General features: G+C 40.0%; 3 protein-coding genes across 7 annotated transcripts; all 3 read left to right on the top strand.

Moving 5' to 3' along the window:
• The first annotated feature begins 20,028 nt into the window (after positions 1-20,028).
• Positions 20,029-23,745, top strand: cyp1a (cytochrome P450, family 1, subfamily A). Its single transcript, NM_001279489.1, is given in 7 exon segments — positions 20,029-20,139; positions 20,538-21,400; positions 21,492-21,618; positions 21,719-21,808; positions 22,014-22,137; positions 22,308-22,394; positions 22,649-23,745. Coding segments are annotated over 6 exon segments (1,566 nt in total). The 5' UTR covers positions 20,029-20,139; positions 20,538-20,560; the 3' UTR covers positions 22,947-23,745.
• Positions 23,746-23,914: 169 nt separating this feature from the next.
• On the top strand, positions 23,915-46,397 carry LOC100694828 (enhancer of mRNA-decapping protein 3). 2 transcript variants are annotated; one of them, XM_025907758.1, is made up of 7 exons: positions 23,915-24,039; positions 24,733-24,912; positions 25,939-26,123; positions 36,002-36,352; positions 41,908-42,061; positions 42,830-43,047; positions 44,566-46,397. In XM_025907758.1, the coding sequence occupies exons 2-7, from the start codon at positions 24,749-24,751 to the stop codon at positions 44,898-44,900; spliced, it is 1,407 nt and encodes a 468-aa protein (XP_025763543.1). In that variant the 5' UTR covers positions 23,915-24,039; positions 24,733-24,748; the 3' UTR covers positions 44,901-46,397. The 2 variants fall into 2 exon arrangements, with proteins under 2 accessions (XP_025763543.1, XP_019216216.1); XM_019360671.2 differs by lacking the exon at positions 23,915-24,039 and adding an exon at positions 24,475-24,589.
• Positions 46,398-48,719: 2,322 nt separating this feature from the next.
• Positions 48,720-100,369, top strand: cskl (c-src tyrosine kinase-like). 4 transcript variants are annotated; one of them, XM_025907747.1, is made up of 14 exons: positions 48,720-49,032; positions 59,557-59,595; positions 76,491-76,574; positions 85,710-85,823; positions 86,590-86,702; positions 90,078-90,297; positions 95,025-95,118; positions 95,625-95,690; positions 95,804-95,903; positions 96,112-96,202; positions 96,739-96,812; positions 97,333-97,528; positions 98,482-98,568; positions 98,889-100,369. In XM_025907747.1, exons 3-14 carry the CDS (start codon positions 76,560-76,562, stop codon positions 99,069-99,071), a joined length of 1,353 nt encoding a protein of 450 aa, XP_025763532.1. In that variant the 5' UTR covers positions 48,720-49,032; positions 59,557-59,595; positions 76,491-76,559; the 3' UTR covers positions 99,072-100,369. The 4 variants fall into 4 exon arrangements, with proteins under 4 accessions (XP_025763532.1, XP_005447734.1, XP_005447733.1 ...); XM_005447677.4 differs by having other exon boundaries at positions 59,557-59,661; XM_005447676.4 differs by lacking the exon at positions 59,557-59,595.
• Positions 100,370-121,926: the final 21,557 nt, after the last annotated feature.

The following is a 121,926-nucleotide window of genomic DNA, read 5'->3' as shown; positions in this document are numbered from 1 at the left end:
ATTACTCAACAAGAATATCTGTGTTTGGTGAAGGCAGAAATACATGGCATTGAAACCAGAATTTCTTCGTTAGACTTCCAGGATTATCCTAATTAGGTGAACAAGAAGATCCAAGTTGGCAGAACTTGTAAATCTTAGTTGAGTCAACAACAGTTGGCAAAAGTTGAGAAAACTCAAAAATCTCTTGCATCATGTTGCCTTGAAATTTTACGTTTTCTCAACATTTTCTTTTTTACAGTGCAGTCAAACAACCCCATCTGAGCAAAGACTTGGTTACAGTGGAAAAAAAACTTCCTTTTAACAGGAAAAAACCTCAGAGATCCAGGCTCATGGAGGGGCAGCCATCTGCCACGATTGGTTGGGGTGATTGGAGGAAAACAGGACAAAAAAACACACACACTGTGAAAGCGAGCCAGGGATATGGTACTATGAGGTCCTTGAGATAAGATGTGGCCGGAATAAAGGGGAAGGATTTCATTTGACTGACATGGAGTCAGCCTAGAAGTAGCAAAATGACAAACGAGTTTTTCAGTATCACTCAGGATGTTTCTAGAGAGATACTTTAGAGATATGTGTATATTAAACAAAGGAGTCCTACATATTTTTTTAATGACATATCTCAGTCAAAGAAAACTCCAAGATTCCTCACATTGTTCCTGCAGGCCAAGGAAATGCTATACAGAGTAAGTATCTGGTTACATGCAATTTTTTGGGCTAATTACAATAAGCTCATTTTTACCTGTAGTTAGAAGAGAAAATTAGAGGTCATCCACGTCTTTGTATCTTTAAGACACTCCTGTAGTTTAACTAATTGCATCATTTAGCTTCATGGATAGATTGAGTGGGTATAATCTGCATAGCTTATGCTATGCTTTGAGAGATACTGCCAAAGGGAAACGTGTAATGTAAACAGAACTGGACCTAGAACTTCTCTGTGTGGGGAATAAGGAATGAAGGAAACGTTCCTCTGAGAAACAAGTTTGATAGACAGTTAAAAAGGAGTTTTGATTTATAGTACATCACAAAAAATCAGGAAATATCAACTGGCTGTGCAGGTGTTTCATCATGTCTCTTTCTTTAGTTTATCCTTAAGGCACAGTGGCATTTCCTCCTTGACTCATAATACTATACTCAGCAAAGGAAAGGAAACCCATGCTGTCAGAATATTCTCTCTTTGGCTCTCTTTCTTTCTTTCTTTCTTCTCTATATCAAGCTTTTACTAACAGGAGTGGCCTCCAGTGTGATCTTCTGTTGCCGTAGCCCATCTGCTTCAAGGTTAGATGTGTTGTGTTTTCAGAGATGCTCTCCTGCATACCTTCTTTTTACCAAGTGATTGATTGATTTACTTCCTTTGTATCAGCTTGAAGTATTATGGCAATTCTCCTCTGACCTCGGACATCAACAAAGTAATTTCACCCAGAAAGCTGCTGCTCACTGTTTCTTGGACCATTCTCTGTAAATCGTAGAGGTGGTTGTGTGGGAAAATCCCAGTATGTCAGCAAACACGTAGACCAACAATCATTCTACTTTCAGTCACCTGATTTCCTGATGTTCGGTTTGATCTTCAGCACGCTGTCTTGACCATGTATGCATGCCTACATGCTTTGAATTGCTGACTCGTGATTAGCTGATTAGATATTTGAATTAATGAGCAGTCTAACAAGCTTATAAAGCAGCTGCTGAACATATCTAGTACAGTAGTTTATGCTATGTCTCAGATTTGTCTCTTTCCTGATGTGTGTAGTTCATAAGTATCATATTGCTTTTCTCCATTTCAGCACTTTTGAACATTTTGAATCATTCACACTTCATTTTTGTGTCTGAATACTTGTTACTCTACATTATGCCTGCTTTTTTTTGCAGCACTCAAAGTCAATGAGATTTGGATAAAAAGTAAAAAATCATCTTGATGTCTTAAAACAGCAGTGATTGGTTTTAATTCATTTATCACAAAGTTGAAGTGATTGATTGACTTTTCATGTTTTGACATATATGAAAAATGTTCTCATCGTTGCAGTGTCTTGTGCACAGGTGAGTCTGTGTTAGTAAAATGCTTTCACTGTTAAGAGTGTTGAGAACGACTTCCTTGATGTGAGAACTGCACTAAAGCGATTGAGCAAAACTATAATGTTTTGTATTCAACTCTTGGTTACTGTAATACAACTTCATTCATTGTTATGTTCACATTCCTTTGTTGCATAACTTTAAATCACTGTTGACTCACTGTTGACTCAGCTCTATGACCTAAGGCCGATTGCTATGTTTTGTTGATACTGATGTGTTTTGTTAAAGAAGCTTAAGCTCATACATTCTGCTCAAATATTTACAAGTTGCTGCTGTGAAATTTAAATGAAGATCAGATTTACATTTGTATCATCACAGTGAGTGGTTCTTTGTGGTTCTCTGTAGTTATATTAGGAGACCATTGCCATCAGAAATCCAGGCAGGCACATTTTCTACCTAGAACATAAAGCAACAGATGAAGACAAATGTAAGTTTCCAGGTTTGTATTTGGCAATTAAACAATCTCTAGGTTTTAAAAAGTCAACACAGGAGTACCAAAAACTTCATCTCCCATATTTAAATACACAACTTTTCAGAAGAAATTTTGTGTTAGATTATAACTGTTAAAATAATTCATAGATAAACCTGCATTTCTAGTTTTTTTCCTTTAATGACAGCTGCACAGGGTTAGAGTTTTTTGTTAAATTACCCAGTAAATTTTAGCTGAAGGCCTTCCTTTAGCTAACTGGAGTCTCTGAACCAGTTGATCATGTTTTTGGTGCTGACAAATAACATGGCATAACATAACAACATTCAATTCATGTGTCTAGCAGAGTCTGAATTTCTTATGTGGAGCCAGGAGCTTAATAACACTGAATAAACCAAGAAGATCTGAAGCATATACTTTATTAACTGGAAATTCGATCTCACACAGAGATATCAAACTTTGCATTACTCTAGGTCGAACTCTGTTATCTTTATTTACCAAATTTTTAGCCTCAGTATAGATCATTATTAAAAATACCTACTGCTGCAGCTGCTTCCACCTATGTTTATACAAAATATTTCCCCAACATGAAAAAACTGTGTGCTGGTCCTCACCACTAATTGTTTGAAAGCAAATACATGAGTCACGCTACGGGAACTGGAATGCAAAGTAGCATGCCTGCACACTCACTTACCTTTGTGAGCAAGAAACTAAAGCAACTACATAGTTGGCACCACACCCACACAAGAACATCTTTCCCTTTATTGACCTAATGGCTCAACATATGCCAGCTGTTAACGTATCAAGGTCTTGGGTTTAGTATCCAAAAACTGTTCAGGTAGGCCCACAAAAAATCCTTATACAGGAAGTTCAGTTCCTGTATAAATCCTAATCCCTGATCCTATGATTCTTACCCAGGAGATAATGGAGGAGTCTGGAGCCCATGTAATTTCATCCAGGTGTCTTCCCTGCTAACCCTGATATGAAGAAACCTGACTATCCTTGCAGGTCAAAGCCTATCAGTTGATAGGCTGGGATGATATGTTATTTCTGGGATGATTTTAGTAGCATCAGCAGCAGGCTCCAAGGAAAGATGTTTTATTATGCTAGGGTAACCTGTAAGAGCTATTTGCACTAATAAAGAATAATATTCAGACTTCTGCCTTTACTGTTTCACAAAAGGCTAAAAATTGAATGTCCACAATTTAGACTTAAATTGCAGGAAGTTTTATTAAAGAAATGTAACAAGAGCAAAGCCAAATCTAAATCAAATAGTAAAAATCAAAAATGAATAATCAAATCACTTAAACAATACTTATTTAAATTACCTACTCTGAGCTAATGCTGTTTGTTCTTATCTCTAGTGGAGGGACGTCGGAGAAAGGATGGGCACAACTGTCCCTATCTTCCAAGTTGATGATAATCACCCAATAGGAAAACAGCTTGGCATTCAGTGGAAGTATAATGTAAATTCAAATCCTTTGAATTAACCATTTAACATGGCTAAAATGAGAAGATGAAAAGCCAAAAATTCCCTAATCAATTCACAGGTTCACAGGTTGGACTTTGGTTCCCCCTCAGCGCCTCTGCTGGACCTTTCAGCTCGGAACTTCTTAGATCCAATTTTCTGAACAGCTCATCTCGCAGAAGACAAAAGAGAAGAACCCCAAATCTCTTTTTCACCCCACTTTTACAACTACTCTCCCTTTCTCCCTCTTCCTTCACTGGATGTCACATCTTCACATTTTCATCATCCAATTAATTTAATTGCATTTAATCATCTGACGTCCACCCACACCTTATCTATGTCTCTCTATCTATCTGACTTACACAAGAAGTTTAAACTTTAAAATCTTTTGTTATTTTCCTTATTTGTCTTTGGTATTCTTAACATAGAAAATTCACATCACATTTAAACACTCAGTCACATATGGATACAATTCACTTCATGTTTCATTCAGTTTATGAAATTCTACTGCAGTTAGATTTATCTTTAGCACATTTTCACGTTTATGTAACATAATAACATTTCAATTCAAATACAGAAGAATACTTTTACTTTTTAAAACACTCTGTCAGACATCATTTATTTACTTGTATTTATTTTATCATACATTTTATAAGTCAGACATTCTCTGAGGTTAGTGGCTCCAGTGTGTCGCCTTCACCCTGATCCTGCACCACATACACATACACAGGCACCCACACACACCAAGATCAGACTCTCTTGGTGAGACCTGTTATTAGATTCCCTGTTATTCTATATTCTGATTTATTATACTGGTTAAGTTAACCATATTTATTTTTATTTATTTTATTTATTCAATATGCCAGTATTGAGCAGTTGAGCTTAAGTTACTCTCATTAAAACCACATATAAGTTATGATAACTTTTAGGTTATTGTACAACTGTGTTAACCATCAGTAAAGCCACAAATAAATGATGGTTATGTGTTTAACAATTGCAACACCTAATGCTATTTTGTAATTCAGGATCATGTGTATTGACGACACACTTCTTATCTTTCTACATTCCTCCAGACACACACAAAACTGCAAAGTTTGAAGCTTGCTCATGTGCACACAACACACACACACATGCATGCCACCACAAAAATCAGACATGAGAACAATCCTTTTCACTACTCAAACTACATTTCTCATTAATATATTGATCAAATTATATTTTGATTTATCGTTGATTAAGAATACAAATGCTTAAATATTAGGAAACAGAGAAAAGCTGTTTTAGGACTCTGATCATTTTTACTCACATGAGGCTAAATATTAAGACCTTTTAACCTCCCATAGCTATGATGCAGAGGTGGCCCAGGAGCACTTCAGTCTCTTTCGACGTCACATGACAGAAGTCACAGATTTCCTGTATCCTGTTTATATGTTCCTGGATAGCTCTTTTACTAATTTTTGAATAATTAGTAATCCTTTATAATATTGTTTTATGTAATCAATATACAAACTTGAAAAATTGAATGTTTTCTGCTTTGCTACCTGAAAGACTGGTGCACAAAGGAGGTGGCACTATGAGAAAGAAAAGCTACAGACTTAAAGACATCAGTCAGGAGATAAATTCATAAAAACAGATGGACAATGACCCCAGTATGCAGTATTGTGCAAAAGTCTTGAGCCACTCTTCATTCCTTTTTATTTATTTTTTTGAAAATGGGAAATTACAGTAATTTATTGAAACATGTACAAACAATAAAGGATATTATTGTTTACAGTTCTAATGAGCTCAAAAGTCAATAGTTGTTACAACCAGCTTTATTCTTCAACACAGTCTGAACTGCTGAATGCAAGCTTTCTTTTAATTCTTTTCATCAGTCTTCATGAATAGTTCTCCAGGCTTTTTGAAGGATATTCCAAAGCTCTTCCTTAGGTGTTGACACACTTTTATTCTGTTCTCTGTCATGATGATACCCAGAGCTTCCAAAATATTGTCTCTGATTTGGCCAGTCCATGACTGGTAATGTTCCATTATCTGTTTTTCTTATGGTCATGACTTTCAATAGTATTTATCTGGTGTGGGTAGTTTTTAAGCCTGCTTCTTAAGAGATATTCCAACTTTTTGCTGATAAGTCTCTGGAAATCATTTTGTTGGTGCAAAAATATTGTTTTATGCTTGTTAAACTGTGCTATCAGTAGTATTTTAGTCAACTAGCTGGTAGTAACAAAGTGTCTAAACAGTACTGGCTTATCCCTTGAGTTACAGTGGTGTGAAAAAGTGTTTGCCTCCTCCCTGATTTCCTACATGACCCTGTGTGAAAAGTGATTGCCCCTCCCATTATAACACAAATTAACATCTTTGGAAAGCTGAGTTCAATTTCCCCAGTCACACCCAGGCCTGATTACTGCCACCCCTGTTCTCAATCAAGAAATCAGTTAAAGCAAATAGGATCTGGATAACAAAGTGGAGTGGACTTAAAGTTCATCTAAAGCCAGACATTATGCTGTGATCCAAAGAATTGCAGAAAAAATACAGGCCTCACTTGCCTCAATTAAGGTCAAGGTTCATGTCTCCACCATAAGAAAGAGACTGTGCAAGACGAAAACCACTTCTAAGAAAAATGAATATAAAGATTCATCTCAGTGTTGCCAGAAAACATCCTGATGATCCCCAATACTTTTAGGAAAATATTCTGTGGACTGACGAGACAAAAGGAAGGTGTGTGTCCCATTACATCTGAAAGTATCACAACATTTCAGAAAAGGAACATCACACCAGCAGTACCAATATGGTGGTGGTAGTGTGATGGTCTGGGGCTGTCTCAGGACCTGGAAGACTCGCTGTGGGACAAAATTCCTCCACATCGCTGTAAAATACGCATTGCCAGTTGTCGCAAATCCTTGATTGCAGTTGTTGCTGCTAAGGTGGCTGAGCCAGTTATTACGTTTAGTGGGCAGTCACTTTTTCACACAGGGTCATGTAGGTTTTTTCCTCTTTAATAACAAACATAGAAACAAAAATAGCAATTCAGGAAGAAGGCAAACACTTTTCCACACCACTGTGAAAAAGACTGGACAAAGGCACAAAACTGGACTTAAAAATCAGTGAAAAAGCAGGCAACATATAAAGAAACACTTTTAAGGCCTTAAGATAGCCTATCCAAGATCTATTGTCCAAGACCACTTTAATTTGCTTCCAAGGAGTCAGACTTTCTCTCCTGAAGGTGCCTCAAGACTTTTGCACAGTACTTCACTTACAAGATTTTGCCAGTTTGTAGGATGGAAGTGATAAATCTCTGGTAATGTAACAAATATAAGCAGGAATATGTGGAAATATATGGAAATAATAATTTTGAATTTCATGGTTCTTGATTTAAGATTAAACCTCTAAGTCAATACAACAAACTGTGTTTGTTAAATGCTTCAAGGAAGGTTGTAACTAAACTATTGGGAACAATCTTGTGCAACATCAAAGGTGTTCAGTCCGACATTACAATTGTGTAATAGAAAAGGTTTTTATTTGCTCATAAATTACATTTGGAAAACTGGCTTGACATCAAAACAGAATAATTTCTTATCTGACAGGCAGGGTAATGGGCTGTTGGCAGATGTATTTGTAACCTCATTTGGACTCAGATTCATCACGTCATATTATATCAGTAGCATTTCCTTCGTCTCTTATTTATAACTTTTTTTAAAGAGATCTTCAGAAGAAAGTCAAGCTTTGTTATGGTGTTTATAAGATGCTCGAATCTCAGGGATGGGTGGATGACAATCCTTGTTGCCCTGCAGAAATCAAAATTTATTTAAGACAGGTTACACCCATTGGCAACAAGTATCTAGATTCTTCTCTCTGTCATTTTCACACCACTGACATCTACCATACCTTCACACATACCTGCAGCAGCAAATAACACGCTCACAAGCATTGTGATATATACATAAGCTAGGTGTGGCAGTTTCTTCTGTACTTTCTGTTTTGTCTCTTTAGCATTCCAGTATCATGAACACCATCTTTGGTCTCTTGCTGTATGAAGCTTGTGCTAACAATCTGAAGGATTACTGCCTTTACTTATCACACACGCCAGCACGACACACACAAGCTGGCACTGTCAGCACTGTCAGTATCTATCTCTTCCTGGATTGCTCATTTTCATGTTTTATAACTGTACCAACACACCTCACATGTCATCCCTGCATGTAAGATAAAAATAACTGTTCACAGTCTGGCCCTGTCAGACACACAACTGCAGCTATAGCTGCATGTGCATGCATAAATGCCAACGTACAAACACACTCACAAAGCCACTGGCCAGATGTGTCAGTCCTTATTCTCATCTTTCTTCTTGTCACTTACTGCAGTGCATAAAAGAGCATGTTGAGACAGAGGAAGATCATATATTGGAGTGCTTTACAATGCACACAATTAAACCTATTCCCTCTGTTACAAAAAAAGGGCTGGCGGCTGTGTAATTCATACCACTGTCCACCGGCTAAGTCAGCACTATCAGCCACAGTGTTGTCATCCAGCCTCCTTTTTCCCACCACGTGTAATGAAACCAGTATGTCTGAGCCTTGGCATGCACAAATGATTAACTGGTGGCAAAGAGAACTGATTAAGGAGATAAAGCTTGGCACACAATAGTCTCAGTGCTACACGTGTACCTGCAAAACCAGAGCTTCCTCAAATGAAGAAATTATTCATCTCTACTGATCAGTCTCTTTGGATTTCCACAAACTTGAATTCTGAGAGAAATCACTAAATAAATAACAAATATCAAGGAATTTTAATGTGACAGTTTCTTACCACAGAATTAAAGCGTAGTGCAGAAGAACAACAATGTTCTGTAAGTTATTTTAGGTTATGCTGATAGTAAAAACAATTCTGGAAAAGACTTTGTGGTGCAGAAAGCAGTGAAAACAAACAAAATAACTAAAATGAAGAAAAAAGTCGAGTGTTCAAAGTACAATGTACAAAGGACGTGGCAGCACCCTTTTCTGGCAGTACATGCATGGTTAACTCGTGAGCCACATGAAAACAAGGTGGGCTTTATAAGATAATTGTTTACTTGGGGCTGGTAGAGGTGGTTGACATAAACATGGACTTCACTCATCTCTATGCCTGGAGAACATAGATCTTGTGTCTAAGAGAAGACCCAAGCAATCAGGTTCTACTGATATAAAAAAATAATAAACTTTTTGTTATAATTATTTAAGACCATATAATTTGATAAGATAGCACAGATGAGTCCAGCTGCAGTTCAGGTCTCCCTGTCTCAACTTTCCTTGTATGTGCACTTTTTAGCTCCCCACTTTGCCTTTTTGTAGTTCCTTCCCTCTCAGTGTATGTTTTATTTTGCATCTCTGTGAATTCAGAGATTTGCAAGAACATAGCAGCCCAGATCTGAAGGTGGTTATAATTACTTGGCAGTGGCAGGTCCACAGAGTTTGTCACCAGTTTTGTAATGCAGTCCTGCTGAACTGTCCTTCTACATGTGAATCCCCCCAGGTCAGCTCATAGCACCGAGACACAAAACCAGACAATTTCTTTGATTAAAACGATCACTATGTGTGAGTAATTTGCCACATAACCTGCACAAACCTGCAACTGAAAATTCTTGCTAACATATTACTGTTTCAGGTGGTAACATCAGTGCAGTTATAAGGACCTGGCCTGTTCGGCTTATCACCCACAAATAAAGTTTGCCAGTCTCTTTAGTCCCACTGGTAAATCAGAAATGTAATCATCATCTAGTGAGTTCTTTCTTTTTCCCTAAAGCTACTAAGTTTATGAAAAGGGCAACATATAAAGAATGTGATGGCCCTTTTCCCAAACAGATTTTGGGACAGTTATAGCAAATTGGCAGGTTTAGTAAAAGCTGTCATATTCTTATGGACTTAATCGTCATCACAAAATGGTTCATTACTTTTCAGTTTTGCTCTGCATGTGAATTTACATTGCTCAGTGTACCTATGTTACCCAAGAGCACAGCCGTCACTTAATTTAACCATAATCTACATTAATACTGTGAATGACGGGGAAAAAAAATGATGATATGGGACATTTTGTATTATAAGGATCTGATCTGTGACTAATTAGATGCAGTCTTAGCATAGTTCTTTATTAATTTTGCTTCCAGATTTTGTTTGAACTTGTGTAGGGCTGCACTGCTTCTGAAAAGGACATTGTGCATTGCAAAGCATATCTAGCTAGCTACAAATGCATAATCGCTCCATAATTGCACAAATGCAAACTTTTCTTTCCCCTTTTTTGCACAACTTTGCGTGCTGTCTAAAAAAACGGCCGATGATTGTTATGATAGAGAAGGGTGAAGGATACCTCCCTCAGCTCTTTCTGTACACAACCTCCCGACCCTTGGCTCTGTCCGAGCAAACACAGTCTGCACGCAATGCACAATGATTAACCCGCAGATCGTCTATTGGGGGAGGACTCACTCAGGAAGAAAAATAGTTTCCTGGCCGCAACAGTTAGACCTGAACTTCTGCTAGTTTATTTTTTTCTCACTGGTTTTTCTCATGTCAAGTCCAACGTGCTAAGAAGTACTAGTGGAAGTTAACTCGGCGTTTTCTGACTTTATTAAAAACAATAATAAAAAAGTATTTTGAAGTTGAATTTTTGTTTTTTTTTATACTTTTTATTTAAATTTAACCAAAATGAACTATTTAGCAGCTATCATTCTTTTCGCCAAGTCTTTATACTTTTGTTAAAAATAAAAGCCCCAGTTCGGTGCATATGGTTATCCACAAAAGTTTCCGTGAATATATTTGTCATCGACACATCGAATAGCTACAACAGATGAAATTGCAATACAAGCCATTACTCGGGTCAGTTCTTTAAAATGAAGCAGAGTGAAACCTCTTGAAATCGCGATCTTTGGTTTAACCTGTAGACGATAGGCTCGTTGACAGGCCGTTGGTTTGTACTGCAGAGAGAATGAAGGTTATGGTGGGGGCATTGTGTATGTGTGCTTGCGTTCGCGTTTGTGTGTGAACGGGGCAGAAGAGGTTAAATTGTGTCATGCGTGACTTGTTTTGCGTGCCAAGCTTAACCATATCTTATTTCTTCATAGACAAAAAAAACAACAAAAAAAACAAAGATCAGCTAACAATTGCAAAAGCAAACCTGTACACTGTTTATCCTACAGAAAACCCCCCCAAAAATAAACAAACAAACAAACAGAAAACGGGGAGGACCTTCAGCAGTGGTGTCAGATGTACAAAAGTGTTATTTATATTTGTTTAGTGGTAAAGGAATAGTACACGGTCCATTTATCAGAGCAGTAATTAGAGCCTGTCTTTCTGAAAACAGGCTTGCAGTCTAATTGGGCTATCATAGTTTGGGTTTGACACCATGTAAAGTTCCTTTACATTTTGCATAGACAATGTTAATGGTTTTGACTGAAGGAGCCTTGAATATTTTCTTGCACGAAGCTGGAGATTTTTTTTAACCTAGGCGCCAGGATCAGGTCAGGGCTAGACACTTAAACAGTGTCATGACCCCAAAGTGCTCATTTACTCTTTTTTCAGCTACAGCAATCAGTCAGTCAGCAGATATTCCATAATCAACAAAACTAACACTATACAAAGATCACATCATTCAGCAACTCTTTTTTTGTCAATACAAATGAATGTTTCAGAATATAAGTTATCCTTATATATGTATGCATATTGATCCTGCCAAGAAGGAGGTTATGCTTTTGATTTTCCTTGTTTGTTTGCAGGATTACTCAAAAAGTTATGTATGGATTTGCATGAATATATTACTAGTTGGGTCTTAGGTCTTCTTAGAACCAACTTGTAGTCAATCTGGACTTGATCTGGATTCAGGAATTTCTGCAAAGATTATTTACCATTGTAAGAAAAGGCAGAATTTTATATTTCCCATCATATCTAATTACATATCAAATTGAAATAGGGAAAAAAAATGGAAGACATTATCTAGATTACCTCAGCAGAATACAATTAACTGATTCACATCCAAATATGTTTCTGGATCCAGGGACTAAAGTGTGGAAGTATGCAGTGATCATTTGCTGTCATTTGTGTCATGTGTGTGGTGGTAGTGCAAAAGAGTCTAATAGACTACTCTCTGTCTTTATCTGATTGAATTCAGATAATTCAGGGCCAGGTGGGGGCAAGTTTATATATATATATTTGTGCGTGTGTATGTATTTATTTGTTTAGTTTTAGGTTTCTCTTTTTTTATGTTGTGTTTTTGTTTACTTTTTGCAGCGCGGGTCATGACTCTACCCAGACACGCGATCTCAAGCGTTTTTTTTGCTTTATGATCGCTCTCTCTCTTTGCCTGTTCCTTCAGTTATGACACCTTCGTGCTCCGCTCAGGAAGAGGTGACAGAAAGATGAATGACCGAGATATTTCCGCACGCAACTATTGTTCCTGCCACAACTCGCCAGTATACTGTCTTGCATAAGGACAGAGGAGAGTTATGGGGATAGGAGGGAGGGGACATCATCAACCATTAGCTCAGTTACTAATGTGGTATTTACGCCCGGTGAGGAAGGGAAGGTGATTCCCCCCCCCCCACACACACACACACCACCTCTACATACACACCCTTACTCACATAAAATCTTTGCCTCCTCGGCATGCAAACGCAGACACACACAATTCATGTGAGAAGGGATTTTTTTTCCCCCAGGGACAATGCAAAGTGTTTATGGTTGCGTGTGAAAGACAGCACATTTCGATGACCTCCCTGACTTGTTATCTTTTGGTTCTGCCTTCTTTTTTTGACCTAAAAGATTAACTTGAGTTTGTGTCCTCTAAAATGGTGTAATCACTTGCTCTAGTCATTGGCCTTTAGATAAACTGCAGTTTTATCACTTCTGAATTGTCCTAAGATCACTTTAAAGGGAGAGAACATTTAGTACTATAGATTTTTAATAAGTGAGATATATGTTTTCAGTTCTTAGAGCTTTGAATGTTAAACTTTAGCATTAGTTTAACACTGATTATAAATACAATGAACAGCGTGTACGTTAGATAGTTTTATTGTAATATCAACCTGAAAATCTGGTGAATTTGGTGTATTTCACAAAAACAGTCGAAATTACAACACAACTGCACTGTGTGCTCTACAGTGTGTAATTCAAATCAACCAAAAACAACAATGCTTCACCACCACCACCACCATCTCCTAGCTGTTCTGTTTATTCAGGTCACATTTGTGCTGGTAGCAAAAGTCATATTGTTGTGTCATTCAGGTGAATTATTTTATATTGCAAGAACATGACATAAAACCTCCTCCCACTATTTTCACATTCAATGCTAAAAAACTACACTTTTCACTTTTAAAATTGTGCAGACAAAAAATTCACATCTAAATATTACTGTTTGATGGAGTGCAGCAGGTGCACGACCCTGCAGATATCCCAGCTTTTCATTATGTTTAGGGTTTCCCCTTACAGCATTGAATATGTTTTTTTTTTCTTTGTTTTTTGTTTTTGGTGAGCATATTAGTGCCAGCCTTCCAAAATGTTGGCTAGTTTGTTTTTCTGTAGCATATAGGGGTGATGGTGAAAATGGGAAGGAGGCCATATATTGCAAAATTACTGCAGTGACAAATCCATATGCATTTTCCTAATGTGTCGTGTCCATGTTTAGTGAATGCTCCTAAAACCTGAGTAATACTGGTATATATAATATGTGCTAATCAACAAGATTTATCACCTCTAAGCAAAACCTCATTCCTTGGCTGTAATCGTTGTTACACTAACAGTTCTTCTGACTGCAGCAACTTATTCAAAAACTTATCCAAAATGGGCATTTGTTCAGGACCTCATGTGAGCACATTTTAATGAACTAAGAAGCCTTAAGTATCATTTTAACATGCAGAGTTATGATTTGTGGGCATGTTGTTAACTCAAACCAGGATTCTAAACATAATCAAGTATTTTGTAGTGCTTAAACTTAAAGTTAAAACAAAGTGAAACAAAAGCACTAGGCTTCAAAATAAGTCCACCACCACTTTTCCTGCTATTTTTGCATTTACATAAATCTTACCATCCTTTCAAGCAGAACAGTGGTGTGTTCTTCAAGGCATCAGCACCAAAGGACATATTATGCATGTTTAGTTGCTTGACTTGGGTTTTGACGAAACAGCAATTTCACTGGGTGACAGCAGGGTCACTCTTTAACTGACCTGTATCAAAATCAGAACATTCTCACATTCAGAATAGTGATGGAATATTAATCTTCACTTTTCACTTGACAGGTGTATATAATTTCATTTTAAAATTGTTTCTTTCCAGTCTCCAAATTACAAGTGTCATGGTACACACATCCCTAAAATACAGTGGAAAAAAATCAAATGGGATCTGTAACTAAAACAAAGACTCTAAAAGGGATGAATAAAACACTGTGTAATAAATAAGCTACTTGCATAATCAAATATGATGCATTGCTCAATAGATAGTCATAAACATTTAACATGCGCAGGGGAGCTGTAGAAATCTAATGTGACAAAAATAACTTTTACACCTTGCGTGCAGCAAAGGATGGTACATTGTATGCTCATTAAACACACAGGTAAGCATGCTTTGTGTGTTATTATGTTGTTAAGAGAAGTTGAGCAGGAATTCTTCTCTACATTATTAAGCTGTCATATTAGCTGAAGACCTTTGATCATATCAAATGCAACAGATGATATGATAAAGCATAAATGCAGTTTTGTGAGGCATGAGCTAATGCTAAATATGGCTCATGATAGCCTGTGGAGTGTTTGATGCAAACTTGCGGGTTTAGCTTCATATTAATACCTATGCGGCAAATTTGTATTAGGTCATAGGCAACATTCCTGTGCGGTGTCATGACCTGCAGCCCAAAATAATCCTATTAAGCTTTGCTCGATGGGGCACACGCAAGGCCAGGAGGCTGTTTGCTGATGTCCTACTGGTCGAGCTTTGATCTCATTTATAGTAAACGTGCTGTACATTTGTGTTACTTTGAGGTTTGCCTTTTGAATTCACAATTAAAGGAGAAGCTGAATAAGCATTAGAAGGGCACACAGTGATTTCACACATGAAACTCAGGTTACTAATCATGAGAAGTACTGCTGTGAAAATGAAAATGATTGCATCCTCTGATGTGGCTCGGAAAGAATCTTTCCAAAGATGAAAAAAAAAGAAATGGTGATGAAAGACATGGGAAATGTAAAGCCCCGGGGCTCAAATCGCAATAGTCGAATACACTAAGATTTAGAATATTATTGTATGTGTTGCTCAATTTTGGGCAAAATTTTCAAAATCAGCTATTGAGCCACAATTTAATGTAAGAGCAACACTAAACAGGTGCCATAACTAATCAATAGACCCATGAAAAAGAGACCTGTTGTTGACAAGAGTTACAAGGGAAACTCCACAGACAAAGGTGATAAGAATTAAACAAGATTCTTCCTTCAAGATCATTGAAGGGAAATTCCTATTTTCTGTTTTATTTCCCTTGAGGTACTGTACAGCTGTCAGTACAGCTATCCTAGACCAGGTATACCTCCACTGTTTTATGCAGCAAAACTTGGGTTGACTGATTATCAGATGGTTTAAGCAAGTATTGTATGAGATTTTAGTCGTTCGTGTGGATTATTATCATCTAATAAATATCATTCATCATTATTATTTTATAGAGGGTTTTTTTTAATTATAGCATTATAAGAACCAGAGTGGTGTGTTTTATTTCTCAGCTGATTCTAAATCACGAAACTACCACACAGAAAAAAAACAACCTCCTCACAACACTGGTATGCAAAGAACCACGCTCACACACTTAGGCAGTACACACCTGCTCTCAAGGTGTGTGCGTGACAACCTTTGCGTGAGTAGAAACTTACCAACCTTCACAGTCATTACACCAGCTTTTATGTCCAAGAATTCGTTGAGAGGTATATGGCAGAGGGCAAAACATTTTTTTCTTGTTTTTTCTACTCGCAGTCCTACTACTCTGAAATGGACACACTTGCAAACTAACACCAAACACCTTCAGGCCAATGTCGAGCCTATCACTGTGATCTCTTTGGTCATTTGTACACACAGCTTAGGATCTATACAGTAGCACAGCTGATTGCTTCCTGTAGTAGCAAATAATCTCTTTAATCCTTTTAAGAATGTGCACCTCACCACAGAAACTCTCCTGTGACTCACATCAATGCTCCCACATCTTTCCTCACCTGCTCCCCGAGTTTGTGGCATTTACAGTTGTTGAATACCACTCACCTGTTGTGATGTGACAGATGCTCCTGCAGCCACTGTAAACACAGTATTCTCTGTAAAGGCTCCCATGTCAGGCACATGTCCGCACACAATCTCAGTCGCATTCATCTCAAATCGGGTTCAGTTTTATCCCTGGGGCTTATTGACACCCATCACACAACTTACAAATGCAACAATTGAAATGTGATCCGTTTGATTCGGAAACACTTCAAGTGGTGTATATAATGCCAAAGGGATAGTCCAATGCTGTTCCAGATTTTGGATTTACTTAGGTTCACTGGACTGCATCAAAGTTCATTTTTATTCCTTTCATATCGTTGAATTCTGACACTGCTGAAAGATGTGTTTCTGTTTCTTCCTTACCCACTCACTCAGCTTGGCAAAATCTTGCAACTGTATGGCATTTGTAAGGTTTTAATGGAAGGTAAAAATAATCTTTTTTCTCCATAACTGCATTATAAACCTGTTTTATAATTTATTTATGGTGTTATGATAATGATACAAAATATATTGTTACAACCAGTATGTAGGGCAAGTAAAAAACTTGACATATTTTAAAACATTGTGAATAAAAATAGAGCTTCTTCGTTGTAATAAGAAAATTAACTTTAACAGATCATTGTGCAGTTACGTTTCTTTACATATTAAAGAAAATATTTAAAGATTACCACACAGGATCACAGATCTAAAAGCCCTTTTTACTGCAGTGACCTCTTTGGTTAAAATTACTTAAAAGTTTTGCCTAGGGACTCCATTCACCGTGTTCTTATCCTTGCAAAACCTCTGGGACCTGCTGCGTGACAGAAAGGGTGACTGGTTCACCTTGTTCCTAAGTTTCAGTTTTCGTAACTTTCTTTGCCTGGTTTAGGTGGATTCTCGCCTGTGTGGCAGCTCGGAATGGCCCCACGGTGTTGCATGACTGCAGTGAATGAAGCCTGAGTGGCAGATTGCATGACTCCAAAGCCCCAAGATCCTCGCATTTACAGAAGCTATAGCGCGCAAATATGTGCACCTTCGTGCCCAAGCAGGGTGGAGAAAAAAGTGTCTGCGCCCTTTGTTCTGCAAGTTTAAAACCCTTGTGTCTTTTCCAGAGGCTGTTGCCTTCGCGTGACTTGACCAAGCAGATTTAGGATTGTCCAGAAGACCGAGACCCTCCCCTTTGGACGGCAGCTCCGCTTCTCACGCAACCTGCAGCACCAGAGGCGCAGCGCCGTGGCGCACTGCATAGAGTCTCTGGAGAATCTGCACTCGCGTCCCGGAGGAGCATGACAAAGCTCAGCTTCGCCGATTTTTCGCCCCAGATGAACAAAGAAAAGTTTTGCCTTTATTTATGTATTTATTGATTTATTGATTTATGTGATAGTTTAAAGTTATTGGTGAGTTTTTTCAGCTTAATAAGAAAAAAAAATAGAAAAGAGAACAGGCAAATAAATCAATTAATAAATACACTGTGGTTATGTGCTACACCCTATTAGAGCGAACGGGATACTTCCACAACCAAAGAATAGATTTCATTTTTAAAAATTAATTTTCCACCCACAGTCAGTTGATGGAGTTAATGTCTTTAGGCTTAAAAATGTCTATATCACGGGCAAAACACATTAAAATACATTTGCCCATGATACCTTTCTCTCTTTTCTGCTATTTACGTTGTATGGTGGTCAGAGCACTCTAAATTAAGGCTGAGTAGAAATTTCGAGGATGTAACGCAGCGATTTTTCATGTCACTCTGCATAATAATGAATAAAATGAAGTGAAATGAAATGTGTAACCAGGCTTGGTTAAAGTTTAAAGCCCGGATTATAACTGACACTTCTGATCAGGATTTTTCCAGAGCAACACTATTTGAAAGGCTGCGTTGGTGAACGCCGTGCTTTGATTGGTCATTTTTAATGTTTTACCAGTGCTGCTTAAAAAATGATGCGATCATGGACATTTTTGATCTACTGTTTTGATCAATTTTCTGAGAAATGGCGATTGTCTGAGTTTTTGTTCCCTCACAATAATAATAATGATAACAGCCAACACGGCCCAACTCTTTAGTTCATCATCTTTGCATTGCTGTGGCTGTAATAAGAATTCGGAACCCACGATGGACTGAAAACAATTTTTCAATATCATTTTCAGAATCTTTCCAAAGCTCCGGGTAAATACAAATCACACGGACTTTCAGAGAAAATTAACTTTTTGAAGAACTTATTGCTGCATTAAAATCAACATTTGCCTCCAATCACGTCGTAGTTGATCAAATATTCAGAATATTACATGTTTCGTATAATTAACTAATCAGCACTAATACACAGGCCTAAAAAATAAAATGCATTTGTATATCTATCTGTTGAATAAACGTTAAACTGCTTTGATGACATCGTGATTGTACGTTAAAAACACAACTAGTAAGTTGATTATCAAAGCAAACGTATACAATTATTAAAGGTCATGTTGAAAAAGGTCATCTATATTCTGATCATATGTCCCTGAGAACTTTATAGTAACACATGTTGACATCCGTGATCATACAAACTGAAGATCAGTGAAATGTAAAGTGCAGTTTGGTGTTGCGGGGTTCTTGCTCAGAAACAAGGAGGATAGTTTAAGAGTTCAGACTTTTAAATCGTATTAACACTTAATTCTACAAGTTTTTCTTTATAACAAATCTCATGCAGACGTATAATAGTAAAGACTAAGGGAAATAATTAATCAGTATACTTCTACACTTGCAGGGTGGGAGCAACTTTAAAAAGCTTCACTTCTCAAATGAAGTTATTATTAAAATGCGGTTGTTAAGCCCTAATTATATACTGAAAGAATAAAAGTGGTGACAATAAGATATGAATACTGAACGTATCTATCCCAGCGCTCGAGCAGTGCAGCCTAACTGCTCTCCCTCCCTCCCTCCCTCCCTCCTTCCCTCTCTCCCTCCCCTCCAGCATCCCCTTCAAAGGAGAGGTGAGGGTTTGATCACTGTGCTCTCACGCAACTGGTCAATCTTTAACTCCAACGGAGAACTAACAGGTACAAGCACGCAATGGCATCTGACTGTTTTATCAGGACTTAAAGCCGTCTGGGAGGTTACAACTGGGGGGTTGTCACAAACTTCCGTTCTAACTCCAAATGTTTTAAACATGACGAGGTCCTTCTGCAGTTCAATAAGTTATCATCTTTAGGGGATACATTTTTCATGCAAAACTGCGCTGTAATGATGTAGGTGATTTTCGACTCATTGCGCTGTCCATTCTTGGCCAGTAAAATCAATTTCACATCACGCTAGTAACAAGCTGCCCTAAATTATCGATACAAGTTGCACTAACGTCACAGCGGGTTATAAGTTGGTCGAAGGAATTGCTGACACATCACTGAGTGCTTGGGCAAGAATCACGGAGATGCAACAGCCTGCAATCATTGGCAATGAGAATAAGAACAGTATTTTTACCGCTCAGACTGTGACACTCGAAAAACAAGCTAAATCAGTCCGAAAAAAGTTGGCACAAGGCACAATGTAATCACAGATTAAAAACCGTCCTACAGTTGTGGAAGTTATAAAATAATTATTATGCCCTATGTGGCCCTAAACAAAAAATATAAAACTCATATAAATGATAAAGACATGATGACTCCTCTTTGCATTTCTTAGGTGTTTTTTTCCAGAACACACACACACACACACACACACACTCACGCACGCACGCACGCAGGCACGCACCATTTTTTCTGTACTAAGTTCATTCATGACAAAAAAGGGAGGGAGAGGGGGCAGGGTACGTCACAAACAGTAACCAATCAAGCTGTGGAGCACAGTATAAAGCAGGAGTCCATTGCCGATTTTAGGGACATCAAGAGTGTGAACTCAAAACAACTCTTCCAAACACTTTACATGCACTTCGGAAAAACTACTCCAAGGATCACAGTGCCGTTCCTCCTGCATCAGTTCAACAAAGGTAAGCTTAAAACATGCATATACAAAATGGCAAGAATGCAGCAGACTGATTTATAGACTTACTGACTTATTAGCTGGAAGAAAAGAGAAGTGCAAAATGGAGATTATTTCTGCTAGAATAACTTTGATGCATTACTTAGTATTTTCACCTGAATCATAGAATGTAGTAATTAACTTATACCTATACACATAGGCCACTACTTTGCATAGACTGCCTGTAATAAGTGCTGGTGTGCTTTTAAAAATAAAAAGCCAAATAGATACACGCAAATACATGTCACAGTTCTCAGTTACTTCAAACTTTATGGTGAATGTTTTCTACATGTTGCGTAACACTTATTTCTCTCTCTCTCTCTCATTGTCTACACTGCTCTAATGCACCTGCTATTTAATTTACAGGTTGAAGCCAGAAAAACGTCATCATGGCACTAATGATACTGCCATTCATTGGAGCACTGTCAGTATCACATGTTTTGGTGGCTGTGACAACAGCGTGTCTGGTCTACCTGATTATTAAGAATGCACAAAACAAGATTCCCGAAGGGCTTCAGCAACTCCCTGGCCCAAAGTCCCTCCCTATCATTGGGAATTTGTTAGAGCTGGGAAAAAGACCCTACCTGAGTCTCACTTCTATGAGCAAACGCTACGGTGACGTCTTCCAGATCCAGATTGGCATGCGTCCTGTGGTTGTTTTAAGTGGTAATGAAACAGTTCGACAGGCTCTCATCAAACAAGGGGATGAGTTTGCAGGCAGACCTGACCTCTACAGCTTTCGCTACATCAATGATGGCAAGAGTCTGTCTTTCAGTACAGACCAAGCTGGCATTTGGCGTGCCCGCAGAAAGCTGGCCTACAGTGCTCTGCGCTCTTTTTCCAACTTAGAGGGCACAACCCCAGAGTACTCATGTGCCCTGGAGGAACATATCAGCAAAGAGGCTGAGTATCTGATCAAAGAGCTCAACACTGTCATGAAGACCAAAGGCAGCTTTGACCCCTTCCGCTACGTCGTCGTCTCTGTTGCCAATGTCATCTGTGGCATGTGCTTTGGCCGGCGCTATGACCACCACGACGATGAGCTGGTTAGCTTAGTGAACCTCAGTGATGATTTTGTCAAGGTTGTGGGCAGTGGCAACCCAGCAGACTTCATCCCCCTTCTTCAGTACCTGCCCAGCACAAAAATGAAAAAATTTGTGAGCCTCAATGCTCGCTTCAGCAAGTTTGTTCAAAAGCTTGTCACCGAGCACTATGCCACCTTTGACAAGGTACGCCTCACACTATACAATATTATTTAGCTCATTGTACTTTGCAGAAATTACAGACATTAATTTAGATGGTCCTTTAATCTACTTTTAGGACAACATCCGTGACATCACAGACTCCCTCATAGATCACTGCGAGGACAGAAAGCTGGATGAGAATGCAAATATCCAGATGTCAGATGAGAAGATTGTTGGAATCGTCAATGATCTCTTTGGAGCTGGTAGGAGAATTTTTTTTCTTTGTGTTAAGGGATATAATCATAAAGCAACATAACTTGGGGGGAAAAAAGTATTCTGACAGAACTTTTGTGTCTCTCCTAGGTTTTGACACCATCTCCACTGCTCTGTCATGGTCACTGATGTACTTTGTGGCTTACCCAGAGATCCAGAACAGGCTTTTTGAAGAAATGAGTGCGTATAGTTTCTTTTGGATGTATTGTATTTCTCTTGCATTATAGATTTTTAATAAAAGAACAACTAAATGATAAGAAAGTGCAACACATCTTGTTGCTCTCAAAGATGAATGGTTAACTGTAATTCGGTAATCACTGACAGAGTCAGTGTCCATCTTCATCTTCTCATGTGTTAATATTTTGTGATCTCTTTTCATTTTCAGAGGAAAAAGTAGGTCTCGATCGTATGCCTGTTTTCTCTGATCGGAACAACTTGCCCCTTCTTGAAGCCTACATCCTGGAACTCTTTCGCCATTCTTCATACTTGCCCTTCACAATCCCGCACTGGTGAGATTCATTCATTTTGTAGTAAGAAAGTACAAGGATATAGGTGTTAATGACCTGCTAAGTGTCACAGAACAACAAAAAGATGGACACAAAACAAGGCTTTTACAGTCATAAAAATAAATGTAAAAACCTGTCATTATGCAATGAATTGACACTTTGTTGTTTTTTAGCACCACAAAAGACACATCACTGAATGGCTACTTCATCCCCAAAGACACCTGTGTCTTCATCAATCAGTGGCAGATCAATCATGACCCGTAGGTTTCCTTTGCTACATTTTTACTTTGCCAAAACGAATGTAAACTGATGTAAACTGTCTCATATTCAAAGCTACCCTATACTACAGAAATACGGTAACATGTCTTTCACCAGGCCATTTTATGGATAGTTGTAAAGAAAGACAATAGTAGCCTTCATTTCCTTCCCCAAATGCATCCCTGCCTAGAGATTTGTAAGCTTTCAAGCCTGTTAGTACAATATTTTTTATTCCTTTATTTTCTGAACCTTTCAGGGAGCTGTGGGAAGATCCATTTTCCTTCAAGCCAGAACGTTTCCTGAATGCTGATGGCACTGAGGTCAACAAGGTAGAGGGAGAGAAGGTGATGACTTTTGGCTTGGGAAAGCGACGCTGCATTGGCGAGGTCATTGCACGAAATGAAGTCTTCCTCTTCTTGGCTATTCTCATTCAAAACCTAAACTTTCAAGCTTTGCCTGGAGACCAGCTAGACCTGACCCCAGAGTATGGTCTAACAATGAAGCACAAACGCTACCATCTGAGAGCCACAATGCGAGTTAAGAATGAGCAGTGAAGTTCCTTATAACGTACAATTTGTAACTTAGTAGGTGATATAAGCTGAAGCTGTAAGGATCAAAGTTAGAACGTAAGACACTGGATGTCAAATTTAGCTTATAGAGCTAATGGCATTAAAGCAAATAAGCAGAGTTTGCTTATTGGAGATTCTAAGTGATGTCTAGGTCTGTGTCTCTTGTTCTGTTTTTGGTTAGCTAAGAGATACTTCTGCAAATGGCTGCTGCTTGTCAGTGAAGTTTAAGGAGTTAGTTTGTTGCTCCTGCTGTATTGTTAGCAGGAATCTAAACTTCTCCCATTCAGAAATGAAAACAAAACAACTGAACTTTGGGACAAACAGTATGTCTTACTGGTTGGATAGTTTAGGATGCTGCAACCAAACATTTTCTTTGATATGGGACTCTGAAGTGAATAGATTTTACCTTGTGATAACATTTACACATGTAAGCTAATTATTATATTATATTGCATTCCATTATGCTGTGGATGTAAGACACACTTAAGCTATATCTGTATCCCAAAATGTGATTTTGAGTGTACACCAAGACTTTTGTATTTCATAATGACATGTTGTCTTTGTTTGTTTGTTTGTTTGTTTTTGTTTGTTTTTTTTAAGATCATAGCATTTATATTTGTATTAGGGGTTAAAATTGTTTTGCTGTGCAATGATATGACTTATCAAGACAGCATTGCGATCGATTGATTTTGGAATATATGTAACACACTTTTATATTTCAGTTGGTTATGTACAAAATGTAAGGGCATGAACCCTTGATACACAAATAAAAATGTATTTTAATAATCATCCTGTTGTTCTTGTTCATCTTGACTTGGGAAAAAAAGACCGCCAATAAATAAATAAAGAAACAAATAACACATATATAATCATAATATAATTAGTTTTGTAGAAAAATGGTGCACATACTGAGATTATGTGTGAGTATTGATCGTCAAATGCGTGGAGACAGACACAAACAAAGCAACGTGGGACATAAAGGAAGTGACGTAGTGTATGTTATCCCGGAACACAGCGCTCACAAAAAACAGCCTGGGCTCTGTCTTGCTTTGACATTTCACCACAGCTTTTCGCTAAGGTAAATCTACCAACTGTAGATTCAGTAGATTTAGGCTCTTAGCTTATCGGCGACAGAAACCAATTTAAAAATAGCTGCAATCTGCTTTTATTTAAAAAAAAAAAAAGAAAGAAAAAAGAGGGGGCAGAAAACAAGCTAATGTTAGCTACCGAGCTAGCTATCATAGATTCTTTGTTATACGGCGAAATGTTGAGATTTGCCCTCATTTTCTTTAAATCTTGTCCTCACAAGAATGTCAGCAACAGTTTTGGTCATTTTAAATATGTTTGTATTGTAACATGACAAACGAAAGCTTTCCTGCTAAAACGGTAGGTTGCTAATATTTATACCTACCTGTGAAACGTCTGATTTGTAATACGCCAACCACAACCACACAGGTGCTGGTTAGTTAAGCTAATTAAAATCTAGTTTTATCTTGTCAATTTAGCTTCCACTGCCGCTTTTACTAACGCAAAGTTCGGACTCCGCGTTCAGGACTTTTAGTGTAAAGTCTCTTTCTTATAAGGTCTCTGGTCGAAAAACAAGTTCTAAGCCAGATGGCTAATTGCTGGTCAGTATAATGCCTACAATGGCCCAACTTTTAAGAAATTAGTCTGCAAACCTTATGTACTCGTTACATTCAATTAGCCTGTTAAACATGGATCTAACACATATCTCACTAAAGCCCTTTTTCCTTTTTTGTTTTTAAAACAGGATCATTGTAAAGAGAATGGCCACAGACTGGGTGGGTAGTGTTGTGTCCATAGACTGTGGAGCAACGTTGGGAGTTTATCAGGGTGAGGTGTCATCTGTTGATCACGTCAGCCAAACCATCTCCCTGAAACATCCCTATCACAATGGAGTCAAGTGTCCTGTTCCTGAGGTCACATTCAGGTAATGAATAGAATACTTCAGAGAGCTCAGAACTTTGACCAGGTTTTGTAATTCTCCTTGGTGTGTGTGTGTGTGTGTGTGTGTGTGTGTGTGTGTGTTTTAAAGCCCCTAGAAATAGATTACTGCAGTTTCTCCCACCCCTTGAGCTTCCCCTTTAGTGCATGAGTACAACTGTCAAAAAAGTGTGTATAAAATCCTCAGGGCTTGCTACTGACATGTCATTTTTTTTATTTTGCTGAAATAAAAAGCATTTGGAAATGAACACAAAACTAAATAAGTGTGCTGCCTTGCTAGTTCAACAGATCCCTGTGTTATGTTGAACTTTGACCATGTATTAGCAATTAAAAGTAAAGAATGAATATTTAACTCTTTGTAGTGAACTGAAGTTTGAGTTGACTGAAAATTTTTCAAATTCAAGGAATCCATGCTCACAACAGAAAACATCAGCACAAGCTACTTCTTGCTAGTGAACCCAGAGATGAAGGCCTGTTATGACTTCTGGTTGGACAAATCAGAAATGTGTTCTTTTTTTTCCCCCCCCACAATAACAGTGGACATAAATTGTTTGACAGCATCAGTTTCAACAAGCAGTATTGTGATAATGAGTTTTATAGTGCCTTCTGAGGTCAAACAGATGTAATAATAGGCCCAGTATGGGAGAAAATCCAGTCTTTGTTTATCCAAATGTCATTAAGTCAACAATGGTATATACTTATTTTTTGAATAACTGTACCAGTATTACTTATCACTATGTGTATATTTATTAAGTTTGGCATCTAGATCCATGTATTCATTGAAAATTTTAAACATAGTCATCCTAAACTCCATATTTTTCTATGAATCACAAACGAATTGACTGTAAGTGCTTGTTGAATGAATAGCTTTAAAATTAGGCAAAATATATTAGTTGTTTAAAATTTTAGAATCAGTCAAGAACTCCGTTAATATCACTTTAGTGGTTTTGGATTGAAAAATATTTCCCAGCAATGTAAGGAATGTTAGTTTTGTGTTTTTTGTCCCTTTTAGTGCTATGGATATCAAGGACTTGAAGTTCCTGGATATCCAGAACAAAGTCAACAAGACCAGCGCTGGGAAAGACACTGCAACAGAACCCAGCTCCATATCAACAGGACGCCATGGCCAGACTAACAAAACAAATCACTCTCATGCAATAACCAACAGCTCTGGTTCGATCAGCAACCCCCGTAGAGGTAGGTCATGACCTGAAAAAATTGACATTTCATCATTTATTGTTTATTTAATTGGATAAAGCACTTCAACACTTAAAGTCAGTAAATTATAGTCACTTGTGTAATTAACCTCAGTGTTCATGTTAACAAAAATAAGATAGTTTTTTGTTTTTTGTTTTTTTTCCCTTCCATACCCTTCTTGGCTCCCCCTTCTAATAATATATTATAAGACTCAAGCAAGCACACACAAACTTAGACTTTGGCAGTAGAAAAATGCAGTACTTTAATAATTTGTTCCATGTTCTACTTATCTAATTATATTCCTATTATTTGATTCAAAGTCTAATGTTTAGGAAGTACTAACAAAATTTAAATGTATGGTGAAAATTACTAAATTCATTTATTCATTTTTAAGTATTGGGTTTTTTTGGGCTCGTAGGGAAGGAAAAAAATCTCTGTTTTGTACTAATGAAAACACCAAATTTATGTTTTTAAACATGTCAGAAACCTTTTTGCTATGACATGAGACAAATGCTGTACTTGTAAGCATCCGTTCATATAACATCTTGACTTCTATCCATTGATATGACAGATAACCAAGTGACCTTTAGACTCAACAAAGGATGTGCTAATCAAACTACAGCAACTGAGCACAGCTCGGAAAGCACATGATTATGCATTATCATGGGAGAATGGTGACAGATTATTTTACAGTTGTTCCAGAACAATGAGACAGTTTGACGTCTTTATAAAATGGGGAAATCCCTGTGTTTTTAAGACTTCAGCTTATTGCTTACTTTGAAGCTTTGTTTCCTAGTTGTCAAATCACAGAGGGCTATTGTTGCAGAGTGCAGCAATAATGTTGAGAGTGATGAAATAAGTAACAGGAATTTACCACACCAATGGCCATATAGTTCTCTTCTGTTAAGTAGAAAATGAAATTGATATTGTTCACTGACAATATAGGATTGGGCAATATGTGAAATTGTTGATTGTCAACAATTTCACATATTTCCCAATCACACTTTTAATTGTCTGAAAGTTGCCTCACTGAAGATGGGCAAAAGTGCAGTGTCACTCAACATCAGTGTTTGTGTTTGTACAATTGAAGTGTTCTTCACCAAATACCAAAAAGGAAGTTCAAATCATTTTAGGTTACATAAAATCTAAACTATAAAATGATTAATAGTGTCATACACTGCATCTGTACCAAATCACAATGTCCCAATGTTATGCTGTGTTCAGTGGTACTTAATGACTCCTGAAAGTCCCCATTGCCTATCTTGGATGCTTCACTGACCAGAAAAATTTGTCTTTGGTACTGGAAGGGAGCCGAAAGATTTTGGTTATCACGACTAGTTTTGTATGCCACCCTGACCTAACACTAGTTTGATATACACACTTTGATTGTTTGGTGAAAGCACAGATTTCCAGTGATTTGGCAATGTTTATCTAATAGAAACAAGAAACGCTAGTTTGCTGGATGTAATGTAAAGCTGGGCATACACTGTGCGATTTTTGGCAAATTTTAAGACGATATTTCACTCATGCGACCCTTTTGGGGATCGGCCCGAGTTTCGCCTTAGCATACATGAGATAACGAGAAGCGATTAGCACCTCACGACCAGCTCCCTATCAGCAATCGTGTGGTCACAAGAAAATCAAACCTGTTTGAAATCCTCGTTGCCCCTCGTGAGGGAATCGCACTGTTGAAGCAGTGCCAGCAGTACATTCTCAGATTACCGTCTCCCCACTTCCTTTTTCTTCTTACAGTTCTGGAAACAAGGACACCACGTGTTGTATATGAACGCACACTGTGAACACTCCGGTCGCAACAGAGCATCGGGCCGTATAGTGTGAGAACATGTATCATGAGCTACGAACTTCTAACCCCTGCAATTCAGTCGTACAGTTTGAGCAGGAATTTGCATGTTCTCCCCGTGTTTGCGTAGGTTCTCTCTGGATACTCCAGCTTCCTCCCACAGTCCAAAGACATGCAGTTGGTGGGGATAGGTTAATTGGATACTGTAAAATTGCACATAGGTGTGAATGTGAGCGCATATGGTTGTCTGTGTCTATGTGTTAGCTCTGCGACAGACTGGTGACCTCTCGCCCTAAGACAGCTGGAATAAGCTCCAGCCCACTGCGACCCTGTAAAAGGCTAAGCGGAAGAGAATGGATGATAATTGAATTTAAAAAATAAAAATAAAAATGAAAAAAGCATACAGCTATTATGAGATGCAATTGCAAGGTGCCTTGACTGATTTGAAAAAAGACTTGAAATTAGTTGGTTTGTTTGAAGTAGTGCAGCGTTACACCACTCCCAGCCAAACTGTCACGCTTGGAATGCACCCTCTATACACATCAAAGACATCTCCTGGATCTCACATTGTCAAAATGGTGATGCGTGAACTTGAACTTTGTTTCGGGTAAGCTGAGAGTAAGCTCGAGAGTTGGACAGGTAGGGAGTGACTGTTGTGCTGAGCAAAGAAACTCGCATGTTTTCAGTGTGCTGTGGGTTGATATGTGCCCTTAGACTACATGTAAAAGATTAGCATAACCACTGCGATATTACTCGCCCATCCACTTAATTTAATAGCTATTCTCGATATTTTTTTGTTTTTGAGCGAGGAGTAACCGTATTAGTTTCCAGCTAACACTGGGAAGCCCTATCAACTCTACAGGTGCAATATACAGATGCTGATACCTGCTTATTAGTGTTAAATAACAAACTAATAAAAACTAATTTCACTCACCATAACTAAAGCAACATCTTACAAGTCCCTATACCTCACAGCAGGCTGCATTACTTGTCGGATCAAGATGTTTGCATACGGTTATTGCTTTTGCTGCTTCTGTCTGTATAGCTGTCAGTCAGAGCAGCCTTGCCTCGAAGACTGATCATTTTTAGCCTTAATCAAATCCAAATAAGTGAGTTATTAAAATGAACACACACACACACACACACCAAATCTCCATTAAGTAGGTTAGAAATTGGCTAAATAAATGAGAACTGTTTTGTAGCCAGCTGTAAATGTGTTTTGTCACTGCAGTTGGGCATTGTAACATGGGGGTGTATGATATTGACTTTGAAAGCCAGTCTCGAGCGGAAACTGAAGGAACCACAGGGCGCACTGGCACTCGGGCACCCCAGGACAGCATGGTGAGAAATTCACTGTGAATACCCCAGTGAATTGTAAAGAAAATAAACATGGTTGTGCATGAATATGTATAACACAAGCAGATACAGATTTTTACAGGTATTTCATTTTTAAAAGAAGCTCAGTATTATCCCAGTTGTTAGTTTAAATTTTTAGGTCAGGGGTCTCAAACTCGTGGCGCAGGGGCCGCTGCAGCCCATGTCACCCCTACTGTATAGTGTAGCCTGTATAGTGACGTGAATAATGCAATTTGGCCTGTGAAGAACTTTTTTTTTTTTTTTAACTTAGTGAGGATTTGTTTGTTGTTAAGTGCGATATTAAAATAAGTTCTTTAAAAAGCAAAAAATTACTTTAATATGAAGGCAGTATGAGCAGAGAGTACAAACAAGTTGTGGGATTGGCTGTGTTAGTTCAGTGGGAAAGTTTATTGAAAAGAAACTTTGACTAGCAGTCAAAAACTAATGTGTGCACTTACCTCTGCATTTTTATTTTGTAAGATGCAAACAAAATTATAGCAGAAGTGCTGCCATGTGTCTGGCCCGAAAGAGGGTGCCAATTTGTTTATTTGGTAGTTCAGTGAAAGGCTTCAGTTAAGAGTGAGGGAGGAAAATGCATTCGCGTGTACAGTTTTGTCTTGTTATACAATATTTGAATTTTTTTTTTTTTTTTTTTAAAAACCTAGCAAAACGCTATATCTTTGGAAATATTTGTGGGTGTTTTCTTGCTTGTTTGTTTGGGGGCGGGGAGTTGTACTACTTGAACATTTACCGTATTTTCCGCACTATAAGGTGCACTTAAAATCCTTTGATTTTCTCAAAAATCGACAGTGTGCCTTATAATCCGGTGCGCCTTATGTATGAATTCTGGTTGTGTTTACTGACCGATTTTATGTGGTACACGGCGCTCAAAACATCTGTCAAGAAATGTTTTAGTACACCTTTGGTAAGCTACGAAGCCGCACCGCTTGACTGATTATCGGAGCATTACGGCTACCGTAGTCAGGAGCCTCGTGGAGTAATCTGGGTCCAAAACTCGGTCCGCTTCAAATCCCAAAGATGAACGAACGAACACTGCGCCATCACTGAGAGTTAAAAACTCATTTATCTTTAAAAATACTTTCATCTTTAATAAAACAATCAGCATTGCCGCTTTACCGGGTGTAACAATTAAGTTTAACATCCTAGGCATCCATTAAAACAGAATTTGTTAAATTTAACAGTTAGACGTTAGCAGGAAGTTAGCTTGCTAGTTTCTACCTAAACATGATATAACATGTTCTGACTGAGAGATTTCAGAAAAAATTAAAATGTGCAGCTCTGCTATCACTTCCAACATAAACGAAGACAGAAAACTAAACATCAGTTACTTTTGTATGGTTACTGAAGTTGGACCAGCTGGTATTTAATGCTGTGCTATGTGATCGCTAGCGACACAGCTATGTTAGCATAACATAAACACAGTGAAGATGGAGGATGAACGCTAACTTTTTTCCACTCGATAAAAGTTAACATGAGGGTTCCCGATGGTTAGGGACAAATGCAGTCGCATGGCAGGATGCTGTAAACAGACCAAACTTCAGTCTGGAGAACAACTGAGATAATACATCCACAATACGAGGTTAGTCATTAATATACTGCAACAACATGAGAATACAGCAGCTACGAGAGATTTCAACATTAATGAATCAATGGTATGGAAGTGGAGGAAGCAAGAAGAGTGATTTGAGTAAAGTTTGAATTATCTGACTGTTTTTTTGTTTGTTTGTTTGTTTTGTTTTTTTCCCTTAATGCGCCTTATAATCTGGTGCGCCTTATGGTCCGAAAAATACGGTAAGTGGCGCTCCAATGAGATCCCCACTATCAGAATAGTGAATGCACTAGCCTTGTCCTTGACAGGATTAAATAAGGGTTTATTATGATTTCAGGCTACCAAGGGCATCTCTTGTCAAAAAGAAGCTGGCGATGAAGTAGACTAACCCTATTAAAGATGGATTCTACCATCTTTATATTGCATATTGTTAAATTGTTTGTTTATCTTGCACAGTAGATTTTGCTATAGAGGAATATACTTAACTGTGTTTATACATTTAGGACACAGGTATCTCATTTGGTATGATGGTCAGTTTGTGATCAATGCATCTCTTTGGCAGATGTTAGTTTCAGAACTAACTGATTAATTTGTTGCTGTTATTGTAACTTTTTTTAATGATAAAGTTCTGTTTTGTATTTTGGAGGGGTTTTTTTAAACTCATATTGATATTTTAAATATAAAACCATTATACTTGGGGTATTATTACTTTCAGTCGTAACCTTTTTTTACATGCAAACTCTGATGCATGTTGACACTGAAGCACATATTTAGATTTTCCTGTCCCAAGTTGTGCACATTGCTTTAAAAATCAGAATGTGTTACTCAACCTTCCTGATTAGATAAAAGTTAAAACAGTATTTCCTCTAGTCAGCAGCAAATAAGGAGGAAATCTGCTTGGACAGCTCTGTGGCCTCTGCTGGAGTCATTTAAAGTCTGTTCAGTTTTACACTCAGGATCACCAAACAATGGAAGAGTCAGGGGTCAAAAAAAATTGCCAGTGTTCTCCAGTGTGATTAAACACTACGTCCTGAACGTGGAAATAGAAACGTGGACAATAGAAAACCAGTCTTTTCCATGTTTCATTAAATGAATAAGTCATTAAGATTCAAGTCATAAGTCATAAATTGCTAATCCATTGTCAATTCCTGTGTGCGTGTTGCTACCTTCTCTTCAGAAACCTGAGCCTGGGACCAAACAGTGCCTCGCTATAACTCCCCACTATGATTCCCATAGCGTGCTAAACGCTTGTACCAAAGTTCCTCTTTACAATACGTGTGTGACTAAAATCAATAAACATTACCCCTCCCTCTTGGTGTCTGCTCCTAAAGAGAAGGTTATGCAAAGCCAGGCTTTTGTGCTTAGTGCCCTGCTTCTCTCTCTCTCTCTCTCTCTCTCTCTCTCTCTCTCTCTCTCTCTCTCTCTCTCTCTCTCTCTCTCTCTTTCCCCCCCCCCCCATCTCATTTCCCTGACTTGCTTCTGGCCAGCACAGGAAACCGACACCCCCTCCCCGACAGGAAGCCATGTTGTCCCAGTGTGCTTGGAAAGCCAAAGCGATATCAATTGTGGAAGCAATGTTTACCTTTGAGTTTTTATTTTAATCTCTTGCTTTCAGGCTGGAGGCCAGGGAGCTAATGCCCAAATTGCACAGGGCCAACGTGCTGAGTGGCTTGGGCTGGGCTGGTCCTTTCACACGCAATGCCATGCTCCCAAAAAGCCCCCAGTCACAAAGACGGGAAGGCAGGGTGGGCTGTTGCACACATAAGATCAGATTCTAGGATTTTTTTTATTTTTTTAATATCTGTTAATGATCTTTCTTGGAGAGCACAAAGGGAATATAGAGGAGGATACATAGGGGTATAGAAGAACAGTTGATTTCATTAACCCCAAACAGATCTCTTTCAGCTTGTCTTTTGGAGGAGCTGCTTGACTCTGTATTCCTATGAGCAGCTTGCTGCCTCATATGGAGTGAAATCATATCCACTTTTAAGTTAGTTACTTTAGCTTTTAAAGTTGAAAAGTTTGCATATGTTGTTTGTTATAAAGGTAGTTTGATGAAAAACTCTTATCAGCTTTTTACCTGCAATGTTTTTTGTTTTTTTAAAAAAAATCTCAATTACCATAACAATCATTGCTGTTGTCAGCTGTAATGTTTAAAAAAAAAAAAAAAAAAAAAAAAAAAAAAAAAATCCCAAACCATCCAAAATCCAAATCTGAAATGTTTTTACTGCCTCTTTGCTGCCCACTGTGTGACACTCGCATGCCTACGTGCTCCTAAATGCATATTAAAATCTGCAACCATTTATTTTTAGTTGCAAATCTAATCAAACACTTGTACTGCCCTGCATACCACCATTGTTGCCTTCCTACTGTGTTTTCCATGCCATCACGAACATCCTTGTTCTTTAAGTAACCTCACACACTTCCTTTAATCGGAAAATGTTGCACTTACAATAGACTCTCGAAGTCTATTATAAGTAAGTAAGTAGGTCATTTTATTTGACTTTGCCTTTTGATTATCAGTGTGCGTGTGCTTCACCACAATCATCATTATTTTTTTTTATTTTTTTAGTCACATTTACGTCGTAGGGATTGTTTGGGGGTTTTTTTTATTTTGCTTCTAATCACTGATGATGACTGATGAAACCAGATATTGAGTAGGATATGGACCAATTTAATGAAAACCACCAAGATCACTAAAAATAATAAAATATATTGTTTTATGAAACGCTTTCACAGTTTGAACACTGTGTTCTTACCTAAACTCACATTTCAGTTAAGAACATTCCAGGCCTCTGTAGTTGTAGCTGTTGTGGGAAGTTTGTCTAAACTCAAATCAGTAAGGTTCACTGTCTGTCTACTTGTTATTCATTAGCCTGTTTAACTTGGAGCTTTGCCAAGTTCATTCAGATTTTTGATTCATAGCATGACAAAACACTTCCTTGTAAATAATGACAATGTTGGCTTGCGCTAATAAGATGCTAGCTTATATCCCCCATTCACACACACTTACACTTAACCTTCTTCTCACTCCCATTGTTTAGCATTTTGCATATACCTGTAAATTATGCCAATAATTATTAAAACTATGCTTTAGAGTAGTATCTGTATATAAGGTCTATTATATATAGGGTTTCTTTAAAAATTAAATTAAGAATTGTGATGTAAAAACTAATTGCATGTTTAACCCCCAATTCACTGCTGAATAGAGCTACACCGGTGTCAGCTCAAAGTAGCTCAAACTAGCTCTAAGTTTTGCTGGCAAATTTGTATCAAGCGAAGTGTACGATGACAATATGCTTCCCAGCATATTGCGTGAGAGAGGCCAGAGTACCTTAGCTGTCACACTGACAGTAGCGTGTGAGTGTGTTTCTGTGTCTCCTTGTTAGCGTGAGAGCTCTAGATGGTTGGGGTTGAAGGCCAGGTTTTTCCAGTTTTGCTTTTTTTTTTTTTTTTTTTTTTTTTTTTTTTTTTCCCCCTTGGTTCATTTTGTTTTTTGTTTTCTGTGCTTACATGTACATAAACTTTATCAAGCACCGCTCATTCGGCCATTGGGCCTTTTAAGTGTTTTGTTCTCATTCAGCTATCGTAACTATCCGTGAGACGATAAGAGTCTGCAGTAACAGCTATCCAAGATAAAAGAGCTGCAACCTCCCAATCAGAATTTGAAACTGCTGAGTGCAGGAACTTGTGTATGGATTACATGGTTTATAACACAATGGCTTTCAATATAGTATAATATAGCTTCTTTTAGAGATGATTAGGATATAAGTGGGGTCTGACAGATTAAATATTTATATTTAAAATAATCTGTTTCAAGGGAAAAAAGGCCTGTGCCAGCTTAGAGCAGATCCTTTGGCTCCCCGGTCTGAACCTGCGGCTGATGGGGTTTAATCCAGGGGATTCAGACTGGAAGTTCCATATGATTAATTTGTTCTTTAGATTTTAAATGACACTGTAGCAGAGATTAATTACACCATAATTCCCAGTTTATTGGAATATTTTGTTCGATTTAAAATACGCTAGGACTTTTTTTGAGTTTGTTTTTGTTTATAAATTAGGATATTTTTAAATCCATTTTTATTTGCCCCAAAAACTTTTTTGGAACTTAATTTTGTTGAAAAACTTTTTTTTTTTTTAAATTTAAAAAAAACACACTGATGTATCTTTTTATGTGTGTAAAAGCCTGGGATCATTTAACAACTGCTCAGGTTTAGCTTACAAAAAGGAAACCTAAATGAACACACTCCTTATGTCAGCTTGTATTGAAAATTCACAACTGGATCTAACATGTGACACATGCCAAGATCACATTACAGCCAAATATAGTAGAGCAAATCAGATATGCATTAAGAACATAATTAGCACAAGGACAGTCAACATTTTCAGTTTAGTTCATTTTAGTTAATTTTTTTTTTTTTTTTTTTTATTGTTATCAGTTGAAAACATAAGGAATCTCAGAGCACTTTGTAAGGTAAGGGCCTTCCAGTACAAGTGCCCCAGTTTCACATCAGTGTGAGACCCTGCTCTACTCCAACTAAGTAACTAAGTTTTTGGCTCTTTACAATAAGACAGACCTTAAGCAGTCGGCACACTTTGCTTTGTATCAACTGATCCTCCTGTTTTTGCCTTAACCATTATTCAGCTATGAACAGAGTAATGAGGGCGTGTGGCTGTAGTGGAATATTACTATGCCAGCAGGCCTAGCATCAGCAAACTATGATCCTCTTAATGGATTGTATATAAATGTATGAAAAAGACGAGCATTGCTACTTTATTTCATTTATTTAAATGTAGCGGCTTAAATCTATTGTTTGTCCTCCTTGAGTAAGAGTAAAGGATCTGCTCAAAATGCTAACATGATATACTATACATTCATGCAGACCACCACTGATAATTGAATGTAATCCATAGACATATGGCCCTAGTGTCAGAATTTCTTCAAATGTTTGTATGCTTGGGTAATTAAATCCATAACAAGTTTTGAATCGTTTGCAATGGCACATATACTCTTTTCCTCAGGGATTGTGAGGTCCCATCTGTGCACCTACCCCTGATAATATTCTGATTAAATCTTTGCCAGCATTGTCCAACACCAAATCCTGTTTTATGTGAGCAATCCTCAGAGTTTGTGTTTTCCATTGTCTCCAGGTTCATCAAACAGCAGAGGGACGACACAGTCCACACCCAGGAGAAGCAATGTGAGGAACGGAGGGGCTGGAGGGCAGAGATCAAAGAATGATGAATGCTTTGGTGATGGGACTGATGAGAATTTGGACACTGACTTTGATTTTGAGGGAAACCTGGCTCTGTTCGACAAGGCTGCCGTTTTTTCCCAGATTGATGGGGCCAGTAGCAACAGCCACAAGTTACAACATCACAATACACAGGCTGAGCAGAAGACCCAGTCCTATCGCCATGATGAGAATATTCTGGAGGGGAAACCGGTCACATACAGACAGATAACTGTGCCCCAATATGTGGGCAAGGAATATTGTACGGGTAAGAAGAAGATGCACACACAAATTTTTGGTGGCAAGGACACATTTGTGTATGACAATTTGTGGTCCAGTGTTTCAAAATATTTAACTTCATTTCAATTAAAAGTAGACAAAGTTGCAGAGAAGCCAAAGCTGCAAGTGGTGAGTGAATTGTACTCTGCCCTGCAAGACGTCATAGTTTAGATTATTTGGCCAGACACTTCAGGACATTAAAGCAGTAGTCAAACTCTGCTAGACTACGCTGTGAATGTTAAAAAAGAAAAAACGATCCTTACTTTACAGAATTATGTAATTGTGGACTACACCTGAAAACTGTAGAAATCTGTTCCATTTAAGCTGGAAAGCCAGCTATAATAACTAGCAATACTCCATGCAAAATTCAGGTCAGTTGTAAAGAGTTGTGATTTTGCTCTCTAAGTGGTCGTAAAAGGACTTCCAGGTAACATCTGAAAAATATCAGCTTCACTCGGCTGCATCTAGTCATGTTGAATAAAGGCCAAATTTTAAGTTGGGGAGGGTTTTATTTTTTTTATTTTTTTTTTAATTTATTTTTTCTGTAATCACACCTTACAGAAATAAATAGTGGGTATGAATGAAGTATGTAAATGAAAGGCCTTTTCTGACTTGGTTTCTATATTTGATATAAGAACAAAATTAATCTTGGAAGCTCACAGTTTGACTCTCCTCCGTTAAAACTTTGTGCATCGTGGGAAGTATCCTTATTTGAGTTTATGTAACTGCGAACATTAAATATACAGGACATTTTTAAGTGTGTCTTTAGTAAAATGAAAAGTTAAAGTTAAATGAGCTTTTAATAGTGTCTCTTTTATTCAACACAATGAAGGAGACAACATGCACCATTAAGTGGTGCTCACAGGTGACCCAATTTCTTGATCAGAGTTCACCCTGTTGCAGAATAGTTGGCAGAGTGTATATATACCTGGTTACTGTTTGTCATTGGATGCAAGTTCTGCAAGCTCTTGTGGCATAAGCCCATAGACATTACTGCCCTCTGCTTTCTCAAACTGGCTCAATCTAGGAATATTATGTAACTGGTTAATTCAGACACAAGATAAGTAATGGCTAACAGGCCCTGGAGTCAAAGGTGTGATTGTTGTCAGGTGAGCAGTAATAAAGCAAATGGCTGTGGCACAAGGAATGGCCTGTTTTAAACTTTACTGATGTGGTCTGTTACGGAATAAACTGTAGAGTAAGTTAATGCCCAATATATCTGCAAATTTTTGGCCTGTGGTAGGAGGCCCTAAAATGAGGTGCAATTTAAAAAAACATACTCTTTTCATCGTCAAGGTATGCTTCTTAGTTGTCTCTGTGGTTAAATGTAAAGTGGGGCGTTGTACTCTGCATCTTCACATGTTGTTGACACCAAATGATTCAAATCTAAATTGTTTGCTCAGGATGCATGGTTCTATGTGAATTTCTGAAGATGGGTAAGACTAGATATTAGTACAAGGGTGACAGGTGCGAATGACATTGGTGTTTTTATCCCAGATTGACAGTTTTATGTGGTGACTCAGGAGAGCTCAGTATAAGCAGCTGCCAACCATTCTGCATATAGCTTCCAAGCAGAGCGTCCTTTCTTACCGTGCAGACAGATTTGCTTCCCAGGGCTGTCATCATAATCCCCGTCCTCTGCACTCTGTAATTAGTATGCCGCCATGCAACCTTACATAAACAGCACCTCTGAAGCAGGAAAAAAACCGCAGTGCTCTTGACCTGGAAACTTTGCCAGTAAACAGATAAAACAACAGTGCAAGAACACAGAAAGTAAAACAAAGTGCCCAGCTGTTGATTGGGTTGACATAACAAGCGGACATGGGGATTTAAGATTCTGTTTCTATAAGTCATTGTTGTAAAGGTTGTAGCCTCTGTAGTTTAGTTGTGCTGTTTTCTTCTGTATAGCATGAGCTTGAGCTCATAGGAGTTACTTGCACGTATGTTTACCTTGTTATTATGTGCCACTGTAATAGTGCCTAGAAATGCATAAGTCTGTTTTAAAACTGCATGCTCACAGGTAAAGACAATACCAACAAAGGAAGACTGAGACTCAAAAACCTCTGTGGTGCTGTTTGAACAACTAAATTTCTGAAAACTAATATTTCAAATTTTAATGTTAGTTTTATTTTCTTTCTTGCTACCTCTGCAACTCTTAAAGTGGAGCAGAAGTGAATGAAATGGGCTGCTTTCCCTCCCTACCCCAGTGCAAGCCTTAGTCACACATGGCTCGTATCCAACCAGCGCGTATTGCTTTCAGTCTTGCCGGTTTCCTTGTCATGCTTGAAGGATAACTTCCAGCTCAGTTTATTTTAGCGCTGCTGTATACTCACAGCTACCCAGTTTAGCTAGTCTGTTTTTAATACTGCACTGAGAGCGTGTAGGGATTGCATGTATGTGTGAGAGAGAAAGGTGGGGCAGATAGTTTTGGTTGCAGAAATTTAAGCAGCAGAGTTAAGAAGCGCACCTGATGGGTTGGTTTAAAAGCAATTAGTGCATACTAGTGCAACACCCACTTCCTCTGAGCTTGGCACTCAAGGCAGCACTTGCATGACAAGAACCAGTTGACTTTCCTGTGCTTATCGCTCACAGGAGGATTGGCATGCTCTAGATTTCTGTTGCCCACTGAAACATATTAGCAGTCTTTGTGTGGTATCAATAAAGAATAGTGGGAGGGGAACAGCGCTGACCTAAAGATAAGCAAGAATTTCGGTCAGGCACGGCATGAGTCTCTGTGTTTATATGCAATTATCTTGTGTATGAGGGTGTGCGTGTGTAGAATGTGTGTGTCATTGAGAGTGTTGCATGTCTGGGTGCAAAGTCGTGGGTGTATATGAGTGTGATGTGGGATCTGTGTGTGTGCATGCGCGCACTTGCTTGCATCTCTGTGTCAGTGTAGGTTCTGTGCACACCAATGAGGCCACCAATTTCTCAGCTGCCAGGCCGGAGATATGTAGGAGGCCATTAAGGACTTAACTGCCTCCCAGTAGCTTTATTTATCAAAGGGACCCTGAGCCGCACAGTTCCCCCAGCTTGACTCTTATTACCCTTATAATGTGCCAAAGGCAATGGATAGCTAGGGATTAGCACACCCTCTATAAAGCTTTCCACACAATTTAGTTTGTACAGTGATTTAAAAAAAGAAAAACAAACTGCAGAAATGCATTACAGTAATTCATGGAAACGCACAAGAACAATTGTGATTGGTTACATGGTATGAAGGATGCAATTTACAAAAAAAAGGGATTTAAGAATTTTCCTTGAAATAGGACAGCTTAGGAAAAGGTGACTTGTATAACAAAAGCTACCTTTATAGAAATTTATTAAATGTGTATTAAGAATTTGTAACAATGATTTTTTTTTTCTTAACGATGCTCCTAAAATGATTGTTTTTAGCTCCTAATTAAAAACAGAAAATTCTTAAGAAGTCCAAAATATGAGTCATTAGGTTAGACAGACCAGTCCAGTGGCTGAAGCCTCCAAAACGATTTTGAGAGTACTTCACACAGTTCTTAAAGGTTCCTGAAGTAGAAGGTGGCAAATCTTACCTAAAAGTGTATAGTGCATGAATTATGTTTTTGAGTTAAAAACTTTGTCTGATGGTTCATCTGGTAATGGCTAACAGTGTGTTTTAAGAAGATGAATGGACTCACTTTTTAGCCCAATCACCACCATCCATCTTACTTTTTAGCCCTCCCCAGTTTCTCACCACAAGATGTTGGGATACAGGTACAGGTGTTCATATTTGTGTGATGTTTGCCCCCTTTTTTGTCACGCGAACTCGCTGCATGTTTTGACTGAGAAGCAGCCAGTGTGGGGGGTCCAGCGCAGTGCAGTCCTGTCCCGCAGCTAAGAACTGGGAATTGGTCAGAAACCATGTGATGGTGCGTGTGAGTTCAGGGCCCGTGGGGAATAGGCGTTATCACTCTGACTGCCTCATGTTTGTCATCTTTTCTAAAGGCTGCCAATCTTTCCTTTGTTTCCTCAGACAGCAGTGACAAACAGGAAGGGAAATGGAGAATCTTGTGATGGGAGCAAGATCAGGTCAGATAGAGGAAGAAAAGCTTTTCCCCAATAGTTTACTCACACTTAGCTGCAGCCCTAGTTGGTATCAATTAATTTAGTAATCCAGTATGTCATTGGTTAATCAACTGATTAATCTAGCAATTAGATACAAAATACTTTTGTCTTATTAATGAGCAATAATAAATATTAAAAACAAAAAAACACAGGACTTTCAAAATAAATGTCCCATTAATTTCTATTTTTAAAATTCATGTTTTAATGGCTTAACTGCATGCATTTCTCAAAAAATAAATGACTTAATAAATTTCTTTATTGTATTTGCATGGCATATTAAAATGAAATCCAAAAATAAAATGATCTCACATACAGTATTGTCAATTAAAAGCATTTGTCTTTCTCATGCTGCCCTACAAGAAAGCTTCCTTGTGTATATTTTAAAATATTAATACAGTTTTATTTATATAATATTTTTAAAATTAACTTTAAATCTGAAAAATGATTTTACCTAAACCTTCAAAATAAATATGGTTTACTATACCCCATGCTCGGCTTTAGACTCACCGACTCTCCTTGTTGCAGGTATCACTGCGATAGAACGTGGGATGGCTGTTGTCAGCCTTCAGCAATCTGCCTAATTTAAAAATGGTATCAGACAAAGTTCATAACAGTTCATCTTCATATTTTAACGTCTGTAACTTTTGCTGTGTAAAATTAACAGCTATAGAGAAGCAGCTACAAACTCCGTTTTGGTCACATCAGAGCTTGCTAAGCACGTGATTTGATGAACCACACTTCTTCCTAGTAAAAGTTTTAATGGTGATTACAGTAACAAGCACTGCTGTTTTGGATGCTAGAAAAATGTTTTGTTTCCACCTGAGCTCACCACCTCGGTAACTGCTCCCCCGTTGCTCTTCTCTGTGTGTGCGTGTGTGTGTGTGTGTGTGTGTGTGTGTGGATGGACTCCACATTAAACTATAGCAGCATCATCTTCACTGCTGCTGTTGTGTTATCCGTCTTTTTGTTTAGAAGCTGAGGCTTGCATGAGCTTCATGTTGCCGTACTTTTTATTCCCACACATGCTCCAAGATACATTCCTATTGCAGGTCTATTTTATGTCGCAAATGTGTATGAAATGCTTGAGTTTACATGATGTCAAGCAAAAATTATTATTACTATTATTTATTTATTTATGTATTTATTTATGTATTTATTTATTTAGCAATCAAGTTATTTGAATTACTTAATGAATCATTGCAACCCTACTGCCATCCCCTGAGAACCTGGGAATGTGTTTATCTGTAGACTAATATGTCCTTATCTCCAAAGTCCTATTATTAGATTTAACTTTGCTCCTACTTTTGTTTCTAAAGCCATTTTGATGAAGATGACTGGCTAAATGGCTTCAGTTTTATTAAATGTTTTGCTGCTAGAATGTAACTAAAACTGGTGCTGAAATGAAATGAAATGAAATGAAAACACATTAACATATTCTCTATCTCACATGTTTTCTTTTTGCAGACACAGGTCTGGTGGTTCCCAGTGTGCCCTATGAGCTTCATAAACAACTCTTAGCAGCTGCAGAGCGCTGGGGTCTTTCTCTTGAGCGCAGGCTAGAAGCAGTCGGTGTTTGTTCCAGTCAGATGGCTCTCACATTGCTAGGTGGACCAAACAGGTAAGGAGTACCAGTTCTAGCTTCAGTGGCGCCTTAGACTTCCCAGGCTCATGGCTAGCTACTGTTAGTTGTTTGTATTATATGAAGAAGAATGTACAACAGTGTGTTGAACATCCTCATCTGAAAAACAAGGCTTATTGTTTTAGGAAGACACTACATTCTACATTAAGGTTGAATATAATGTCAGGAACATCCTAAAAGACCAAAGCAAACCCTGTTCGGTATTATTTACATGTACTTTTAAGAGTGGCAGAGACTTATTTAACATCAAAACTGGTTTATTGCCTCAGTCCTTTCATCTACTTTGCATTGCAATACTTGCGTGACTCAGATTTAAGTTGGAAGTACAGTGCACTCAGATCAGGTTTAATTTGTGTTGTAGTGCAAAATCACAACAATTTCCATTCATCTGTTCAGTTTAATATTAAAACATGTAAATATAGAAGACTTTATTTAAGATTTATCAAGGTTGGGATATTTTAAAAATGTAATTGTAAATAAAATACTTAGTATAGCTCACATGCTTTAGTCAAGTACCATTGTCATAATTCCCATAATCATAATTAAGAAACCTTTGGTGGGGTGCAGTTTTTCTTTTCTACAGAAATTTAATGTGTCCAACTTCTGCAAAATACTTGATGGGGTTTAGACTTGGCATCGCCAGTTTGATCGCAAAGTAATTCATGTGCTTGTCGTTGCCTTTAATCTTTTTTGGTTTTTTGGGGGTTTTTTTAATGGAGAAGTCTTTCTTTTCTCAAATATTCGTAGGCTCACACCAAAAAATGTCCACCAGAGACCCACCGTGGTCCTTCTGTGTGGGCCCCATGTTCAGGGAGCCCAAGGCATCAGCTGTGGTAGACACTTGGCCAACCATGAAGTGGAGGTGATCTTGTTCCTGCCTAATTTTGTCAAGATGCAAGAGTCTGTCACCAGTGAGGTCAACCTCTTCAGCAAGACGAGCGGCAAGCAGGTCTCCAGCGTCAAAGGTACAACTCCATCAGTATTAGTATTAAATTATTTAGTATTCACACTGTAGCCTATACAGGTCTCAAAAATGTTGCTAGAAAGGGCTAAGAGAGAGTCTGAGTGGGGACACGGTGTATTAACCTTGTCCGGTTGGAAATGACTATCATAGGCAAATGTTGCCCTCTAGTGGAGTTGCACCGTTTAAGACACTCCTGACTCCTCTTGTGCTTGGAGCTTATACTGATATCTTGGACGCAAACTTATAAATCAAAACGCTGGTTTTACCTCTGCAACGTTTTAGTTGGTCTAAATTAACACAAGGTTATCCACTCTTGGTTTGTAATTATTTACTGTTAGTTTGGTGAGTGTAGTCTCAAAGGGGGGGTACTGCAGAGGAAGAATGTTAGTGAACTATGTTCAGCATAAAGTCGCTGTTTTCAGTGGTAACATATGTTGAACACAACCTGGTTAGAAACAGGTTCTATTTAGTTCTGGTTAGACTAAAGTTTTAATCAGTCATGTTATAGTTATAATTTCCATGGGGAAAAAAAAAATACCTAGGCTATTTTTATGCTTACAGTTATTTATCACTGGATATAATGCTTTCACTAATATTGCAGTATATTGCTGCTGCTTTATTTCAGCAGATTCACACTTCAAATTTTAATGAGCTACTGTGATCAGTGACAGTAGATGACTGAAAAAGATTTATTTGCTTTTCTTTCCTTAAACTTATAAATGTTGCTGCCTGTAAGCTCCAAGCAGCGATAAAACATTCAGTGTTTTCTATATTGTCATGAATTGCAATTTTAAAAAATCATTGTAAATATCATGATATAATTTTGAGGCTGTATAGAATGATGCCGATTTTTGGTAGTTAACACACTTTTATATATATATCAGTGCGCCCCAGGGCAGCTGTGGCTACAATGTAGCTTGCCATTGCCAGTGTGTGAATGTGTGTGTGAATGGGTGAATGACTGAATGTAGTGTAAAGCGCTTTGGGGTCCTTAGGGACTGAGTAAAGCGCTATACAAATGCAGGCCATTTACCATTTATATATATCATTTATGCTCTGCCCAATTCTGCTCGGATCAGCTGGTTGTTGTGTTTATAGCAATCCAAACATGTTGCCAACAGGCAAGCTGCAGAATGTCCTCTGGTGGACAAACTATTTGACTCATAATGTGGTAGAAGGGTGTTTCTCCTGTCTCTTAACCTTTTACATTTTCATTTATCAGGGTTTTATAAGTACCAACATAATACATCAATAAATACTAAATATATGGGTTGAGCTCTATAGTATACCTCTCTGGATTAAAAGCTAAATGGTGAGATGCACCAGCATCTTTTTGAAAGGGGTGATAATTTCACTCCTTGCTACAGGAATTGAAAGTGCCAACACATGTGGCACTTTCAATTCCTGTAGTGTCTCAATGTACTGTTTGTAATGGGATCAAATGCACTAATATTTTTTTTCTGTCTTATGATTTTGCAATACAACTAAAAAACATTCTCCCTCTTTGGCTGTGTCCCAGACTTGCCCATGAGCCCAGTCGATCTCGTCATCAACTGCTTGGACTGCCATGAGAATCCACTGCTGAAAGAGCAGTCCTGGTACCAATCTGTTGCTGACTGGGCCAACAAGAACCGAGCTCCAGTCCTAAGTATTGATCCCCCAGTCAGTGAGCAGCCTCAGAGTGTGGATGCAAAGTGGACCCTCTCTTTAGGACTTCCACTGCCTTTAGCAGACAAAGACAGCAGAGTCTACCTCTGTGATATTGGCCTCCCTAAGATGGTTTACCAAGAAGTTGGAATCAGCTACCACTCACCTTTTGGATGCAAATTCGTCATCCCTCTGCACTCAGTATAACAGAGTCTATACTTATTGGTGCTTGGAGTGAATGGGTAATTTGAGTGTGCAGACAAGCAACAACATGCCCCAAGCAAAACTGTGTTGCAATGTGTATGAAACTTATTGATACTTTTGGAAGCATCATTGGAAAGAATAAACTGTGCGTTACATTGTGTGTGACACCTTGTTTTGGAAGGGGAGAGGTTTCCTGTTCCTTGTGCGTTCTGATAAGGGCTCTGTGGTGATGTGAATACGTTTACAAAATGCTGACCACTGTGAGTCTATCTTTGACCTCTGACCTTTTGCTCTGACCTTGTGACCAGTCAAAGTAGTGTGCAAACACAGTTCATATTTCCTTCTTTAAATTACATGTAGAGTCTGGTCCTGACTCCCGGACCTGGAGTGGCGCTCAACCTAAAGCTGACTGCCAGTCAAAACTGCCATTCATCTTTCACAGTTTAGGTCTGTGCCCATTGTCTTTCCATATGTTGTATTGTTTTTTACTGAAAAGGGTGCTCTTTGTCAAATAAATTGTGTAGCATGTTCAATTGAAAATGTGATATTATACAGAATCTATATTTTTATTTATTTTTTTGAACACATCTCAGGAATAACTTGTTTAAAAAGGTGGAAAAACAGAAGTTTATATTTTCATTGACATTGTGGTAGCACTCTTTCTACACTAGTTGGTGTCTTTAGTTCGTAGTCGTTTTCTACCACTTTGATTTTCCAAGTATTACTGCTATTTATTGTGGCGTTGTTGTTGTTGTTGTTATTATTATTTGCATAACATTTTTCTTTTTTGGCACTTGCAGTTAAATTACCTCTCTAACTGACTTGCTCTTGGTCATCATGAAAATTTTTATGTTAAAGCTTGAGGTCAGTAAAATGTTAACTGTACCTGAACAAAAAAGTCTGTATTTTATTTTCAAAACTGAAGCTGTGCACTTTTGAAATGGATCAATAACAGTTTTTCAAAAGCTCATAAGTCTGGTTTTATGAACGTTTTCTTTTGCATAAAACAAATGCAGTTGAAATGTAAGGGTATAAATAAGAAGGATTTGCAGTTTTACACTTTATGTACTCAGTTAACTTGTTACATTTGTAATAACTATTCCTTGTTTTTTGTACTTCATCTTAGGTGTCCATACACATTTCTTTTTGTGCTTTTGCTGATTTGTCATTTTGTTAGAACATAGCAATAGGTATTTTGCCAAAAACAATAAGAATGAATCAAGGAATTTGTTTAGATTGAGTGAATTGCATAAAAATAAATATTCACAATATCTAAGTGACCACTCAGGATTACAAAGGTCACAGTGACTACAGCCTCTTGTGTATTCTCACTGTTCTTTGTTTTCATTGTAGCAGAGACTAAAATGTGATCATGGCTGTCATCAGTTCACGTTTTAAAATATGCCTTGGATTTTTGATTGTGGAGAAGTCTCATTTGGAGATTCATTGGTGTAAATGGGGAAAAGGAGAAAATTTGCAAAATAAAAATGTTGAATTCAATGCCTGTCTGCCTTTTAATTCTTACTACAAAACCCACTGATGTTTGAACAAATGACTATTGTTGTTATTTTTTTTTTTTTTTTTTTTTGGTATATTATGCTTGTTGGACCACCAGCAAAGCATGTAAAGGGACGTTTTGAAATTCCAAACTGCAAGCGCAAACTATCACCACCAGGGGGCAGTATTATGATTTGTTCATCTTTTCAGAAGTGTTCTGTTCTTTGAACTTAGGGTATTTCTAACCCCCATTTCCTAAAGGTCACTGCTGTAAGAATAGTTACAGAATATGAATAGTTATGAATGAATTGCATTAGGTACTTTAAAGACTTACATCGACTCAGTGTATACAGTGTGGCATTACACCGTTAGGCGTGAAACAAGTTCAACATCACTTGATGTGCTGGTGTTTTACACATAGTAATTGCAGATGGTTCTTCACAAAGATTCTTGGTGACTTTATTACCTTCTACAAAGGTAATAATCCAAATGTTTAAAATTTGTTTTAAAAAAGGTTAACCGTTTTAAACAGTTTGTCAAAGTACAGTGCAGGCTCCACACTAATTTTTCTCAAAGGTGTTCTGTCTGGTTGAGGTCAGGACTCTGTGCAGGCCAGTCAAATTCTTCCACACCAAACTCACTCATCCATGTTTTTATGGAGGTTGCTTTGTGCACAGGAAGGAACAGGAAGGGGCCATCCCCACACCATAATCCCCCCTCCATCAAACTTACATTTGGCACAATGCAATCTGAAAAGTGCCATTCTCTTGGCAGTTGCCAAAGACAGAGTCGTCAATCGGATTGCCAGATGGAGAACTATGATTCGTCACTCAAAGATCACGTCTGTACTGCTCTAGAGGTGCCGCACTTTACACCACTGCATCAAACACTTTGCATTGCACTTGGTGTTGTAAAGCTTGGATGCAGCTGCTCAGAAATGGAAACTCATTCCATGAAGCTCTCCACACACTGTTTTGAGCTAATCTGAAGATCTGTAGCAACTGACTCTGCAGAAAGTTGGTGATCTTTGCCCACCACCTGCATCAGCATCTGCTTACCCCTCTCTGTGATTTTATGTGGCCTACCACTTCATGGCTGACTTGCTATCATTCCCAGTTGCTTCCACTTTGTTATAAAACCCCTAACAGCTGACTGTAGAATAATTAGTAGCGAGAAAATTTCACAACTGGACTTTTTTTACTTTACGCATTTTGATGAGGTAATGTGTCTTCCTTGTGAGAGGCTAAACATAAAAGGTTTTTCCTGCATTGTTGGTGTTTCCCAGAGGTGTCAGTCAGGGCTAAAAAAAATATACATATATATATATATATATATATATATATATATATCCTCATTCACTTTAGAACAGGGATGTCAAACTCATTTTACATCAAGAGCCACATACGGCTCATGTTGATCTAAAGTAGGCTAGACCAGTGGTTTAACTACACATTCAATCCCTGACATATCTTTATATAAGAAAAAGAAGTGCAATTTCAACAGTATGTCTCAGTTTTTGTACATGCTAAAAAAAATTCCTACTGTAGTAAATGAATCTGTCACCATGACTTAAATTGTAAGAAGTGTTAAATAACAGAAAGTTCTGGTAGCTCACTTCCCAGATTTTAGTGTAATTATAAAAAGGAATGTTTTGCTAATTTTACTGCAAAAAAAGTTCTTTTTGTTACTTATTTACTTTAGCATAGTATAAATGGTAGAAAACAGTCAGAAAAGCAATAAAACTTAAAACCTATCAAAAACTTAAAAGGTATACTGAATAAACATTATTCATGCCTTCGGTCTGAATAACAGTACCTTATGGAATTATAAAAATAAACAAATAAATTGGAACGCTGTTATCAAAGCTCACACGTGCTGTAGTCCACTTTATTCTTTGAACATGTTGCACTAACTTACCACGCAGCCCTAACAGTCAGGGGCGCCTCCAGAATTGTTTCATAGGGGTCGCCATATGGGGGCCACTAAAAAGAATGCGGTGGCACCACAAAAACAGAATTTCCATTTTTATTATGCTGTTGTCAAATATAGGTTACTTGGAAAATATGGCAAAAAAGAGAGAAGGAAAAGAATTATATGTCTATGAAAACCAAATAAGACTTTGAAATCCTTAATAATCTGTTTTAATTGCAGTCTATTACTAGTAAATTACAGCGTATATCTATCCTGTATCCTGTATTACTGCACCGCTGCTTTATCCCGTTGGGAAGGGCAGCAGGTGGCCATTTAGCGGGTAACCTCCCGCTGTAACAAGTCAGCCATCGGTTGACAATCTCACCTGTTGGCCACACGGCTGTGCTCACAGACCGCTCGCCCGTTGGCCGTGCTATTCCCATTCCCAAGCGCATGCGCTTTTCACTGACGGAGTGGAGACCATTTCCTTCCAGCAGCAGGCCTTACAGAGCTCACACACACACACACACACACACACAAACACATAAGCATACACACATATGCGGTCTCAGTACAGACAACAGCCGTCAAAGCGAAGCAGCGTTTGGAATAGTGTAATCTTAACACCGCAACACCTGGATGCCCCCCAACCGCAGGAATCATTCTAATGGGTGTTCATCGCTGAACTGCAGCAGCATATGGTCGACAGCACAGTGGTATCTTTTGGGTGAGTTGCCCACAGTGCATTGACTGTTTTGTCTCGGGTTTGTTGCTGCTGCCGCTGCAACACAGGGTTTTAGCACAGGGGTGGCTCAGGAGATACACCACACAGGAGTGTCATTACTGGGCTTTCTGTTCCGTTTTGGAGTCAGGTTTTATTTTACATTCACTAACAGAATGAAAGTGCCTTTTGTTGCAAATACGTGCTGCTGTGAAGTGCTAACCTGAATGGGAGTGTTAGCTTGAGCTGCTAGTTAACGAGCAACGTAGCGTCACGAGATCCATTATCGGACGCAATTCAGTGTTATGCTAGGCTTGAACTGATCTTACTTACAATTCCTTACTCCCCCCCACCAATGCAGTCAGTAAGCTTGACAGTACAGCAGAAGACGGATAAACAAGGCATCTGTTAAAATGATCTTTGCCTTGTATGCTTGTGTTACCCAGATTTATGCGCCTGTGCCGAAAATCTCCCGAGTCACTACCTTTTTCTTTCATCTGATTCCATAGTCGGACACCTTGGTCGTGTCTTGGGTACTTGACCATTTCCTTTGACAGTCTTTGTCTGTCGAAACGCTGTGGTGCAATACCGCGTGGAAGCCCAAAAATAAAAACATGGGTTCAGCAAAACAAACAAACAAAAAAAATGTACAGCATTGTTATACAGGCAGATGTACCGTTTTTCCAGTTTTTTTTAACATGTGGTGGATCTAAAGGTAGAGGTTCAGCTAACGTGTCGTTGAAATTACAACCCTGTGCACAAATACTGTGGTCTGGCCTTATAGTGTTGTTCAGCGTGTTGCTGGGAATTGAGGGCGACAAAAGACTGGTTCTGTCCGATAATGGATCCAGTAATCTTAGCCTCGTCCGCCTTGCACTAGAACACAGGGATCGAGCTGAGGTCCAGCCCCTTTCCTGAGGAAAAACTGATTCGTATCTCTCATGTTTTAATATAAGCTTGCTAACATCCTTACTCACTTTAGCATTTGTCTTGGTTTTAGGGCAGGACCAATGAAATAATGATAACTGTTTAAAAAACACTTAGTTATGTGATACTCTTTATCCCACGGGCAAATTGTTTTTCACTTGGCATGGCTCCACAGGAAGGTGCAAGGTCAGGTTAAACTACAATCGCCTAGGAACGATTTAGTGTCCGGCTCAAGGATACATTCACAGGACATGAACTGCATTAGCCACAGCTGCAATATTTATATTTCAGTCCTATTGGTAGTTTATAAAATTGACATTATGACTCGTCTTGTCCCTGCAGCTTTGGCATTATGTGCAGGTTCCGTGCACAGAACTTCAATATAATTGCCTGTTTGTAATGTTGAGACGTACATACCTTTACAAGCCAAGGCTTGAGTACCCAAAAGCATGTTTGTAGAGTATTTGTACTTTACATAATGTTACTGTGTAGTTTAGGAGAAGACTGTACACCTAATCAGTTCTGATCTTACTCCAGGGTTGTTTTCAGGGAACAAATCTTATGATTAGTGTATTATCTCTGTGCCAGTTCTTGTTATCTAATACATTAGCATGTTGTAGTAGCTTGAAATCTCAAATATCAGTCCAGATCTTGTTGCCTATTTTAATAACTGATTGCCTCAGCGGGTTTGACCAGCGATTAGCTTTTTACATTGTAATCTGAATGAAAGCAAAACAGCTGTTTGATGGGATAGATAGTTGCTTTGCTCTTTTTGGATTGTAATATAAAATATGCAACTGTTTTTGCCTCCAAATTTTGCACAATGGTTTAAGAGTTTACCCCAAAACTGGAATTGAAGCCAAAAACTAACAATAACTTGAAAGAGTAGATTTTTCTTCCTTTGCTGTCAGAAAGTTATTTTTTCCCCCACCTGTCTCGACTCATGTGCTAGTTACCATGAGCACATAGTGCTGATGAAAGCAGGATGAAGCTTCTGGTTTTCTATTAAATAAATCTGTTACAAAGAGTGAAGTGGGGGTGCACAGGCTTGGCATTCGTTATTAGCCGGAGGAATCTGGTGAGCCAGACTGCAGCATGTTAGGAATCCATATGCTGTGTCTGTCAGGGCTAACCTGCTGCCCATAAGCTTGAATGTCCAACATAGTGCACTGAGGATCCCTGGAAGTACACTTTCTTGTTTTCATCTGAAAACTCATTACCTTAAATGTTAGAAAATGCCATATTTTAGAAAAAGCGGCAATGAGAGGTCACGCAGCTCTTTATTTGAAAAATCAGACTCATCTAGTAAGGTGGCCCACACCTCACAGATGGAAACCGTTGACCACACTTAGTTCTGTCCATTCCTATTGTCTCTTTGTCAATAGCTTCATCCCCGTCACCCTGAATGACTGATGGGTAGATCAGAGTAGTCCTGATTGAGGTGCAGCTTGACAAGCAGTAAAGGTGACATTACAAGCCCACCGGCCTAGATACATGTCAGCTTTCTTCTATTTAGCAATGGGTTACGAAAAGGAGGGGGGGGAAACGATGTCTGCTCGATCCCTAAATCGGCGAGGAGCTGAGCTGTGTTACTGTCTCATATTAAGCTTTGTGCCTGGCTTATGTGCTCAGCAGGGAAGTAATGGCTTCTCTGTCTTTACACTGACCATCTCATTGCACATTTGAAGCCTGTCCAAGGCCCTGCTGACCTCAACACAATGACATCGTTTAGTTGCCTCCACCCCCCCCCCCCCCCCCCCCCCCCCCCCCCCCCCCCCCCACAGGACTCTTCTCTTCAGCGCATGCTGTCTCTTTAATCGCCAACTCCAACAGCAGAGGAGGGATTTATTGTGGTGACTTTGGTGCAGAGCTCAACAGTATACTGACAAAGAGTGGAACAGTTAATGGTTACTGTGATAAAATTCCCACTGGTTAGTATTACTGTTTCACAGTAAGTCTGTTGCTGATTACCACCCATAGAAAAACTTTCTGTAAATACTGTCAATCAAAGTTAGCAACAGTCTCCCAGCAGAGCATGCAGGATGTGTTTACTTAAAGTCTAGGAAAGTCTAGGCTTAAGGTAGTGACAGTGCTTCAGAGACTTTTATACTTTAAACACATTTCATAGTACTGCGTTGAATCCGTGTTGTAGTGGGGAGTGTTGTTGTTAGCATTTATAATTGTGTGCCTTGAATTCTCTGCCATCACGACAGAAACTGAGCTGTTCATGGACTGGGAACTGTGCTTGAAAGTTAATATTGAACAACAGTTACTTTTAAGGAAACGGAGGGCAAAGAAGCAGAGAAGAGCAAAGAATTTCAGGATCAATTCTGTTTTTTGATTTATTTATTTTTTTAATTTTTTTAAAATTTTTTTTAAAGCAGTTTTACACCAGCGTAATAATAGCTATGGCATAGCATAATGAGCATGTTGGATACATTTACAACCTATTACATTTTGCTTGCACATATATTACCCTTGGACCCAGCCAACATATTTTATTAAAGTCCAGAAGCTGACAGCTTTGTTGTTGTGTTCTGTAGACAGGAGTAAACAAATAAAGTACTATACGTGTAACTGTTTTCACACTGGATATTATTTGCAGTTGTTCTTTCGCCTCTGTCACCCAAAAGGAGAGAGTCTCCTTCACACACATTCTACATGAAATATTCTGATTTATAAGAAGGAGCTACCTTGGTAGATGTTTAGGGGGCAGGACGTAGCTTGGCGAAACTATCTTGGTGTGTGTATCAGTAGTTTTTAACATTTTCATCACTTTTTAAAAGCACTGGGTTAATACTAATAATTCTGATATTATGTGTTTGTACTGTTGTGTCTCTAATACTGACACCCATGAGCAACAGGATTTCACACATGGTGCAAGACACAGTAGGGTCTCATGTCACTCTGCATGGATGAATTCATCAATTATTTCATGGCTGTGTTCATTTTAGCATTCTAGTGTAGTGTGTTAGTAGCTCAGTGTGATGTATTGTGTCTGCTGCTTTTATTGTGTATACCTCCTGAGTAATGCACTTATATGTTAGACCTTGCAAGATGCAAAGTGGCAAGTCGTGGTACGCATCACTTGAATAGAAAGAGTGATAGAAACTGAAACTGGCAGCACATCTGCACTGCACCTGCACTCCTTCCCCTTTTTAGGTCCATCATACAGTATCACTGGATATAACTGTGTAGTGAACAACAGATTAATTGTCTCAGCTGGTAGGTGATCATCATTTTCATCATATAGCATAACACTATGATACAACTGTATCATAATGTTATCTAGAGCTGGAGATATCAATTATTTTAGTAATCAAGTAATCTATTGATTATTCCATCGATTAATCGGATCAGAAATACTTTTGTCATATTAGTAAAGAGACATGCGTCTTTCAAAACGAACTGCTCATTGGTTTCCATTTTAGAAATTAGAATAGAATAGAATTTCCCTTTATTGTCATTGTACATTTACAACAAAATTGCGGGTGCACATTGGAGAAGTAGTGCAAAGAAAAGACTCGGTCTGAATAGAGTTGGTGTGTGAGTGGCCTGAGTGATGGGGGATACAATGTTTTAAAGTTTAACTGCATATGTCTGTCAAAAAAACCCCCAAAACCCAAGCCATATTGGTGGTTTCCAAAAGGAATGTGTATATGTGTCTACATTGTTTAAGTGTGCGAGTGAATGAGTTAGTTATTTTATAAGCCTTTAAAGGAGCATGTCTTGGCTGCAGTGAAGAGAAGCGAGCGTATCAGCATTCTGAAGTTTGCCCTGGACTTTGAAGGAGAGTTTTTGTGCTGCTGAAAACAAAATGTTATGATGGTGTAAATGTTAATTAATAATAACCTAACAACTCTCTGGTCAGAAGATCAAAGTTTTACTGGCCCACGTATATTTTTATTGGCTTGTGAAAAAAGCATTTATTTTTATATGTTTAAATATTAATGCACTTTAATTAATATGATATTTTATATTATTTCACTTTTAATCTGAAAATTTTACGAAAGCCTTGAAATAAATGTGGTCTAGTACACCCCATGTCCCCCTTTAGATTCACCCCCATTTGCTGCAGGTGTCACTTCCATGTGAAATGGGTCAGCTGCTGTCAGCCTTTATCATGCTATGTAATTTAAACATGGTGTATCAGACTAAGTTAACAGTTCATCTGCAGATGTTAATATAACTTCTGGAGGATTACTGATTTTTTGCAGTGTAAAACAAACTGCAGTGGATGTTTGATGAAGGTCTCCTGCTAATTTTTTCTAGCATAGAAGCAAAGAATTTGTGTTGAGAATTTTTTTTTTAATCGATTTATTTGATGAGTCATTATCCAACTCATTACTGTAGTTTAAAGCCAATAAAAGCACTGTTTACTACATATGTTTTAGGGTTTCAGTTGACAATAAGATATTGTTTATTTGGCATTTTCTCCGCATATTTTTTTTTTATTTGACTGGCACCTTAACCGACCTTAAGTTGACATCTGCAGGTTACAGTCCAAAACCTGAAAACATAAAATTTACCATCTTATTAAAGGACTGAGCACAACCTTTTAACTTTTCATCACACTGTCTTTAAATGAGCACAAAGCTAATCTTACATAATCTAATCTAATCTAATACTAATCTTACAAACTACTGAAACCAGAGCACAAAAACTATTAAATTGATGGGACCAAGCAGATAAACATTGGTCTCCTTATGTGAATGGTCATCTTATTTGCAGATAGACCAGTAACTGACAGCAAGGCAAAAATCAGTCGACATTGCTCTGCAATATCGAGGTCAGAGTTTCCTGGGTCCAGTTATATTAATAGCTGACTAAGTAGGCAATTCATTCAATTTAGTATGTTCCATAACTGATAAGCAGCACATGCCATTTTTGTTTCTACTAATGGCAGGCTGGCAGGTTGCTGTTTTGGCAGTCTTCAACATTTTGTAGCTTCTTCTCCAATGATTTTTTTTAAATCACACGTTCAAATAGATTCTAGCCCAGGTGTCTCGGACTGAGCTGGAGGGCTGCTCTAACCAGAACCTGCAGGAGGTTTAGAACTGACTCTTGTGCCACCACACTGAGCTCTGCAAAGATACAGAGCAAAACAAGGACAAGCTGCATGCTGCAGGCCATAAAGTTAGAGCTGGAGCAGGTTGATAACTTGTTGAAGAGGTAGCTATTTATATTTTTTGTATATTATTTTATATTAATCTCTCTCAACAGATCTTTAGCACAGTTTCACACTCGTGATCTGTTTGCCCGCTTTTTCACTATTGTAACCCCCCCCCCCCCCCCCCCCCCCCCCCACCGGGTCCCACACCCCCCATGTTATAATAGAGGCAAAACCTCTACATCCACTTCTTCCTACTGATCATGCATCCCAGTAGAATAGTGTCATTGTGGCAGCCGTCTTGCATGCAAACTCCGCTTGGCTTTTCCATCTGGGCAGCGGCTGGACAGCTCCTTGACGACCGGGGGCCTTCTACCACCACGCCTGCTGGCTAGCTGCACAATGCAGGCAATGAGTAGAGCTGTAGGCCTGACACATGCCTTAGTCTTTCACTACGCCCACGGGCTCTGGAGATTTCCTACTGGGAACTGTTTGACAAAAGGATAATGATATAATCCGACATTTTAGCATTTTCCTGTTTGCCTGTTCACATGCTGCTACTGAACCTGTGAAGATGTTACCAACAGCAAAGAAAACAGTTTTATTTCTGTTAATTTTGTCATTCTCTGTATTTTCAGTGTGTGATGAGTCACGGCTGTCCATAAATATTTTTTATGGTTTCATATGTAAGCTTCCTGTTTGTGTTGTTGCTTTATATTTTTAAGAGGTATTGTCATCAGAAAAGAAGCCTGATAACAACCCCATGAGATCTTTTCAACCATTTTTAACATGAAGTAATAACTTAGATATAGCATGCTAAAGAATCCCTTGGGTCCAAAATTAAACTGCCATTTAACCACTGGGATCATCCTTCAATACACCACCTTACCTGTCTACCAAGAGTTAACTCATGGTGCAAAGCAGCAGACACAATGACTGGTTATTTAAGTGAAAGATCAACTTGATGACATCAGGTTGTTTTGGATTTTGCAAGAGCTGATTTAAATTAATGAGGAAAAGGATATGTGTTAGCTGTGGGAAACAGTTGGACACTTCCTCTTTCAGTGGAATCATGCAGAAGAGCACAAACCCAAATGATTTGCTGCTGGTGTAAAGCCTATTTCATTGATTTGTATACTAATTTGCAACGGCGTCAGTACCAAAAGGGCAATCTCTGCCTCCTGTATTTCAGGCACCACTTCAGACAGGCAGGCACACAGCCCCTGCACTCACTAATAGACGACATAGACGACATTCACAGCAGTGAAGCACTTTAGGACAAATTCGGAGAAGGCAGTAAACCTGCCATTGAAGTATTAAACAGGACACCACTCATGGTAACGTTAGCTGTTTAGCTGAGGTCTGAGGTTTAGCTATTAGCCGTCACCCGATAGCCACATTAGCTGTCTTGTGTTATTACGGTAGTGACTAATGGCTAAAGCACAACAGCACTAAGACACAAGAACTTAAAATTTATATCTGTATAGGTCTTACATACATGTTACTGTATTTTTTTAACCACTGCAACGGACTTTTTAACATGCGCTACATGACTAAAACATTGTTTAATCATGTTATAGTAGTGGCTCCATTTGTCATAGATTAGCAACTCTATCCTTTATATTTTGACTTTCCCAATTGCTTTTCCAGTTTAGGTTCCTTTAGCCAAGAAAATGAAGAAATCATATAAAAATATGAGTCTTGCCACCTGATTATTGCACAAAGATCATTGAGATTTTGACATATTATCAGAACAGCTGTCCCATATAATATCTCCAGTCAAAGGTTTAGGTCAGCTAAAGGATTTTTGTTGCGATACAGTGTATTTATTTGACAGGATTTTTTCAGTAGAGTTCCTTTTCTGTCTGGTTGTTTTCATCTATAAACTTAACTAATTGAATGAATCAGGTTACATGATACAAGGAAAAACTGACACTTTTGTCTACACAAAGTTTATTAGCCAATTGCGGGGCCACCACATTCTGTCAGAACAGCTTCAGTGCACTTTTTCTAAGTCTCTGGATCACTATTCCTCCAAAAGATTTAACCTTATTTGATGATGGCGGAGTTTAACATGACCTAAAGGTGTTCAGTTGGGTTGAGATGTAGTGGCTGCAAGGCGCATAGCATGTGATTCACATCATTTTCATACTCATCGAGCCACTCATTGACCCTTGGTGTGCACATCCTGGAAAAGACCACTTCCACCAGGATGGAAAGTTTAATCACAGGATAAGGCTGATGACTCAGAACTACTGAGTATTGATTTGTAAAAAAAAAAAAAAAAAAATCATAAAATGCTTCCCATGGGATAAGGGGTACCAAATCTCCTCATCATATGATTCATGGTTTAAGGCTTCTGTAGTTTGTCAGCTCTCTGCTGTATACCCTGTGTGTTAAGATGCATTGTCCTGTGGTTAAATCTCATTTGTCTGTTCAGTCTGTCTTTCTACATATAACACCTGCGTCCTGGTTCACTGAAGCGCCTCATATTTGGGCCAGTGGGGGGAAATACGGAGGAAGCAGTGCAGTCACGATGAAGTTGGTATATTCCTTTGCTTCAGTTATGGCGACATTAAACCCAGTTGGAATTATTCTGACTGTTCTAAAAAGAATACAAGATGATTCACTGATGATAATGGCAATGAATCCTGTCTTAGCAGCGAGGCTCCAGCAGTTCCTCTTTATCTGCCCCCCCCCCCCACCCAATGCATTCGAGTCATCAGATACACTTCAAAGATACAGTAAACGCTTGTGCTTTAATGATGTCACACAAAGTGCTCAGATGTAAAGTGACCTGAATTAGCTCCTCTTTAAAACAAGGAAGATTTTACTTGATCTATTTTGTGTGCAGTTTCCCTCAGGCTATCTTTTTAATAAAGCAGCATTTTTATTCTTTCTTTTTTTGTCTTAGGAGAGATTACACTAGAAGTGCAGATGGTTATCGGTAACTGTGGCCTACATCTGAGCATGTTTCTGATACAACAGCTAATAATCTCAAGAAAATAATATTCTGAGCAGTAGGTGGCAGCTGGATAGATGTATATGTAAGTGGGTTTATAATTACAGATTAGAGATGGACTGATTAAAGGCCACCTACTATATTTCATAAATTAAAATCCAAATAGCTTAATAGTATAGCCCACGTGTTTTAGTCAGCACTTGAAATATTGAAAGTAGAGGGAATTACTGTATGTATTTTTGTTGCACTTTATACTCTGAATAATGGTGGCGGGTAAAATAAAAAATAATTATTTTGTCTTTAAGGAAGTTTACGTTACATTCCGTATCTGTTGCTCAGGATCGTTTATTAGGGTACGTACACAATGGGAATCTTACAGGTTCATTAGATTCAGCACTGCGTGGCTTGGATCATGTTATAAATAAAGTCCACCATCATGGTCATTTTAAGTTTCAGGCTGAAAACAAGGCTTTTCTTTTGCAAGTTTCAATTCCCAGGCTATCTTTAGTCTTGTTACACATGGTCCAATGGAACCTCGATGTTAAACGTGTATTTTTAGAAATACAATGAAGGCTGATCTAGTAGTATGCACGTTAGCAGTTGTTAATGGTTGCATAGTTTGCACTGTATAGCCAGTTTCTAAATCTAACTCAGCTCTTTTCCTTTTTCTTGCTTATTCTTACTGAGGCTGTATGATTGATTGTCTGACACCCTGGTCTAATAAAACAGTTCCATAATAATCTATTCAAAACACCTCCAGGTTATTCTTTTCTATCATTATAAAAAAGCATTTCATTATGAAAACATTAATATTTAATGAACCATTTATTTACAAAACAAACAAACAACCTGGGATGTCTTGAGAGTAAGGTATGCTTTTTTTAAACTGTATGTCTTCAGGTTTTCCATATTCTGTCAGTCTATGGGCATCACAAAGACATGTGTTGCATCACCATCTCAATTCAGTGCCCTACAACAGAACAACAAAAGAAAATGGGGTCTAAAACTGACAATTCAGACTCCAGGCTTGGATGAAATGAACAGTTTTTAACAAAATTGGTATCTGCAATAGAATTGTACAGTGGCTTGCAAAAGTATTCGGTTTGAATAATTACGCACACCCCACTTTTCAGTTATTTATTTGTAAAAAATGTTTGGAATCATGTATGATTTTCGTTCCACTTCTCACGTGTACACCACTTTGTATTGGTCTTTCACGTGGAATTCCAATAAAAGTGATTCATGTTTGTGGCTGTAATGTGACAAAATGTGGAAAAGTTCAAGGGGGCCGAAGACTTTTGCAAGCCACTGTATTCTACGTACCACTAAATGCAAATTAAAAATGAATAAATAAGTCTAAATTTACTAAACAAATTAAAAAGAACAAAAAATGTGACTGACTGAATATGTTAACCAGTTAAGAGCTTATCCAAATGAACCTAATTTTCATAAAATTGCACATCTCACACTCACACAAAGCCCTCACAGTCCAATCTGAGTTGTGTACTTACATTTTATCACTCATTTACAGATCATCTGCTGTTACTCCTGATGTCAACAACTTTATGGGGTCAGTGTCTAAGGAAAATAAACCCACCCTTCTCAAGTTTCTGTAAAGGCAGAGTCTCCTGGGAATGTAAGAATTCAGGGTCATTTCATATCCACACACTTCTTCTTCTTCTTTATTTGGTCTGTTTGAGTTTTATTCTCATTGTCTCAAGTAAGGGCAAAGATGTGATAAATTTAGGGTTTTAGATCATTTTCTGTGGTTCTTCCTGTTTTTGTCTAAGTAGGGCAAGCAGAAGATTTTTTTGTTATTGACACAGGAGGTTCCTTCACACTCGTTGTGAAGTTATATTACTAATAAAGGCCATTCTGTTTAAATTTTCAGACCATTGTTGTGCATGGTTATATCAGGGTTCGTGAGAAATAATCTTAACCAGTGTTTTTTTTAAACTGGGGTTAATTTCCTCAAACATAGAATACATTTGTTGATTTAGAAATAGAGGAAGAATGTATATGCATTTGTTGAGTAAGGTAGTAGACTCATTGTCTTAACTGTATGCGGAACAATCTACCTTACGTGTGTAGGCACTCCCCAACGGCCCATTGTGAAGCTGGAAAAATCCTGTATTTGTATTGTGATATAGCTAAGCATTCAGCGTTGGTGCATTTTTTTTTTTTAATAGCTTGTGTTATAATGAGTTTTAACTGTGAAAATAATTCTCTTATTAGTGCTTTTTGCTCGTGCAGATGTGAACACAGTAATCGCACTTTGGTAGGGACCAGAACAATCGCACTGAGACCCTTTGAAGGAGGAGTCTCGGTACGGTCCCAAATGAACTCCAGAGTGCTTTCTTTATTGTGCGAATCCGATCCGAACCAATAACCAGGTGTACATTACAAGTTTGAGGTAAGAAAAAAAAAGCCCATAGCCACATAAACTTTGTATTCTCAATGCAGGAAGATACAATAAATGTGCAAAGGTCTGCACAGACTAGCAACTATCTGTGAAATGAATGTAAATACTCAATATTTTCCAATTGTCATCCAGTACAACACCTTCTTCCTGTGTTTACTCTGTTACTCCCACCCAGAACCCACTTAAAACTCTCACTTGGGTTGTAGTGACGCGTTCCCTTGGATTTTTCTCTGTGTAAAAACAAACTAAACCATAAGAAAAAGCTACAAGTTTACAAGTTCATCAACTGATCCAGACCAGAGTAAGCGAACTATAGGTGTGAAAACACCTTAAGACTGGCTCAATTTGTTAATCATGTATATACTTGTTAATCACAAATGGAGGAAGCCCTAACATTATGAACTCTGCAGGTCAACTTGCAAATCTCGGCAGAGTAAACAGTGTCTGTTTGTTTTTTGTATAACACATTTTTTGTAACTTTTTAATTCTGTATGTTATTTTACTGACCAATGTTTAAAACTGTATTTAAGGTCATACAGTGCTTCAAACTTCGCTTGAAGGCTGTGTGCCTGTCCCTGGACTGTGAGAGTGAATGGGGTTATCGGTGCATGAAGTCTGTCAAGCTTTCATAAATTTGCAGAAGAAATCCCCAAGTCCTACTCTCTGCAGGGAAGATTTGCAGTTGCTGTCTGTGCAAACATTGGCTCTGCATTAGCAGAAAGTCTCCTAATGCCTCATGCCTGCCTCGCTGTCTACCTGGGTTTTCTCACCTACACCATTACTGTCACCTTAACACCCAGTGTCCAGTGGTAAAAACAAGGTCTGGATGGGCTGCCTAAATGCATTTTTCCAGTTTACACATTCTCGTAGAAGCACATGCACTAAAACGTTCACACAGCTGTATGTTCTGAGCGAATATGCTCACTGCTGGTTTGTCATTCTGTTTTTTGTTTCTGCTAGTCTTGTGTTGTTTTCCAGCCCAACAATAGACTGTTTGGCAGGTTGTGTTGCCTGGTATCTGTGTGGGGAAGCAGAGATGTTTTCTGCTTTGATTTAACAGAGACACAGTGTGTAGGAGTGTCTTTTCAGTTAGGCTCTTTTTGCAGCAGATGCAAAGCAGGTGAGTAAGAGGAGTTTTTGGTGTGTGTGCGCTTGCATTTTAACGTCCTCAGCATGCTTAGTATGATTTTAAAAGGACTTAAAGTAGGACATTGTTTATATGGTGAAATGTGAATATTTTCATGTCTGTCGTGCACACAGCCATTCTGGACAGTCCCTCATTTTCAGTGTTGAGCGCTTGACATACAGTCACAGCAGCATTGCACATTTACATCTGTCAGTTCGCCTTTAAGCTAATTGGGCTACATCACTTAACCAAGCCTATGAAAAGAAACCAATGACCTAGTTAATAGTATCTCTTGAGGTGTACTATTATGGCTGAAACAGTAGTAATTCTGAACTGGTTATGCTTGCAAGATATTTTAAGTGCAGTTTATCCCTCTCAAACAAAAGAATAGCTACGTGTCGTCATTATTTTGACGTGTTGATTTTAGAAATTCCTGTTATAGTTTTGTTTTACTAATTCTACAGTTGTTTATTATTAAATCTGACATGCTTTGATATTTACATGGAAGTAACAGCAATGATTACCCCAAGTAAACTAAACCCAAAAAAATCACATTCTCTCCATCAAGAAAAACTTGCTAGAAGCTTCAGAGAGAACACTAATTTCATTCACTGTCGTTGTGGTGAATATGCATGTGCACACATACTGTGCGCACACACACGTGGGTTAGTCTAAACAGGCAAATGTGTCCGTACCCCATAGTGTGCGCTAATGCAAGTCTGTGGTTGTGAATTAATAATTCAGAGTACTGGCATAGCAGGGTGGAGCCTTTATTATTCATGGTTGGCGATGGAACCAACAGATGACTGCATTAAGGACGAGGAGATAGAGTCCTCTGCCAAGAAACCACACTTCATGCTTCTAGCCACTGTCATATACACCTACCAGTCCTCTATGCTCGTCTGACTCCTCCTCTTTTTTTTCTATGTCCTTGTTCTCCTGATCTCTGTCCTCTCCATCTGTGAGCATCTTTTTCTCTCTCATTTAGTATCATCTTCGTCTCTCTTTCTGCATCTTGGGTATTTTGTGCTTTCCTTGACTAATCACAGAACTCTTTATTTAAACTCTTTTTCTTTTGTTTTTAATTGCGTTACAAATATCTGATGGAAGTTAAAGAAACATTTTGTAATAGCACATGTATATTAAATTGGAAATATAATGTGGAGATGAAAAGTATAGTAGTGATTTGTCAATTAAATTTGGTAATCTATATAAATATTGTAACTGCAGAGCAATAAGGATTTATCAATGACTGCCTTTTGTGATTGGTCTGGCCAGTCAAACACTCGTTGACCATGACAACCTGATAAGTCTATCTCACTTTTTTTTTTTTCAGAAGAACGCTCTATTTCTAGCTGCTGCTGTTTTCTCTTGAGCAGCAGCATCCATTTGTAGTTACCTTATTTTCAAAGGTGGAAAATATTCCGGCTATTTCCAAATCTGGGATTACTCATTGTGGAGGCAGTCTGTATAATCACTGTTTTGAATCATAATAGTTTCAAGTGTCATTTGCAATTTGGGTTTTGGCTTCAGCTTCTCCCTGTATGCCTCTCTTCTCCCTAATTCCCTTTATTGTCCACTGAATCTTTTTCTGCATGGTCTCAGTGCCACTGCCCCTGAATGCTGCTTTTATTGAAGAGATTCTGAGCTGCTGTTGCCACTAATGCTGCTGCCATATTGTACCCGAACCCCGCTGTGGCTGCTTCTAATGAGATTCTTTGTGTCTCCATCGCCGTGCTTTGCCTCCTCGTCTCCTCTTCTGCTCTGAATAGAGGAGTTGTCGCGCTTTAGCATCAAAGGAGTAGGAGAGGCAATGAAAGCAGCAGAATCAGCAGGCGGTTTCCCTGTGTATCCCCTTCCTCAGTCACTCTCCTAGGATGTTTAAACCAATAATGTATATAGGTGTGCACGTTTAAGGTATAGTATATTAAGCCATGACTGCATGTGCGTATTTGTTTATATACACTGCATTGTGTCCCACACTTGAGCTGTTTTCACAGAGTCTGGAAAATCTGGAGAATCAGGTCACACTTAGCACACAGCAGTTTGTTAGGGATGTTTTCACAGGGCTGCTCGATTCCAGAAAAGGTTTTGTCAGTATTGAGATCAGAATTTTTTAACATAATTACTAGGAGAAGAAGCAGTTACTTTTGCGTGCTCCCTTATTTACAATGGGCTGCAACAGCAGATAGCTGGACATATTTAATCTGGCAGATTTTTACTCTGGATGCTTTTCTTGATGCAATCCCAAAAGGGATTTGTGTCTCCTTTCAAGATCAAAATGAGGATCTTTCACTTTTCTGGCAAATGTGTAAACCACTACAATGTGGAGACACATTTGTCATGATCTGCAATAAATACGGGTGTAAATTTTTATGTGGCCTAAAAGTGTGTCGTTGACATGAGGGCACCATGAGGGTATGTTCCATAGCACGCATTACAATTTAGTAAAGGGAAGCTAGTTCAGCAATGTTGAACAAGCACAATGCTTTGCAACATATGCAAGAAGACTGTTCCTTATATTGTGCAGGCTGCTGAAGATTTAAAAAGGTTACGTTACTTTATTGTTAATCTGCTGAGCAGTTATGTTATGCTTTTATTTAAAATTTCCAGTGAAAACACTACCTGGGGTACTTTTGTGTTTACATTAGACTTTTGCTGTGGCACTGTAAATACTACTGTGTAACTTCTGTTGCACTGTAACGCTGCTGCTGGCACCTTGTGGTAATAGAGCTACACTTTGAATTAGGTAGTCTGTCACAAGTGATGGTAGGAATTTTCCATCCTTCTTTTACAAAGAAGGATGGAAAATTCCATTTAATTTGTTTGAAGTAATTGTGGTAGTCTGCAAGCCGGACTAACAATGAAGCATTCAGTATTTTTTTTGTCTGTGTCGTTACAACTTAATAATTACAAGTTTCCTATATTTTCCATTATTGTTATATGCTATGTCACCCCTGCTAATTACTGTTAGACTGAAAAAAATATTCTTTACATTTAACACATGAAAAAAACTTGTTCCTCCCATTACAGCAGATGTGAAATAGGTCAAATTACCAAAGAAAGATTAAGTTTGGTTTATGGAGAGGCAAAAGTAAAGGAAAAGGATTCACTAAAGGGCAAACCAAGAATTATTGGAAAACAGAATGCAGCACAATAAATATTTTATCTTGATTATATTCTTTCAATTTATTTAGAACCTGAAATTGTTGTTGAAGCTAATTTGGAATGCATGCAGGAAGCATCACACAGCGACTGATTTTGTGCTTGGGAGCTGACAGGGTAAAGACCATTTTGAGGTCCAGGTCAGCTGCATCAGACATTTGTCTCCTCCATCAAAGAATATCTAGAGAAGTTCAAAGTTTTGAAGTAGATGTGCAAAATGGCTACAGACTTTAGTTGTGCAGGCAGCCTGGCTATATTAATGGCTGGGACTAATTTAAGCATTTGTTTTTCAAAGAACAAACCCATCAATGATAATTTGATTAATGGACAATCCATTGGTTATTAGTTTGACTTCTGTCACTACGTTCTACCGAACACAGGGCTTTATGTCTCATGTCCCACCTGGCTCGCTGATGTAGTCCCCTTGTTAAACTGCCTCTCTAGTGAACTTTTTTTCACATGAACTACAATTCCCTCATCCGTTTCTATCTCAGACCTCTCATCTCTACTTGAGGAACTTCCTAGAACCCTAGTCATCTTTTCCTTCTGTTCACCTCTGCATTTAACATGAACACTTGCATAACATCACCACTGAGCTTTCCTTTGTCTGTCACACCTACTGTCTCATTAATGGATGTAATTAAGTCTGTACAGCCAGCCCCACACACACCTACTTGCACTGTACTTTTGAACCTGTATTGCTTTCACTTTGTTGACTCTTGCCATCACAATTGCTCAGAATAAACCTTTACAAAGAGCTCCGTGTCCTATCATTCAAAATAGGACTAGAGTAACTTAAAGGTAAATGGTGATGATAAATACTTACAGAAACTACAGTCAACATTTCAAGCATCTGTTATATTTATTCTGTCTCTCCTTAGTCAGGTGAACAAGCCATTTTGGTGCCTTGGCAACTCATAGAGCATGCATTGCATTGTCAGATTAGACCAAACGTTTTCTAGCAACTCCCCTGACTTCATTAAATGCAGTGCTAATAGAGTAGGTCTTTTTAATATATATTGGTGCTACTAACTGAACAATCATCGTTAAGCTAATTGTATGAATATGGATATTTTTTTATTGTAATTTTTTTTTAGCTAATGCATATTCTTATGAAAACGCAATTATAAATGGGGGAATCCTCTACAAAAAGTAGTCCAAGCAGGCTCACTCCCAGCAAGTAGTCTCTTCTTTGTCTCCAGAATGTAGGAAATGATGAAAATGACTGTAGCCTGCCTCCGCCTGCATGGATATTGAGAGGATATAAATAGCCAGGCTTGCATGAGTGTGTGCTGAGACTGGAACCGCAGCACACAGAGCTCAAACAATAAGCCGTCACCACTACCCTTCCTCCCCTCTGCTTTCTCCAGTCCAGCAGCCTCCCAGAACTCAAAGGGGGAGGTGGAGAGGAGTAGGAGGAGGGGGGTATTCTCTCTCCCTCTTCCTTTCTTTCTTTCACTTCCTGTCTCCCTGCTTTTGTAATTTGTCATTAGCGGCAAGCCCAAGCCTGTCACTTGTTACGTCAGAGAAGCAGACTGGACGGCTGCCTCCTGTCTTCCCACCTGTCAGTCAGTTGGCCTGTCTGACTGTAGAGTGAGAGGGTTCTGTGTCACGCTGCTCTATTTTTTTATTGAGTCAGATAAAAATAGGGGTCGACGGATTAGATACACGCATGACTCCTTTAATCTTCTGCAAAGAAAGGATGGGGGTTTTTTTTTTGTTTGTTTGTTTCGTTTTGTCTTTTCTTCCTCAGTTCAGACTTTGACTAGTATTTACTGTAACAATTTCTTTTAGGTTTATGCAGGTTTTCTGGTAAAAGCACAACTTGCTTATATTTAAAATTTAATTTGAAATCTTAAAATAATTTAAGCTGCAGCTGCTAAGTTCATTTTATAATTATCCGCGTATTGGGCACTATTTTTAAACTGGATAAATGTTTCTGAGACCACAAAATCGCCTCAGCCTACAACACTGCAACCGTCCGTCTGTCTCTGTTGCTGCTAAATCAGAAAGTCAAACTCGGAACAAGAATTTCTGTAGGACAGTTACAGCAGCACCTCGGCTAAAAAAAAGAAAAGGTAGTGGCGATGGCTAGAAATGTTTCATGTGGCAGATGGCAGAGGGAGCCACACAGTCATAATGACTGAGTAAGCCACAGCTTCTCTGAACTTCTTCACTCTCTCCTGCCTCTCTGTTCTTCTTGAGATTTCAGTGTTCTCTCCAAACACCAGCTTTTGCCGGAGAGAACATGGCTTTCTCTTCTGACTTCAACCTGGTATAATCCGGGAGCTCTCTTTCAAGACCAAAAAAAGGATATAAGTGGACATAAAACCCTACATGTATCGATCCAAATATATACACCACAGAGCCCTGCTTCAAAAGTTGTCACAGATTTGTTACTCTCTGTGAAGCTTAAAAAATAAAGTTGTTTTTTGGAGCATGTGTAGTGTTAGGGACTTCTTCATTGTTAGCCAGCTGCACGGAAAGGTTAGCCATAGTGCTGAGGGTGTTTGAGTCAAGTGATCGACAACTTAAGTTGATGCTGCCCACTCTGTCCGATTTTGGTTTTGTTGTTTGTTTGATTTTTGTTTGGTTTTTTGACTGTTGTGCAGACTGGATGCTGCAATCAGCTGGCAGAACACGTGTCCAGAAAATGTGACCAGCGCTGTTTTATGCAATATTAAGGTGTGATTACACCACAACCTTAAATACGTTTCTTACCAAAGCATAACCCAGATTCTTAAAATCCACCAGCATCACAGCAATAAAAACAAATTACTTTTGTCTTCAATTGCATTTAATTTTGATTTAACCGATGTAGATGGTGTGAATTAGCCTTAATACATGTAGTGTAAAGGAACAAATCAGGCAGATGTTTTTAAACCTTATATCATGGAATCAGTTTATTTTCTGTATCTCTTATCCTCATTAACCTAAGAGCTTTAATAGGTCTGTAGAGCCTTGAGAAGGAAGACAAAGCAATTCTAAGCTGTGTTTACACATTGCAACAAGCTACGTAACTGTTAAAACACACACCTGAGGTGTGTGCTTGGATAAAAAACATGACTTACAAGGAAGTCATTTCCTCCTTTGGTTTTTATGCTTAACTTAAACATGTTGTATATTTCAGTGAATTCATGCCTTCAACTTTTCCTCCTTGTGGACCACTGCTGCTTTTTGTTGTTGGCGTGTGTCAACTAGGAACAGGTTAGACCTTGGAGAGGTCGCCTGTCTCTTTTTAAGAGATTTTAACCGGGTTAACTGGTGATTCCATACATGTAGTTTCATATAATGGTGATGAGTGACATGACATTTACTGTGAAGAATTATCCAAATTAACTGTCCCTAATAGGTTCTCAGATGTGTTTTAACGTGCCTGATGAATTGAAGAATTGTTTTGTAAGAAACTGTTTGGTTGCTGCAGCCTATAAGTCGATCAGATCAAAGTACTTTATCATCAGTGTATATTGATATGATAAATTAATTTTTTTTATGTTTTTCTCTGTTAAAATGCTATGTGCTTATCTTTGAGAGCTAACATTTTGAATGACCCACTAACCACTACTTTTAGTCCACCTGAAAATCAGCTGAATTCACCCTCAGTTAAGCTTTTCGGTCTTTTTGAACACTGTGGTTTGGTTTTAGAATAGTGGAGAAATGATGTTGTATGGTGATTTTTGCCTCGCCCTTGCTCTGAACAGTCAGTCAGAGTCATGTGATCAGTGAAGCATGTGGAGCCCCGGTAGTGGCTGCTTGCTGTGCTGGAAGACAGCTCATCCAGATGAAGGGCATGTGGACACTGAAGCCTATTAAATGTCTGGGGAAGCTGCTTGCATCTCTAGGCACATCATCTCTCTGCATTTCCACTAATTGGTGCCTACTTCCTGCTTCCTTGTGGGGGGTCTCTTGGCACATTGAATACACACACATCAGTGTAGTTGCAGATACAGATACAAAGACAAATGCACACCACAAAGCCTGCCTGCTGCCATGTCTTCTTATGTCCGTTTTAATCCCCCACCCTGTTTCTTTCAGTACAGCTTTGCACCAGTGTGCTGTTGATTTTGAAAATCAAAAGCTTATTAAAAAAAGCCTGTACTTTCTTTTTTTTCAGACACTTGTCCTCTGATGGGATGACTCTATTGCCAAATATTTCTGTTTAGCTGTCATCCTGTTGGACTTGCTGTATGGTGTGATCTAATAAAGACATTGTTTGGTTAGTTACTGCCCCTTCTTTTTATTCTTGTTTTTCTTTCTAAAAATTAGCTTTTAACATTTTTGTGGGGTTGTATTTTTGAAACTCAATTTGAGTGCAAAGCTCACAGTTTGAACAGCCAGGCGGTCAGGAAGTGATGGATTAACTGTTCACTCTGCAAAAGCTGTGTCTTTTTTTAGTTTAAGCTTACACTGTATATTTGCATACCCAGTAGGTCACATTTCCATATTTCCCTGCCTTTTTTTAGACAATACAAATACAATACAAACTTTGTATTGAGTCTAAGTGGAGGTTCGATAGTCACAGCTGCACTACACTTACTGCCATAATTGTAATAACTCCATGTGCTAGAGACAAGACATTACTGTTGATACGTCATTGTTAAAAATATACAGTCGGTTTATTTACTCTAGACAAAATGAGGTTAGTAAATATTGTTTATACGTATATAAACTCATTTGTTCAACAGCATATATTATTAAAAAACACTACAATTTGGTTCAAGCCCAGGCACCACCAAACTGCACTGTTGGGCTGTTAAGTCCATGGCCTTAGCCCTTTTTGCTTCTCGGGTGCTGCATCATGGCTGACTGCTCTGCTCTCTGCTTCTTCCTTCTCTTCTTGTTTCCTGCTCGTAACACTTTATAGTTAAATACAGAATTTAATAGTCTGATTGTTTTCTTTCTTTCTTTGTTAATTCTTGTATCTGTCAATAGTTAACATCAACTCACTTTTAAATTTACAGTAAAACATGTAGTCTAATTTAGTTCGGCATTATGTGTTTTTGGTTGTAAAGGGAAGCGTAACAGTGTTTTTGGGTAGTGTGTAATGGCCTGCCTTTGATTGTCTTCTTAATTTGTTGATCATACACATCTGTGCACAACTAGAAGTAATTTTGAACCTGCAACCCAAGTCAGCTTATAAACCTGTGGCTTTTGTTCAAAACAGCCAGAGAACCCAAAAATAGTCTGACGCATGAGCAGGCCATAACTCTGTTCCACGCCACAAACCACCAGACTGCTAATTTTGTAGTTCAACCCTGTTTGTTGGTTTAGCAGTAGCTTACTAGTTATTAATGTTATTACAAGTTGGCTGGTTACAGCAGGCCAAAACGGCACTCATGGCACTGGGACATGTCCCAAAGCTCCAGATGGGCAAATGCCACCATGTCCTGACTTTGACAAGAATGAACAGTGCATAATGTATGTTCACATTTGCAGTGTTTATTTACTACTACTTCAGTGAATAATTCAAATTCACACAGTATTAGCTGCTGTAGTTACACGTTGCAGTTTGCATGTAGATTTGTTCAGTCTTTTTTACTGAAACCAAAAGACCCACAACATTCTTTTTTCTGCACCAGCTCTTCCTTGTCTGCACCTCTAACTCGTTTCTGTTCTGTTCTTAATTGCCCCCATAGATGAGTTTTATTAGTTAATGTCACTAGATGCTTGGTAGGTCCAAGCATGCCAGCTGCATCAGTGTGTGGGTGAACATAAACCTAGATCAAAAGCACACACTCACTGAAAGCAACTAGTTTTTTGGTAGTTCTATAAGCTTTGATTTGTTGAAGTTCGAAACAAACTGACAGTGTCGGCAGTTAATTTACCCAACATATATTCATGTGAGATGGGGTCTTTCAAGAAGTCATAAATGATGAATAATTTATTTGATTAATTGCCCCCTGTAGTAAGACTACTAAGTAAAAAGCTGTTTTTGCAAAATATAGATTTTGTTTGGAGTCCTGTCAAAAGATGCAGAGTTTACGCAGCGTCGAAAACTAGCAGTTCCCAAGAACCAACACACAGCTGGAATATAAAATATGCAATGCACTGAAAACACTTTGTTTTGTGAATGGAGCTGTCTTGACACCAGATTGCATAGCATTACCTGACTAACCAGTCTTGGAATTCTTTGGGAATGTTGTTTACAAGTTTACGTATAATACTCCTCTTTGTTGAGTGTGATGGGAGCTGTGGCATAATGCTGTCTAAGTAAATAAAATTTCCCTCAGGATAGTTATTGGCTGTTTAACAGACAGAAATCTAGGTCAAGCTAAGTTGCCACCCCCAAGTTAAAAAAAAAAGAAGGAAAAAAAAAGACTTTAATAAGTTCTTGTTGAAGCATTACTGTTAGATTGTAATCTGTGGATGGCCTTGGGCCTGCTGTGGACTTGAGCTTGCATAACCCAAGGCTTTGTCACAGTAATTTTAGAAATCAACAACAGCAATCTCAGTTAAACACCAGCCTTCTCTGGTGATTTCTGTTTAAGCTCTTATTTATCCAGGAAAAGCTGACATGGCAGCAATCAGTTGAACATTCTCATAGTTGCATGCAAATGATAGGTGTCTAGTAAAACAGTGCTGCATTTCTTGGACTGAGTCAAATAATAAGAGCTGGACTAGAACCATGAGCTTAATGGCCAAGATTTTAGCTTGCAACCAAAGCAAAAATATGCTCCTGTAGCTTCCATGTTGGCACTGCCCAAAGAGGTTTTGGTCTTCCCCAAAAAGAAAATGACCAGGACTATTTTTTTTTTTTTTTTTTCAAGTTGGGTATCAATTGTTCAAGCATAAAATATATTTTTGTTTATTAAATAATGAACAGTAACACAGACTCTGTATCTTAACTAAATGCAACCTAATTGTGCTTGCATACATACTTTTCCCTAGCCAGCTCATCCAAGGGACTCTATTCCATTTCCAGTACAGGATAGGCAATACACACAATCACTCCAGTGTATCCTGGGTCTGCTATGGGATGTCCAGTAGGAAATGCCCAAAGCACCCCACCTAGGAGGTGTTCAGGAGACATTGTTGTCAGATCCTCCAACATCGTCAGTTGGCTACTTTAGGTGTGGTCAAATAGCAGTTCTACTCAGAGCCCCTTCTGAATGAGTGAGCTGCTCACTATACTTCTAAAACTGAGCCAAGACACCTCTCAGAGGAATCTCATTTGTGCCCAGTTGTTTGTATCCAGTTGTTTGTATCCTTTAGCCAAAGATCATAGCTATACAGTTCATATACATTTGGACTGGGACAAATTTTATTTTTCTGATTTTGATTCTGTACATTACCACAATAAATTTTAAATAAAACCACTCAGATGCAGTTGAAGTGCAGACTTCTAGCTTTAGCTCAGTGAGCTGAACAAAAAGATTGCATAAAAATCTGAGAAACAAAAGCATCTTTTAACACAATCCCATCAGGGGGGCTGTTATTAGAATAACTGGACAAATAAAATAACTGAAAATAAAATGTTCATTTTTTTTCAATACTTGGTTGAAAACTCTTTGCTGGTAGTGACAGCCTGAAGTCTTGAACTCATGGACATCACCAGATGCTGGGTTTCCTCCTTTTTAATGCTCTGTCAGGTCTTTACTGCTGCAGCTTTCATTTGCGGTTTGTTTGTGGTCTTTCTTTCCAATGTTTATTCTTAAACAAGTGAAATCATGCTCGGTTGGGTTAAAATCGGGTGACCTATTTCGCCATTCAAAAATACTCCACTTCTTTGCTTTAATAAACTCCCGGGTTGCTTTGGCTGTTGTTTTGGGTCATTGCCCATCTGTATTATAAAACGCCGCCCAATCAGTGTGACTGCACGTAGCTGGATTTGATAAGACAATATGTCTCTGAACACGTGAGAATATCATCATTAAACACTAGTGTCTTCAGTGCCACTGGCCATGCATGCCCAAGCCATCACATTACCTCTGCTGTGCTTTACAGATGTGGTATGCTTTGGATCACAAGCTGTTCCACCAGTGCTTTTTATCTTTCTCAGGATGTGCCAACTGTAGAAGTTGCCACTCTTAATATTGTAGAAAATTCTCGGATGGGTATTTTTCTGTGTTCAACTCCAAGCCTTTTATCTGCTTAACTGATCATTAATGACATAATGTAGGAATTCCCCACACCTGCCCATGAAATAGCCTTTGAGTCAATTGTCCCAATACTTTTGGTTCCTTTAAAAATATGGTGGCACATGTTAAGGAGCTCAAACTCCTAAACCCTTCATCCGGTTTGAATGTAGATACCCCCAGTTGAAAGCTGACAGTCTACACATTATGTCCATCTCCATTAAATAACTCTATTGAAAGATATTTCAATTAAATGGGTAAAAAAAAAAAAGAAAAAGAAAACTTGTGTCAGTGCTCAAATCCGTTCAAGTACCCTGAGGTTTTGCTCTCTGCAATCACTAAATGGTGATTTTAATCTTTTATATCTAGATGACACAAATTTCCCAGTATTCCAAGAACTGTGAATTCAAAAATGCACCTTAACTCCAACATTATTTTATGTCAGAACCAGTCTCTTGCATTTTACTTCTTTTAACATTATGCAACAGGAAAATTTCTATATTGGAACAAATTACAACTTCTTAAAGCAAATGAACCAAAAATGTGTAAAAATAAACCAATAACACAATTAGAGACCCTACGTCAGTGTTACATTTGTTTCAAAGGAAACATTTGTTAATTATGTTTTGGCATTTTTGGTCTTTTTCTCTCTCTTTTTTTCCTTTTAATAAAATGAAGCAATGGATTATTTTGCAGTAACTGTCCTGTCCGCTGACGTGGGGGTGTATGAATCATCTTTTGTTACCGCTATCTCAGTTGTCTTTTTTCAGAGCTGATTTGAGAAGTATAGACACCATATAATAAAAACCCAGTCCTGTCATAGTTTTTGATAGTTCTTTGTATCTGTGTTCTGTGGCGCACTGAGCAACAGCTCTTCAGGAATCAGGTTGGGGGTGTATAGTACAGAAACAAGAGTTAACATCGCTGTATTCTCTAAGGTCATGGAAAATGCAGAAGTTGTCTAAGAGCTTCGATGCACTGAAATATTAATGTGGTGAAACAAGATCATACAGGCATATTGTAGATGGTAGGCGAGCACTTAATCTCTTTAATCTACATCCACCAAAGTGCAGTAGGTTGCAGGAGCTGATATGAATCACAAAGGTTTAAAAAGAACAGGATGGAACACACAATGCAGGTTAGAATACAAACGACACATAAAATAAAACCATAACATTATTACTGTCATCTGGCACAGCAGAGAGAAAAGCAGCGCTGCATCAAAGCCTACTGTTACATCACTTGGTGTGTTGCCATAACACTCAGCTCCCGTCACACGACGGAAGACAATTAGGAGGAGGGGCGTGGAGAAAGAAGTGATTTGCATTCATGTGTTACCACACATGTGGTTCTTGGGGGGTTATGAGCCTGAATTAAAAATTTACCCTTTGATGTGATATTTGAACAGCCATACACTTGAACCATTTCACTTAACAAGATTTTGTTGTTTGTGCTTATTGCTCATCTGGCCCGGATCATGGTTCATATTTACATCAGGCTAAAGAAAAACTGAAGGTTCACATTCCCAGGCTAGTCTGTTATGGATGAAGGTTTTAAGCAAAAATAAAAGCAAAGCAAAAAAAAAAAAAAGTAATATTCACTGGGAATTGTTTGACTCACTTAAACTTTAAATTTATAAATGTATTGTGTATACTGTCTTGCTAAATTAATTTAACACAAATTTCAAGTGTGTTCGGTTTTTGGTTTTGGATTGGCTTTCTCTGGTTCCACATGTTAATCAAAAATCCTGTTTCAGAGGAATCTAAGATGTTCAGTGTCTTGACATCTGATAAATCGTCACACTGTGCCAGAAATTGTAGCTGCTTACTCAGGCACACTTACCTATGTTTTTGTTTTTAAATCAGATGCCATTGTCAGACTGAGCACAGTCTTAGGCTTTTACACAGATACTCAGCAAGAATACTGTACAGTGTAATTGCACTCTCTGGACTGCCTTTCCCAGTATCAAACATGTATGTTAATGCAGGTATGTGTGTTAGAAATATATAGTCTGCTCTGTGGGACGAAGCGTTGGTGTTATTGCTCAACTGTCTTCTATAGAAAATTGAATTGACAAAGACACAGGCCCTTATTGAGTACCACTTGATGAACTTATGAAGAGTGATGTGAGCGGTGAGATGTTGAAGCTCTTGAATAGCTTGCAGCCATTCCTCAGCGCTGGAGTAAGATAAGAATAGCACTCACTTGTCTCCTTTCCATTGGCTAGCAAGTGTGGCTGCTCTGTTCCAGCAGGGTTGCTTTAGATGTAAAGAATGGTAAAGGGAAAAGAAGTACCCTCTGGGTTCACAGGAGCAGCCTGGCCTTGGATATATTTGGCTCTGTCAGTTTGCATACTGCTCTGCAGTGGTCTGCAATTAGGCTGTTTCCTGTTTCAACACAGGATATGGTAGGGCTGTGAAGCTTTGCTATAGATGCTTTTAGGGAGAATGCCAGACTCTTTGAAGGAGATGCATCATATTCATGGATCTAAAATTACACAGAGCTCTGTTATTTCATAAGTTTGGGGAATCGCCTGCTTATGCTCACTGAAATATAATCCAAGTGAAAGCTGTAGGTTGTTTTTCATTATTAAGTCCATCTACAATACACAGAACAAGTCACAGTCCAATTTGAAGGGTTTTTTTTGTTGTTGTTGTTTTTCCCCAGTACTCACCTCTTTCAAATTGATTTCAATTAAAGTTAGGTTTAGACCATTAAAATTAGTCTAAAGATCAGCAGTGTAGACATGTTCACATTGGTATCCAAATACAGCCCTTTCCTGCCTCCATAAGAACCACTGGAAACTGTGCGTCAGCAACTTCCTCCTACTTACGCTCCACCCTCCCTGTTTCAACTTGCTGTTTTCTGGACTGGATGGAAGTAAGATGCTTGAATGGAGCCTACCGTGAGAGACCTGCACCTAGTGTTACTTCTGCTTCATTATAACAACGCTGTGTTGTGTAACAGTTTGTGCAGTAGAAAATTAAAAAAGTAATCTTTTAAAATCCAATGTGGCAGTTAAGCACTTTAATAAAATGCTTTCTTTTTTCAGGCAGTAAATAAACTTATGATTGCTACTGTGCAATGACTGCATTTGGTTATCGTCTTAAAGCGGCAGTGGGTTCTGGGTTTGAACCTACCGAAGCCTTTGTGTGTTGACTTTGCATGTCCTTTCCATGTTTACAAGAGTTCTCCTCAGATACTCTGACTTCCTCCAACAGTCCAAAGGCATCCATGGGTTAGGTAAATTGGCATTTCTAAGTTGGTCAGACGTGAGCATGAGTGGTTGTCTGTTCATATTAACCCTGCGATGGATTGATGACCTGTCCAGGGTGTCCTGTTCTCTAAAAGAGAATGGATGGATAGATTGGCATTTTACGTTATTTTAATCCCCCCCCAAAATCACAGTTGCCCTAATCTCTACTAACACGTGGTAGCAGACACCATCCACTAATCTTTCAGCAATGCTAGCAGTAGAGTGATCAGATCAGTGTTAGAGTTGTTGGAACCCAAACTGTTTCATTTGGGCTTATTAACCAGCCAGTGAGATATGGTTGTGACTTGCTTCTTGTGGCTGTTTGTGTTCTTATTGTTATGACATACACTGTGATCATTCAGCAGTTTTATATATAATGCAGTAGTTGTCTTTCTAATGCCTTTACCTTTGTGTCTTACAGCTCTCATGGTACTAGCTGAACAGTGACCGCTACCTGCCTGAGGACACCTGCTGCCAAATTCCCTTCATCATGTCTGGGATCCATGTAAGTGAAGAACATATTGCTTTTTTTTTTCCCACCTTCGCTTGTAGACTTTTTGTGTCCACTTGTAATAGAATTAAAAATCCTCTTCCTCTCTATATTTCAAAGAATCTGTTTGAAATGAAAACACAGGATTCTGTCATTAGCATGTTTTAGTTGTTCTGGATGGTTACAAAGTCTATTAAAGCTTTAGATCTCACTCTTTTCCCAGTAATTATACTAATACATTTGTTTTCGGTATCTGCTGGTATCACCCCACCACCACCTTTTTTTTTATTTTATGTATCGGGCAATATCAGGTTTCAATTAAAAACTGCTTTCCTAACTTTGAAAAATTACATTTATCAGATAAATCTATCCAATTTAATGAATTGGTATTTTTCTTTAGTAAATTTTAGGTGAATAAAAATGAGAAACAAAATAATGGTTGACCCCATTTATTTGCTCTAGTCTCAGTTCAGTGCAGCGAGTCTTCACTGCGTACTACTGTCATTTATGATTGCCATAGTTTCTTTTTACCCTGCTCTCACTGAGTGCACCTGCGCTCACTCACACATGCATCACATGTGGAGTGGAGCTGACAAGATAGATGAAGTGAAATAATATTAATCACACTGACAAGAACACGTTACATAACTGTAAGTGCAGTAAAAGCTTCCCAACAAGTCTTAAAGTAAACATAACGATGACACATCATAATCGTCTGAGCTTTTCTGTCACATCAACCAGCTAGCCCACAGGTGCAGTTCAGTCAAAAACTAATGTAACCACACAAAGAAAAGCTGCTAGCATAACATTTGTGAAATACCACCAATACACACATCTGATCTTCCAACAGCACTATTCTTACTTTAGATATAAATACATGTACAACTCTTTCAAATAAGTTCCTGTGGTTTTGTTTACTAATCATTAAATTAATAATGCCTTTCTGTAAAGATAGAAAAGTTCCCTTTCAGTCGATTCACTCGGTACAACACATAAGTATGGGATATCACGCTCTCGCGTGTCCTGGCTGAAGAAACCTTTATTCACGCCTTTAAGGCAGATGACGTGTGATGACACGCGCACGGCCCCGCCTGCACATATAGCCACTGTCATCACAGTCATCCCTCAGTTCTTACGCTCTTCACCTCGCTGAGAACACCTCTGCTGAGTTGGGCTAGCTAGCTGCTGCTAGTTAGCTCCGTTGTCTGCCAACTTGAACTTAGCTTAACTGCCCCTGTTGGTGTTAGCCTCCACCGCCCAGTTGGTGTGTAGGCTGCCCGCGGAGCGCTAATTTCAAGTTTTTCCTGTGCAGCGTTTCGCTTTGCTTTTTGGAATGGACTCCAAACCGAAGTGAGCAAAGCAGAAATCTTCTGTTCGCCCCTGTCCTCAGGGATTCTGTTTGCACGACAGCGACCAGCACGATACCTGCCCTGTCTGCCTGGGGATCGTCCACGCTAGGAGAGCGTTGACGGAGCCCGAAGCCTGTGCGTTTTGTCGCCAGCTCCGGCGCTCGACCCTGGAAAGACGGGTGACGTTTGTGGAAAAAGTGCTGGGACGCTCGGCTGTCGCACAGCATGACCCTCTCCTTTCCGAGTCTGGAGCCCCGGCTTCGTCCGAGTCCGAAGACGAGGATTTTCCGGTCGATGTCCCCGCAATTAGCTGGGCTGACCACATGGAATATGTTGACGGGTTAGCCGAGAACGAGCCGGAACCATGCAGGAGCGCTGACAGGCTTCAGCCTGGGTTGAAGCCCGCCAGCGCTCCCCAGGAAGACGATGACGTGCTGGACATCGGCCTGGACATCCATGGTTTGTCGGAGGATGAGCAGGAGAGCTCATTGTCGGCCCAATGTGCCGCCGCTGCTGCGCCGGTCGGCCACGATGACACCTCTCTTTTTTCCCTGTTTCGCCGCGCTGCTGAGAAGCTGCAGGTGGACTGGCCCTCTCCTCCACCAGCTCAGAAGCCGTCGCGGTTCGCGGGTTTTTTCCTCCCACCGGAGCCCGCAACGGCCAAAGACTGCCTTCCCATGTTCCCAGACTTTCTCTGCGAGCTAACAGCATCATGGGACAAACCTCTGTCTACCCGCATCAGTGTGCCCGGCTATGGACAGTACATGGAGTTGGACGGCGCCGAGGGGGCTGGCTTAGCTAACCCACCCCCTATGGAGCCGTCTCTGGCTGCTTATCTGGCCCCGTCCCATAACCATGGTGTCGGCGGCCCCGCAACTCTGCCGTCCAAGCACTGCAGATTCTCTGCTTCGCAGCTGGAGAAGATTTATCGGGCTCAGGCCGGCACTGCTCGCGCCATGAGCTCCGTCACCATGCTCCAGACGTACCAGGCAATGTGCCTGGCGGAGCTCGGATCACTGGTTCCTGATGACAGCCCTTTGGCACCTCTTCTTAACGAGGTCAGAGTCGCCACAGATTACATCCTCCGTGCGTCTCGCTGTGCAGCGCTCTCCCTGGGCAGAGGGATGGCTTCGACAGTAGTGGCGCAGAGGCACCTGGCAAGAGACCGGCGCCCACTGCTGAAGTGGGTGCGCCGCCAGCGAGAGCACATCCTCCGGCCCGAGCTCCACGCCAGTCGGCCTGGAGCAGAGGCCCACCCTCGGGCCCCCGGCGGGACCCGACGCCCAGGAGGAAGAAGCCTCAGCCCTCCTAGCTGTGGTTTCGAGTGGAGAAGGGGTCCAGCAGCAGGGAGACGCTGCTTTTACCCCTCTGTTGCCACCCAAGAGGTGCCGCTTAAGTTCTGTTCAGGTTGTCAGCCCCAGAAGGCGCTGCACTTTCCTAACACAGTCTCCCAAGCACAAAATCCCTGCACACAAAATGCCTCAGGTAACTCCCTGTTCAGGTGTGTTAAATGTTCAGGTGACCACATCAAGTGTTCCCGCTGTTTTTCATTGTTGTGCCCCAGAAAAGGTGCCTCCAACAAAATGTATGAATGTACATGTTCCCATGTTACAATCAATAAAGAGTGTTGTTTATTCTCAAACAATCACAAATGCTCAGCCTGTGGGCAGAATGAGCCAGGTCAGGCAGGTAATGCAGTCCCCTGCAGACACACTGGGGGGCGACAACGCCCCACCGACGGTGCTGCAGGTCAGCTGGCTGGCTGCTCACTTCCCTCAGTGGCGCGCTTGCGCCCCCTCTCCGTGGGTGCTGCGAACCGTTGCCATGGGTTACCGGTTTCAGTTCCGGGTCAAGCTGCCTCGTTTCCAAGGAGTCGTAAACACGACTGTCAACACCGAGGCGGCCATGATACTCAGAGAGGTTATAAAGGCGCTATTGCAGAAAAGAGCAATACGAGTGGTCCCCGCTTCGGAGACAGACAAAGGTTGGTACAGCCGCTATTTTGTTGTTCCGAAAAGAGGGGGAGGGCTTCGTCCCATCCTCGACCTGCGAGTCTTGAACACATATCTACATACGTACAGGTTCAAGATGCTAACACTCAGACAGCTCTTGAATGCAGTCGGCCCGGGAGATTGGTTTGCGACAATCGATCTAACAGATGCTTATTTTCATGTGGCTATACACCCGAAACACAGGCAATTTCTGGGGTTTGCATTCGAGGGTGTAGCCTACGAATACCTAGTGCTGCCGTTCGGGCTGTCGCTCGCTCCTCGCATCTTTACGAAATGTGCTGAAGCAGCGCTAGCGCCCCTCAGAGAGAGAGAGGCATCCGCATCTTAGCCTACCTAGACGACTGGGCTCTCGTAGCTTGCTCCAGAGAGCAGGCGGAGACACAGCTGTCACTGGTTCTGTCACACATTCAGACACTGGGGTGCAGATTTCTTTCCTCGGTTTGGAAATATGCTCGCTTTCCAGCCGCGCACGTTTGTCGGAGCACAGAGTGGCCGCGTTTCATCGCTGCCTCGCTCAGTTTCAGCTGGGATGCAGACTGCGTTTCCAGACGATATTATGCTTGTTGGGCATGATGGCATCTATGATCGCCGTAGTGCCACTCTCTCACCGCCTGTGTGCATCGCGTCACCTCCGGAGGAGGCTGCCGGTAACCGCGTCTTGCATGCTAGCTCTCCGTCCTTGGAGGGAGCCCAGGCTGCTGCATCAGGGCTCTCGGATTGGGAGAGTGTTGTTTCGCAAGGTGGTGTCCACAGATGCTTCCCTAAGAGGGTGGGGAGCGCTGTGCAAGGGTGCATCAGTGAGAGGGATCTGGTCCGCAGCCCAGCGCCAGCTGCACATCAACCACTTAGAGCTGTTAGCAGTGTTCTTAGCTCTAAAGCATTTCCGTCCAGTCCTGGAGGGCCAGCATGTCTTAGTCAGGACGGACAATTCAACAGTGGTGTCTTACATAAACAGGCAGGGAGGAACACGCTCTCTTCCCCTGTTGAAGCTGTCTCGCTCTCTGCTGTTATGGTGCAGTGTTCATTTTCTGTCTCTGAGAGCCACCCATGTCCCGGGCCACCTGAACCTGGGGCCGGACCTTCTCTCCAGGGGGGGTCCTCTGGTGAGAGAATGGAGGTTACACCCTTTAATAATGGCTAAGATTTGGGATCTATTTGGCAAGGCGCAAATAGATCTTTTTGCTTCCAGGGTAAATACTCATTGCCCCCTGTTCTTCTCCATAATCGACCACGATGCACCCTTGGGCTTGGACGCGCTAGCGCACCAATGGCCAGACGTGCTCCTGTATGCATTTCCCCCAGTGGAAATGATATCTCCAGTTCTAAAGAGAGTGCGTCGGCATTCCCTCTCTCTGATTCTAGTGGCCCCTTGGTGGCCCACAAGGTCGTGGTATGCAGAGATAATCAGCCTGCTAGCAGCGAGTCCTTGGCAGCTTCCTCTCCGCACGGATCTCCTCTCTCAGGCGGGAGGAGAAGTGTTTCATCCGCGCCCAGATCTGTGGCGCCTTCATGCTTACCTGCTGAGAGGCTACACTTGATTGCTAAGGGTTTGCCACCTAGTGTGATAGCGACGATTCAGAGCGCTAGGGCCTCATCTACTAGAGGCTTGTACGCTTACAAATGGCGAGCCTTCGAGCAGTGGTGCCAGGACCGCCACACTCTCCCATTTCAGTGCTCTATTGTGGATGTTTTGACATTCCTGCAGGAGCTGCTGGATAAGGGCCTTTTATTTTCGACAATTAAGGTTTATTTAGCAGCTATATCTGCTTGTCATATTGGCTTTGACGGGGTGACACCAGGTGCACATCCCCTCGCCATACGTTTTCTGAAAGGGGTTCGCCGGCTGAGACCCGTGCTTAAGTCCAGTGTCCCTGCTTGGGACTTGTCTTTGGTGCTGGAGGCCCTTTGTAGCCCCCCGTTTGAACTCATCGAGTCTGTGGATATGAAATTTCTTTCATATAAGACTGCATTACTTCTCGCTTTGGCTTCGGCAAAGCGAGTGGGTGACCTTCATGCGCTGTCCGTGCATCCCGCCTGCACACAGTTTTCTCCTGATGGCCACAAGGTCGTATTGCGTCCAAATGCTGCCTATTTTCCCAAGATCATGCCTGCATCTTATAGCTCAATGGAGTTTGAGTTGCTGAGCTTTTGCTCCCCTCCTTTTGCATCTGAGGAGCAGAGGAGGATGCATTCTCTTTGTCCAGTGCGTGTGCTACGCACCTACATTGAGCGCACTCAGAACGTGCGTTTATGTGACCAGCTGTTTGTCTGCATCGCCAATCCAAATAGAGGTAGATCTCTGTCCAAACAGAGGCTGTCCCACTGGATTATAGAAGCTATCTCACTGGCATACAGCACCAGAGGTCTTGCTTTGCCCCACGGGGTGAGAGCTCATTCCACCAGGGGGATGGCAACCTCATGGGCTCTTTTTAAAGGGGTGCCTGTAGCTGATATTTGTGCGGCAGCTAGTTGGGCATCACTGCACACTTTTGTGCAGTTTTATCGGTTGGACGTTACAGCCCCTTCGGTGGCTCATACTGTCCTTTCTGCTGGGTCTACCACTCACTAAGGAAGTGGTGGCCTGATTCCGGTTCGGTGGCTGCTCTTCGGGGCGTGTATATATGTCCCATACTTATGTGTTGTACCGAGTGAATCGACTGAAAGGGAACGAATAGTTATGTCTATAACTTCTGTTCTCTGAAGGTGAAGAGCGGCTATCGAACTGAGGGATGACTGTGATGACAGCGGCTATATGTGCAGGCGGGGCCGTGCGCGTGTCATCACACGTCATCTGCCTTAAAGGCGTGAATAAAGGTTTCTTCAGCCAGGACACGCGAGGGCGTGATATCCCATACTTATGTGTTGTACCTCGTTCCTCTCCTTCAGGGAACAGAAGTTATAGACATAACTATTCGTTTCCTCACGTCTTCAGTTGCTGCATTACTTTTGCCCTCTGGAGGTTAATATGTCCAAGCAACAGTTGTCTGGTTTTGTTAATGTTGTTTAATGTAGATGACAAGCATGTCTCTCTCTAGATTAAAACAACACTGTAGCATACTCCTCCTTGATCTGCCAGAGGTTTCTTGACGCTGTTATCACAGCATTTTTTATTTTATTTTTTTTAACTTCAAGACTTTAATTTTTGCTTGATTATTATTTTGACAGCTACTTTTTAACTTCTCTTTTTCTTGTCAATATTTAAATAGTAGAATTCTATTTAGGAAGGTTAAGAATTGCATTTTGATTAACGCTTTAAATATGTAACCATCTTGTGAAATATAATTGCATCAGATGAATGAAATCTAGCTGATGAAACAGTCTGATTATGCTTTTTGCACTTCTTAGCTTTCTTTCATATTTTCTCAATCAGTCCAAGTGGTAGCTAATAATGGTTTCATTATTCTAGATATTTAAGCATCAAAATTCAAAGCTTTGCAGAAGCATAAATGTATTTTAAGTCCTCTGTAAAGATTGACAGTGTAAGGATGGGGGTGGGGACTGTAGAGCTGGAGTAAGCAAATACAATAAGCCATCAAAACTGACTTGTATATCGCCCAAGAGGTGAATTCGAGGTGGATGATCTACATCCTCTTCTCAAGCGCTTCCCTCGTAGGAAACGGCACAAGGAAAACATGCTGCTGTTAAAAATATATGAACGCAACTTGGTGTTAAATTTAGCCGTAGTTTTCTTCCCCAGCTGTTTCGTGTGTTGCATGAGGCTGTGTCTTAAATTGCTTAAGAGCCGCAAGGAAATTTCCCCCAATGACACATTAAATCTAGCAGAGCCTCAGTTTAATAAAGTTCTTTTCTTGATGTGACCACATGGAAATGAAGGCTATGGGAGATGCAATATTTTTTTTTTCTGTGTCACAGCAGCCATCAAACTCGTACCGCTCTATTGACTGCGATAGACACATTCACAGCCTCCACTGCGAATAAAGCGGCTTATTCAAGGGCCCTACTCGCTCACTCACACCTGCTGCTTTGTTCTCTGGCTTTGTCATTTCACGTTATTGAGGCATGATTGTGATCACACCACTTTGCTGATCTAACAGTGCGAGCTGAATGCTCTGTTTTCCTTTCTTTTCTGTCATTTATATGTGTTTCTTGCAGCTGTGGCTTTTAGACAAGTCGAGATTGATAGTGAGTCCAACTATAGTGCAGAGCTTTTGTTGAGGTTCAAAGTCACTGCGGTGGAGTGAACAGGCAATAATTCTCACTGAAAGCACATTGTTTTGGGTACACACATACACAGATGGTTTTTTTTTTCTCCCAGGGTTATTTTATCTCTAAGCAGGTACAGGTTTGGCAGCTATGCTGGGAATAAGCTGAGGTCAGCAGATTTAATAAACCTACTGTTTGTTATCTAGGAAGGAGATCTGCCTCATCCGATTTTTGTTTCACAAGCATAAACAAAATTAACGCATGGAGTGGTAACTGAACTCTAAATGTCTGAAAATGAAACATATCAAGTTTGAAATGAGATTCTTGAATTTAAATGTCCTGCATGCTTGTTTCAGTAGCTTGAAACTCTCAACAGCTCCCATCTCAACACTAGTTAAATTTATGCGATTAAATGGTGAAATTTCCTTTTTGCTTGCTTTTTATTTGTTTTTGTTTTTAATGTCTCTGTAAAGCACTTTGAATCACCTTGTTGTTGAATTGTGCTATATAAATAAACTTGCCTTGCCTTGCCTTGCCTAGATTACACATTTAAATGCTTTTTAATGGTAAAAATGTTTGCCAAGTGACATCAGCTTGATAATCTAAAAGAGAAAAATATTTAGAGAAAATCTGTTTTCATTTTTCGTATATAAGTTTTATATATGAAAGGTTGCAGTGAGGCCCAGTGTAATGTAAACATGGACCGAACCATCCAAAGCTACTTTTGATTCCAATAATTCATATTTGGATCTCGAAATGAGTGTCATAGGTCCCATTTATTTCCTTTTAACTGTAGATCATCCAGAAAAATACTTACTTGGATATCAAAGCAGAAACACATTTTGGCTTTAGACACTTGGGTGTTATATAGGCCTTTATGCCTGTGATTCATGGGGAGGGTACTACCATTACACATAAAAAGTTACTGCTTTATACAGTTACTGCTTCTATCTGATATGTTATTGCAGTCTTAACTTTTTTGCCAAGATTCAAATAACTACCTTGGGGTGCATTATCTCTGCCTTTCAAGTATGCAATATCAAGCACAGCTCAGCCGAGATAAATTATTGCTTACTAGCTATGCCACACCTTTTGTTCATGCACAACATTTAATGTTTAATTTTTATTTTAGATTAATAAACTGTTTTAATGACTGAACAGTGGCTCAGAGTTTAGCACAGTTATCTCCCAAGTTTCCATGAAAGCTCCAGTTTCTCTAAACATGGGGAAGAAAATTACTTGCTAGGTTAATGTTCATATTTCCTGTACTGCACCAGGAAACTACTGCAAAAAGTGTTACTTACGATTTTATTTGTTGAGGCCTTATTGGATTTGAACAGATTTAACGCTGTTCTGAAATATTTGAAAAGGGAAAACAAACAACATAAGAAGGAGAGTAAACTCTCTAAAGAAACATTCAGAGTAAGGACTGTAATGCTGGCAGGCTTTGGTTTTAATAAGTGGATCATAGTCTCATAACAGTGTGATTAGGACTTGTTCTCGCCCTTCCCAATTGCCTCTTCGCCTCTAAACTCTTTTACTGTGTTCTGTAATTTGTTTCATTCAGCTCCTAATGAGTTACACCACTAGATAATGTTGGTTCCTCTGTGTTTTCTATAATCTAGGTACCATGGTCGACTGGCACAGAGTGTGTAGCCAAGTATAACTTTCAGACTGCCAATGAACAGGACTTACCCTTCTGTAAAGGAGATGTACTGACCATCATCGGAGTCACCAGGGTAAGAAAACAAGTGTCTTGAATATGGTTGTTCTAACTAAACCCACAGAGCTGCCATCCTAGCAATTATTATTCAGTGAATAACTTAGTGTTTAAGCTGTTTCTGTTTCTTCATGGGTTTTCACAGTTAATGGGGTTGGTTTTTTGGATCATTCACCAAAGATTGGACTTGTAAAATGTTCTCTGTATGTTAAAAACACTATACAGATATAAGATATGCACAGATGTATGCAGAGATGTAAAAGGACATGGATTTTTCTTCCTTGAAATGTCAGCAACAGCACCTATAACAGTATTTCGTGCAGTATTTCATGAGACAATCCTAGTTTTTTGTACTTGAAGTGGGAAAACAAGGCAACCAAAAGTTTTGTCCCTAACAAAGTAGTTAGTTCATTCATTTGTTATGGCATGGTACAAGACAAACAAAGAGCTACATTTAAAAAAAAAAAAAAAAGTATATCAGCTTTTAAAAAGCTTGAGATTTCAGTGAACTTAATCCTATCAAACAGCTTTATTGCTTCAGTTGGTGGGTTTCCTTTTAGCTAGAGGCACTCGCTGGTTTCTGTTGATGCAACAGCTTGTGCCCACAAATATCTGATGGGGCTGAAGTGGATTTTGGCTTTTATTCTCCACTGTGTCTTTCTGTGTTGTGTTATCTCTGAGGTACAGAAGTGTTCCTTACCTACAAAATGACTTGGTATATTAAAATGGTACTCCGCCTTAGTTATGGTATTTCAGCTGTGTTGTGGTGTGTTCGATTGTTTCAGGATCCAAACTGGTACAGAGCAAGGAACCAGGTGGGCAGAGAGGGCACCATCCCAGCTAACTATGTCCAGAAAAGGGAAGGCGTCAAGTCAGGAGGGAAACTCAGTCTTATGCCGTGAGTACTAGAATGGATAAACCCAGTTAGACTGTCATGTCTGTGTGTTTGTGGTGTTTTGCGTTTATTTTTAAGACCATACAAACATCTTTTTATGCAATGTAAGAGGATAAAATGCATTTTAAAAGAAGGGTACATATTTTTTTTGTTGGATTGCAGAACTGTTTCATTCTGAAATAACATTTTAGGAAATTGCCAAAGTTCTCCAGGATTGCGACAGAATACAGCAGTAATCAAAATACTAATGGTTTGTGTCTTGTATCTCAGACATCCTTAAATGTATGAACAAGTTGTTATAGCCCGATTCACTTTTGTCTCCTGCTGTGAGAGGGAGAAATTAGTCTTGACTTCAAAAGATGAAAATTCCCTGTCTTCTGTTGTCTGTGTCTGACACCCATAGAGGCTAGAGCCAGCTGTGCACTAGATTTGAGTGACATTTCGGGCTCTTTGAAAATGCAGCTATTCAAAACGAGGAAAACATAACGAGAGGCATATGCAAATGAAAGGAGACAGGAAAGCCAAGCTGCTGCAACCGAGCTAGAGCTATAAGATGTGGAAAGCTGTGAGAGCCGCCAGACCATTTGTGTTTACTCTTGAGATAGTAATAAACAAGTCTTTAAACTTTGCAAAGCAGAAGAAAGTTCTTAATTTCAGTAGGAAGTACATGAATTGCAAGAAGAGAATGGTACGTCGGACCTCAAAGTTGTGGTTTGTTATAATGGCCATAGTTAAGTTAATTAAGTCAAAGATGAAGTACAATTTTTATTTCAGTTTCTCAGTGTTTCCAGTATTGCAAGTATCTAATTTTCTTTTCATTTTAGTTTGACAGTAAGCAGTTATATACATAAGCTGCTCCTTTATTTCCTTGTACCTTTCAAACCTTGTGCAGCAACAATGAACTCGTGCTCCTAGAAGGAGATCATTAACACAATAAAGGTGTCAGCTCTCACTGTGGATAGAAAGCGAAATGCAGTCTTGTCAGCATTGCATGTGTAGCTCACACTATTTTTAGTGATATGTTCTTAACATGTTGGCAGGAAACATTTATATAGACTTTTGACCCTCTTTGTCTCCCTTCATCAACTGCTGCTGAAAGCTTTGACCTCTCTGTTTGCCACCTCATACCGTCTGTTCACACCTTTTTAAATTCGGTTACTGTGTCATGCAGCTCAGGCATGTTTTGTGTGATATGAGGAGGCCCGATGGTGCAGTAACTTAAAATGAGCCTTGTGCAGCTACAAGGAATTTGTGTGCATACAACAACACTGATTATTAAAGGCTAATGTGGGCAACAGCTGTAATTAATCTGTAGCTCAGAATGAATTTAATGAAACTTGTTTTCAGCCAATACCAAATGTCTTTCTCAGAGTTGTTTTTCTAAAAGAAACAAGGAAAGAAGACGGTGCTATGAATCTAACTCACTAATCTTTGACTCCCAAACGTTCAGCATGCTTTCACGTCCTGACCTTCTGCTCTAATTGCTGCCTTTGAGATCACTGCATAGTTCAGTGTTTTTAAACTCAAGTCATCAGAAGTCGTTTCTCTGTACCCCGCAGGGACTTTGGGATTTTTTTATGAATCATCAGCAAATGTCTCGGAGAGGACCGCTCCCTCTCTTCTGGGTTATGTAAGGGTTCATCTGCGGTTTTCTGCTTTAATGTTCACCCGTATCAGTTGATACTCAGCTGTACATACAGCGCTTGCCTCCTTTACTTGACTCTGCTCCATCTACTGCCCTCATGTGGCAGATATCTGCCCCATGTAACCAAACCACCCTAAAGAAAGCTGGCGTATTCATCTGTGCTGTCCTACTCATTCCTTCCAAGTTGTGCTGAACATGTTGTTCACTTTTATTTCAATATGATGTCATTTCTGAAAACTGCGGTTAATTTCTGGAGACAAAGCAGCAAGTGTGTGTCTACCACTGGGCTTTGTGTCACTGGGGCCATCCACTCTTGGCGCCTGCTCTCGGATTATTGGGAGTTAAAGAGCTGCTCTCCATCGGAGAAGCTCCCTATTCTGATCTAATCAACTCGAGCCATGTTAAGCAGCTTTACCACAAGGGCCTCTGCTGTCTGAGGAGACCAAGTAGAGTGATTGAAGAGGAGGAGGGCGTGACAGAGGCAGCCACAGGAAAGTGGGCTAAATCATTCATAGTTGTTAATTACCACCCATTGACGAGCCAGTGCCGATAAGGAGACTTTGTGCTTTGCAACTCTTGGTGACTAATGTGACCTTTCATACAAATAGTGGCAGAAATCAGCAGGGTACATGGGATACCCCCCTGTGTTTATGCTTAATACCACAGATCAATACCCATGAATGGAAGGAAATTCAGAATACTGAAATAGGGCATTAGCTTTTGTTGTAGGAAACTGAAATGTATCTAACAAAGATTAAAAACCGTTTACCATTTAAGCATGACGGAGGATGAATTATCATTGAAAAACAACAGCAGTGCTTTTCAACAGCAGTGTGAAAAAATTCTGTTTTTGTAAAAGACAGAATTTTTAAAGATGGTGGTTGAGTAGATCAAAGTGTGTGATCCAGCTGTCTAATCCGTCCTTCAGTAGCATATAGATGCCTCCTATCAAGCCATATGGCGAGGTTGATGTTTGTTGTGTAACAGTTAGCTTCTAAATCAGGAAGCAAGCGCTTTCTTTGTTGCCACAACCAACAGAATTGTGATCAGCTTTTTAGCTTAGCAGGAGGTGGAGTTGTTTTTTGATCTCCCTCCTTTTCGTTACAGCGGGTGGTGAAAGGTCAATCCGTCTCTTGGTCTCTCTGACCGCAGTCGGGAATGGTTGACTTGGTTTTATCCTGCTCCCCGCCTTGTCTGAGCAGCTTTTGCATTTTCCTGTTATTGCAGTGCCTGTATGTCAGTTTCCGACTCTGCCCCAGGCTTTGTGTATATGTGTGTGCGCACGCGTGCGTGTGTGCGTTTTAGCACAATGTTTCCTGTTGTTTGGGTTCAGGTACTTTTTCACTGACTCCCCAAGATCAGACAGCCTCGCCCCTGCACCATTCAAGCTGAACAGGGTGGAAGTGCTGCTGTCGGCTTCCCATTACTGCCCCCCTCTTGTTTTTCACTTCTCATTTCAGAGGAAGGCTGTGGGCCATGATGCATGGAATTTGGTACCTCTGCATGGTTGAAGTTTAGTTGTTTTTTCCCTCTCGCTCTCTTTTTGGAGATATATGTTCTTAAAAAATGGCACAACTTGAGTTTCATAGATAGATCAAACAACGTCACTGTTACATAAACGCTCTGTGTGCGGCCATAAAACTGTCCTTTTTGTCTCACATACTCTCTCTCCCTCTTCCCTCTTTGTCTCCCCACTTGTCCTTCATTTCCACCCCTCTCTTCACTCTCTCCAGCTGGTTTCATGGGAAGATAACTCGGGAGCAGGCCGAGCGGCTCCTCTACCCTCCAGAGACGGGTTTATTCCTGGTGAGGGAAAGCACCAACTATCCTGGAGATTACACCCTGTGTGTCAGCTGTGATGGCAAGGTGGAGCACTACCGCATCATCTACCACAACGGCAAACTCACCATCGACGAGGAAGAGTATTTTGAGAACCTCATGCAGCTGGTGGAGGTGAGGAAGGATGGAGAACATATAGCTGTTATTTGTAGTCTAATTTTTCTTGACAGAACACCTTTAATAGTACTACAGGCATTCAGTTTGGCAGTAAAAAACGATGAATGCCCTCTCATCATCATTTCCAGCTGGTTTGTGTGTTTTTAAGAGCCAAAAGACTTCAGGCATTTAACTGAACGTCGAAGAGAGCGATTTGTAAGAAAATGAAACTTTAAATGTCAGTTTGTTTTAATGTGCCAGTGCATACTTCCTCTATCCTGAAAGTCACAGAGAGGTAGGCTAAATTTTATTTAGGTAGCTCAAATTAAAGTATCGATCCTTAAAATAACTGTTACAATAAAAAAGTTGGTAATTTTACTAAGTTTATTCCATCTTAGGGTTTCTTCAGAAAGGGTGGCTCCATAGTTTAGCAACTAACACGTGTGCCTGACACATGAAAGATCCCAGTTTGAGACCAGGAGGAGAACCAAATCTCCTCCTGTGGGAGGGTTGCGTTAGGAAGGTCATCTGGTGGAAAAAATTCTGCCAAATCAAACATGTGCTACATCTGCTGTGGTGACCCCTTGTGAATAAGGGAGCAGCCGAAACAAGCAGAGTTTCTTCAGTAAAACTGAAGAGCAGCAGGAAAACAAACCTACTTGTTTTTTGTTTTATTTTGTTTTCCCCTTAAAAGGTTGTTATATAATTCCTATGAGAATTTATATTTCTGTTTGTTTCAGGCCAACTGTTTATCCCCTCAGATATGCTTCGTCTGTCTATCAAAGGTGTTTTAGATCTTAACACAGTTAACACTGTACAAAAGACCTGTTTCTAGTCTGTTACAGAGCTAACAGCCTCTTATATCACTTATTTTCTACAGCCAAATATTGTATCTCATTGTCCATTTGGTCACACAATGATCCCATCACATTCCCCTACCATTTGTGACAGTCAGTCAGTTGCATTAAAAGCTGATTATCTTACATTACACCTGCAGTCTTTGGTTATTTTTTTATTTGTTTGGTAAAAAGGAAAATGTAAACCTGTTTGAATCAACAAAAAAGTTGTTTTTTATTAGGAATAAACAATTGGAATCCATCCATCCATCATGGCACGACAGCTAATAAAAATAAGTTAAGGTAGTTATACGGTGATAAATGATGCAGCAGTTTGATTACATAACTCTGTAAAGGACACACACCCTGAATATCTCTGTGGACTTCTCCCAAAACTCTGACTCAAGTACGTATCCTTCAAAAAGCTGTCTGATCCTCTCATTCCCTGACTGCTCTGTGTGCGCTCGTTCAGAGGAAGGACGGAGTGTGGAGAGGGGAAGATGGGGAGACATGATGACAGAAACGGAGAGGGAGCGAGATAAAGGCCTTTCATCCTCCTTAGATAAAGAGAAGAGCTGGATTGGCGGCTATCACACTTTTAATTGGGCCTCATCTTTTTGCCTTGCGGGGCGTTGGAAGTGGACAGGCAGGAATGTGCCAGCTGGCAACGAGACCATCTACATCCCCAGCGCATTCTTGTTATCAGCCACCCACAATCTCTCTCCCTCTCTCTCTCTCTCTCTCTCTCTCTCTCGCTCTCTCACTAACACTCTCCAACACACACACACCCTCCGGGCTCGGTTCTGCCTCTACTTCCTTTCTCCACCTCCCTCCCTCCTCCTTTCTTTCTCTCTTTGTGTTCCCTGGTGGATACCTGGCATATTGCTTTCTGTCCTCCTCTCATCTCAGTATCTTCCTTTCGCCCTCCACTGTCTCCCGCTCCCTGCTTTACTTCGCTGTTTCTTTCTTTCGGTATCTCTCTACATCTTTATCCTGTAGCCTGTCTGCATTCCCTTGTGTCTTCTTTCTCTATAATTGCCCATGATAGAATTCCTTACATTCTTGTGTGTTTTTCCGGCTTGCTTGGTGTTCCTCTGCTCTGTTGTTGTTCTTTATGTAGACCTACACATCAAATGCTGGCAGACCTCTGTCTTCAGTCAGCGCATCCTCTGATGCATGTGGTTTTTAAAAATAACAAAACAAAAACAAAAGCAAAGATCGCTCCATATGGTATTTTTAGGGGTGTAATTGCACAGTCAAAGTATTGTCTGTTAGGGTGCTCACTGGCTGTTTCAACTCTGTGATCACACCTTTCTCTGCTAATTACACATGGGAAGATTGTGGTTTAGCCACTTGTGCTCTAAAAACACATTTTCATGCACTCTAAGATTGCATTTCAGTGATTATGTGTTACATAAGCAGTGCTAATTAAGGTCCTTTCAGAGCTGTCTTTTTCAAGATCATATAGGCAACGCTTCAGAAATGATAAATAATGACCTGATGAATGCTGAATATAATCTAAATGCATCATTTGTGTATATAACTGTGGCTATTTTACATGTGCAGTTAATTTGTCTGTTAATAATGTAATGGGAGCACAGCTTTCCTTCACCATGCTGCCCCCTGGTGGTTATAATCATATCTTACAGTCTGTAGTCATCACATCAGTCCACAGTTGTGTAACAGTGGTCAGAAAGAGGTTTCATGATTTATGTAACTTCTGCTATCACTTGAGGAGGCACTGATTTATTTTCACATCATTACTTCTTTTTTTTGTGCGTTTGCAATTCAACGCAGATGGTCTTTGTTTCTTTACTTGCCTTGATAAACGGGAACTCTGCCTTTGTAATACTAACCTAAATTGATAACCAGATGTGGGCTGGGATTAGATTCTTCTGTTGTCTTTATAAGGATGAACTGTAAAGCGTAATTTGGTCCCACAAATGTGTCTGTCTGCATACACGTTTCCGTTTGGACAGACAGCAGAGAGGCGTTTCCACCCATGTCAGGTCTGCTGCCATGCAGTCTTCCAAAACCCTATCTGCACATCGCTGGAAGCAGATGATGTATGCGTCTGCTGAAAGGCGATTGGTTGACAAGTGGGCCAAAATAGGGAAGGGAGTGACAGAAGAGTTCATCTCAAATAAGAGGACTGTGAAAAAAATCTTAAAAGATCAGAAATACAGTACAAAAAGCACAGACAGCAGCTGCAGTGGACACTTGTCACTATCATTGTCACTTCAGCTGTTTATATGTTATAACCTCGCTCTTTTCCGTGGCTGGCAGACAGACCAACAGCAGTGCATGCCAGAGTGGCCCAAATACCGGTCGTACCACATACTTTGCACGCTACCTCCATCTGACAGCAGAGCTCTCTGTCTCTGTAGGTAGACGAGTCATCCCTGTACTGCCAGCAGAGTGCAAATGCACCAGCCCTCTCACCCTCCTCTTTGTTCCCACAGTAAATGCTCCCCAGGAACCTCACCTTTCAGCTGGGGAGAAATTCTACAACTTTTGTCAGCTGTAGTTCAGGGCAACACTCATACTGACCGTGTCCAGCAGAGGTTTAAACATTTCCCAAGTGTGATCATTTCATCACAGTGTGTCTAACTTTAAAGTGTAGATTTTTATTTCTTTGTGTTTTTCGTTTGTTTGTTTTTTAAGTGACTTCTGTTATAGTTACTTTTCTGTAATGTATTGATTATATAAGCATTTTATATAGTAGCCAAAGCTGCAGGGGATGTAATTTTAAAAGTGACTTGCCCTCTGTATTGTTGTCCCCTGATCTGTCCACATCTGAAGTAGCTTAAAGAGGCTACACCTTATGCTTTTTCTTATTTTGTTTTACAATGCTGGATGCTCATATCATATTAAACATGTTCAAAGTTTCCAGTAACAAACAAGTCTACTAATGGGTCTGCATGATGTCAGTAAGGGCTGATATCCATAATTTGGTCATCTCAGGCTGTGAGCATAGGAGACCCACCCACAAACTTAGGACAGCCAATCAAAAGAAATCTGTCTTAAAGGGAAGGAAGCTAAAATCTTTCACACAGTGGATGAGTCTCTGTGTAATATGACTAAGAATCATTTCAAATGGAAATGCAGTGAAAGACACACAAAAGTAAGTTTAGACATAGCTGTCTCTAACTACATGAATTCAAAGAAAAAAATTGATCTTTTAAAGTAATAAAACTTTATTCTGGTGGGTTTTTTTGGTTTGTTTTAGAGCTGGAAAAAAGGCAAATCTGAAAATGTACTAATGTCTTTTGTAAATAGAGCTGATTAGAAACAGACACTGCTTTAATAGAGTACTTCTGACTGGAGCTGGAGTTAAATTTTACAGAGCAGTAGAAGCAGCCCTTAAACTTCAGGCGAACACCTTACTTTGTTTTCTAGCTTTGTACTCTGCTGTAAATCCTCCCAACTTTGCTGCCCCTGTTTTAATCCATCTTTTATATGGAAATAAGGCTGGGATTCTGTCGTCCCTCAAGACGAGCCTCCTCATCTTTAACAAAGATGCATGTTGATAAAAGGTAAACCTGTCATGCTGTATCTGTTTGGTGGATGGAGCCTCCTCTCATAAAATCTTACAACACAGCTTGAATCTTCTTTTCATCGCTACATTCACATTTTCCTGCAGAGGGTGGCCCTGAACATCAGCCTCGCTTTTGTTTAGCATATCAAAAGCTTGTATATAGACTCAACAGTATGAAGTAATCCAAGAACACCCGTATCTGATCATTCAGCTAGGTACAGTGGCACAGTATAGTATATACTGCTGACCTAAATTCAGGGAAAACCTTTAGAGAGAGGATTTTCTTTATAACTTTTAACACTTGAAGCATACAGACTTTTTTCCCTTTATGCATGGAGATTTTATTTAATTCTCAAACTTTCTCTCTCCAGCACTACACCAAAGATGCTGATGGCCTTTGTACCAGGCTGATTAAACCCAAGTTGATGGAGGGAACAGTGGCAGCGCAAGACGAATTCTCTAGGAGTAAGAGCACACAGAGCTCATTACACAGCCCTACAGGGACACTGGCACCAATACACACAGGACACTTTGTTATGCTTGTCTTTGTATGCCACATTAACCTCACAGTATCAGATGCATGAACACACACACACAGTGTACAGCGAAATCCTGCGTATCCTACGAGCTTTAATAGCATTAATCAACAAGGGTTGTTAATCTTTGTGTGGCTGGGAACGACTGCTGGGCTTCACCGGCTCTCAAGGTCAATCTCCAGCTCTGTCTGTCTTTATTTACCCTCACGTACCCATCTGACCCGGCTAATTCTTACACCAGAGAAATGCAAAGATTAATTCTCCCGCTCAAAGGATATACATCATTGTCAAAGTTATTTTAACAAGAAAATAGCTGCTGTAACTGCAAAGTTATATAAACGTGCTGTTAGAGGATTTTTTTCATAACGCCTTTTTGGAATAATATTATTACTTGCATTATGATTGCAGAGTGTCATTAATGTCCTCTTTTGGCAGGTGGCTGGGCCTTGAACAGGAAAGAGTTGAAACTCCTCCAGACCATTGGAAAAGGGGAGTTTGGGGGTAAGAGCCTAATTTAACCAGGATATTTTCATATTTCATTTTCATTTCTCACATGAGGCCAAGGTCACCTTGGAGAATGTACTAAAACTTTGTTCCCTCTGTGTCCTTGTCAGATGTGATGGTAGGAGACTACAGAGGGACCAAGGTGGCGGTCAAGTGCATCAAAAATGACGCTACAGCACAGGCTTTCATCGCTGAGGCTTCTGTCATGACGTAAGATCTGTAGCTATTGCTTTTTGTACTTCACCCCACCTATAAAAGATGTTTCTGTCTGCAGACATGTTTCTTCATCATTATATTAGGTCGTCCTCTGTCATTTTTGTGGGTAGAAGGTGACCATGATTTTTTTTTAAATATTTTCCTGCATGCTTACCACATTTTTTTTTTTTTTTTTTTTTCCTCTGCTTCTGTGTTTTGACAGGCAACTGAGGCACAACAACCTGGTGCAGTTGCTAGGGGTAATCGTGGAGGAGAGAGGCAGTCTCTACATTGTCACAGAATACATGGCTAAGGTCAGCCCAAGTGCTCTTTTATGACAAGTTCTAAAACTGGAAGTGGTACATGCTCGCATTAACCCTCTGCGATTTAAAGGCTAGTTCAGCACTTTAAGAGAATAAAACACAGTCAAAACCACGCTAATGAAACAGTTGTTAGCCTTGCTTGGCATAAAGACAGGAGACACTGGAAAACACCTGACCTGGCCCCATTCAGCAGTTACAAAAAGATTTGTATCTTGTTTGTTTCATCTGCACAGGGGGTTACAGGCTGTGCACTAGAGGAGGCATTTGCTTCTAAGCCAAGAAATGATGACTACTGTGACCCCATGTAAAACAGCAAATGGATTTTTAAAACACTTGTTATTGTACAGATTAAACAAATGTTTCCCCTTATTAAAAAAAAAAAATACTTTGACATGTTTTCTTTTTTTGCATGGGGTCGTGGATATGGTTTTTACTCAGACTATTCATGCTAAAAATGTACCTACACAGTTTTCTATGAGACTTTCTTGAATGTAAGCATTGTGTTAATAATCCAATCTGCACCACAGGGCAGCCTAGTGGACTACCTGCGCTCTCGAGGGCGGACTGTTCTCGGTGGAGACTGCTTACTCAAGTTCTCACTGTGAGTCTCTTTCAAGCAATTATTTAAAAAAGGAACATTTTTAAACTGCTCTTTTCGGGATCTGAAACTAAATCACTGCCACTTTAACCCTATACATTCTTGCTAAACTTCAGAAGAACTGTGTCATAGCAGTAAGATGAACGTTGTTTGCCTCAACTCAGACCTCCTTATTTATTTTAATGTAATATTTATCTAGTTAATATTTTAATCTAAAGCAAGTTATGTCCATTGTGATCACCACAAAGAATGAGTGTAAGGCTTCAGATGAGCATTATTATATGTTTGTCTCAAATTAATCAGTTCATGTTTCATTTTCTGTGCGAGCCTTGTAAGTTTTGAAATAACTTTCAGAGGTGCAAAAAACATTTTGGAACATTTACATCTGAAACTAAATTGAAATTCATAATGGCTTAGTTTTCCCTCTAGCCAAACTAATTTTCCTGACAAGGGCAGATGATAAAAGTAAAATCCTCAACCCCCTATTAGTTAACCAGTTCTCACTCATCCCCTCTCCTGGCAGTGACGTATGTGAAGCTATGGAGTACCTGGAGGCCAATAACTTCGTCCACAGAGACCTGGCGGCTCGCAATGTGCTGGTTTCTGACGATAACATCGCCAAGGTCAGCGACTTCGGTCTCACCAAGGAGGCATCCTCCATACAGGACACTGCCAAGCTGCCCGTCAAATGGACATCCCCAGAAGCACTAAGAGAGAAGGTGATGGAATGAGACCGGGTTGATGTTGCTGACTATCTTAATTGATCTGAACAAGGGCGGTTTATTTAAAATGGGTTAAAAAGGGGAAGCTGCAGGATATCAGTTTATTTGAATGAGAGTGCTAGTCCAAGACAGTCTTTTAAATAGTGGTAAAATCTTGATCCCGGGTCTAGCAAGTCCATTAATAGTGTATTTGTCTGCCCTAAAAGTATTTAAAGAGCCCAGTTTAACAAAGAGTGGTGTTTAGTGGCTCATAAACGGATTTCCTGTCGGAGAGTAAAAGCAAGCCCAAAGGTTTTCCCAACATCTTAATCGAATCATCTGTCAAGCTGCCCAGAATTTCTGCCCAGATAAAGTAACTCTGGGCACCCAGAGCCTGACAAGAAAGAGTGTATGACTGATGAACAAGCTGCAAATATGGGGGAAAAGAAGAATTATTCAGCCCCGTTTCCAACAAAGTTAGGACACAGTGTAAACAAATTCACTGAAATGTTAATGAATTAAGGCCTAAGTTTAACTGAAAATGTTGAAAATGAGAAATGTGTTTCTGAATTTGATGCAAACATCTTAATGTTGGTTCAAAACACACAGACGGTGTGTGTGTGCGAGGGTCAAGGCAGCAGGCCAAAATATAATGGCCTTGGCAGCAGTGGAGTGGAACTGGACAGTTATAGAGTGGAAATCTTTATATTTAAAATGAAAATGAGGGACTGTCTATAAAAATGGCTGCAGTTCCTCAACAGTTTAAGCAGTCCTTTTGTTAAACCCCTTCAATTAAAGTTGAAAGTGTGCACTTCAGTCACATCTTGATTGTTTGGTTTAAAATCCACTGTGGGGGTGTATGTACTGTACGACCTGGTTTTGTTGGTCTGGAGGGAGGCGCAAGCCTGATCTGCTTTCTGAATGCCTTTATGTATAATGTATGAATTTCGGCTTCTCTCTTAATCCAACAGAGGTTTTCCACTAAGTCAGACGTTTGGAGTTATGGGATCCTACTGTGGGAGATCTACTCCTTTGGGCGTGTGCCTTATCCTAGAATTGTAAGTATCTTTATGGGATTTTCTGTGGCTCGCTGATGTCTGACATACACCAGCAGATGGCAGGCTTTATTGCCTGAATCAGTTATTTATTTTTGTGCAAGATCAGTGTAACTGCTGGTTCTCTGTGTTGGCCTCATTTATGCCATGGAACAACTGAAGCAGGTGATGTGTCACCGGTTGATACGTTCGCATTTTTAGTTATTCTTGTTATGTAGAATAACCTTTGCCTGGAATATTGCATCACCTTTGAGTCCGTTGCATCAGTTTCACTGATCACAATGTTGAGCTAATGTCAGCATTTCTTTGTCTGTGTCTCTCAGCCGTTGAAAGAAGTGGTGCCTCGGGTAGAGAAAGGGTACAAGATGGACGCCCCAGACGGCTGCCCCGCCGTGGTGTACGACCTGATGAAGCAGTGCTGGACCTTGGATCCTGTGATGCGGCCCTCCTTCCGCATGCTGAGGGAGAAGCTGCAGCATATCAGAGCCAAGGAGCTCTACCTGTGAAGAGGAGACGCTTGTGGGGGGTACCGGGGGAAGAGGACGGGGGCGAGATGCAGCCCAGCACAGCTGTTAAGTGGGAGGAGGAGCAGGAGAAGGAGAAGAGGGACCACAGCACTTTCCTCCTGCCTGCCCAGCCTCTTGACCTGTGGGACTGCTACGCTGTGCCCCCTCCCCCGATCTCCGCCGTCCACCAGCCGTCCTCTGCTTTCACACTAGGACTGTTTTCCTGTTCGTGTTGTATAGCTTTTGCCAGACAATTTCCTCTTCTCGCGATGGGCCGCTCCTCTTTCCTCCTCCTACACCTGCCACTACTCACTCACTCTCCCTTCTCTTTGTCACTTGGTCCAAATTGCTCTTCTTCTTCTGTGTGAAAGTTCCCTTTTGTTTCTTTGTATTTCCTCCCCTCCTCCTCCTCCTCTCCTGAACATGGCATTAACTGGAGGGGAGGCTGGCCTTTTCCTCCACGTTTGTCAGGTGCTCTTTTCTTCTCCAGTCCACCCCACTCAATCATTCCCAGATTCTCATATCACCATGTGGCTTTGCATGCCTTTCAGCCCAACTCTGTCATTCCTTCCTTGCATCCCTCCTTGCTTTCCCTCGGCCTTGGTGTCAGGTGTGGGGCCTTCGCTCTGTGCCAAAGTGCCTCCAGTCTACAGAGCTCCAGACTTCCCTCCAACACTTCTTTTGATTGGACTGTTATGGTTTCATTTTTTATTTTTATTTTTTAAACAAAATCTTTTTTTATTGCTTTCTTTGTTCCAGAGGTTATTAAACTGTTTTCTTTTTTTAAATGGCATCTCCTTCACCTCCACCATCTTGACATCAGACTCTTTTTTTTTTTTTTTTTTTTTTTTTTTTTTGTTAATCCAAGCGTCCATGAAGAGCACGAGAATAGGAATTGAGGAGACTTGGGGGGGCCAGTGTCATGTTCATCCTTCCTTAAAGACCGCCCAGAGGAGTGGTGGGTGGGTGGTTGGGTGGCAGGGCAATAACAGGAGAAGAAGGGGGAGAGGCAGTTCACAAACATGGTTGATTCATCATACGTGGGCTTGTTTTTATATCAAAATATATTTAAAGGATTAAAAAAAAAAGAACAAGGAAAAAACTGACTTGGACAGAGTTAAAAAAGGACGATTTTCGGAAGCCAGGAGCAACTTGCCGTTAGGGATGTTCAATGTCTGAATGCTAGGGTCGGGGTGGTGCATGCTGTGTGTGAGAGGCCTTGGGTTCAACTGTCAGTGCTTTCAATGTTCATTGTTTTATTATGCTATCATAATTATGAATAAATCATTCCATCTGAACAGTGTGGAAACACCTGCATAATTATATCTAAGTGCGTGTGAGAGAGAGAGAGAGAGCGAGCATATTTTAGCAGGAGGAGTGCTGTCTTACTGTACAAGCACCTCCCCACCTCCATGAATGTATGGTTTTTGGATTTGGACAAGCGCCAAATTTCAGGGTTGAAAATGGAGCAAATGTTAAAATGCCAAAAAACTGCAATTCCTCTGTTGGCCACTAGAGGCTGGCTCCAAAGAGTAAATTCCACCAGACAAAATTAACATGTTTACATCCTGGTACAATAAAGCCACATGGGCACTACACTATTAATAGCTCAAAAAAAAAGAAGGGGGTTTTCCACATCATGATCACAGTCCTTAGTGGTAATGGAGGTTATAGAAATATTGCTATAGAAATATGCTGTTTTGGTTTTTTCAACTTTTGTGGTTTATTCTCCAGGGTCTATGAGCTGTGTGAATCTATATTTAAATTACTTTTGGTTTCCATTTTCCTTTTGTCTCTGCCGATAATGAGGACATCCCTTGATCCCAATTAAAGGGCCATTCAAATCCACACTCGGCTTCCTGCATTGTAATGCCCTTCAGTGAGTTGGGTTAAAGATGTCTAACAGGATGAAAAATACTTATTTTCCCTTGTAAAAGGAACAATATCAAAACACAACAATAGAAAAGAGTTCTTTGATATAACCGTTCAGCTCTTTACCTTTTTTGTGATGCAGATCAGAAAACAAAACGACTGAATGATCTAGACGAGTGTTTTACACCTGCAGCTATAAATAATCCTCATGTGATCATTCTTTGATAGTACTGCTACAAACAGATGGGGCTTGTCATCAAGGTGTGAAGGAGTGTCAGCTGAGTTGTTCCCAGTGCTGCCTTCACTGTGCCTCTGCTCTTTGGAGAGGACCCACTTGTCCCCAGTACAGTGACTTGTATGCTGAAACGGGACCAAGAGTTCAGTGGACTGGCCATCTGTGTGGTGCTTTCACTTTTAGCTCATTTGAATCTCCTCTTTCTGCCTGCTTCTCCATCTTCTGCTGCAGCAGCAGCAGACAGTTGTTTGGGTCATATTTTCATGTGAATCCTATGAATTTTAATGGCAGTGACATGGCGGTAACAATAGGCTGGTTACGTAAGCACGGCAGTTTGTGCTCGTGGCCAAGACTGTGCTGCTGTCAAGACTCATCGCGCCAGCTCCAATTTACCATCCTGCCATGGCTGCACAAGACGGGCCCTTTTGCTGAAGCCAACCCTGAAAAAAACTCCCAAAGTAGCTCTGCTATTGGTGAAAATTACAGCTCATTAGGCAATTGGGGGAGGATTTCTAGATGTCATCTGACTGCCAAAAGTCACCACCAGGAGGCATCCTACAGTCTGAGATCCCAAGGGAGCTGAAAAGGAGCAGCACAGAGCTTTCAGCTCAGATTTAATTGCAGTGCTGAAGGAGGCACTCAAGATATCAAACGAGAGATTTTCTCAATCCATGTCAAAGGTCAGAAGCAGCTGCATCCTTTAATGGCATTTAGATTCTTAATGAGACACCATTTGCTGTCGCAGCTCATCTGCTTCCACCTCATTATACCCTATTCGTTTTTTTTTTTTCTTTAATATTATAGTAAACTATTGTGCGATTATTAAAGTATATTTTAAAATGTAAAGCCCAGCTTGAAGTGTCACAGTGACAGGAGCTTGTGATGATAGCAGTGACGGTTAATGCACGGCTCTCACATCTGGAAGCCTCAGTCTTTGGTTCACACTTAAGTAATCCTGACAACCGCACAGCTCCTCGTTCTTAGCAGGCACAAGCACGAGGGTTGATGTGTTAATCAGCTTTCGATAAGTTATGGATCTGTGCTACTGGCAGCAGCCAGGCACAACTCTACTGACAGTGTAATCTGATTACACCAACACAGTTTTTGGGAGGGAAGGATGAGGAAGATGCTCAGGGCTCTGCACATGTTTTTGTGCAGTTGGCATGTGCATTGTGTGGTCCCTCCCCCACACGTCAAGCTGGACCTGACAGACTTACATGCGTGACAGAATGAGGGTGAGGTGGGGGGTGTAACTTCACATACAGGCAGCACATAAACATTAAGCTGGTTTCGTGTGCTGTTTATGGGTTTCATGATGGAAGGGTTTTTCAAACCCCCGGTTTGGTTGCATAGCTTGGATTACTCTACAGTTTTTTAATGAGTACTTTCACAGGGCCTGTATGCAGATGGGCCACCTCCGCTGTAGTTAACCTTTAATACCCTGGAGCAGCTGGAGGTTGCAAAATTTGCACTTCAGTAGGCTACACCATGACAGAAGTGAGTCATCGGACTTTTCCCCTGCCAAACACATGACATTACTTTATTAAAAAAAGCTAAACTTGGTCTGAACCAGACGTTAATGACGCAGGTGTGTTTTGTTAACTTTGGAGAGAGCCAGGCTAAATTGAGGTAGCTGACTGATGCCTTAGGCTTCGTAATGGCACCCAGACATGACTAGTGTACAATTTGCTCATCTTAACTCTCAGCAAGAAAGTGTCTTAACCTAAATGTTGAACTGTTCCATTAAAGACGGTTGTCAGTGATGCAGCAGAGTGTAGAGGGGGGGGAAAAAAACCCTTTGGATGCCCCTTAATTACTGACTCTAGGGGGTTTATTGTGCAGCTCAAGCACTGTCACCAAGTGTGGGAGTTCTTTATTTTCACACTGTTTTAGTGACAAGGAGCAGGCGTTGAGCTGACAGCTGATGAAGGAAATGATATTGACATTATCAGGCCAACATGTGGCTGGCTGTGTCAAATGTGGCCTCAGTGACAGAAATCTTTTCACATGGACACGTCCCTTGGTCACATCACATGCCATTTTCTGTCTGGCTTTGTGCCCCTCACCACTTCGCTAAAAAGCCTAAAAACACGCTGCTTCCTGCTGCAATTAGCTTCTATTTAGGGACTGACAAGGATGTTAACATTTCAAACACTGATAGCACTTTTCTGTCCTTGTGTGTGATGCTGTATTCTGGACCTTGTTCTGTAACACTGCAGAGTAGGGTCACGGTTGTTTTTAGCAGTCTGAATCACTCCCCTCTTGGCCATATGCAACATATGTTCTTTACTCCACTGCATGCTCTGTTTGCTGTGAGATCAGCAGTCATGTCTGCATTCTAAATGTTGACATTCTTCTTTGCATCTTTCAGTTTGTGTTAAGTGTGGATACTGAAGCTTCATTTAACTCTCAGTCACATCAAGAGCTCATTGAATTTTTTCGTGTCTGAGTGCAGGAGGCATTAAATCAGAAACGGAACTACTCGTGAGCACAGCCAGCGAAGCTCATGTACACCATGACAGAAGGGAGCGTGATCTCAGATGTCAGAGAGTGTCATCAGGACATCCTCTGCTGAAAGGAGAGCTCTTTAGCTATGAATTAACCCAGGCATAAAAAGAATTTGGTACAGAACGATGAGCAGACGCATCAATTAAGCACTTTAATCTTTAGATTTATGTTTATTTTCCCATCTATTTGAAATGTATATTAATAGCTATCCATGAGTATTCATTGGCCTCTATGTAAGATGTAATGTTTTTTTGGTAGATGATCCCATTCTAAAACATTTTGATACACAAAGGGGTCAAAATCTTGCATATTTTAATTCACATTACTTATTTTTCAAGCACTATGACACTCCATAACTTCAGTAGTATTCTTAAAAATAATCACATTTTTTTATGAGGATCAATATCATGGGGCGTACTTTCATGTGAAAAAGAGTTTTCACAGGGCTCTATGCAGACCTGTGAAAAAATAAGCACACCCTTGCTGAATTAAGAGGGTAAAAAGCAGTCAGGCAGTGCTAATCAAATGCACTTGATTAATTAAACATTAGCAAGTGTGATCACCTTTTTGGCAATTTGCTGGTCTGGCTCATTCAGGTGTGTGCTTAAAGAGTGGCACGGGGGTGGGCATCCCAGCAAATTTACCATAAGATAAAACTGAGCAAAGCACCAGGAAGTATCAGGGTTCAGTATGAGCACGGCGGTGGAGGGGTGATGATTTAGGCATGTTTTCAACCACAGGGCCTGGGTGCCAGGCTTTTTTTTCTAGTCAAAAATCCTGTCCACATAATGACATTTAATGAATATATTCAAACTTAAATATTATGAATGTAATAGAAACAGCATTGATGATTACCTTTTAACTGATCAGGCAGCTTTAGGTCCTTTAAACAGTCGGATGCAGTAAAAATGTTGTGAAAAGCTAGCTATCAAGGAGGGGCAGCAGATGTGGCACATAAGGCTCATAGCCTCAGTCCATACTCGCAGGAATTGACAGTCATCTCTGCCATGTTCTTCATCTTGGCGTAGAGTTTTGGGCTGATATGAACATCTTTATTTGGATAGTAATGATAGAGGTCCAATATAAGAGAGTTTGAATCTTAGTGTGACAGGCTGCTCAGTCGTCGTCATACTCTTGTCAGTTGAAAACCCCTAAAATGTCGACCTGCTGGTGGTGCTAGAGGAAAAGTCAGGATTTTAATCAGGATTAGTTCCACTTCTCGGGAACTGTCCATCCAGTGGTTGCTGAGATATTTCAGTTTGGACCAAAGTGCATCTAAGACTGACAGCGACATTCACAGAGCCACGCTTCTTCTATCATAGTGATGCAAAAGACATGAGGTACAAGTGCCGTCCAGATCACATTTTCACAGTAGACTCTGATATCTTATATATAAAGTCATCGGTTCCAAAGCATCCAGACTCTGATCTTTATTTTTTCAGTTTATAATGCAGCCTGGATGAAGGAGGTTTTGAGTCCTGGTGCTGTCCTGCTGCTAATCATAGCTCAGGCTGTGGGCCACATGATGTTCTGGGGAGCTTGGTGTTTTGGGACAGATAACGCGCAGGATCTGGGTCCAACAGCGGACCTGGCGGGTGAGAGCGCAGCAGTTTTGTAATGACAGTCCAACGTGAAACACTGTGTGTCCTCTCGTGTCTCATCATCATTGTATCTCACTGTGGGACTTGGTGATGGCTCACAGGCGGAGCGAGACTGTGGAAGGAGGATAACATCCACAATCAGAGGAGAGCTTTGCCTGCTGAGCTACATGAAAACAGTCCCTGCTGCATGTAACGTAACACCGGCCTGCTTTCTGAGCCTCCTCTTTAAATAACCCAATGGTTGCCCTGGAGTGTTGGCTGACATGTTCATTTGACTTTGTGAAATATCAAGGTTCCCTGAGTCGCAGAGAACATGTTTTCTGCACCGCTTGTCAGCATGAATTTACATTTTGCTCTTGACATTTCACCTCCTCGTGCCCTGGGCCTGCGGCCTGCTGGTTACCAGCCATGGGGGGGAATGTGCCAACACACATCCCAACAAGAAGAGGGTGAAGGGCCTTCTGGCCCTTGTGAGGAGTCATCATTATAATCTGCGGTAACGTTCCTACCTGTATTATTCTGTCTTCTGTTGTAAATCTGCAACAAATAAATGAGGAAAAGCATTAAATTTGCACAAAGATGGAATACTATGTTACAGTCAAAGCTGATAGGTGGAGAAAATGTTACAATTTAGCAATTTTAATGCTCTTTTTAAAGCTGCTCCAATCAGTGAAATTATCACTCAGCTCTGCAGTGGTCTCTCAGCCCCTGGAGCTTTTTAATGCATTTTAAGTCTCTGCATCTTTTCAAAGCCTTAAATTCATTGTTAAGTTTTGTCTTTTGTATTTCACTGATGCTTTTTCTTTGACAAAAGTCAACCAACTAGTCAACACTGCTAAACATTTAGGTATAGTAAATTTCAAGCAGACTACACTGAGCTGTAAATACAGAACTGTTAAGTCGTTAAAGTGAGTGAGTGAATTAAACCTTTTTTATACTCGGCCTCTATCTGCCTCTTCTGGATTATCGGAACTTTTCACCTGCGTATTTGTTCAATTTGATTTTAATTAGATTCTTCCGAAGAACAAATAGTTCTGCAGAGGCAAGCATAAAGATTCGTGGAAATGTTAATGCATAAGTTTAAGTAATTAACTTAGTTTTATTGGGATCATTACTTTAAATATGCTGTGTCAGGGCTTTGCTTGTTGTAGACATGTGGTCTCTCAAGTTTAGCTAGCAACAGGTCGCCATGCCAAAGAGTCATGTAGCGATTAATCACTTCCAGAAATTAAAACAAAAAACAAACAAGCATTTCGGTGGCTGTGCAGTTCTTTGAGCACAGGTTAAAAAAAAAAATGGCATTTTACATTCTTATAGGAAATAATAATTTTGTTTTTTAACCAGCTCAAGCTGAATTTAGCTTGAGCCGATTGAAAAAACAATTAATGTAACAAACAAGTAATGCTGACTTATTTTGACAGTTCACGTGACTCATCCTGTATGCGTTCTTAATTAAATTAAGGCGTGACCCTCAAAAAAGAAAGTTAATAAACTCATCATCTCTGTCTAATTTTACTGAATTTTTTAAGCAATTGTTTCATAACCATTTTTGTAAGTAAACTAATTATATTTTAAAGTGTAAAATCCACAGTCGCACATTTACATAAATTTATCTAGCACCACTTTTGATAATTGATAATACATTTGACTTAAATCAATCAGGGGTGTGTCCAAAGGGGGAGTGGGGCGGGTCTGACTGTGAAAGCACATGCTCATTGGCGAAATGTCAGTCACAAGTTTAGCCAATGAACATATCCTGAATGATCCCTTTTTATTTTTTTTATTCAGTATGACCAGTATGAGTGACTGCTGAGACCATAACTCAGCTGGAGCGTGTTCACAGAGGTTAAGTCACAAAACAACAGCTTTTGCCCCCTGTGGCCACAATAAAGAATGCAGGTTTTAGCGCTTCTGTGCTGACTTAATTTTTCAGACCTGGAAGCTACGTCCGTGTTTTATACGATCTGTAGTCCTGCTCACCATTAACGCGGCAGTACAAGAGCTGCTGGAAACTGGAGTTATGGCTCGTTTGCTCAGTGATTTGCACCAATAAGGCAAGGTACTATTTGAGATGTAATGTATTGAAATATTAGTGGGATTGCAGAACGAAAACAAATCAAGGCCTCACAACAATCACTATATCGCATCAACATAAACATACTGAAAGATGTTTCAACTCCTGGAGGAGAAAGAGGAGACATACTAAAATTAGACCTTTGTCATCCCAGTGTGCCGGCTCAGTCGGTAAACATGAACAAACGGAGTCTAGTTTACTTGACGTCACCTCACAGGATTTATGGGTTTTGAAGTTCAAATAGTTTCCACAAACGGCTCGTTGCCATTTGGAGACGCTAGTGTGCAAAGTTTGCTGGTTCAGCTTGAAAGACTCTTCTCTCCTGACAGCCTGGCGCCTGGCAGATGATGTGAGGTTTGATGAATCCTCACAGAGTGAGTCAGAGCTATAGTCTGACATTTGCTGTCATTCAGAAGTAGGAGTTTGTTATCACTTTTTATAGACGAGGAGCAGGCTGGGTGGCAGGCTGCCTGAGCAGATGACGTCTTTGTCTACCATTTGCAGTGGGTGTACTTGACAAACAAGACACAGCACCTTTCTATACAAAAAAACCTGTAAGGAACACACAGGATCTACCAGGCACTAATAGGTGCACACTAGTTTCCAAACAGGATTTACAGATAGAATTATTGACTTGTAAATATTAAGCCAGCTATAAAAACATAACTATATATAGCCTAATAGCCCATGTTGACATGCCTGGTGTGACAGTTGCAGAGATGTAATGGATAAACTGAAAAGGAGACGTCTGAACATTTCCTGTCTCGAAAATGAATGTTGTGTCTTTCGGGTTTTCCACCCTCACAAATGACCCAGGCTTTGTTTCTGTGACTTTGTGAGCACCCACAGAAGACAAACTATAAACTATTGTGACACATGAGGATCTGCAGCCAACCGCAAGTAATGTTAAGGTTCACAAAATGCCTGGGAGACTGCAAATAAAACCGTCCAGTCAAAGGCTTGTCACAACTGTATGTTCACAGTTATATTACTGGATTTCTTGGGTGGATGTTTGTAATTTAAGGCCTGCCTTGAGGTCAGGGAGGACATCGGCTCAGTCCTCCAGCAATGTGTATGAAATACCCTCCACTGTTTTCTTCCAAAGCTTGAAGAATGTTAGCGTTTAGGAAAAAAAAACTTTGGCAACTAGACTGATTTTCCTTTGTTTGTGATTACAAATGCACGCTTTTCAGCATTTTAAGAAGAGGCCAATTGCCATGTGCGCTCTCAGAGCTCCCACCTTGTCTCCCCATGTACCCACAAGGGTGACCACACACACCGTCTGAATTTTACTCCTGCAGCCTGGCAAGGAGGGAAGGGGGAGGAGAGACACAGATGAGGACTGAAAGCCTGTGCAGTGCTGTTAGCCAGATCCTCCTAGAAGCACAGGAGCTAATGAATGCAGCCAGAAGTCAGTGTGTGGCTCAGCAGCTGCAGCTCTACAGCACACACTACCTCACAGAAACGGCTCTGAAAATGAAAATAAAAGAGAAAAATGAGGCAGGAATGGCTCACCAAGTAAAACAAATGGCCAGAGATGTGTGTTGGATACAAGGAGAACATTCTTCCACGTTTATAGGTGGGAAAATGTCTGTAAATAACTCTGTGTGTGTGTGTGTGTGTCTCCTGCTCTGTGTGTGAGTGACATAACAGCCCCTCTACGGTGGGCAGGAATGACTCCGGGCTGCTCCAAGCACATTCACATTAATTAAATTGATGCATTGTGGCAACTCACATGTGAACAGACATGTATAATCACGTAGCCGCATCAAAGCAAGCTGCTAGCAAGCTCACATGTTCTCCATGTTTTGGGTTGTTTTTTTAAACAAATAAAAGATGGTATGCAGGAGCCTTTTTTTCAAGTGATCATATGGATGATTTGCCTGCTCTGTTCGCTTGTATACTTTACCTCAAACATAAAGTGCACTCGGGGCAGCGCTTGACCCTCCCACTTTGCCCCGTTGTGTTCTTAATTTAATGGATCACTGCTTCAGTGGTATTGCTGTTGTATTCCTGTGCCGATTTGTGGGTCTCATACTGTACATTTCTGCGGCTTTATTTGAGGATGTTTTGTATGGACACTGTAATAATGTGAGCATTAGAAAGTATCTATTTATTATCATGTTGTTGATCATCATAGCATGCTGCTACTTCTGCCTTTTTCTATCAGTGTGTGTGTTTGTGCGCGTCTATATTATCTGTCTGGTAGATTTTGCATAATTGTATGATTATAGCCACCCTCATCACTTTGTGAACTGCCGTAATTATGATTGCAATTATTGTGCAGCATTTTGGGAATCTTCTATGCACATCCTCATTATTGAGAACCAAAACAAACAATAAATACCCAACATTTTCTCTTCTCTAGGGCTGAAACTGACAGTTGAACAAAATAAAGGACAATTTTCATTATCAGTGACTCTGCAGGCTGCCTTCTTGATTAGCAGACTGATTGTTTAATTTATAAAGCATCAGAAAAATTGTGCAAAATGCCCTCGACAAACACCAAGAATTCCAGGATGGTATTAAAAAATCAGCCGAATCCCTAAATATTAAAAAATTGTGAAAAATAAATGAGGCCATTATCAAAATTATTTCAGATTTGTTGTAATGTCAGTCACTAATTAATTAATTGCTAATTACTTCAGTTCACTAAGTACTGATTGCTCTCCCGGTCTTGGTGTGATTACTGTGACTCTCTGCCATTCGACCCCTGTGACCTCGGTCGACTAGTACATTTTACCTAAGAGTTACATGCAACCACTGCTGCTCCTGAAACCTGATCCCAGTTTTACATCATCACTTTTGTGTAGGGTGACATTTTGGTTACGTGACTCAAGAGTTTATTCCTGTCCAGCTATCTGTAATACTATCCTATTATGACATTATTTGAGTCGCGCAGTGAGACGTGATACTCCAAATGTGATCAAATCCATGTTATACATTCAGATTTTATTCAAGGTCGCTCACTGACTCCTTTACTCTCATTAGTGTTGCATTAGCAGTGTGTTTACCCTGGTCTATGCTTTAATATTTCCCCACTCCACTGAGATTTGGCTTCAAAAGCTCGCCTTCTGCCTGACTCCAAACTAGATTACTCATCATCCCCCCCACACAGACGTAGGCAGTGATGTCTTGCGTGACTCACGTGGCTCCCAAGAATGTTCATTTTAACTCTACGCTGGCTAAAGGAGGTGGGAGTGTTAGTTGTGACCTCAGTGTAAGTTGGAAGGAGCGAGATGAAAAAGGTTCACGAGGTTGGAAATGATGCACTTTACCTGAAAACCCATTATTAATGATTAGTGAACCAATTACTACTTCCACATTCATACATTGACACTCAGAGGTGCCAAGTCCTCGTCTCATGGCCACTTTCCAACTACATTAGAGAGCACTCACAAGGATTAAAGGGGAATTCATGCATGTTTCCCAGTTGAGGTTTTTTCACAATCAACCTGTGAAAATATTTTTCGTGGAGTCCACAGGGCTTTGTGAGTCTAAAAATCTGTGAATCCTTTTTTGACGGTCCAGCCCTCGTGTCGGCTACAAACTGTTGCTTTTACTCCACCATGATCCTCTTAAAACAGATCATGTCATCTTTTACCTCTTCTCCTAGCTCATATCCTTTCTTGACAGGTTGAATCACCACCCTGGCACATCAGCAGCCAAAATAGATCCTTACTCACTGGAAGCTGTTGCAGAAACATTACTTCAGCCATCAAATTTTGTACTTTTGGATACAAGAACAATTTGTATCCTGAAGGAGGATGGCAGGAGATTGGTCAAATGTTTATCTTTAGACTTGGGGATGAATTTGGAGAAAAATGTCAAGAAAGAGACACACAGGGTGCTTCCATCATCTCTGATAACATGTGACAAGAAAAGCTGTGAAAGCACGGCTGTCAATCATATTACATATAGCAGCTCTGTGCATACATGCCTCAGAATCCCTTTTTTTAGCATACAAATAACACATATCTCTCAATCAAAAAATGACAACATTTAAGCCTGAAATGCTGCTTCTGCAAAAAAAAAAATTAAAGATACTTAAAAAGGTTTATGGGCATCCAGTGTACCTCATTGCTGTCTGGTCCAGCTGATCCATCTAAAGTTCAAAATGCAGCCATGTCAAGTTCCCTGTGCTGTACTGCAAGTATACGACGCCTATTTTAGATGCGGCCCTGCTCCTTGATGAATCACAGAGACGTTTTGTTAGGCATCCGTGATGCACAGTGCAAAACTACAAACCTGCCCTTCCTGCCCTTTATATCGAGAAAGAAACTTTTGAAATCTCTTCAGATTTCGAAGCATCTTCTTATAATTTTACTGTGAATTAATCTCCTGCTCCGTTTTAGCCATCTTCTTACGTTGTTTACATGATTTGTGTGTTTGTTGTCATGAAAAGTGTTTTGTTCACTTTTGTATTATTCACTGCTACAGTTGTTGCTAATAAAGCATTTTCTTTTTTCCCTGTTGTTTATATAACTGCTGTGTGATGTGTCAGCCAGGTGTGCATTGCAGTGCATGGACTGTGACAGGTCTCATGGTTAGCGGGGACAAGTCGTGACGGACACCACTGGCTTGGAGATAAACATCTATGCAGCCTACCAGTCACTTGGCATGGAGGCCATAGCTTTGGCGGGATCCATGACACCCAGCAATGCTAACGTCTTCAGGCAGCCTGTCACATAAATCCAACGTTCGGCCCTGACTCCTGAGATGTCAGCGGCCTACTTTGGGAACTAACCTTACCTTCACCTTCAGCTGTGATGGGTGCAGTGACGCTCTGATTGAGCTGGAGTTGATTGAATTCAGCTAAGGTTTCACATGGAGCAAGGGGGAGGAGAGTAGGAGACGTTAGCGCTCCAGCAGAGATGGAGATGATGAGTTTGCCTTTGGGGTGAGGGCTTGATTCAGTAGAGCATATGAGCTGTTTTCAGTGGGTTTCATCAAAGCCAGCCTCATGTTGTTGGAGTCGAGGGGTGGAGGATTGGGCAGATTCATTTACCAATGGATGGGATCTTATGTAACCATTCCTTGTGCTGTTCTGGGTGAGCTATTATAGAGAAACCTTGCTCAGATGTCAGAGGAGGGGAAAATTCAGTGTTAGAATAACTTTTCTATGAGCAACATTTTAGAGGGTCACATGAACGACTGGTTGGTGGAGTTTGTTTTTTTTAACCCACTAGAAAGCACACCACCTAACATAACATATGGTAATCAACTTTCTCTGTTAAGCTGACTTTCTGCTTTGGGTTCTGTGCACACTCAGATAAAAAGTGGTGGTTCATGCATCGTATGACTCGTACACAGGATGGTCCCTAGGAGTGCAGCCCATTGGTGCAGCCTGCTTCAATCAGAGGCGTTATCAGATGTTTATGAAAATGTTGAAACAAATAAAAATCGACAAAGAGCATGAAAAATCTAACAGAAAAATACAACACTGTTGCAAATAAGACCAAAGATTAATGGTTCATGTTGTTACCATGGTGATTTAACCAAGTCTCTTCGTGAGACAGAAAACTTTAAGCTCAGCATAGCTCACTAAGCCATTCAGATGCTGTGATGCCCCCCCCCCCCCCTACAAAAACAACCTAACAAACAGAACTTTGTAAGGCAGGATTTAAACTACAGTATTTTCTATAAGTTTATTCCTGAGACACCTGCCAATTTCCGTTCTTTAATAAGTGACAGTCAAAAGTTAAGACGGGTGGTTAATAAACCGCCTTAAGGCCCCCATCCACTTAATAGAGCATGTTTATCAAAATAACCCACAGGAAAATGCAGAATTTAAATAACCACGGGTCTTCATGTTCATTTTTCCTTGTAAGGAAACTGCCTTGAATAAAACAGTCAACAATAACTCTGACATTGTAAAGATTACTCATGGTGAAAGTATTTTAGTGACCATGGTCATGTTCACTATTGAGGGACTGGAAGAGGAAGAGGACTCTGTGGTCTCTCTGTCCTCTTCATTTCTGCTCTCTTTGCCCTCATCCCTTGACCAGTAGTAACAGATGGCTACCCTTCTCTGAGCCTGCTTCTCCCAGAGGTCTCTTCCTGTTAGAAGCGAGTTTTTCTTTACAGCTGTCGCCAAGTACTTCTTATAGGGGATCATTTGATGCTTGGGGCTTTTCTCTAATATTGTGGGGTCTTTACCTCACTATATACTATATAAACTGTTGTAATGAACTGGCACTGCATAAATTCAACTAAAATGAAATTATAATTGCACTAGTCACTAAATGCTGTCACAATGGACCAAAAATAGAGTACACAAAAAAGTGCAGGACAATTCATGCCCCATTATTGATGCAAGCTACTGCATGGTACCTAAAAGCAAGCAAAAGCATACTGACTGCATTTCACGCAACAGAGTCATTGATATCAAACATTTGCAGAAATTAAATTTCCAAAATTATTGCAGAAGACTCACTTGAAAGTGTGCTGCATTTGATATTCACGAAAATCAGTTTCAAGATAATAGAAAAATAATGGTCTTCCTACTCTATTTGTATTTCTTCTAATTATAGGTCAAAATAACACAAGACTAATTATCACACTTATTGTGGTGCAAGTCAAAGCAATTATATCTGCTGTACTTCCCTGAAAGTTTGGTCTTTTGGCACATCTAACAAATCTTTTTTGAAAAACAACAGCAGCTGATTAATTTGTCAGCAGGTCTATAACCTATGTACATAGTCTGTTGTTTATCTGTACAGTCGTCCGAGAACCTGTGCAGACAGAGGAACAGAGGAAGTGACAGGATGAGGACGATTTAGCTCCACCTCCGCCCACCATAGTGCATGTGCACACAGACACGCACACTGACTCATACTCCCTCCTCACATGGGGAACAACATAGCTTCTCATTAAATCACTGCGTGTGTGTATTTCGTGTTTACAGATATGAGGCCTCTACGGATAACTAGGATTCAGAAGCAGCGATGTGTGAGGGCCGAGATCAGATGAGGTCATCAGGGATGGCGAGCTTAGAGGAGTTTGTCCCGAGCTGTGTGAGGAAGTCAGTGGTGTTTGTTTATGAGGGGTGCATAGAGGGAGGGGGGGAGGATGCTCTTAGTTGGAGCATATATTAGGATCCTGACATTTTACATTTGACTGCTGATAGAAAAGAAAATCTTTAGGGTCAAAATTCGGCAAAGCGATGACAAAATTTCCTTTTTTTTCATCAGTAGAAACAAACTATTTATAGCACATACAGTAAGACAGAGAGCTGCTATCATGTGAATACACATGTCGTCACATATAGGCATTTTCTGCCTCCACTCTTATCTGTCCTAACTCCATCATATTTGCAGTGGTTCAGCTGCTCATAGATTGGCCATGTCTGCTGGGACCATGTAAACACGAGCACTTGAAAGCTTCCAGTGAATGGACAGACAGAGGCTACACGCAAAGGCAAACAATCATACACACTTGGGCAGTGAGGATGTATTAGTGGAAGCTGGGTCAGTGTGGCAGACAGTGTGAGCTGTAGAGGCTCTGAGCGTCGAATCTTTGCCATAAGGATCTCAAAAAGTCCAGAAAATTGCTTTCTTTCCCGAGGCAGATGCTTTGTCCTCTGCCTCGCTCTTCTTTTTTTTCTGTCTGAATCCTAAAATTTTGTGTGAGCCTAAGTAACACCAGACCTGAGTGCAGGTTTTCTGAGGTTGAACTGTAAGAGTTGCTGATCACTCTGTAAACACACCGAGACCATGTTTATTTGAATATAAGAACAAGCTCAGCTCCACTGTGACTCTTGTGCATGTGACTCTGGCTGGGAAACGTCATCATGTCAGTGACAGCAAAGCCTTCGTGTATGTGTGAGTGTGTGTTTCTGAGGGAAATAGCAGAGAGAGACGTGTGTTACAGACTTGGGGGTCATAACTCCTGTCATAACTTCTCATTGTGCGGGTTGGGGAGGGGCGTTATGTAACGGAGAAAAATGAATGCATGTTGCCGTCATGGCAGCGCATGTGGGGACTGGGTAAATTTATGTGTCTGTGTGTACATCGGAATACTAACACCTCCCTCATAGCTGCTGTAGCTAGATGATGTTGTTGAGAAGTGTTTGCCTCTGTGACTATTTTGAAGTCTGCCTGTCTGTCAGTGTATGTGTGAGAGAAAGAGAAACAAAGCTGGAACTGTGCAGCACACTGAAAACAGATGGAGTGCTTCAGGCAGACCTCAGGGTCACAACAAGATGACAAGATGTATGGAAAAGCTACGGCATGATGCATCACAGGGGATATAAAGTATGCACACAGGAGGCTATATAATGTGTAATGAGTCTGCTGAGGATTGCACTGTGGGTTTGTAGAACCTTTTTGCAGATGGAAACCACACTAACGACATGAAATCAAGAAACACCAGGTTTTAGTGGTTAATACAAGGTAATGCTAAAAAATTAATGCAAATAGGTAGAAATGAAAGAAAGTTGAATCAGACGACATTGATGTTTCATTTGCACCTGGAATTAATATGCAATCTGTAATTGCTAATACAGTGTCGTGAATATTGTTTGTGCTATTTGTGCTATTATGTAAAATTTGTTTTGTTTTGTTTTTTTCCCCCAGTGTCAGTTAGCGTTATTGCTACTACCTGTAGCTTTATGAGGAAAAAGTGCAGATTAAGTGGTTTCGAGACTGATTCTGTGCCGTCTGACAACTTGTCTAGTGATTGCATCCCAGTACATTTGCATGCATGTACACCTTCTAGATCCAGATGTGGGTCACATGTTATTGTCTGAGTTCTGAAAGCTTTATTTCCCAGAATTTGCCAGTAAAAGAGAAACTTGTAGCGCATAAGACTTTTGATGCATACTAATTACATATATAAACATTTCCACAATACTAAGAGAGTAATAAGGTAATAGTTAGCTACAAAGCCGTCTCCATTCCTGTGTGTCATCAGTCTCTTCTCATGTTTTAGCATTCTCCAATGAGCCAAAGCCACAACAGTGATTTTGTGTTTATTTAAGGCCATTCTTCCCTTTTTTCCCAGCTGTAATTTTTCTTGGATGCTTCCTAGAATTTTCCATCACACAATTTGAGGCATTTTTTTTTATAAGTGTTTGGGAATCACAATCATTTTTATACATAACCCTGCCCCTCAATTTTTGGCTGCTCAAAATTAATTCGACAACTGATTAACAAGCAGTTTCATGCCCAGGTAAGGACTGTTTCCTTGTAATTTCATGACAAATGACGCAAACATGATATTCATATATATCTGAAGTTAGTTCAAAGTGTTGAATTTGTATTTGTATTGTATTTGTCTTTGTTTGCCTAAAGAGATGCTAGTGGAAGTGAAGGAGACCAATTGAAAAAAACAAATAAACCTATCAGAGAGAGTGTGCAAAGACTTCAGGAGTGGCCAGATCAATAATGTGTTACATTCTTAAAAAGAAGAAATGCACTTGCAAACTCAGCAACACCAAAGATAAGAAAATCTGCCCTCCAGCTTTAAACTGGACCTCGTATGCTTTGCTATGTTTTAGAGACATTTATACTCAACACTGTAGAGTGATGGAGTCCACAAACTGACTGATCCTTTGTTAACAACTTGGTCAACCTTGGGAAGGAGGCAACTCCTCAGGTTGCAAATGGAAGTCAGACTGCTCAGAAGTCTATGAAAAATGACCTAAGACTCCCTTGACCTTTGATCTCAGTAAACACTTTCACAGACAGATTTATGGTCTCAATTCTTAGTTTTAAATCTTAGTGGCTGAAACACACTGCTCACTTTGGGAGTTATGGTTCACATTAGAGTCAAAAGGAAACAACAAAGCATGGCATCCTTTATCCTTCAGGGGCCCAACTTGCGATTGACAAGTTGCTATTGTATGGTTGTGCAGTCTCTTAATTAAATCTGGTAACAGCATAAATTAATCACAGAAAAACTCCACTGACACAGAAGAACATTTATTACATATAAGATAATTCAACTGGGTTTTAGCACTTTAACACTGCTAACTGGCACCTGACTAATACTTTTGGAAAGTTATTAAGTACGTTTCAATTAAAGAAGTGAATATATTTGAAGATTATTGACTTCCTTCTTAAGAAACTAAGAAGAAAATCCATTCAAAGCTTTAAAACCTCAAACTCAACATGAAATGTTGATAGCTTATGTGTACTTTGAGGACCTTTCCCCTAAAAATACCATTTAAACAAGCACAAGATTATGTGCAGTATATTAATAGTGCAGTATATTAAGTTGCAAATGTCAGGAAACAATTTGTTGTCAAAATGACTTCTAGGATGAGTTTCAGTCACTCCTCCCTGCTCCCTCTTCTCTGACTTTCACCCATCTTCAGCCACCTCAGCAGCCATTTTTCTTCCATCCTCGTCTCACTCTTCTTACTTACCCAGCCCGGTTTATCTCATGCTCCTCTGCCCCGTTCACCCTCACACTGCCGATTGTTTGCATCTATTCATGAAAGAGAATTTTCCGGTTTTCTCATTCCATTTAAGCTCAGCCAGCACTAACCCATTGTGCTCTGATGTTCCTCTCAGGCAAGAGGTCTAAATCAGGCAGGGGAGACGAGGGAAGGGGGAGGGATGGAGGAAGGATGGTAGGGATTTGAAGGAGCGGTGGGGTTGGGGAAAGGGGAAGGAGGAGGGGTGGATAAGAAGGACGGGTTAGTAGAGGGGAATGGGAGTGAGTAAGGCAAGTGTGTGAGAGCAGCAAAGGAGAGGTGTAAAGAAGCATGAGAGAAAAGAAAACTGAAATAAGTAGAGACATTACAGCGCCTGAGCAGGCTTAGCAGCCAGCCATATGCTCATAATGTGAACTCAGAGCTGACCTGTGATCTTTGCTGCTTGCCATCTTCTCTCTCTCTCTGTCTCTCTAACATCACTCATAAAATGGCTACTTTCCTTATGTAACATGCTAATATCTGAGTTTTGCATAACATTTCATCTTCACTTTAAGTTTATATAAGAACTGAAACTAAGGGTCATTTTAACTGCAATTAAATATGGATACAAATCCTGGCATTTTTTAAAATTATCTGATGCACATAGACCGTCTCACTGTGCGACGACTCGGCCTACTCGGTAGCCAAGCAAGGCAATAAAGCCGCTATGCTTATAAGGTTTAAAGCCAGCAGAGCTACTTATACTAATACAAGTTCATGCATTTGAATGCAAAGACTTGGAGCATGCTAATGTTAATACTAGTCGGTGCATATATAGAGATAGGGGTTGCATTTGATGTGGGTTTAAAGAGGTTGGCAGCAGTTAAAAGCACAGCACAGGGATGAAACAACACTTGTTCAAACATGACTTGAAAACAGAAGTATTACTGACCCTCAGTATTACACACAGATGTGTGTGCGTGTGTGTGTGTGTGTGTGTGTGTGTGTGTGTGTGTGTGTGTGTGTGTGTGTGTGTGTGTGTGTGTGTGTGTGTGTGTGTGTGTGTTAAGAAATGTACTGCAGGCCACATGCAAGGGAAAACTTTTTAAAAAGTTCCAAAACTCCACCAATAAAAAAAACAAAAACTGTATCCAATTTAAATTTTGGTGCTATCTCATTTTAGACTTTCTTTTAGAGAACCACATGTGCATCTCAGATTACACCACAGACCTCAGATTTGTGCAGAGTGCACAAACAGACTTTCATCTTGAGGATCATCACTGGAGACCACACAGAAGTGTCTTCAAGATCCCACAGTGCTTAAGCCTGTGAGGCAGTTCAAGAGATCAGTAGTGTGATCAGAAGCATTTTCTTGTTTCTTTTTTGTTTTTTCACACTGAGTCTCACTGTAATAACCTGAGATGTCTATGAGAACATTTGGTACACTCTGTCACGTGCATCAGCAGTGATCCAGATGGTCTGTCGTGGTGAAGAGAGAGATGAGCATGAAAGAGAAAATAGCAATTCCCTATCCTTACCTATGGTCATAAGCTGTGGATAGTGAAAGAAAGACTGAGACCACAGATAGAAGCAGTGTAAATAAGCTTCCTGTGGGTGAGGTCTTCAGAGTACAGCCGCTACTCACAGCAAATATAGCAGATATATATATATATATATATAGAGAGAGAGAGAGAGAGAGAGAGAGTTAGGGTTAGGGTCATCACCAATAATGACTTAGACCTTGGACTGACTGACATGCAATAGAAGAGGTATGAACACCAAATAGTTGGGATTCTATGGCTATTTGCACAAAAAGAGTACAGAAAGGAAGAGCCAGACTTGTTGTGGACTGGCTAAATATTCAGAGGCACCCTGACAGCTATTTCTTTGGCTGCATTGCTTTTTGGGAGGATTTGGTGCCTCTCTTAGACGGGTGAGAACAGGTGAGAGTTTCCAAATGTCAGAATTACAATTATGTTTGACGTCCTGTTTTTAATTCTCTATTGTCATTAGGTGAGGCTGTTTAAGCAGATGGTGTTCTCAGCAGCATCGGCTGAAATACTTTGGCATTGTCTTTGTATCGAAAAGGTTTCAGCTTTTATATGTAATACTGTTTTGAGTCTGCAAAAGACATACTTTTTCATAACAGTAATCACAGTGATTTACACACTCCCTGTGATAAATTGTCTTCCTAATTTTCAAATCTGCTTGCTGTTTTGGAGGCAGCTGCACACATTTTGAGTCCTTTTTTCTGTTCACACTCAATTTCACAACCTATTTCAGTTTGAATCCTCTGAACATTTGTGTTTCATCTTTCTCACTTTTGATCTGCGCCTCCTTCTGCTGTGAATTCTGTCACCGAGTGTGTCTCTTAGCGGCTTCTTTTCACACTTTCAACCACGCCAGTATGTAATGAGAATTCCAGCCTTGGTTCCTGCTTTCAGCTTTTCGTAATCAATATACAGCATTTTTCTTCTCTCTGAATGACTCATTTCCTGGCCATTGTGCCCATGTGAAAGTATTCATGTTAAATTCGAAGGGACTCTATGAAATCTACTGAACCCACAAAGAATACTATGTCACGAGGTCGAAATGCAAGCAGGGAGCACACATCCGCTGATTTGAATAATTTCATTCACATTCACACAACATGGCACATCCTGGTAATGTGAGTAAAACTGTAAGAAAAAAATACTTGAAGCTGACTCACGGAATGATTTTTATAATAATATCTTGCTCACTGATGATAAACTATGCTTGGAAAGCATCTAAGTAGGCCATTTCTTCTCACTTACCCTCTGTGGTTTGTGGTATTGTTACAAGCAGGTATGAGATCGATATGAACCCATGGAGGGTGTGTCAGCTCGAGATTTGGTCTCGAATTTTTCTGTCATTCTGCTAAAAAGGGAGGTTGGACCAGTCCATTTCTTTTGAGGTGTTTGAAACTCAGAAAAAATCTCCATCTCTCTCCAAAAACTGTGTCCCAATTACCCTGGATAATCCACAGACTTCCCTGTCAACCGTTTCCATCTGAACTACTTTCTACTGAAGAAACAGTCCCTCTGAAAATGGTTGGCAATCTGTTCTGTGGCTCATCCAGTCTAGCTGAGGCACAGTTTCTGGAAAGAGATATTTCATTGAAATTTTTAAGGCAATATTTTTGTTGTTGTTGTTTTTCGGGTTTTTTTGTAAGCCCCACAAACAAAATTCCATCTGCTTCCACTGTATTTGGGAAAAGGCAGAAATCCCAGAGGGAGATATCTATCTCTGACAACCTGAGCAAATAAAATCCAAATTTTCTGCCTGGCTGAACTGATACAGATCGGGCTCTGTGTAGATTTAAGCATCAAGTTTAAATGGTTTCTTAAAAGGCCATATTATTCATGTCATGTGGAAGTAGTTGATGTTAGCTGGTGGGACAGCTGCCATGCTGACATGTGGTGTAGTTCAACACCTTCTAGACAGCCTGCAGCGCATCAAACCACCTCCCCTGGGGTGACTTGCCTTTCCACCATATGATTCCATGCTTCTGCGACCCCCACTTGTCTGTTTTGATTTCTGGTCCGCCCCTGATGCAGGTAGAACAAAAACAAATTCTTGCAAATAGTGTCAGATGCTTGCTTGATACAAAAAAAAAATAGTTTTGTCACTGAGCACACAGAGCACTTTGCACTTCTAATGGGATTAGTGTGATATTTGTCATCTCACGAGGGGGGCACCACATACACACTAACACGCCCACAGCTTTCTTTAAAACAGGCCTCCGAGTAACTTGCTAATGGCGTCATCTCTGCCTGTGTGCATTTAAAAACTCCCTGAATGTGCATATTGTCTGCTGCAGGGCACATTCGTTTGATGAGTCTAATCCCTTGTCTGGAGAAACAAAGGTGTAACACTCGGCTGCTGAGGATCAGTGAGCGTGAGTGATGGTGTACATAAGCCCATCTCTCCCAATCCCACACAGCCTCCTAATCCTGAAAGATCAAGTGTAACCAGACTGGAAGTGTGACTGGGTGGAAGCCAGCGTGATGCTTTCGGTTATGTTCACTCACACCGTGATCACGACAATCACATTATGTCACGCCTGTCTAACCTTTTCTTACTGCTGCCTGAAATTTTCTTCTTATTTGTAATGAAAGACCAAATACTATCCCTACTCCACATTCATTTTACTAAAGCGTTTTTTTTTCTTTACTATAGACTTT

Source organism: Oreochromis niloticus, linkage group LG1 (assembly GCF_001858045.2).
Source record: "Oreochromis niloticus isolate F11D_XX linkage group LG1, O_niloticus_UMD_NMBU, whole genome shotgun sequence".
Taxonomy (NCBI): domain Eukaryota; kingdom Metazoa; phylum Chordata; class Actinopteri; order Cichliformes; family Cichlidae; genus Oreochromis; species Oreochromis niloticus.
This window is presented reverse-complemented; position numbering and strand designations above follow the sequence as displayed.

Coding starts and splice junctions, on each gene's coding strand:
- LOC100694828 (XM_019360671.2), top strand. Junction 36,353..41,907: donor GGGCAAGGAATATTGTACGG/GTAAGAAGAAGA, acceptor TTCTTTTTGCAG/ACACAGGTCTGGTGGTTCCC. Junction 42,062..42,829: donor TTGCTAGGTGGACCAAACAG/GTAAGGAGTACC, acceptor AAATATTCGTAG/GCTCACACCAAAAAATGTCC.
- cskl (XM_005447676.4), top strand. Junction 95,904..96,111: donor GCTGAGGCTTCTGTCATGAC/GTAAGATCTGTA, acceptor GTGTTTTGACAG/GCAACTGAGGCACAACAACC. Junction 96,203..96,738: donor TCACAGAATACATGGCTAAG/GTCAGCCCAAGT, acceptor TCTGCACCACAG/GGCAGCCTAGTGGACTACCT.